This window comes from Pongo abelii, chromosome 7 (assembly GCF_028885655.2).
Source record: "Pongo abelii isolate AG06213 chromosome 7, NHGRI_mPonAbe1-v2.0_pri, whole genome shotgun sequence".
Classification (NCBI taxonomy): Eukaryota; Metazoa; Chordata; class Mammalia; order Primates; family Hominidae; genus Pongo; species Pongo abelii.
In genome coordinates, this window is record NC_071992.2 from 71165712 (window position 1) to 71309890 (window position 144179).

At 40.8% G+C, this 144179-nt stretch overlaps 1 protein-coding gene, 2 long non-coding RNA genes and 1 pseudogene across 9 annotated transcripts; 1 reads left to right on the top strand and 3 right to left on the bottom strand.

The window, feature by feature from the left end:
* Positions 1 to 2576: 2576 nt before the first annotated feature.
* Positions 2577 to 9205, bottom strand: PENK (proenkephalin). 3 transcript variants are annotated; one of them, XM_054561639.2, is made up of 4 exons: positions 8936 to 9205; positions 8078 to 8134; positions 7470 to 7610; positions 2577 to 3557 (listed from the first exon to the last, which is right to left on the bottom strand). In XM_054561639.2, the coding sequence occupies exons 3-4, from the start codon at positions 7605 to 7607 to the stop codon at positions 2892 to 2894; spliced, it is 804 nt and encodes a 267-aa protein (XP_054417614.2). In that variant the 5' UTR covers positions 7608 to 7610; positions 8078 to 8134; positions 8936 to 9205; the 3' UTR covers positions 2577 to 2891. The 3 variants fall into 3 exon arrangements, with proteins under 3 accessions (XP_054417614.2, XP_009242098.2, XP_054417615.2); XM_009243823.4 differs by lacking the exon at positions 8936 to 9205 and adding an exon at positions 8222 to 8573; XM_054561640.2 differs by lacking the exons at positions 7470 to 7610; positions 8936 to 9205 and adding an exon at positions 8222 to 8365.
* On the top strand, positions 8461 to 118344 carry LOC129061008 (uncharacterized). Of its 5 annotated transcripts, XR_010141114.1 has the most exons (9): positions 8461 to 8973; positions 56864 to 56996; positions 87677 to 87829; positions 99975 to 100146; positions 101683 to 101947; positions 104866 to 105749; positions 109041 to 109106; positions 111532 to 111580; positions 112621 to 118344. It is a non-coding gene; the product is annotated as an uncharacterized LOC129061008 (long non-coding RNA). The 5 variants fall into 5 exon arrangements; XR_008527931.2 differs by lacking the exons at positions 104866 to 105749; positions 109041 to 109106; positions 111532 to 111580; positions 112621 to 118344 and adding an exon at positions 44679 to 44766 and having other exon boundaries at positions 8495 to 8973; positions 101683 to 102011; XR_008527930.2 differs by lacking the exons at positions 8461 to 8973; positions 104866 to 105749; positions 109041 to 109106; positions 111532 to 111580; positions 112621 to 118344 and adding exons at positions 50626 to 50764; positions 54510 to 54607 and having other exon boundaries at positions 101683 to 102011.
* LOC100452970 (septin-10-like) lies at positions 37013 to 39677 on the bottom strand (annotated as a pseudogene).
* Positions 56689 to 63435, bottom strand: LOC129061009 (uncharacterized). Its single transcript, XR_008527934.2, has 2 exons — positions 63176 to 63435; positions 56689 to 56974 (listed from the first exon to the last, which is right to left on the bottom strand). It is a non-coding gene; the product is annotated as an uncharacterized LOC129061009 (long non-coding RNA).
* Positions 118345 to 144179: the final 25835 nt, after the last annotated feature.

Below are 144179 nucleotides of genomic sequence, written 5' to 3' on the forward strand. Positions count from 1 at the left end.
ACCAAGGCAGGGAGAGCTGCAGTTCACACAGCTACTCGATGTAATTTCGATACATGGATTTCGATGCAGGCAGCCTGGCCTTACAAATGAACTCTCAGAGGGAGCCCAGAGAGGGACGCAGGCTTGGAGGTGGCATTGGAAGGCCCGAGTGGGTAGGAACCAGCCCCAGCTCCGGAAGAGCGCGGAATGGAGCAGCAGCGCCCTCTGCAGGTTGTGGATCTTCCTTCTTCTTGTTCCGCGTGGTTTTCTCTGAGACCCTCTCAAGTCAGCTGCGGCTTTGGGTTCATCTCATCCTAAGTCCTAGTCCTAGGTTAGTCCCCACCTTAGCCTGTCTCGTGTTTTCAGAACTCAGACATTTGCGCTGAGTACGCACTGAGTGCCACAGCAGAGTCGGGCTAGCGGCCCTTAGAATAGCAACCCAGGGGGCCTGGGCCCCTCAGAATTTAAATAGGAAATTCTTAAAAACATCAAACATCAAAACCCTTAAGAACTGGAAAGCAAACTTCTAATGCTGGAATTTCAAATTGAAGTCCAGACAGCTCGAGAGAAATTTGGAGAGTGAGTGAGGCCTACGCAACCCCCTCGAGTCATGTTTTGTGGAAGACTGCTCGTCCTTACTGCTGAGGACCTCTGAAGGAGGGGGTCCTGCGTCCTGTAATGTCCGGGGCGGGCGCACAGCCTCGGTTGGCACCGCTTTGTGGCCTGGAGAGGAATCATCTCCGATCGCCCCTTCCCCCTTTCCTCGTGTCCCGACCCCTCTCCTCTGTTCCTTCCTTCCCTAGGCAATTTTGAAGCATCCTCTAGGTTCCTGATTCTACACCAGACATGAGAGAGATGAGGAACTGCAAGTGTGTGACGCAGTCCCACCCCGAGCATCATGCGGCTCTTGGCGGAGGCGACGGGGGGGAGGGGAGGGGTGTTGGGGGGTGATGGGTGAAATGGAGCTGCAGACAACTGTCTGTTAACCACCATGAGTGCCTTAGCCCAGTCTACACCGCTTCCCCAAAAGAGAAGAAAGCCTCCTAGATAAAAAACTGTGCTTGGCCAGGCGCAGTGGCTCATGCCTGTAGTCCCAGCATTTTGGGAGGCTGAGGTGGGAGGATCACTTGAGGCCAGGAAGTCGAGGCTGCAGTGAGCTAGCCACTGCACTCCAGCCCGGGCAACGAAGTGAGCCCCCATCTCTAAAAAAAGAAAAAAGAAAGAACTGTGCTTGCTTTAAAAAATGTATTTGTCTGATGGTGAACTTTGTTATTTTCTCAAACATATTGTATGAGATATGTAAGTATACATATTGGACTATTGTGAGATAATAATGGTATTATCTTATCAATAATAATTGTATTATCTTTTTTCCTCCCAGGCTTTGCTTGGCAGAAAAAATTAGTTTACCAAGGATCAGGAAGGTTGATGGAGTTGGGGCTCTGTGAGTGTGGGGCCCTGTGATTCCTTGCACTAATGCCAGGAGATGGGTCTCCTAATAGCATGATCATGTGGATGTCCTGCGAGCCCTGGTGGGGCTGTACATAGAGAACAAACTGCTGAGCACAGTGCGGCTGCCTTATCAGATGGGGCACACAGGCTTGCACAGTGAGCATCTCGGCAGCAACCTTGGTAGACTGCAGACCAGAGATTCATCCCCCACTTTCCTGAGTTCCTAAATTCCAATGTTTTGAGAAACACAAGAGAAAGCATTGCTGGGGGTCCTGGAAAGATGATTTAGTGAATAGGGGTTGAGCTGTATGTTGTTTCAGTTAGAAAAATGAAAAGTTACATTTCTTATATCTGAGTGTTGTCTGATTAATATGAAGTAGTCATAAGCACCTTGTGTTTTGGGGATTTACCTTACAAAACACTTACAATATCTTTCCTCATTATCTGGTCACCAAATTCATTCATTTATCATTCATATATCCACTCATCCGATATTGGAGACTCTGCTACAGTCATAGTGTAGAGGTGTACAATGGTGACTAAGATGTAGTTCCATGTTGTTACCATTCTTACTAGTGACCTGGATAGGAGATAAGGAACCGCAGTGAAAAGGATATTGACAGGGCACAAAAAGTTTGGAGTTTTAATCTTATTTTTATCCTTCAACTGCTGGGCAACTTTGGGCCAACTACACAACCTTCTTGGCTTCCCTTTCTTCATTTGTAAAATTGGACTAAATTATCTTTAATTTCTTACTAACTTCTAAAATACTTTACTGAAGAAAAGAGACATACACATCTGATGTAAATGCAAGTGTGTGTGTGTGTATGTGTGTGTGTGTGTGCGCGTGTGTGCTTAATGAGGGCATAGCTGGCTCCTTCATTAGGCTTTGGTTTTTCTTCATGTATCTGATTTCCAGAAATGAGAGTGAAAATACATTTTATTTTGCTCCCACGTGTTTACTCATCTAAGATTTCATATGTGAGGAATTAAATAAAAAATGTTTTTGCAGCCTTGGCTGAAAGAGAAGAAGGACAATGATTATTATGTCAAAAGCAGATGGTTCTACTGTCCCTGAGTCTAGGATTGATGCGGAAACCCAAAGGTAAATGAGAGCCTTGGAGAAAAAGAGACTTACAAGGATATTATGCACTTGGGGTAATAGGTTTATTATCTCTATATACAAGTAAGCATTTATTGATGTTTGTCAAAAATAAGAGACAAGATAACAAAAACTATTTTAGCATGAAAACAAAATAGCTGCAATAGACCAATACTGAGCTTAAAGACTCCAAAAAGAGCACAGAACCTGAAATGACAGTTTTCAGGTTGTATAGTTATCCAGACAATGAAGTCAACTATACAAGGCAAGCAACACATGACAATAAAACACCATCAACAGTTTCTCACTGGAGGATGGAGGGAGGCTTGGGGCCTGGGGCCACTGGTGGGAAAGGGTATTAAAATCTCATAAATCCTCCATATCTTTTTTCCATTTCGGGAACTTCTTTGGAGTAACTTTCGCCTTCTTCGTCAGAGGGCAGAGCCTCGGCAAAGCGCTTCAGGAAACCTCCATACCGTTTCTGGTAGTCCATCCACCACTCCGGGCGACCTACTCTTCTCATGAAGCCCCCATATCGCTTCTGCAGCTCTTTGGCTTCATCTTCCAGTTGGGGGCTTCTCTTTAAGCCTCTCATGAAGCCTCCATATCTCTTGCTCACTTCTTCCTCATTATCACTGCCATCCTGGTGGTGGCTACGCTCTCGGTTGTCCCCTGTTTCCAGAAGCTCTTTTAGCAGATCTGAGGAATTGGCCAGCGAGTCGTCCTCCTCCACATCCTTCTTCATGAAGCCCCCATACCGCTTGGCAAGGATCTCACTTCCATTGGCCTCTTCTTCTGGCTCCATGGGATAAAGCTCATCCATTTTCTTCATGAAGCCTCCATACCTTTTCATGAAGCCCCCATACCTTTTGGCTAGCAAATGGCTCTCTTCCAGTTTGCTGCTTTCTCTGAGGGTGCTGGTGCCATCTTGAGGAAGCTCTGGTTTGGACAGCTGCAGGAGCTCCTTGCAGGTTTCCCAAATTTTCATAGAAGGCAGTTTTCCTTCACATTCCATTATGCAAGCCTGGGAAAACAATTTGATATAATGATAAAAAGAAGCTTCTGTGATTTCATTAAGTAAATGAACTTTTGTGGACCAAAATATGCTTGCTTTGACATAATAACTTCCTTATTATAATAAGGTCATCTCCAATTTCTTATCACGACTTTTCATAAGGCTGAGCATGCAAATGAAACAAATAAAATTTGGAAAGGAGAAAGTGGAGGGGTTCACTGAATCCAGTTAGGAATCTGCCTTTGGATTTTAAACCCACAGAAATTTTAAAGAATTTTTAAAAAATTTTTCCATACAGTTTTAACTTAGATTGACTGCTTTCACAATCTAATTTCACTGGATAATTTTTCACTTCTGATATAATTTTGTCTGAGATTTTTCTAACCAAAAAGGAGAAATTTTTATTTACCTAATCAAGGATATTTCCTCAAAATTCCTTTTATCTTCTTGTCTTACAGATAAAATCAATATTAATAACATAAGGGTCATTTGCTTTCTTGTGTCAATATTTTACCTAAAATGGCATCCAATATTCCTGCAAATACTTTCAATCTTCAAAGAAAAACTACAATTTAAAAAAAGTTTATAAACACATCCTAAAAACTCAATTTAAATCTTATGAATTATTTGCATTCTTATTAATTTGTTAATTTGTTGAAAGTACAGATCTTTTGTTTTTTTCCTTTTTTCTTTGCTGGATACAACAGACTTCATTATCTTGACAAAATGTCTATAATGATGAGATCAGATATAAAATTATACAAATGCAAGTGCACAAATTATTCATGTTTATTTTCTTCACATTTAGTCACTGTTGTACAGAAAAAGTATTTTTCAATGGAAATCATGCTATTTGATAAAATAGGAATCATCAGCATACATTCTTTCCTTTTTCTTATACAAATATTAAATTCAAAATCATTGTAAGTCTATACATTCGAATGATCTTAAGATTTTTTTTCTATTTAACACATCACTGTGTATGATAAAGACAGTACTAATATGTGAACATTTACAAAGCATGCATGATATTTCTTAGCATTTCAGGAGTTTTTTATAGCCCTCTGAAGTCTACTTATAGACAGCCCAGGTTACAGACCTTTAATTTAGACAGAAAGGCCAGGCTCTTTCTTGGAATTAAAAAATATACTAGTATATTAAGTGATGTTAAATACACATATATTATTTTCACAATGAAAGAAAGCATTTTATTAGTGCAACAAAATCTTGAAGGCACGTATTTAGTAAGCTCTTAATGAGTATTTAAGCTTTGTGTCTGAGGAGATTAAATATATAACTACATAAGAATCTAAAGATGATCTATTAATAATTAAAATGTCTTATTTTATTCCTGACATATGATGAACAAATAAAAATACCATTAAAACTTAAGATATTTAAGGGGCAATAATATTTCCATTCTAAAATTGTATCTAAGTGATCTTGTTGTTAAAAATTAATGTTGAATGTTTTGCATACTAATAGCAAAAGACTTTTAAATGTATGTGATGTGAGATTCCTTCAAAACAAAATAATAACAAATATCAGAATAATGCACTCGTACTAAGGCAGCAATGTTAACTGATGGCTCCTATACCCATGTATGCATGTTTTGTGGTATTTATCACACTTTGTGTGGTATGGTCAAGATCACATTAGATGGGAAATTCTATTTGGACATCAGCCTGCTCATCTCTGCATCCACCACAGTACCAATCATAAGTGTCTTTCTCATGGTAGAAGCTCAATAAATATTTGTTACATTGATTTCACTACATATTTTTGGCTAGGCAACCTCATTTCTCACGTCTTTTGCATCCGAACCAAAATCCCAGAATGCTGTAATTCTAGAGAGACAGTCACTAAGTAAACCTTTTGTCATTGAGACAATAACAACCCTAAACGTAGGGTCCAATGCAAATCAGTTATTATGCAAAACGCCTTTCTATGAAACTATTTTTATTGATGGTTGCTTATTATCTATTTTTTTCAAGTTGCTAACACTACATGTGCCATTCCATCACCTGGATTAAAGTAATGATAATAGTAATAAGTGATAACAACAAGAGCTAAAAAGCAGTAAGGAAAATTCTGGAAACAGCAGCCTTCCTCTTCTCCTCCCCCACAATCCTGTTACATGATGAGAAGAAGGTGAGAGAAGGAGAGAAGTCAAGATTTGAGGTGATACCCAGGGAAGGGCTACCTGCTACCCAGTGAGCTCTGCTCAAGTTCCTCAACAATGCAAAAGGAAGATTAGTAGCATTTTGGGAGCTTGGTGAATCAAACAGATTAAGGATGAAAAAAACCCATTTGAATAGGCATGATTAAATGTCAGTCATATTAATTTGCTAACTCACATAATTTAAGTAAATATGATACTACTTTGGGGTCAGACTGTGTGAATAGAAAAACTAGACTAGAATCCATATAACCTTTATTCAGATGGCAGAGAAAGCTAGGGGAGGGAGCTGAGCTCCCGACATGTTGAGTAGGCAAAGCTCAAAATATGTGTGACTGGGCACAGGGAATTATGGGGTCAGAAAGTGGAGTCTTCTATATGGCATGTTTTGGGTTTCTCTTCCTCCGTCTGTGTCTAAAATTCTTTACGCACAAGATCTATCCTTATATTTGTAGCACTGGCTCAATTTTTAGGCATAGGTTAAAAGTTCATGACTACAGGAGAAAGAAGAAAGATGGGTGAAGGGGATTATTTCCCCTATTGAAGATGAAACATTTTTGTCATAGTTTAAATATACAACCTTCCTATGTGTCTTCTCTTAAATGCCAAGTTAGCACAGGTCAAACAAACAAACATTTAACCTGAAATATATACCACAGATATTTGGAACTTGTTCCTTGGTTTTCTCCCCATTTCGAACATCTACATAAGGTAAAATTTCCTCAATTCCACGTGAAACCCAAAGCAGCTTGGATGAATACATTATTCTCTATGAGCTTTTTAAGTCACCACAAAATTTCAACAAATTTCAAAAGCAATGCAAAGGAATTGTCAGGGGAGCTGGTAAAAGTGAAGCTACCTGAGTCTCGAGGTTGGAGATTCAGACTCAGTAGAGCACCAGAGGTGATTCGACAGCCCATGGGGAACCATGATCAGAATGAAAGTTATTTTGTCCTCAGCTTTTTCTTTCCCCACCCCCTGTAGTGCAGTGTATCTTTGGACTGTTGTCACCCATTGGACACTGGCCACTTCTCTTGTTCCTTTCTCACAGCCAAATTAAACTGTTGTTTTAGTTACTATTACAAAAGGGCAGTCGAAACAGAAGTTGAATTCCAGCATCACTGGCTAGTGAGACAGTTTGAACTCTTTCCTGTCTACGGTTATTTCGCCTTCCTCTCCCCGTACCCCTTTTCCATCCCTTTGCTCTCTCTTATTTACAGGTGAGGGTAGGGAATGAGGGACCTGAGGTTAAGAGAGCTGGGGAACATAAATCTAAAGAAAGGCACCGAAATGTCACTAACAAAAAATTACATTATTTGCGGGAAAGATGGGAAGATGGCTGCGTGTGGAGGGGCCCTTAGCTGGGATATGTTAGGAGCTGTGGTGACAGCCATCTTCCTTCTGACAGCCCAGGAGAGAACCCAGTGCTATCCGAGGTGCTGAACAGAGCACTTCTCGGGGTTCCCGAATTCCCAGGGTTAAACTTGGTTTGCGCGGCGACACCGCTACGCTTACCGGTCCCCAGATAGTCGCGGATCCCCGAAGCTAAGAGCCAGGGCAGGACTTCAGTCAGTGTTCCAGGAACAGCTGAGACACCCAGGTCACCACGGGCTCGCGCCGCTGCGGCTCCGACCCGGTGCGAACCGCCATACGCGCCGCGCGGTGGGCCGGGGGCAGTCCGCGTACTGTTGCGGAAACTCTGTCTCACAAGGTGCGCAACACTCGCCGCGCGCAACACTCACCAGGAAATTGATGTCGGCCGGGCGCACTAGGCGGTAGCTGCACGTCGCGCAATCCTGGCTGCATTCGGCCCGCACGGTCGCCAGGAGCCCGGGGCCGAGCAACAGCAGCCAAGTGCAAAGTCTCAGGAACCGCGCCATGGACTGCGAGGAGAGAGGGACGCGTGCTTCGAGCCTGCCTGGGCGCAGAACGGGTCCCTCGGCAGGACCCTCGCCGCGACTGCCTCAGCAGGGGATCGTCGAGCAAAAGCCCGCAGGAATGCTCCTTTCTGGGGCCCCGCCCTCCCGGCCGACAGCTTTTAGGTAGACCTGGAGGCGACTCAGATCGCCTCGCGGCTCCCGGGATGGCGCGGTCGCCCCCAACGCGAGGCTGCCTGGGGAACCCGGCTCTTTTCCTGGGCGTCCGCGGCCCAGGGCAAGATTCCGGAGAGAACGCCGCAGACCAGGGGCGAGAGAGCGGGAACCGGGGGAGGCAGGACATTGACTGGGGTCACAAAGAAGAACCAGGGAACGCTGTTGGGGAACCCATGCAATGAAATGTGAAGGGAAAGAGGGCGGGCAGACGTCCCCAAACCCGCCAGCAAAGACAAGCTTCGGGCAAATTCACTCACGTTGACGCTGTTCGGATGGAGCAGGCCAATTGGAACAGCCGGGTTCCAGACACGACTCTAGAGGGAAGAGAAGAAGGCAAGTGTGAGGAGGGCGGGCGTCGGGGAGGAGCGGGCCCGGGTGTGCTGGCGGACGTAGGGCCTCACCGTCGCGGTCCTCAGCGTCGCTGCGGGGTCGCGGGCCAGGCTGCGGGGCTCTGAGCGCCTGCCTCGCCGTCCCGGGGCTTAACGGCTGCCGGAGCCACTTTATAATTAGCCCCAAACCGAAGGAGGCGCGCGCGCCCCAATCGCCGGCGGGCTGCAGCTGACGCAGGCCCTACGCCAGCCCCGCGCCGACGCCTTCGCGGGAGGGGTCGGTCCCCCAGCACCCGCGCGCCGCTCCCCCCGCCGAGGGTGGGGGCCACAGGGGGCGCTCGGTGGCTCCCCACACGGCCAGGAGACAAACCCAAGGCAGTTAGGAAGTTTGGGGAGAGTGAGATAGGATCAAGTTTCTCCGCATAAAGTCACTGAAATTGCACCGTGGGACGCAGGCTCCAGGGAGGGAAGCGAGGTGGGGGCGTTTGGAAGGATAGATGGACTGGCTTAGACTTCTGGAATGTGCTGGAGACCCAACGGGCCGGTGAACCTGCCCCTTTCCCGCCTCCTCCCTGGGCCTTCTCGCGGGTCCCCGTGGGCACCAAGCACAGCTGTCCGGAATGTCGTCATTTATCGACCAACCTGACCCCCACACTTGACTCCGAGTTCGTTACCGCAGCATCTAACAGCGTCAAAGTGCGCAGTTTAGGCGCTCAATTAATGGTTACAGGAACTGAACGATTGAAACTTTCTGGGAATCTTAAAATCTCGGGACAGAATTTTCACCTTTCCAGTTAGAGACCCTTGGCCAAGCGTAGAAGCAGGTAAACCCTCAGGTTCCGGGACTGCGCACTTTTCAGCCACTGTGGGAGAGGATCCGTGTTTAATCAGCTCCCCAGGGGCTCCCAAGTCGAAGACCTACTGCCTTAAGAGCGCTGTCCAGGGTGTCCGGGGGTGTTGGATGAGTGAGAGGGGGGTGCCGGGGCGGGTGTAATGTCAGCGCGCCAGGAGTGTGGTGGGGAGGGAGGGATGAGGGACACCCTACCCGGAACGCCTGGGCTTGGAACCTCTTCTCCACCGGGAGGGGGCCGAGGGCACACTGTGGAGGCTGGTACTGTCCATTAAGACACGCTTTCCCGCTTCCTGGCTCTGCAAAAGATTGCTAAGTGGCAAGCTGCTTACATTGCCTGAGGCCTCAGTTTCCCTATTTGAAAAATAGGAACAGAGGTAATATGCCATTCATAAGGTTCTGGAGAGAATCAAATGAAATAATGGACGAAATCTCTTAGCCTTGTGCCTGGCACTATAGCAAGCCCTCAAAACGTGTTCCTAACCATCCGTCATCCGTCCGTCCACCTTTCCATCTGTGCCCATTGTCTGCTTACCTTACATCTACCATGGATGTATCCAATCCACCTATGCATCTATCTCTCCTAGACCTAGGGGGAAACCATAAACAGTTCCTGGGAAAATCTCCCAGAGGTTTCCAGGCCCTCTGCGCCCTCTGCAAAGGGCTGATTTCTACAGTCGCTAGGACCTTCAGCCGCGCTGCATGTCCCATTATAGTCGCTAGAGGGCAGCGCTCTCCTGCGTAGGCTGGGCTTGCGGGGACTGGGGTCTCAGTTCTCCGCAGGCCTCAATGTGCGGGCTTGACACGCAGCACTCGAATTAGCCCTGGAGCTGCACCCGAGCACGGCCTGCCTCCCGGCCGGGGCATCATGGTAGCAAGGTTGGGAAAGCAGAGCCCTGGAGTGGGGCTGGAGAACGCCGGACATAGCCCTAGGGAGCTAGCATTACCCTCTGAGCAGGAAAACACAATGTTTCCCGCTTTAGGTTCTTTTCATCATGGGGCCCCTTACTAGCTCGTTACTCTCTCCCCAAGGCAAAGGAGAGCTTCTGTCTTTACTTCAGATTTTTCCTTGTTGCCTGGGCTTTGGTAAGAACTTTAAACACATAATCAGGAGCGGGAGGCTGAGGGGGGTGTGTGTGTGTGTGTGTGTGTGTGTGTGTGTGTGTGTTTGGAATGACCACACCACGTGATGCTTTTTAAGGGTGCACAGCGCGCAGTAGTGGAAACAGTGCATTTCTGCACTCTGGCAACACAAAGGCTCTTTAGGATCTTGGAAAAGTAGAAGCTTAAGTTTGGAAGGGGTTTTAGGGATAATTTATTCCACCACCCATTCTACGGATGGTAAAAACCAAGGCTCAGAACGTCCGAGTGACCCACCAGGGCAGTGGCAGACCAGGTTTTCCAGCCTCTGAGTTCCTTCCCTGAAGCCTACCTCAGGCCTAGTTTGTTTCTGTTGGAACTAGTCATGTTTGCTCTGAGTTAGGGTCTCTTGGCGCATTTGCATTTTTCCCTGAGACTCCTGAAATGTCAGGGGAGAAACAGAAAGGGAAAGAGAGGGCGCCTCCTAGGGGCAGTACAAGAGTGTGCAGTCCCCCACGAGACCTTCCTAGATGCTTGGGGCACAGTGGTTGCTTGGTAAATGTGTGTCGACTGGCTGACTGACTGAATGAATGAAGTGATAGGAGGTCGACCTTGTTTGCCTACCCCAAATCAGTGACATCTCTTCCCATCATCCTCCCCCATCGACCTGAGAAACTAAAAGTCATTCTGGTGGCAATGAGTTGTAAGAAATTTATTTTTTCATGATCTTTTAAATATTTATCAAGAGCGAACAGACTTTGCAGTTATGATCTGGGAGAAAGCTGCTCTAAAAATCAGACTAAAAAAGGGAAGGGGCTCTGTCTGAAAGCATTCAATCCAGACATTTTTTATTTTCAGGTTAGGATCAATAGCTCATCTTCTGATCCTAGGGTCACAAGCATTTGCCCAAAGGGATTCATCCTAGAGACAAAGAAATGTGCCTTTTTAACCCTGATGATGAATGGCATTTTACTCAGTTCTTAGGTGTTCTCAGAGTCTAAAAAGGTGGGATTTTACAATGTTCTTTTAGTGTCCTCTTCCATTATTTTCAGATGGAAGATGCCTAAATTGAATGATGTCTTTCTGGTACTCACTCCTCTGCTCCCCTTCCCTTCCTGTCACCCAAGCACACATATTTTATTACAGAAAGCCATTTCTGTCTGCCCCCCTCTCTCTAAAGTAGCAGTAGTGGAAACAAGGCCCTTCAGCACTCTGGCAATTGTGTGATGGTTCAGCATAAAAGCAACATGTTCTAACATTTCAGATGTTTGGAGTCATGCCAGAGTCAGGGGAGACATCCCCGTTTTCAGTTACAATCTAAAGTGCACACTTTGCAAAATGTGATTCTGTGAGCTGGGCATATAACTGTGAAGTAGCATTGTTAAGGGGTTCTTTTTCAGACTGGCTCAGAACACCATAACAGAGCAGTTGGAAGTGGGGTTGGCTTGAACGATGTTTTATGGTGTCACAAACCCCATTTTAAGGAAAGTCAGTGTTGGTACATTCTCATTTCCCAAAATCCAGGAAATAGAATAAAATTCTAGGAAGAAAAGGTAATCTGGTACAAAGTTGCCAGATTAAATAATAGAAAGAGTTTAAATAATATAAATTAAATAATAAAATGAGTTTAAATAGTAGAAAACATGTCAATGTGTCAGAGGAGGTGGGGAGAAAGGGAAGGTAAATTAAACCAAGAATATCAAACATATTGTTTATGTACTGTAAACTTAGGGAGGATTGAAACACACTTCCTAACTTTGGCCTTTTGCTCTCCAGCAGGGAAAAGATTAATCTTACTATTAAGTGTAGGTAATTAGACAATGAATAAAGCAAGTCCTATTATGAAAAATTAGATTAAAATAACATATAGCTGTGAGTCCAACCAATAGAGTGTGTCTTGAGCAGCTTGACTTTTAATAATGACTTTTGAAATTGGCTTGAGAAATTTAATAGCCTCACGAGAGAACCAGTCAATGTTAAAAAATTGTGTTACCTCAGTGAAACCCCGTCTCTACTAAAAATACAAAAAAAATGAGCGGGGTGTGGTGGCGGGTGCCTGTAGTCCTAGCTACTCAGGAGGCTGAGGCAGGAGAATGGCGGGGACCTGGGAGGTGGAGCTTGCAGTGAGTTGAGATCGCGCCACTGCAGTCCAGCATGGGCGACAGAGCAAGACTCCATCTCAAAAAAAAAAAAAAAAAATTGTGTCGCCTCATTGGATCCAAACCTTATTCAACAACTTGACTTTGATTTGGTGTTTTGGTTGTTTCTGAAATCAAATATTAGATTCCACTTATGGGACCTGTATAGAAGGCATTCAAAAATATTCGTCCACCAGAGACAATTTCCACAGCTGAAGGAATGCTAGAAGAGAAGTTCTAAATAGACTTTGATCAATAGTAAGTTATTGGAATGAATGCAGTGGCTGCAGGATACCAAGTTCTTAAGGGAATCCCTTTGCGTATGATCCACAGCACAGATGTTTGCACATAGCAGAGACTCAGTGAAGTTGCTTTTAAAACATGTGTTTTTGCTTATAGTTACATCTTCCATAGCTCCCAAGTGATGATGAATGGTGGGATAGACCCAAGAGGTCAAAATGTTTTAATAAAATTATATAGGGAAAGCACTCAAATCTTTCAAAGCTATCAAATAAAAACTGAGCAAACTGAAAAACCACGACTCTTCTTAGATCTATCATAGAGGTTGGGTCACAGGGGAAACCACTGTCCCCCCAAATTGGAGAGACCAAGAGGCAAACGCAGAGGGTCCTGGCTTGCTGGTGCAGAAACCTCCCAGAGAATCAGCTGGGAGGTAGAAAAACCTGAATTACAGCTGACAAATTCCGGGAGACTGTGTGAACAAATCTGAAATAAAAATTCCAGGGGAACCCAGTCCACAGAGGCCTCCACACTTTCATGAATTTTACTTACAGGTGTTCAACCAGGTTCTCACAATGAATAATGGAAAAAATTTCCCTTGTGCTTCAAGCAGTGGGAGGGAAAAAAAGAGCCATTTTGAAATACACCGGAACATTGTGTTCTTAACAAGGTTTGCCCACAGGAGACCCTAGTTAACCACAGTCTAATCTGCTGGAGTTTTATCAGAAAATAGCTGACCTGAGGGACTGGAAATACCCAACTCCAGCCCCCTCCAGCCATTGTTCTACTGAAGTTGAGGCTGGGGACTAAGAACATATGTAAAGTTCACAGCCCAGAGGTACAGGCTCACTAAAGACTGAGACCTACTCATAGGACTGCAGAACACTCCCTTCCCGCTTTATCAACACATTACTAAAGCCATATTTATAACATTTCCGTTTACCCAGTACATCAAGTCTGGCTGTCAAGAAAAAATTACAAGACATACCAAAAACCAAAAAAAAAAAAAAAAAAAAAAAAATCCCCACAGTTTGAAGAGACAGAGCAAGCATCAGAACCAGGCTCAGATATGTCAGAGATGTTAGAATTACCAGATGGGGAACTTAAAACAACTATGATTAAAACACTAAAGGATGAGGTAGACAGCATGCAAGAACAGATGGGCAATGTAAGCAAAGAAACAGAAACTCTAAGAAAGATCCTAGAAGAAATGCTAGAGATCAAAAACACTGTCACAGAAATGAAAAATGCCTTTGATGGGTTTATTGTTAGACTGGATATGGCTGAGGAAAGAATCTCTGGACTTGGGGATATGTCAATAGAAACTGCCAAAACTGAAAAGCAAAGATAAAAGAGACTGAAAAAACAAAAAACAAAGACAGAATATCCAAGAACTGCAGGACAATTATAAAAGCAGTAACACAAATGTAATGAGAATTCCAAAAGGAGAAGAGAGAAACAGAAGAAATGTTTGAAACAATAGTAACTGAGAATTTCTCCAAATTTTGTCAGACACTAACCCCTATATATCAGGATATGTTGTCAAGAAGCCCAGACAACACTGAGCAGGATAAATGCCAAAAACCCTATACCTGTGCATACCATTTTCAAACTACAGAAAATCAAACATAAGGAAAGCATCCTGAAGGAAGCCAGAGAGGGGAAGAACACCTTACCCGTAGAGGAGTAAAGATAAGAACTACGGCCGGTGTGGTGGCTCACACCTGTAATCCCAGCAATTTGGGAGGCAGAGGCGGGTGGATCACGAGGTCAGGAGATCAAGACCATTCTGGCTAACACGCTGAAACCCCGTCTCTACTTAAAAAATACAAAAAAATTAGCTGGGCGTGGTGGCAGGCACGTGTAGTCCCAGCTACTCGGGAGGCTGAGGCAGGAGAATCTCTTCAACTCAGGAGGCTGAGGTTGCAGTGAGCTGAGATCGTGCCACTGCACTCAAGCCTGGCAACAGAGCAAGACTCTAGCTCAAAAAAAAGATAATAACTACATCTGATTTCTCAGAAATCATGCAAGCAAGAAGAGACAGGAGTAAAATATTGAAAGTATTAAGAGAAAAAAAAACCCCATCAAGCTAGAATTCTTTATTTTGTGAAATTGTCCTTCAAAAGTGAAAGAGAAATAATTTCTTAGACAAACAAAAATTGAGAGGATTGATTGCCAGTAAACCTGCCTTGCAAGAAATGTTAAATTCTTTAGAGAGAAGGAAAATAATAAAGGTCAAAAACTTGGACCTACATGAAAAATGGAAGAGTACCAGAGAAAGAATAAGTGAAGGTAAAATAAAAACTGGTATTTTGTTATTCTTGATTGATCTAATAGATAACACTTTGTTTAAAATAATAAAAGCAACAATGTATTTGATTATGTATGCTTATGTGCAGATATATGTTTAGGTATGCTTATATGTAAGTGAAATAAATGGGAGCAATGATACAAGAAACAAGAGGAAGGAATTATAATCATTTTGTTATTGTAAGGTACTCACATTACCTGTGAAGTGTTATTACATTATTTGAAATTGGACTTGGATTCCTTGTAAATGTATATTGTAAAATCTAGGGTAAACACTTTAAAAAGTTAAAAAAAGGATAACTGATAATGCTACTAAGGGAGAGAAAATAGAATGATATAAAATACTCAATTAAAACCACAAAAGTCAGAAAAAGAGTAGAAGACAAAAATAACAAAGGCAACAAATAGAAAACGATAACACATATGGTAGATAGGAATCCAACTGTATCAATAACTGGTTTGGATTTCAGTGATCTAAATACACTAATTAAAAGATATTGTCAGAGTGGAATAAGCAACAAGTTTCAACCGTGTGTTGTCCACAAAAAGTCCATGTAAATATAAAGGTACATATAGATTAAAAGTAAACAACTGGTGAGAGCTATGCTAAAACTAATCAAAAGAAAGCAAAAGTAGCTATATTAATTGCAACCAGAGAAGACTTCAGACCAGAAAAAGTTATCAGGGGTGAAGAGGACCATTACATAATGATAAAGGGATTACTTCTTCAAGAAGACATAAAAATTCTTAATGTGTGTGCACCTAACAACAGAGCATCAAAACACATAGGCAAAAACGGGTAGGACTGCAGGGAGAAATAGATGAATTCACTATTATATTTGGACGCTTCAACACCCCTCTGTCAGCAATGAACAGATCCAGCAGGTGCAAAATTGGTAAGGACAAAGCTAAACTCAACAACACCATCAGGCAATTGAATATAATAGATATCTACAGACTGTTTCATCCAACAACAGCAGAATATCCATCCTTCTCAAGCTAACACAAAACATTCACCAAGATAGACCACATTCTGGACCATAAAACACACCACAGCAAATTTACAAGAGTATGAATCATACAATGCCTGCTGTCAAACCACAATGGAATTAAACAAGAAATCTGTAATAGAAAGATAAATGGAAAACTCCAAAGTACTTGGAGATGAAAAAACACTTCTAAATAACATATGGGTCAAGGAAGAAATCTCAAGAGAAATTTAAAAGTAACTTAGAATTGGGTTAAAATGAAAACACAATTTATCAAAATTTGTGGGATGCAGTAAAAGCAGTGCATAGAGGGAAATTTGTAGTATTGAATGCATATGTTTGAAAAGAAGAAAAATCTAAAACCAATCAACTAAGCTTCCACCTTAGGAAACTGGAAGAAAAAGATCAAATTAAAGTAAGTGGAAGAAAAGAAATGATGACGATTAGGATAGATTAGATTTGTTAGATTTCTCTGTCTTATTATCCTGTCTTCATGTTTTTATGTCATTTTCGGTAGTCCTCCCTTATCCATGGTTTTGCTTTGTTTGGTTTTAGTTACTTGCAATCAACTACAGTCAGAAATTATTAAATGGAAAATTCCAGAAATGAATAGTTCATAAGCTTTAAGTTGTGCACCATTCTGAGTGGTGTGATGAAATCTCATGCCACCTTCCTCTGTCCCATTGGGATGCCAATCATCCTTTTGTTCAGCATATTCACATTGTATAGTAAGTCCCCACTTAACAGTTGTTGATAGTTTCTTAGAAACTGTGACTTTAAGCAAAACAATGTGTAATGAAACCAATTTTACCATAGGCTAATGGACATAAACAAGAGTTAAGTTCCTAAGGTATATTCCTGGTCACAAAAACATCACCAGACTTCTAAAGGAAACCCTAAACATTTCTAATATTAAAGATTAAAATAGATAAGAGCTATATATCCATTTTAGAATGATTAATTAAAATGAATAAGATAAGTATTTATCCAATTTTTGGTGAATCAGTGAGTGACAACAGTCATAGTAGTGGGTTAAATCAAGGAATGTTTGCAAGGTAAAAATTGTAAGGAACACCTCCTACCATCATTCAGTTCAAAAACAAACAATAACAAATATGGTGGGTTTGATAAGCACATTTGTACTGCATTGTTTCTTGTGCATTTATATAATTGTCCTATATTTTATGAATTGTTATTTTGTGATAATTTGTATTCATTCGTTCATTCATTTTCCAATCTGCTTTATTCCAATTCAGAGTTGTACATGGCTGGAGCATATTCCAGCAGCTCAAAACACAAGGCAGGAACCAACCCTGGACAGGATGTCATTTCATCGCAGGGCAAGCTCACACACACCCCCACCCTCACTCAGACTGGGACAATGTGGTCATGCCAATTCACCTAATGTGCACATCTTTGGGATGTAGGAGGAAGCTGGAGTACCCAGAGAAAACCTGTGCAGACATGGGAAGAATGTGCAAACTCCACACATAACAGTGACCCTGGCTAGGAATTGATTTTCTTTCTCATCAACATTACAACAAAATGAAATATTTGAGGGCCTGCTGGAAGTCGTAGCTAATGCAATAAGATAAGAAAATAGATTGAAAGGCGTATAGATTGGGAAGGAGTAAATAAAGCTGTCTTTATTTCTATACAGATGACATGATCATCTGTATAGAAAATCTGAAATAATTAAAAAAATCCTCCTAGAACTAATAAGCAATTATAGCAGGGTTGCAGGATGTTAGGTTAGTACACAAAAGTCAGTCGCTTTTCTATATACCAACAATGGCAAGTGGAATTTGAAATTTAAAAACACTGTACCATTTACACTGGGACCCCCCAGATTTATCAGCATATGTACAAAATCTACAGGAAAACTACAAAACTCTGATGAAAGAGATCAAAGAAAAACTAAATAAATGGAGAGATATTCCATATTGATGGATAGGTAGACTCAATATTTTCAAGATGTTAGTTCTTCCCAGAGTGATCTATAGATTCAATGCAATCTAGTAAAAATCCGAGCAAGGCATTTTATGTTTATTGACAAACTGAGTCTAAAGTTTATGTGGATGGCAAAAAGGCCAGAATAGTCAGCACTTACTGAAGGAGAAGAACAAACTTGGAGGACTGACACCACTTGACTTCAAGTCTTACTACAAAGCTGACGTATAAAAATAGTGATCAAGACAGTATGGTATTGGCAAAAGAATAGACAAATAGGTTAATGGAACAGAATAGACAGCCCGGAAATATACCCACATAAATATAGCCCACTGATTTTTGACAAAGAAGCAGAAGCACTACAACAGAGAAAGTCTTTTCAACAAATGGTGCTTGAACAATGGGACATCCATATGCAAATAAATGAAACTAGACACAGATCTTACACCTTTAAAAAAATTAACTCAAAATGGATCACAGGCAGACTTGTATATAAAATGTACAACTAGGACACACCAAAAACCCTGTTAGAACTAATGAACAAATTCAGTGAAATTACAAGATACAAAATCAACATGTAAAATCAGCTGTGTTTCTGTAAACTAATGATGGCTATCTGAAAAAGAAATCAAGCAAACAATAGAATTAAAAATTACTTAGGAATAAATTTAACCAAGGGGTTAAGAGATCTGTACATTGAAAACTATGAATCATTGATGAAATAAATTGAGGAAGACATAAACAGATGGAAAGATATCTCATGTTTATGAATTGGAATAGTTAATATTGTTAACATACCCCTACTACCAAAGGGATCTAAAGATTCAGTGCAATCCCTATAAAAATTTCAATGGCATCTGTTTCCACACAAATAGAATAAATAATCCTAAAATCTGTATAGAACCACAAAATATCCAAACAGCCAAAGTAATCTTGAGGACAAAGAAGAAAGCTGAAGAGATCACCTGATAACAAATATACTGCAAACCTATTGTAATCAAAACAGCATGAGATCAACGTACAAATAAACATATAGGCCAATGGTAAAGCAGAAGAGTATAGAGAGCCCAGAAATAAATCCATGCATTTATGATCAATTGATCTCTGACAAAAATGCCAAAAACACACAATGGGGAAGATGCTCTCTTTAATCAATGGTGTTGGGAAAACTGGATATCCACAAGCAAATGGATGAAATTGGACCCCATCTCACACTGTGTAGAATGCTTCAATGATCATGGGAGTGCTAATATCTCTTTGAGATCCTGATTTCAGTTATTTGGATAAATACACAGACGTAGGATTGCTGGATCATATGGCAGTTCTAGTTTTAATTTCTTGAGTAACCTTCATACCCATCTTCATAATGGCTGCACCATTTTACCTTTCCACCAGCAGTCACAAGCATTCTAATTTTTCCACGTCCTTGCTAAAACTTCTTAATTTCTGTTTTTTTTAACATAATGGCTATTTTAGCAGATGTGAGATAATATTTCGTTGTCATTTTGATTGGCATTTCTCTGATGATTAATGATCATGAAAAGATATGAGAATCTTTTCATATACTTGTTGACCATTTATATATATTCTCTGGAGAAATGTCTATTCTAAACTTTTGACCATTTTAAAATGAGTTGTTTTAATCTATTGTTTGGATATATTTTGGATATTAACCTCTTATTAAGTATATGACTTACAAATATTTTCTGCCATTTCATAGGTTACCTTGTCACTCTGTTGACTGTTTCCTTGGCTGTGCAGAAGCTTTTTAGATTGATGTGGTTCCACTTGTTTGTTTTTGCATTTCTTGCCTGTTTTTTGGTGTCATATCCAAGAAATTGTCACCAGAGTAATGAAGCATTTCCGCAATGCTTTCCTTCTAGTAGTTTTGTGGTTTCAGGTCTTATGTATAAATCTTTACCCCATTTTGAGTTGATTTTTGTGTAAGATAATGATCCAATTTTCTTCTTTTTAATGTGTATATCCAGTTTTCCCAACACCATCTGTTGGAGAGACTATTTGTTCCCCATTGTGTTTTCTCTGCACCTTTGTTAAAAATCAACTCTCCATAAATGCATGGATTTCTTTGCTCTCTATTCTATTCCATTGACTAATGTATCTGTATTTATGTCAGTATTATACTGTGTTCTTTTTTTGCCATTGTAGCTTTGTAATATATTTTGAAATCAGGAAATGTGGGACCTCAAGCTTTGTTCTTTTTTTCTTAAGATAGTTTTGGCTGTTCAGGGTCCTTTGTGGTTCCATCTGAATTTTAGGATCTTTTTTTTCTAATTTTTGTAAAAAGCGCCATTGGGATTTTGATAGAGATTGCATCAGGTCTGTAGATCACTTTGAGTAGTACAGACATTGTAACAATATTAAATCTTCCAATCCATTAACATAGAATGTCTTTCTATTTCTTTCTTCTTTAATTCCTTTCAGCAATGTTTTGTAGTTTCAGTGTGTAAGTTTTTTATTTCCTTGGTTAAGCTTATGCTTAAGCTTATTCTTTAATGATGCCATTCTAAATTGGATTATTTTATTAATTTCCTTTTCAGATGATTTATTAGTGTATAAAAACACACCTGATATTTGTATGTTACTTCTTATCCTGCAGTGTCACTAAATTTATTTATTAGTTCTAATAGTTTATTGGTGGAGCTTTTACAGTTTTCTCTATATAAGATCATGTCGCCCACAAACTGCAATAATTTTACTTCTTTCTTTGAGATTTGAATGCCATTTATTTCTTTTTCTTACCAAATTGTTCTGGCTAGGACTTCCATTACTATGGTAAACGGAGTGGCAAGAGCAGGCATCCTTTTCTTCTTCTTTATGTTGCAGGAAAAGTTTTAGTTTTTCACCATCGAGCATAATGTTAGCTGTGGACTTTTCATATATAGCCTTTATTATGTTGATATAATTTCCTTCTCTTCCTTGTGTATTGATTTTTTTAATGAAAGTGTGTTGAATTTTGTCAAATGCCTTTTCTGCATCTGTTGAGATCATTATTTGTGATTTTTATTCTTTGTTCTGTTAATGTGGTGTATCACATTGATTGATTTTCATATGATAAACCATCTTTATATCCCAGGGGTAACTCCCACTTGAGTCATGGTTAAGACCCTTTTAATGGTCTATTTGCTCATATATTGTTAAGAATATTTACATGTATATTTATTAGGGATATTGACCTGTAGCTTTCTTTTCTCATAGTGTCTTTCTCTGGCCTTTGTATCAGGGTAATGCTGGCCTCATATAATGAGTTTGGAAGTGTTCCTCACTTTAAAAATTTTTTATGAGTGTTTGAGAAAGATTTGCATTAACTCTTCTTTAAAGGTTTGGTAGAATTCAGTGAAATCATGTGGTCTTGGGCTTTTCTTTTTTGAGGGGCTTTTGACTACTGATTCAATGTCTTTGTTAATTGTAAGTCTGTTTAGATTTTCTATTTTTTAATGGTTCAGTCTTGGTAGGTTGAATGTTTCTAGGAATTTCTTCTAAGTTATCCAATTTGTTGGTGCATCATTGTTAATAGTAGTCTCTTATGATCCTTTGTATTTGTCAGTTGTAATGGCTTCTCTTTTTTTCTGGTTTTCTTTGAATCTTTTCTCTTTTTTTCTTAGTCTAGCCAAATGTTTGTCAATTTTGTTGATATTCTCAAAAAAACCAATCCTTAGTTTTAATGATTTTTTTCTATTCTCTATTTATTTCTGCTGTAATCTACATTATTTCCTTCCTTCTGCTACATTTGCACATGGTTGCTTTTTTTCTAATTTCTTTAGGTGTAGAGTTAGTTCTTTTATTTAAGATATTTTTTCTTTTTGAGTGTAGGAGTTTAACACTATAAACTTTCCTCAGTACTGCCTTTGCTACATCCCATAAGATTTGGTATGATATGCCATATTTTGTTTTTGTTTGTCTCAAGATATTTTTTAATTTTCTTTTTAATTTTTTTCTTTGTCCTATTGGTTATTCAGAAGTGTGTTGTTTCATTTCTACATTTTTGAATTTTCAAGTTTTCCTTCTGCTATTGATTTCTATTTTTATTCCATTGTGATCAGTAAAGATATTTGTTATAATTTTCAGTTTTCTTAAATTCATTCAGACATGTTTTGTGATCTAAAATGTGATCTATTGTGGATAATATTCTGTACATTCTTGAGAGGAATGTGTATTCTGCTGCTGTTGGGTGGAATGTTCTTCTGTATGTGCCTGTTAGGTCCATTTGGTCTATAGTGTTGTTCACATTCTGTTTTCTTATCAATGTTCTTTCTAGATGTTCTATCCATTATTGAAAGTGAGCTATTGAAATTTCCTACTATTATTGTGTTGCTATCTACTTATATTTCTTCTTTCTGTCTATTTCTTTCTTGAGTTTGATGAATGTTTCTCTTGTATCTTTAGATGCTCTGCTAATATTTGCATATATGTATGTGTATATATCCATATGTATATATATGTATGTATAATTGTTATGTCTTCCTGGTGAAGTGATTCTTTTATCATTATATAACGTCCTTCTTTTTTGCTAGTGACAATTTTTGACTTAAAGTCAATTTGTCTGATGTAAGTATGGCCATTCTTTCCCTCTTTTGGAAGTTGTCATTTGCATATCTTTTTCCATTCTTTCACTTTCAATCTATGTGTGTCCTTAAATCTAAAGTAAGTCTTTTGTGGAAAGCATATAGTTGGATTGTCCCAGTAATTCTCTGCCTTTTGACTAGGGAGTTTGGTCCATTTGTATTTAAAGAAATTATTAATAAGGATAGACTTACTATTGCCATTTTGTTAATAGTTTCCTGTCTGTCTTTAGCACTTTTGTCTCTCTTTTCCTCTCTTGCTGTCTTTATATTGTTTTTTTGTTGTTGTTGACATTTTGTAGTGACATATTTTTATTTTTTCTTATTTTCTTTTGTGTATCTTCGTAGGTATTTTCTTTGTGTTTATTATAGGTCCTACATAAAACATCTTACAGTTATCACATCTATTTTAAGCTGATAATAAATTCAATGCCATAAAAAAACTCTACCCTTTTACTCTCTCCATCTTTGTTATTGGTGTCACAGATTATATATTTTTATATTGTGTGCCAAAATCAAAAAGTCGTTTATATTCCACTGTTACAGTATTACAGTATTCCATATTTGTTTATATATTTACCTTTACCAGCAAGCTTTATATTTTTTTATGCTTTCATGTTTAGTATCTGTTTTTTTCAACTTAAAGGACTCACTTTAGCATTTCTTGTAAGGCATGTCTAGTGATGAACTCTCTCAGTGATTGTTTATCTGGGAAAACCTTTATCTCTCCTTCATTTTTTTTCTTTATTTTAATAGAGACTGGGCCTCACTATGTTGCCCCAGCTGGTCTTGAACTCCTGAGCTCAAGCAATCCTCTTGCCTCAGCCTCCCAAAGTGCTAGGATTACAGGTATGAACCACCGTGCCTGGCCCTGTCTCCTTCATGTTTGAGGGACAGTTTACCAGATATAATATTCTTGGTTGACAGTTAAAAAATATTTTAGCACTGTGAATATATCATCCCACTTCCTTCTACTTTCACAGTTTCTGCTGAGAGATCCACTGATAGTCTATAGGGGTTCCCTTACTGAGTTGCTTTTCTCTTGGTATTTTCAAAATTCTCTCTCTCTCTCTTTTTTTTTTTTTTACAATTTCCTTATAATGTGTCTTGGTGTGAACTTCTTTGTTAATGACCCTTTTTACAGTGCTGTGTTAAGCTTAAATTTCTGAGGCAAAATGGCCTTTTTAAAAATTCCTGGATTATCATATTCTTGGCCTCTTTTCTTGACCTATGATTTGGTTGCCTTAGTAGAGTGCTCAAATCATGAAAGAAAGGGAATATTCTGTAATGATTGAAGGAAACAGGCTGTTTATCTGCATGGATCCAGTGTTCCATATCAAAAATTACAATAATAGAATAATTTATAACTGTAGGTAGAAAGCTGCTTCATAAAACTGTAACAAGATATTCGTAGAAAAAATGAGTGCTGGATAGCACACAAAAATCTTGTGAATAGTTATTTCATTTGGGATATATTATGTAGTATTAATCTCCAATGTATCTGTAGGTATAGAGCAAATTAGGAGAAGTAAGATGTGTTTGGACTAGGACTCAGACGGTCCACAGAGGGGAGGATTTGAATAAGTGAGAAAGGCACAAGAGAGGATCCCAGGACAAGGCAGAGTGACAGGAAGGAGCCTGTCAGTGATGGGAGTTGTTGAGATGCAAGGGAGTGTGAATGGGCATTGACTTGATGTAGGAAGCCTTTGGTGGGATGGGGTAGGAGGTAGTGTGAGTGAAATAGGAAGAAAGGAGATTACTCAGCCACTCTTAGTGAGAACCTGCAGTGGGGAGGGAGGATGCTCTCTCAGGCCTGCAGGTATACAGATGTCTGGAAAATGTGCCAGAGGGTTCTGAAAATGAAGCCTCCCTGGGATCTTTGGTCTTTGCTGGGAGAGAGTAGCTAATTACTTACTCTTTTCTCTCTTGACTTGCCAGTTTTTGTCTCTCTATTGCTTTTTACTCCATATATATCCTTATAAACATATAAACTTGCTTGTTTTTCTTCTGATTTTTTACAAAAGCACTTTTCAAATCTACAATGATTCTCCTAAAAACGTCTGTCTTAACTTCTATCCTAACTCATTCATCACAGTTAAGATTGTTGAAGAATGGTCTAATTTTTTTGGTAGCTCTCCTTTATCTTCTATGATTTCCTTATTCCACTGAAAATGTGCTTTTATTCTTATCATTCCAGTGAAATTGTACTTGTTACAGTCAGCAATAATATTTCAGATGAAAATCCAACAAACCTATTTCAGTTATTATACCACTTATCATATCTTCAGTATTGGACACCATTGTCCCCTCACTCTTTCCAGGTATTCTCCCTGACATTGTTCACTATTACTTTTTTGGTTGTTCTTTTTACTCTTTCCTGGATTTTTCTTCCTATGTCTGTGCCTTAAATGATGATGTTCCATCTGGTTTTGTCCCGTGGTTCATCTCATCTCAAATTACACATTCTTCTTGGGAAAATTTATCTTCTCCAGGAGTTTACCTTTGATATAGTTTAGATATTTTTCTCCTCAAATTTCATGTTGAAATGTGATCCCTGATGTTGGAGGTGGGGCTTAGTGGGAGATGTTTGGGTCATGAGGATTGATCCTTCATTGAATGACCTGGTGCCTTTCTTGTAATGAGTGAGTTCTTCCTCTATAATTTCATATGAGAACTAATTGTTAAAAAGAGCCTGGCATCACTTCCTTTCTGCTTCTTCCTCTCTCACCATGTGACACCATGATTCCCATTGCCTTTCACCATGAATAAAATCTTCCTGAGGCCTCACCAGAAGCCAGGAAGATGCTGGCAACGTGCTTCTTCTACAGCTTGCAGAACCATGTGCCAAATAAATCTTTATTAATAACCCAATCAAGTGTATTCCTTTAAAAAGCACAAAACAGATTAATACAGAATATTAGTACTGGGGAGGCGAGCATTGCTGTAAAGATACCTAAAAAAATGAAAGCAGCTTTGGAACTGAGTAATGGGGAGAGGTTGGGAGAGTTTGGAGGACTTGGAAGACAGGATGATTGGGAAAATTTGGAACTTATTATAGACTGGTTAAATGGCTGTGAGCAAAATGCTGATAGAAATGTGGACAGTGAAGTCCAGGCTAAGTCTCAGATGGAGGTGAAGAACTTAGGAAACTAGAGCAAAGATGACCTAGAAAAGAACTTGCCTGCATTGTGCCTAGGTTGCAGGGCTTTGTTGAAGGCTTTGTGAAAGTTCGTCATTCTAAGGCTGAACGTAAGAACGATGACCCAGGTAAGAATGATGACCCAGGTAAGAATGATGACCCAGGGTCTCTGGTGGAAGCAAAGCATTCAAGAAGTGTCATGACTGCTTCCAACAGCCTATGATCAGATGTAGGAGCAAAGGAAGGACCCATAGTTGGAAATTAAAATTAAAAGGGAAGCAGAGCATAAAAATTTGGAAAATTCACAGCCTGGCCATCTGGTAGAGAAGGAAAGAATGCTTTCACTATAGGAATCCAAAGGAGTGGAATCCAAACGAGAGAAATCCAAGAAGGCTATGGAGCAACCACTTGCTAGAGAGAGTAACATAACTGAAAGGGAGCTATGTGCTGATATTCAAGATGATGGGAAAAAAAGCTAGAGGTCTAGGAGGACAGAATGGTTTTGGGGCCAAGCCCAGGGTACTGCTGCCCTGTGATGATGTGGGATGCTGCTCCAGCTATGGCCACAGCTCAAAGGGCCCAGGTGCTGCTTGGGATGCCACTCAGCATAGTGCAAGCTATAAGCCTTGGCAGCCTCTCTGTGGTGCTAAGTCTGCAGGCACACAGAATGCAAGAGTGGCATCCCAAGATTTTCTGATTTGCAATTGCTTAAGGAAGAGAAACTTTGTTTAAAAATGTGGGATCATCAGAAAAGAATGTTAGCTCTGGTCCATGAATGTGACTCCTTTCAGGCCCCTCAGGAACAAATTTAGAACAAAGAATGGTGGTCAAAGTTCAGTCTTCAGTTCCCTCTTATCTGAGATCTATGTGCCAGTACATCTGTTGGTGTGGATATGGGTTTTTGAAAAACAACTCAGAGCCATATGTTAGGTGTTATGTTTAGTTTCTATAGGGGAACAAAATCTAGAATCCTGTGATTCTAGATTTCTTGGCTATTATTTTAAGCTACTATTACCTTCTTGCTTATCAAGCTGCTTATTTACTTCTCATGGCTAGCCAGGTGTCTGGAATTTCCCATGTAGTAATTAAAGATTCCCCTGTACTTCCATGCTTGGGAGGCCCCCAGACCCCTTATGTTGAGGGGGGGAGTTCCCTGTTGCATCTCAATTTTTGATCTCAGAGGCTCATAGGTGGAAGGAACTGCCCTTGAGTTTCAGATGAGACTTTAGACTTCAGACTTTTGAGTTGCTGCTGGAATGAGTTAAAATTTGGGGGTACTCTTGGTAAGGGATGATTATATTTTGCAATGTGAGAAGGACATGAGATTAGGGGTGCCAGGAACAGAATGATATAGTTGGGTATTTCCCCCCTCCAAATTTCATGTTGAAATGTGGTCCCCCAATATTGGAGGTGGGGCCTAGTGGGAGGTGTTTGGGTCATGAGGGGCAGATTCTTCATAAATGGCTTGATGCCTTCCTGATGGTAATGAATGAGTTCTCACTCTATTAGTTCATGTGAGAATTGATTGTTAAAAAGAGCCTGGCATCCCCTCCTCTCTGCCTCCCCCTCTCTCTCCATATGACGTGCTGGCTCCTTTTGCCTTCCATCATGAGTAAAAGCTTCCTGAGGCTTCAGCAGAAGGCAAGCTGATGCTGGTGCCATGCTTCTTGTACAGCTTGCAGAACGATGAGCCAAATAAATCTTTTTTCTTTAAATTACCCAGTCAGGGGTATTCCTTTATAGCAGTGCAAAACAGACTAATACAACCTCTCATCTGTATGTCACTTGTTCATAAATCTCTACCTCTAGCTCAGGCTTCTGCATCTACATGGACATATCTCAGTGTACATGTGCTCCAGGCAATCCAAACTTATCATATGTTAAACTACTGTAATCTGTTCTTCAAATCTGTCCTCCTATATATTCACTCTCGGTGAATGGGAGACATCTGGGTTTTTTTTAATTTTTAATTTTGGCAGTCCAATAGTTGTGTAGTGTCATCAAATGATTTTAATTTGCATTTTCCTGATGGCTAATCATGTTGAGCTTTTTTTCATGTGTTTTTTGGTTACTTATGTATTTTGCGATGCTTCTGTTAACATATTTTACTTATTTTAAGCTGGGCTCTGTGGCTCACACCTGTAATCCCAGCACTTTGGGAGGATGAGGTGAGCAGATCACCTGAGGTCACGAGTTTGAGACTAGCCTGGTCAACATGGTGATACCCCAGCTCTACTAAAAATACAAAAATTAGCTGGTGGTGGTGGCAGATGCCTGTAATCTCAGCTACTCGGGAGGCTGAGGCAGGAGAATTGCTTGAACTCAGGAGGCGGAGGTTGAAGTGAGCTGAGATCATGCCACTGCACTCCAGCCTGGGCAACAGAGCTAGAGTCCATTTCAAAAAAACAAAAACAAAAGCATATTTTAGCTTTTATTGGGTTGTTTGTCTGTGACTGAGTTGTAAGTGCTCTTTATATATTCTGGCTGCAAGTTCTTTGTTATAAATACATATTGTGAATATTTTCTTCCACTGTCAGGCTTGCCTTTTTATTTTCTTAGCTATGTCTTTTGAAGAGCAGAATATTTTTATTTTGATGAAGTCCACAATTTATCATTTTTTCTTTTATAGCTCATGCCTTTTGTGTCCCATCTAAGAAATCTTTGCCTACTCCATTGTTGCAAAAACAATGTCCTTGTTTTGGTCTGTAAGTTTTATAGCTTTAGTTGTCATGTGTAAGTCTTTGATACATGTCTAGTTAGTATTTGTGTCAACTGTGAGATAAAGGTTAAAGTACATTTTTCCCCCAAAATGAATACCCAGTGTTCTAGCACCACTTATTGAAAATAACATTGTTTTCCCATTTAATTACTTTGGCAACTTGGTAAAAAAATCAACTGACCACGTATGTGTGGATCTATGTCTAAATTCTTTGCGATTCTTTATACCACTGATCAGTGTGTCTGTTTTTTTGCCAACAACCCGTACTGTCTTCATTACTGTTACATTATATTAAATCTTGAAATTAAACGGTGTAAATCCTCTAACTTTGTTTTTTTTGTAATTGCTTTGTCTATTATAGATTCTTTACATTTCTATTAATAACTAGAATTAGTTTGTCAATTTCTATGAAAAAAAAGCCTGCTGGGATTTTAATTGGACCTAATTTAAATTTAATGTAATTTTAATTTGATTTAAATCTGCATATTAATTTCAGGATAATTGACATCTTCATGACTGTATATTCCAGTTCATGAGCATGGTACACGTCTTCATTTGTTCATGTCTTTTAAAAATTCTTTCAGCAATGTTTTGTAGTTTTAAGTATGTAGGCATTGTGCAAATTTTGTAAAGTTCAACCTTAAGCATTTCACACATTTTGTTCTTTTTCAAATAGTACTATTTTAAGAGTTTGTTTTTCAATAGTTTGTTGCTAGTTCTGTCTTATTATTACTAAGAAGGGATAAACTCTTGTAAGTAATAACATTGTTCTACCTTGGATTAAAATTAATAGTGAATTTCTTCTGTTCTACCCTATGTGTGATTTCCCATAGTCTCCTTTTTTATTCTCCACATGTAGACACAGGTACTGATATATAATATGCACTCAATAATTTTTTTTTGAATAAAGGTATCACTTTCAAAATAAAACTGATTTTGTTTTAGGTTTCAAAAGACCATTAAAAAGCACTCAGAATGTAAAACTCTGGGGATTCTCATAGCTTGAGCTACAGCTGTAAAGCAGAGTGAAGTGATGTGACAATTATTTGACTGATTTTTTAAATGTGGACATTTTTCTACACTTGATTGACATTCAAATTATCCAGTGTTCATCTTAACAAAGTAAATGTCAAATCACATCCTCATTTATTTTATCTCAGCAGATAAGCCTAAGAACAGAGAAAAAAGATAGGTAACTACAAATTTCAAAGCAACAGTATTGTGCTCAGATGTACAGTGTAGGCAGCTGACGCAGCTCAAGGCCATTAGAGCATTCACAGAGTAATGGAATCTCAGGGTCACAGGCAAACAGAAAAAGAGAGAATCCAAGAATCAGAGGGGTAGTTGAATCAGATGAAAGCAGGTTCCTCTCTGATCTTGAGTTTCCATGGTAGTTGGACCAGATTGTAGATTTATCTTATCTTATTTTATTTTTTTAAAACCACATTATCTAGTGAGAGAAGGAATTTATTACCTTTGTGTCTTAGTCTATTTATGCTGTTATAACAAAATGCCTGACACTGGTAATTTATAAATGTGAGAAATTTATTTCTCACATTTCTGGAGGCTGGAAAGTTCAAGATCAAGACACTGACAAGTTTAGTGTCTGATGAGGAACTGGACCCTCTGATTCCAAGGTGCAGCATCCTCTGGAAGGTATAAATGCTGTGTCCTCACGTGGCAGAAGGGCTGGAAAGGGCAAAAGGAGCTAATTCTGTGTGAAGAATCCCATTCATGAGAGAGGAACCCCCATGACCTAATCACCCCTTAAAGGCCACAACTCTTAATATTATTGCATTAGAGATTACTTTTTTTTTTTTTTGAGATGGAGTTTCACTTTTGTTGCCCAGGCTGGAGTGCAATGGCATGATCTCAGCTCACTGCAACCTCTGCCTCCCAGGTTCAAGTGATTGTCCTGCCTCAGCCTCCCGAGTAGCTGGGATTACAGGCATGTGCCACCACATTTAAACATGAATTTTGGAGAGGACACAAACTTCAAACCATATCACCTGGCGAGTATCATCATCTATTTTTGAGGCTTGAAACTGGAAGCCCCAAGCTACGTCCAGCCCTTAACATCCCCCACAGTGTGTTCTATTTGGTCTATACAGTGTTTTTAATTTTTTTTTAATGTATATTTTATGATAAGAACTTATGAATGCAAAGAAGGAAACAACAGATACTGGGGTCTACTTGAGGGGGGAAGGTGTGAGGAGGGAAAGGAACAGAAAAGATAACTATTGGGTACTGAGCTTAATACGTGGGTGATGTGATAATATGTGCAGTAAACCGCAGTGACATGTGTTTATCTATGTAACAAGCCTTCACATGTACCCCCAAACCTAAAATAAAAATTTTAAAAATCTATAAATAAATATTAATACTTAAACATTAATTATACTGATTTTAAAACCAGAATTTTTGTAGGAAAACCAAGATTTCTGTGTTGTCTTAGAAACAAGAAGTTGTATAAGCCCTTGGCCTTGGTTCTGAGATGGCAGCAACTGGCTGGGACTGAGGAGTGGCTTCTTTTTTGCCTGCCTTCTCTAGTTTCTCATAGTCTCCACTGTCCTTACCCAGGCTCTCTTTACTAGTGCATTTTACTCGCTTGGCTCCTGGAGGCATATGACTTTGTAAGCTCTAATGTTTGGGGATTCAAACCAAGAACTTGCCTGTTATCCATGGCCTCTCCCTTTCCTTGATTCTCTGCCTCTCATCCCTCCTTCCCATCACCGCAATGATTCTACCTCTTTAACGTCTCTTGAACCTGTCACCTCCTCTCAATCGTCATACTCACTGCCTTGGTGCAGGCCTTCAATGCTTCTCAGATGAATTACTGCAACAGGCTCACTATGTTCCATGGTGTGGTAATGTTTATGAGAAGAGAGAAGCAAGGAAGGACAGACATGGGAAGGAAGAAGTTTTTCTGTCCAAAAAGCAATGGCAATATTTCTGGAGTAACACAGGGCAGGAGTGCATTTCACTTAGAACCATCCTTTCATTCCTGGCACTTGGACCTAGGCTTGGAGAGTGGGTCATTACTGGATGGAAAATCAAAGGAAGGTTCTAAATGAGGCTTGCACTTTATTTTTATCCTCTTTCTGGATTTCAGTGTTGGTTCTATTTTACCTGTTTATTCTTATCATGCTGTTTGTCACAGGAAACTTTATAATTTAGGTAATAAAACCTTTCAAATCATTTAAATGAATGTGTGTGAAAAATGAGGGTCAGATCTGTTAGCCCAAGATCTCTAATGACCGCCTGATGGAGGTGCTGTGGTTGAAAGCATCTGCACTTGGAAAGTTCTCATTTGTAACATCAGTGATAATTGTTTGTAAAATGTCTGAGCCAAGATGGCCTACGAAGCAAGAAAGAGACCTCAAATTTATTAACTGTTTCACACGCTTGAAAACAGACAATTTGTCTTTGACTTGTGAGAAGAAAACCCCCAGCTATTACTGTGCCCATCAGCTTATGTAGAATGGGAAGGTCTAGCGCTACCTGCTTATAAACCCCAGCCAAAGGATTGAGGCCTCCGTCTGGTAAGGCTTCATGTGCTGGTCAAATAAAAATGAATTCAGGCCGAGTGTGGTGGCTCATGCCTGTAGTCCCAGCATTGTGGGAGGCTGAGGCAAGAGGACTGCTTGAGCCCAGGAGTTCGGGCTGCAGTGAGCTGTGTTTACACCACTGAGATCCACGCTAGGTGAGACAGCGAGACCCTGTCTCAATAAAAAAAAAAAAAAGAATTTAGAAGCTGAGAACATAAATGGGCTTGCCTTTCTGTGCATATGTGTGCAAATGTTTGTGTGCATCTGAGTGTGTGTGTATGTCTGTGTGTGTGATGGGAATGAGGGATAAGATTATTTCCCCCTCTTATTTAGTTAATGCCAGAAAAGTAAGAGAAAAATTGACTATGCCCGAATTCTTTTTTACCTTTTATCTGGAGTATCTGCAATTGAAATACTTGAATGGGACATTCATCTATATAACCATTGCTTATAGCAGTGGCTTTCCCACAAGAGTGCATTGACATTGACTGGGACACCTGTTAGGTAAATGGGCAGATTCTTCAGCCCATGCCCAGCGGCTCTGATGCTGGAGACCTGGAGGGGGCCCAGGGTTATGCACTGTGACAGGTCCCCCATATGATTCTCATGCAGTTGAACCATCAGGTAGTACTCAGGAAAGGATTGTGTGCAGGAAGAAAACACACAAATGGATGTGGCCTCGACTAATGGCTTAATCTCAGGACCTTAGATCACACGGCTAAATTGATTGCCCTGAGTGTCACTTTAAAAGTCACACATACAGGCCACACGTGGTGGCTCACACCTGTAATCCTAGCACTTTGGGAGGCTGAGGTGGGTGGATCACCTGAGGTCAGGAGTTTGAGACCAGCCTGACCAACATAAAGAAACCCCATCTCCACTGAAAATACAGCGTTAGCCGGGCGTGGTGGCGCATGCCTGTAATCCCGGCTACTCAGGAGGCTGAGGCAGGACAATCGCTTGAACCTGGGAGGCAGAGGTTGCAGTGAGCTGAGATCGTGCCATTGCACTTCAGCCTGGGCAACAAGAGCGAAACTGTCACACACACAAAAAAAGTCACACATACAGATACACACACATCATACATGTACACTCCCCTAAATACACACACACCACTCACACATCTCATATCATACCCTCTACACCTCACATACCACACCCCAAATACATACCACACACACACACAGCCCACACATGCACACACCACACATGTACACACACACACGCTAAACCACACACATATCACACCATACACAAAGGGACACACACCATACACACACACCATACACACACACCATACATACTCACCACATACACATCACACATACACATACCCCACATGCCACACGTGCACACACACCACACTCATGCATACATACACATCCTCCCCCCACTACACCACACATGTACCATTCCACACACACGCCATACTACACACATACACATGGATGTGAGCATTCTTTTTCATTTAAAATACAGGGAAAACACTGCTCTCTATCAAGCAGTGGTATTTTAGAGAGCAGAGGTCTTTTCCTCCAAGTCTGCTCTTGAAGTTCTTAAAAAGAAAGTGCAAGTCCCAGGAATGAGCTCATCTCTGTGTCCTTCCCAGAAGCCGCTTACTCATAGCTGCAGGACAGACTTTACTGTTGTTATAATGAAAAGACAAGACAGACTCTAAATATCAGTTTAAAATGTTTCTTTTTTAAAAATTTCCCACATGTACACGATCTTTTACTTGTTTCATGTTTACTCTGTTTTGGGTTAAGAAATCTGAATGATGTGATGTGTCGTGAGAGTAGAAGCGAACAGGATGAAATCGTGTGAAAAGGACAATGAGGGGGGCGGTGGTGGTGGAGCCCTCCGCTTTGGGGCTCTGAGGCTTTGGATTGGAACCATCTGGTCCCTGGTCCTAGCTCTGCTACTTGTGGCCTTGGCTAAGGTAGTAACCTCTCCAAGCCTCGTCTACAAAGGGATCATCATTGTAGTACCTCACTCATGGAATTCTAAGGATTAAAATGGAAAGTGCTTACAATAGGGTGAGAAACATACTAAAGACTCTGTAAATGTTTGTTTCTGTTAATGAGCAGAATTATGCCTGGACCTGCTTAAGCTCCCAGACTTTTTCTACACTGCCCTCAGTTATCAGTCTCCATTCTGACTACTTCTCAGTGACCAAGAGAGGAAAGAGCTGGGAGAATAAGGCTGTGGGGAGGATGAGGCAGAGTGGGTATGGGAGGGTGAAGAAGCATTATGGTGCAAGTGCATTGGGATCACTGAGTGTAGCCTGGTCCTCTCTCCTTCCCACCGCAGCACCTGATGATAGATCCCTGATAATTATGGTCTTTCTGGATGGGCCAGGTGGGCAATTTTATTCTTTGTAATCTTCAAAGGTACAAACAAATCATTTTTATGACTTCTGCTTTACATCAAAATAAATTTCAGATGTCTCAAACATTGAGCAGCTTTGAACATAACTTGTTTTCTTTTCCTGCATTCAAGAGCCATAAAATCTAGCCAGGATAAGGCCTCAGACCCAGTTCTTTACAGCAGATATTGTGAAATAGTGACCAGTGCTTGGAACTCGGCCCACACATGGCTCATATAGTATGTTTTAAAGTTTTGAATTGGCTTCCGTCATTTAAGAATAAGAGATCTTCCATAAAAATTGAGATTTTCGGCCAGGTGTAGTGGCTCATGCCTGTAATCCCAGCACTTTGGGAGGCCGAGGTGGGCAGATCACCTGAGGTCAGGAGTTCAAGACCAGCCTGGCCAACATGGCGAAACCCCATCTCTACTAAAGATACAAAAAATTAGCTGCAGCACACGCCTGTAATCCCAGCTACTTGGGAGGCTGGGGCAGGAGGATCGCTTGAACCTGGGAGGCGTAGGTTGCAGTGAGCCGAGATGGTGCCACTGCACTCCAACCTGGCTGACAGGGTGAGACTTGATCTCAAAAAAATAAAATAAAATAAAATATTAAAAAAATTGGGATTTCCAGCTTATTTTGGGAATCAGAACTGGCTTCTGCCCGGGCGTTTGGATGCACAAATGGAGGCCGGATTGCAGGGGCCCTGGGAGGGGCGTGGCTCCAGCAGCTCCTGCCCTCTGGCCCACGTGGCTTGCTGGACACATGCTAATCTACTTGGAGCCTTGCATTCTATTGCTGGCTCTAAAAGCTTTATGAAGTGACTGATCTAGAAGGACCATAAAATCTAGAGAAAGGACTTAATCTCTTTGGTCTCAGTTTACTCATTTATAAAATGAGCAAGGACCCTTGCAGTTCTAAAAATCTGCATTTAGCTATGAACACTGCATTTAGCATGAGGCTGACATGTCAATGTCTAGCTTCACTATTAACCCTCATTTCCCTTCTGCTTCCCTGCCTTCATCTGCATGGACCAGACTACCGCTCAGCCCTGAGAGGTTCAGAGCCAGCAAGGATAGGAGAAGCCACTGTTGAACCCCAATGGTAGTCTCCACTTCACGCTCACTTCATAGTATTTTGGTTGTAGTATTTGATACTAAACTTATTTTTTTGTGCCTGGGAAAGAGTGGGCTCTCAGTAAATATCTATTGAGTCAGGAGATTAATTGGTAGCCAGGTTGGCTTTCCTACTTGCTGGGGCAAATCAGGGAGTGAGGGGCTACTGTTGTCAAGGTTAGATTTCTCCCATACACCAAAAACCCCCACAATTATTGCATAGCAGATACTTAACAAAGTATAATGAACAAGCATGGATGAGATTGTTTCCCAGTAAGCTGAATTGTCAAACGAGTGAGAAAATGTAGTTTAAGACTGGGGTTCTCTGAAAAAAATACCTCTGCCCTCTCTAAAAGTTAAACTATAGTTTTGGTAGTTTGTGTGGTGCAAATGAAACATTTTATATATGTAAGAAACAATGGAGCCAGCAAGGATAGGAGAAGCCTCTGTGCAGAGACAGCTGTGGTGGAAGAGTGACTCGAATTTTTAAGTATTATAAGGACAGCTGTGGTAGAAGAGTGACGTGAATGTTTAAGTATTATAAAGACTGCTGTAGTAGAAGAAAGACATGAATTTTTAATTATTATAGCTTGTTCCTCTGTGAAATAAATGATGGATTCTAAGTGCATGGAAATGAGATATAAACCTGACCCTTAGACAACAGCCAATGGAATAGTGATAAATTTAAATGCCTCTTTTGTCCACTCATATTCATTTTCTTATGCAAATAATACTTGTAGAAAACAGAATAATAAAACAAACACATACCCACTACCTAGATGCATGTCCATAATAAATATTGGCATATTTTCTACGTTCAAGGGAACAAATTGTTCAGATTGTGAAGCCTATTTTCCTGTCTTCCTCTGTGTTACTTGCCTATCTCTGCCTTCAGAGTGAGCCAGCTTTTAGAACAGTGTAGGTCTCCTCATTCATATTTTTACATTTTGTTCCGTCCATTTGAGTTCATAAAATATACAGGATTGTGTTATGTGTTTTTAAAATCACATTTAATGATATCAGATTGTAAGTGTTCTAGGACATTATTATGTTTTTGAGATTTATCCATGTTAATACAATTATTTCTATTTTAGTCATTTAAATTGCTTTCTGGAATGATTAAGCCACAATTTGTGATTTATTACCTTACTATGAGCATTTAGGTGATTTCTTTTAGAAACAATGCTGTAGTAAATATCCCTGAAGAATTGCTCAGGAAATACACCTACCTTGGGTGACCAGGGTGTTGATGTGTGGGCACTTTCTGTCACCCAGACTGGAAGTGCAGTGGTGTGATCATGGCTAACTGCAGTCTCAAATGCCTGGCCTCAAGTGATCCTCCTGCCCCAGCCTCCAGAGTAGTTGGGACTACAGGTGTGAACCATCATGCCCAAACACTTTTTAATTGTAATTGTTATTGACAAATTGCTCTGTGAAGGAGTTGTACCAACTTACGCTCTCAGCAGCAGTATTGAAATTTCCATTTCTCACATCTTCTATAAAACTTGCCAGATATTAAAACTGTAACCCATATGGTGGGTATGAAAGGACACCTCATTGTTATTTTGCTTTGTACTAACCTTATAGCAAGTGAGATGAACATATTTCTATGTATTTATTGATCATTTGGGATTCTATTTCCCTGAAGTATGCATATTCTCTGGCCATTTTCTATCCTAAACTATTTTTTTTTTGACACAGACTAATAAGTTTTATTGTCTGAAAATACTCATAAAATACCTCATCTCCAAAATAATTCAAATACATAATTAAATGAATGTTTTTAAAATGACAGTTTTCAAAAAGGAAAATTAAACACATTTTAGTAAATATATATATGTTTTATTTGTCAAGAGTAAATGTCAGTTTTATTTAGAATATTCAAGTACAAAAAATGAAAATTTATATATCTATGACTGTTAAGAAATGTTAGAAATCATTAAAATGTTCTGAGAATACTAGTAAGGCACTGAATGCAAATACCACCTGAAATATGAATTATGTGCATTTTTGTATCTTTAATATTCAGATGTTCATAGTTATTTTCTTAAAAAGTATTTTTAATAAAATGATTCAACCTTATTATTTTTCCCCTGGAAGGCAGAGTTTAAACAAGTGTGTAATGAAAAGTTTTCCTAATGAAAGCTGTGATACACTCATGCTCAAAGGTACTTTATCCTTAGGAAAAAAGAGTTTCTATATCTGGATGTTTTAACTTCTAAAGATATTTTGTTTCACCACAGTAATACATCAGCCATAATAAGGCATAATAAAACATGAAGTCATCATATTAAATAATCTGACACAAAAGCTTAAGATCATATCACCAATTGGGTAACTATATCAAAAATTTTTAAGTTCTATAAACTATTAAGAGGTTAGAGTTGTAGCTCTATAATACATCCCAAAACATATTCCCCCAAATTTTTAGTATATATAGAAAAGGTTCATCTTGGAATATGAATGTAATCAGATAGCCACGATATTAATGGGTTCTGTATTTTCAGTGGCACTGACACTTTGCTCTTTGGTATAATGCACTGCAGTGACAATAGCTTGGTAGCAAGAGAAAAGATTTAGATTCATCACAAAACAGCAACTTAAAAATTTCTAACAACAATGAATATATATTAATATATAGGTACAAGCTGAGTATCCCTTACCCAAAATGCTAGGGACCAGAAGTGTTTTGGATTTCAGGTTCTGGAATATCTGCGTACACACAATGGGACCCGACTCTAATTACATAATTCATATTTCACATCCGCCTTATACATATAGCCTGAAAGTAATTTATCCAACATTTTAAATAATTTTGTGCAAGAAACAAAATCTGTTTAAACTGAACCGTCAGAAAGCAAAGGTGTCAGGTGGGGAATTTTCCACTTGTGGGGTCAAGTCAGTGTTCAGAAAGATTCAGATTTTGAAGCTTCTGGATTTCATATTTTTGAATTAGAGACGCTCAACTTGTAGTATCATTCACTCTGGCTTATGTACTGACCTCGTACTTGAAAGTACTTTTCCATAAATATCAGTAACTGTGGCCGTTCACCAAATATAGAAGTGATAAAACAAATAAAAACGCAAAATCAAAGCACACTTCTAGTTTTTTTTTAATAAAGTTTGCTTGTGATGATGACCTTCTGTGCTCTGGAACTTCTGTTTTACAAAAAATTGGAGTTCTTACGGTCCTTCTCCTTACTCAGGTTGCTGCCTGTTGCCAGAAAGGACTGGCTGTGAAATATCTTGGAGGTAGCTTTCTTTTTAGAGAAAGCAATTATTTCTTCTTCCAAAAGTCTTCTCTTCAAGCTTCATTCTCTCTTCTTGGTGAAGTCTCTTAAGGTGCTCAAATTTGGCCTGTAGCTCTCTCTCAGCTTCTTTCAATATGGCTTCTTTCTCCTTTACTGGCTGCACAAACATCTGTTTCATTTCTTCTTCCTTCCTCTGACGTTCACCATGGAAGTCATGTCTTTTGGCTTCATAGGTCTCTTGAAGACTGACCGGCTTGTTTTCTGGGCCCACATCTGTAAAGCCCATTTCCTCCAGTTTGCAGCGCCTGTAAAGCTCATAGTGCCTGGTATGGGTCTGCTCTCGCAGGTCCTCCATATTTGTACAAATGAGCATTTCCCGCAGCTTTACAAAGTCACAGTGGTTTTCATTTTCCACTTGTACAACACCCCAAGGGTACTGGCGAGCTTTGACCATCTTGTTTCCGACTTTAACCTCATCCATACTTCCCACAGCAGCAAACGGCAACTGTCCATTCATTGCAGCATTGACCTTAGCAATAGTGTCATCATCCGTTGGAAACTGGTATATCTGGACGCCATTGCTGACCAATTCACTCATGAACTTGATCTTAAACTTCTGTAATTCAGTTTTAGAAACCGTATTTACAAACCAGTGATTGGCAATCAGTGGTATAATGTTTACCTTACTGTCAAGGTTCTTCATGGTTAAGAGATCAAGTGTCTTCAGAGAGTGGCCTGTGGGTGAAATGAAGTACATGGATGCGAGAATCATGGTAGGTAAAGAGAGAACGTTTAATCTTCAGTTATTCTTGGAGATAGGCCTCAAACTGAGCATCTATGTAGTCAACTATCAGTTGGTAGCTCTCTTCTTTATTTATTTGGTCACCAAATTCCACTCTATTCACAATGGTCAATTTCAGTCGAACATTACTTTCCTGGAGTTCTTATGTCTGATGTTTAACATTTGGGCAAATATGTGAGGATTCGTAGTCTTCAAGATTAGTATTAAACAATGTGTCAATCAGTGTTGATTTTCCAATTCCAGTTTCCCCCACACAGAGAATATTAAAGCAGAAACCTTGCTGAATGGATCTGTTCACCAGCTCATCAGGCAAACTCTCAAAACCAACATGGCCAGACATAGTCAAGGAACGAATGTTTTCTCTTTTTCTCTGTTCATCATCAGATCCTTGTGAAGACATACAAGTTGTTTTCGTTGCCATGTGAGACTGAAAGAGCAGGTGCCGCGCCACCTCGGAGCCATGATCGCGGGCGGGGGCACGGTGAAGCGGGTGTATCAGCCCGGCCCGAAGCAGCTGGTCCCAGCGAGGGAAGTGGGAAGGTGGGAGGGCTGCAGTCCCTAATCCTTTTTAAATTCAGTATGTTGCAAATAACTGCTCTTAGTCTAAGATTTTTATTTAATTAATTTTCAAATCATGAAATAAGTAAAATTTATTAATCCTTTTCTTATGTTTTTTGATTTTTGTGTCTGAAGAAATCCTGCCCACACCTTATGTTGGTTAGGATGGCTACTATCAAAAAAACCTTAAAATAATGAGTGTTAGCAAGTATGTGGTGAAATTGGAATCCTGGTGCATTATTGATGAAAATGTGGAATGGTGCGGCTGCTGTGGAAAATAGTACAGAGGCTCCTCAAAAATTAAACATAGGATTACCATATAATCCAGCAACTCACTTCCAAGTGTATATCCAAAAGAATTGAAAACAAGATCACAAGGAGAAATTTGCACAGTCATGTTCATAACAGACATATCATGATAGTCAAGAGGTAGAAACAACTCAGATGTCCTTCAGTGAATGACTAGATAAACAAAATGTGGCGGATATATAAAATGAAATAATTTTAAACCTTAAAAAGGAGGGAAAGCCTTTCACATGTTACAAGATGGATGAACTTTGAGAACATTACACTAAGTGAAATAAGACAATAACGAAAAGACAAATTCTGTATGATTCTACTTACATGAAGCATGTAAAGTAGTCAGATTCAGACAGAAATAGAATGGTGGTTGTCAGCAACTGTGGGGAGACAGAAATGGGGAGTTGTTATTTAATGGGTATAGGATTTCAGTTTTGAAGATAAAAAGTTCTGGAGAGCTGTTGCACAACAATCTCAATATACTATATACAATTGGACTCTACACTTAAAAATGGTTAAGATGGACTTCGTGCTGAGGCTGATGCCTATAATCCCAATGCTTTGGGAGGCTGAAATGGGAGGATCACTTGAGGCCAGGAGTTTGAGACCAGCTTAGGCTATATAGAGAGACCTGGTCTCTACAAAAATAAAAATAAAAATAATTAGCTTGGCATAGTGGCCTGTGCCTTTAGTCCCAGTTACTCAGGAGGCGAGGTAGGAGGATTGCTTGAGCACGGGTGATAAGGTTTGGCTCTGTGTCCCCACCCAAATCTCATGTGGAATTGTAATTCCCAGTGTTGGTAGGTGATTGAATCATGGGAGTGGACTTCCCCCTTGCTGTTCTTGTGATAGAGTTCTCACTGGATCTGGTTGTTTGAAAGTATGTAGCACCTCCCCCTGCTCTCTCTCTCCTGCTGGCCATGTGAAGACTGTGTCTCCTTCCCCTTTGCCTCCCACCACGATTGTAAGTTTCCTGAGGCCTCCCCGGAAGCAGAAGCCTGTACAGCCTGCAGAGCTGTGAAGTGATTAAACTTCTTTTCTTTATAAATTACCCAGTCTCAGGTACGTCTTTATAGCAGTGAGAACAGACTAATACACCAGGAATTTGAGGTGGCAGTGAGCTATGATCACACCACTGCACTCCAGCCTGGGCAACAGAGACCCTGTCTCTAAAAAAAGTAAATGAATAAATAAAAACAAACAAAAAATAAAATAAATTGGTTAGGATGATGAATTTTATATATATATTTTTGCCACAACTACAAATTTTAAAAAAAGAAATCGTGTTCAAATTGGAGATCATAAAGATGTTTATCTCTATTTTCTTATGGTAGTTTTAATTTTTGACTTGTGTACTTAGGGCTTTAATCTACCTAGAGTTCACTTTTGAATATTGTGTGTTTGTTACAGTCCCATTTATTGCATAGTCCATCCTCCTTCAGTTACTTGTGGATCTAATTTTGGTCTCTTTATTTCCTCATTAGTCTGTTATGTAGCTCTGTGCTGGAGTCATACCTCCTTAATTACTATAGCCTTATAACAAAGTCTTGATTTTTGATAGGGCAAGTCCATCCTCATTGTTCTTCTCTTTCAAAAAAATTATCTTGACTATGTCTTCTGTGAGAGTTTTAATAAGGGCTTATCAAGTTTAACATAAAAATCTTATTTGGATTTTGATCGTTATTCCATTTAACTGGGGCGCAGTGCAAAATTTATGGTATTGAGTTTCTTATCCATGGGCATAATATATCTCTCAATTTATTTAAAGTTTCTTTAATGTCTTTCCATAAAGTTTTGTAAATTTTTAAATATAGACCTTGGACCTCTTTTTATATTGATTTCTCTCTGTAATTGTTTTGTTGCTATTGTGAATAAAAGCCTTCTTTATTATAGTAGTTTTACTGGTTGATTCAAATTTTTAAGAAAGCTATTGATTTTGGTATGCTGATTTTGTATAGAACAATCTTTTTGGACTCTTCTATTAGTGGTCATATTTGATGTATAAATTCTACTAAAACTTCCATATATTACGTGAGAACAATGAGAATATTTTTTTCTTTTCTAATCCTTATAACTTTATTTTCTTGTCTTGTACAATGTCAGTATATCCAATACATAGAAGTGGTGCAGGTAAGTAGTGATAATAGCCTGATAAGTCTTATTCTTGACTTTCAAGGAAGACTTTTAACACTCCATGGCTTATTATTATGTTTGCTGTAGGTTTTGGTGCTCTTTTTCAGGTTAAAGGAGTTGCCTTCCATTTCCTCATTAACCCACTTATGCCCAGTGTTCCATTATTGGAACCCTAAGCATGTGGGAGTTATTTATATCCTACTACTCAAGGTCATCACCAAGGTCTGATTTTTTCACTCGTGCAAAAATTCAAAAAATTGCAACCTCCAGCATAAATGGGTTAATATTATTTTTCTAGTCATGACGGGAGTTTAACATATTCATAGGCTTTTTCTGAATTCCAAGTTTGATTCTATTATTTTTTAGTCTATTTATTTTAGTCTATTTTATTTTAGTCTATTTATTACTAGGTCTTTTTAATATAAAGACCTTTCAACTTCACACACATATACACATAGGTACACACATATGTATCACACACAGTGCTAGGGCTAGGTTCAGTTTATTAATATTTTTCATAATTTTCATATCTATGTTTATAAATAATATTAGTCCATTTTTCACTTCTATTTTTAATAAATAAATTGGTAGATTTCTTTGAAACAATTTTTACAAGGTAGTGATTATTTGTTCTTTGTGCATTTGGTAAAATTTTTATGTAAAACCTACTGGGCTTGGAATTTTGGGGGATACATTTGGCTACTGTTTAATTTTATTTAATAATTTAAAGGGTAACACAGAGTCAGCAATTCACTTTTGTTTGTGAAAGGAAGAGCTTTTAGCCTTTTATCAGTGACAAAGGAAAAAAAACAGGATGTATAAGAGAAAAAAAGAAAAAGAAAGGAAAGGAGAGAAAAAAAAGAAGAGGAAGAAAGAAGAGAAAAAACTAGGCAGTTTGGGAACAGTGAGTCTTGTTTTTTATTTTTGGGATAAACACACTGAATAACTTGTAGCTAACACCACAAAACAAGGCCAAAACTTTGGGAGTTTAGTTGTTGAATATACTTGACAGGCTATCTCTGAATAAAGTCTGCATAATATCCTTCTGTTGGCACCTTCGCTTTAGTTAGACAGGATCTGCACTGTTTTACTCAAAAAAATTTTCTTAGTTTCTCCTTTTTCAGTCAAAAGAATTTCCCAAAGGAGCAAATTTGACTTTAAGCATGTTTAGTCCCTGTGATGCAGAATCATCAGTTAGAAGTTTACTGGACATTAGACATGAGAAGAAGGAACACCCATAGAAGAAAAATCATAAAAGTTATGAAAAATATTTTGAAGGTATTTTGTATTCATTGTTTTTTTTGAGACAGGGTCTGCTGTGTCACCCAGGCTGAAGGGGCAGTGGCACCATCACAGCTCATTGCAGCCTTGACCTCCTGGGTTCCAACAATCCTCCTACCTCTACCTCTCAAGTAGTTGGGACTATAGGAGCATGGCACCACACCCAGCTAATTTTTAAATTTTTTGTAGAGATGTGGTCTTGCTGTGTTACCCAGGCTGGTCTCAAACTCCTGGGCTCAAGCAACCCTCCCACGTTGGCCACCCAGAGTATTGGAATTACAGGCAAGAGTCACTGCACCTGGCCTATATTCATTTTAAAAACTACTTTCTGCCTAATAAGCAGAGTAAGTCTCAAGAATTAGTCTGATCAACTTCAGTTAACAAAGTGACCTTTTCACCTCTAATTGATTGATTGTTTTTGTTTACCTATTAAAAATTAATTATTACACACATTCCATAGTGGCTGCTTAACAATCAAGGATAATTGCATTACCTAGGGCTATTTTAGTTAACAATTTCATGGTAATCTTTAAAATTTTGGTTATTTAAATAATTAAATTTTGTTATTTAAGCCATAAGCAAGTTAGAAATTACGCACTCTACTTTAGTAACTGGTTTAACTAGAGTAGAAATCCTTTTACAAACCAGTAAAATCCAATGTCAATGTCTTAGATCCCTCCCTAAAATTATCATGTCTGATTTCTCATAAGATCTAATTAGGAGGTTTCTTTAGAATATTTGGAAAAGTCAAATGAATGTATCCGAAATAGATGTCTAAATTTAGTTTGTCTGATTTTGGAGGGAGACAATCATAGCTAGAATTAAAATATTATATAGTGATTATTGCATTGCTTTAGAAGAAAATAATTAAACTGAAGTTTCTGTCAGTATGCCCATGTCCCTTTCTTTTGTGGTATTCCTTGGATTCCTGTAAAGCTTTGAAAGTATCAGTGGCAGCAAGTAATTGTTGGGCATGTTGCCATGTGCCTGTAGTCTCAACTACTTGGGAGTTGGAGGTGGGTGGATTGTTTGAACCCAGGAGGTCAAGGCTGCAGCGAGTTGTGACAGTGCCACTGCACCTCCAGCTTGGGTGACAGAGCCGGACCCTGTCTCATACATGTATGAGGGTTAATACTTTATAGGGTACTTTGAGGCCATTTATCAAATTTAACATTTGACAGGTGTGTTGGTGGAGAAAAGATTTAAAGAGGACTATTATGAAAGAAAAGAAGAGAATGAGGAGATGCATAATATGATAAAAATGCAAAGGTAAGTCTGACGGTCCATCAAGGATTTCAATCTGAAGGTTTTGGGAGGAAGCTCTCTACTCAGGAAGACACCTTCTTAATCCATAGAATCTTGAAAGGAATCTGTCTACTTTAACATATGACCTGCTTCTAGGGATCTTTTCATGAGCCTCAGGGTCAGATCTTCATTTGTACTTGATGCCCAAGCTATGGAATTCAAAGAATATTTGCATTAGGGCACATGTATCTGTAGATGTGTGTCCTAAAGCTTAAGGACACCATTTGTAATCAGGAGAACCTGAAGTAGTTCTTTCCAATGGGGCTTCAAGGCTCACTTTCGATACTCTTTTAACGTACTCAATCTTCCAGATGTACATCTTTCATGAAATGTAGATCTGGTGGCTGTTATCATTAGTGCAGGAAGTGAACTTGAGGACTTTAATATTTTTACTTTAAAATATCATGATCTTAGTTTGTTTTCCCAGGGCTTTAAGGAAGTTTCTGTTTATGGCTGAGTAGTATTCCATGGTGTATATTTTTAATCATTGGTGAGTATTGAATATATTCTCCACTTGGAAGGACAATATTAACATATTCATATTGTCATTAATGTATGTTAATATTTTCTTTCCAAGTGGGGAAAGTATTAACATATTTTGTGTGTGTAAATGAGCTTTAGTGTTTTGGTAAGGAAAGAGTTTGAATTAAACCAGGACATTTACACATTATTATTAATGCATATTTAAACTTTGAAGCAACTGAATGAAATTCACTTGTAAATGCACAAATGATCAATGGAGTAGGGTCCTAAGTCCTGCCCTACCTTTGTAGTTTTTCCTTAATTATGGAAGTATTTGGTTACTCATTGTGTTTCTTGGGGAACATTTTTCACCCCAATGTTTTTGAAAAGTTTGATCCAATTTTCTCTGTCACATAGATTAGTTTTTGTTAGATAGCAATGAGAGGTCAGAGATTGGCTTTGGGTGACTTCATGTGGCACAATTTTTGACATAGCATTTTTTTTTTTTTTTTGAGATGGAATTTCGCTCTTATCATCCAGGCTGGAGTGCAATGGTGCAATCTCAGCTCACTGGAACCTCCACCTCCCGGGTTCAAGCGATTCTCCTGCCTCAACCTCCAGAGTAGCTGGAATTACAGGTGTGCGCCACTACGCCTGGCTAATTTTTGTATTATTAGTAGAGACGGGGTTTCACTGTGTTGTCCACACTGGTCTCAAACTCTTGACTTCAGATGATCCACCTGCCTCAGCCTCTCAAAGTGCTGGGTTTGCAGGTGTGAGCCACCCTGCCCGGCCATATCTTTTCTTTTTTATATAAACAGCCAGCTATGTTTAAATATCGTTTTATTACTCAGAAATCAGAGCAAACAATGAATGGTTTTATAGTATTGATTATGATTAAAACAGTAAAGACAGTTTAGCAAATAGGTGGAAAATTTTCTTTAGTTTTAAGAGTATATTTTTAAGGCTGGGCGCGGTGGCTCACGCCTGTAATCCCAGCACTTTGGGAGGCTGAGGCAGACAGATCACGCGGTCAGGAGATCAAGACCATCTTGGCTAACACGGTGAAACTCCGTCTCTACTAAAAATACAAAAATTAGCTGGGCATGGTGGCAGCCTGTAGTCCCATCTACTCAGGAGGCTGAAGCAGGAGAATGGCGTGAACCCGGGAGGCAGAGCTTGCAGTGAGCCAACATCGCGCCACTGCACTCCAGCCCTGGGAGACAGAGCAAGACTCCGTCTCAAAAAAAAAAAAAAAAAAAAAAAAGAGTATATTTTTAGACATCCACTTCCCAGAAGATAAAGTAGATGTACTTTTTCTTATTCCTTCTGCTAAATACACCTAAAGACTCTGGACTATAAATAAAACAATATAAAAGAAGGATTCTTAGAGGTGGAGAGAAGAATGCAGGTTAGTTAGGGACCTTCAGATCTGAGAATAATGTGATGATGTGTTCTCTGGGTTTTCTTTTTATTTCATATATCTCAGACTTGGAGCCAAATAACTCAGCAATGCAGAAACACCAAATCACTCAGACCTCCCTACCACCCAACTCCCCAAGAAAAACTCCAAGAAAAAAAAGCTTGTTCTTTGTAGTCAAAAGACCAAGAAAGGGGTAGCTTAGGAAGAAGACTTTTTGACAATTGCTATTCTACTCTAGTCAAAAAACCACAGAAAAACTAGTCCCCACCCCACCCCAACACAAGCAAAGGCTGAGTGGAGAGCTTAGACTTCCACCTTCCTGAAGTTGCAATAAGGTATCTTTAAACCTCTGCCAGGTGGTTTCAGAGAAAGTTAAGTGGGGAGCCAAGACTTTCTTCTTGTTGGCAGGTATCAAGAGTTCCCCACACCAAAGTGTCAGTAGAGATATTCTGTAGAAAGCCTAGACTTTCACCTCCATCCAGCAGTAAAGAGGCGTTCCACTTTCTCACCGCTGTGGTAGTATCAGAGGAAGCTGAGTAGAAAGTCAGTACTTTGAACATTGCCTAGCAGTATTGGGGCCACCTCTAACATGTGTCAGTGAAGACCCTGTGGGGACCATGAACTCCCATGCCTGCCCAGCACTTATGAGGAGCTCCTCCCGTTAGTTGTCAGCCGAGACCAAATGGAGAGTCTGGACTTTTCTTACTCCATCTAGCAGTAGCAAGGCAGTTCCTCCCCTTGCCCTGTTGGAGTGGTGTCAGAGATAGTGAGCTAAAACAGAGTTTAAATAAGATTTGGCATCTCAAAACATAATACAAAAATGTCAGGTTTCAACAGAAAGTTACTTGTTTACCAAGAACCAGGAACATCTGAAACTAAATGAAAAAAAAAAAAAATCAACAGATGCCAACTTCAAGATGACAGAGATTTTAAAATAATCTGAAAAAGACTTTAAATAGCAATGATAAAAATGGCTTAATGAGAATTTACAGAAACAATGGAAACAAATGAGAAAAATAGCCTTAGCAAGTATGCTAGTTTTGCTAGGGCTACCATAGCAAAGTACCACAAATCAAGTGGCAATAGGTTTTAGAGTTTAGCAGCTAGAGATCCAAGATCAAGGTATCATCATGGTTGATTTCTTCTGAGGGCTTTGAGGGAGGGTCTGTTCCAGGCTTGTCTCTCTCCTAGCTTGGGTGGTTTGCTGGCAGTCTTTGGTGTTCCTTGATTTGTAGGCAAATCACTGTGATATTTGCTTTCATGTTCACATAGCTTTCTCCCAATGTGCATGTCTGTGTCCAAATTTTATCTTTTTATAAGAGCACTGGCTATATTGGATTAGGGACCCAACCTACTCTGGTATGACCTTATCTTAATTAATTACATTTGCAACAACTCTATTTCCAACTAAGGCATGTTCTGAGAGACTGGTGGTTAGGACTTTAGCCTATAAATTTCTGAGAGACACAATTTTAACCCATAACAGCAAGAAAACAGAAAGCTTCATCAAAGAAATAGAATATATAAAGAATAACCAAATATAAATGTTAGAACTGAAAAATATAATCATTAAAATAAAAGCTAAGTGGATAGACTCAACAGCAGGTTGGAGGAACAGAGAAAATAATCACTGAACTGGAAGATAATATAAATCACTCACCTTAATTAACACAGAAAAATAGACTAAAAAGAAATGAACAGAGCCTCAGGGGGCTCTGTTTTGGGACTATAACAAAATACCCAACTGTCATGGCATTGGAGTCCCAGAAGGAGAGGTAAAAGAGGGTGGGGGCTGAACATTTTCTAAATTTGGTGTCAGATGTAATCCTGGATTCAAGAAGCTGAGTGAATCCAAACCAGATAAACCTAAATAAATCAGTACCAAGACACATCATAATTAAACTTAAAAAACTAAAGACAAAGGTCTTAAAAGCAGAAACAGAGAAATTATACCTAACCATATGAGAAAACAATACAATTACAGAGGACTTCTCATCAGAAACCATGAAGGCCAGAAGGTAGTGTCACAATATTTTTCAAAGGTTAAAAAAGATACCTGTCAGCTTAGAGTCCTATAGCTGGTGAATATATCATGAAATAAATAGGAAATTAGGACATTCTCAGATAAAGGAAAAGACAATTTATTGCCGGAAGATCTATCCTGAAGAATGCTGAAGGAATTTCTTTAAATAAAAAGGAAATGATAAAAGAAGGAACTTTGGAACATCAGGAAGGAAGAAAGAAAAAATACAGGCAAAAATATAAATAAATACAATAATAGGCTTTCTTTCTCTACTAGACTTCTAAATTATGTCTGACAGTTGAAGCAAAAGTTATAGCATTGCCTAATGTGGTTCTAAATACATGTAGAGAAAATATGTAAGAAATATATTATAAATGGGGGATGATAAAGGAACACAAAAGGAGATAAGATTTTGATATTTCATTTGATGAAACCACATTATATCACATTTTTGTACATACACATATGTATGAATATACATAAACACATACATAAATATATATGTAAATACCTAAAACAACTATTGGAAAAAGTTATACAGAGATAGACTCTAAAACACTGTAGATAAATCAAAGTAGAATTCTAAAATATGTCTAAGTAGCCCACAGAAAGGCATTAAAAAGTAAGAAAATAGAGAAAAATAGAAAACAAAATAGCACACATAAGCCCTAAAATATTTTAATAGCCCTATAACTGTTAAGGAAATTACACTCATAATTTAAAAACTCCCCCGCAAAAGAAAGCTCCAGACCCAGAAGGGCCTACTGGGAAATTTTCTAAGATGTTTAAAGAAGAATTAACACCAGCTCAGTACAATCTCTTAACTACATTAAATGTAAATGATCTAAATATACCAACTAAGGATAGAGATGGATAAAATGAATTTAAATCACAATCCTTCTATATACTATCTGCAAGAAGCTCAATTAAGATTCAATGATATAATCAAGTTGAAACTAAAAGGAAGGAAATGGTTATATCATGCAAAAATTTTTAAAGGAAATCAAGACTAGCTCTGTTGATATCAGATGAAGTAGACTTCAGGGCAAAGAATATTATCAAAGACATAGAGAGATGTTATATAATGAAAAAGAATCAACTTACCCAGCAGGTATAGCAATACTAAATGTATATACACCAAAAAACAGAGTTGCAAAATGTGTGAAGCAAAAACTGAAGGATCTAAAAGGATAATTAGACAAATCCATGAGTATAGTTGGAGACTATTGTTACAGTTGAAAATATCACTACAGACATTAAAATATCCAAAAATAATGAGATATTACTAAAGACTCTACACATAAATGTAACAACTTAGATGAAATGGCCCTTTGAAAAACAAAAATTACTAGAACTCATCCAATGTAAAACATAATTTGAATAGCCCTATAAGTATTAAGGAAATTACATCTATAATTGAAAAACTCCCCCAAAAAGAACTTTCCAGACCCAGATAAGTTCACTAGAAAATTCTCCAAAATGTTTAAGGAAGAATTAACACCAGGTTTATACAATCTCTCCCAGAAAATAAAAGAGAATACTGCTTAACTCATTTTATGAAGTTAGTGTTACCTTGACACAAAAAAACAGAAATAGACAGTACACACACACACAGACACCCACCCACCCCAGAACATACAGATTCACAAATAAAAAGACAAAAATCATAAACTAACATTAACAAATAGAAGTCAACAATATTTAAAAAGATTGCACACTGATATGGTTTAGATATTTGTTCCCTCCAAACCTCATGTTGAACTGTGATCTCCAATGCTGGAGATAGGGCCTAGTGGGAATTGTTTGGGTCATAGTGCGGGATTCCTCATAATGAGTTGATGCCATGCCCTCGGTGATGAGTGAGTTCTCACTCTATTAGTTCATACAAGAGTTGGTTGTTTACAAAAGCCTGGCACCTCTTCCCTCTCTCTCTCTTGCTCTTCTTCTTGCCATATGATACCTCCCCCTTCACCTTCTGCCATGAGTAAAACTTCCTGGGGCCTTACCAGAAATCAAGCAGATACTGGCACTATGCTTGTAGAGCCTGCAAAACCGTGAGCCAAATGAACCTCTTTTCCTTATAAGTTATGCAGTTTTGGGATTTATTTATTTATTTATGTTGTTGGTGGTGGTGTTGTTTTTGAGACAGGGTCTCATTCTCTCACTAAGGCTGGAGTGCCGGGGTACGGTCATGGCTCACTGCAGCCTTGACTCCTGGGCTCAAGTAGTCCTCTCACCTCAGCCACCTGAGTAGCTGGGACCACAGGGTGTGAGCCACAACACCTGGCCAGTTTTTAAATTTTTGGTAGAGATGGGGTCTCCTTATGTTGCCCAGGCTGGTCTTGAATTCCTGGGCCCAAATGATCTGCCCATCTCAACCTCCCAAAGTGCTGGGACTAAAGGCATGCGCCATTGCACCTGGCCTCAGGTATCACTTTATAGCAATGCAAAACAGACACCATCACCAAGTGGTGTTTATTCCAGAGATGCAAATCTGGTTAATTATTCAAAAATCAATTAATATCACTGGACATGGTGGCACATGTCTGTATTTCCAGCTACTTGGGAGGCTGAGGAAAGAGGGTCACTTGAGCCTGGCAGTTTGAAGCCAGCCTTGGCAACATAGTGAGACCCTGTCTCTAAAAATAAAATTTAAAAAGTCAATCAATGTAATTCACCATATTAACAGACTAAAGATGAAAAATCTCATCATCATATCGACTCAGAAAAGTATCTGACAATATTCAACATCCATTAATGATAAAAATTTTCAGAAAACTAGGAATAGAGAGGGACTTCCTCAATTTCATAGAGAGCATCTACAGAAAACCTACACCTAACATTATACTTTCCCTTTAAGATTGGGCAAAGGCAAAGATGTCTACTTTTTTTTGAATGTAGGTTTTTATTAAATGGTAAGCATCTGTGACAAGATCCCTGAGGAAATAGGTCAATGTATGTTTAAAATACTTTCTTTTTAAGATTTTCCAGGCTCTGAAATGCAGCATTTTTTGAAGTACAGGTCACTGATAGTCCACCTGAAGATACCCACTCTTAGCACTCTTATTCAACATAATGTTGGAAGTTCTAGCAAATGCAATTAGGCAATACAAAGCAAACATGCACACAGATTAGAAAGAAAGAAAATGATCCCTATTTGCAGATGACATGGAAAATCTCAAAGAATATACAACAAAACCCCTATGGTTATGGAAATATTTTGTATCTTGACTGCATGCTAATATCCTGATTGTGACATTGTACTATAGATTTGCAAAATGTTACCATTGGAGGAAACTGGATAAAGGTTATATTGACTCTTTCTTATTATTTCTTAGAAATGCATGTGAATCTATAATTGTCTGAAAATAAAAATAGTTAATTGAAAAGTATATCTTTAAAGTAGGTGTTAAGGCTGGGTGCAGTAGCTCACACCTATAACCCCAGCACTTTGAGAGGCCAAGGAGGGCAGATTGCTTGAGCTCAGGAGTTTGAGACCAGCCTGGGCAATATGGTGAAACCCCATCTCTACAGAAAATACAAAAATTAGTTGGGCATGGTGGTGCATGCCTGTAATCCCAGCTACCTGGGAGGCCGAGGCAGGAGAATCACTTGAGCCTGGGAGGCAAAGTTTGCAGTGAGCAGAGATCACGCCACTGCACTCCAGCCTGGGTGACAGAGGGAGACCCTGTCTCAAAAAAAAAAAAAGTCTTTAATCTAAATAACTGAGTTTGGTTTTCTTTGGATGTTAGATTATCTCCAATAGGCAGCTCTTTAATTTATTTTAGAATTTTCACTGGAGAGGCACATGAATAAGGTAGAAAACTCCTTTGTTTCCATAGCATGCTGAAATCATGGATAATTCCAAAAGCAAAATATATTAGCGGTATATTTACTCTTAAATATCTGGGGAGGTGCTATGTTCATATTGAGTTATCTCAGTAGAATTAGAGCAGAATATTTTACATTAAAATACTTATAAATTATAACATATAAGTACAAAGAATATCTTATTCTTAAGCTCTGAATCATCTCTAAATACTATATTAGGATTTTCATCAGAGTTGAACATCAGTCAACAGAGAAAGAGAAAAACTTAGAGTGTGAACAACTCTTAGATTTCAGCAGAGATTTTCTCTTATTAGCAAGAGAGAAAAAAGGAGCTTGACTTATGTTAGCACGGTTTTTAACAGGTATATAGGAAGAAGACAATAAAACAGAAGACACAGGCTGGGTGCGGTGGCTCATGCCTGTAATCCCAGCACGTTGGGAAGCTAAGGCAGGTGGATCACAAGGTCAAGAGATCGAGACCATCCTGGCCAACATGGTGAAATCCGGTCTCTACTAAAAATACAAAAATTAGCTGGGCATGGTGGCACACGCCTGTAGTCCCAGCTACTTGGGAGGGTGAGCCAGGAAAATTGCTTGAACCAGGGAGTTGGAGGAGGTTGCAGTGAGCCGAGATGGTGCCACTGCACTCCAGCCTGGCGACAGAGTGAGACTCCATCTCAAAAAAACAAAACAAAACAAAGCAAGAAACAGGAGACTCAGATATCCTGTATCCATTGAGAAAATTATCATTACTGTGAATCGTTTTTCTCTAGTGGCTATTGGACTTTTCTGTAACTTGGTATTCTGCAGTTTGTTTTATTTGCTTGCTCAGGACTTAAGGTGCTTCTTTAATATGGAGAAATATATTTCTTTAATTTTGTAAAAATTTCAGTTATTATACTTTTGAATACTGCCACTTCCCACCCACCTTGTTCTTTACTTCTGGAACTTCGATTAATGTGTGTTGAGCCTCTAATTCCATAAAGTATTTGCAAAGTCAGAAATGTAACATATACTCATTTAATATGATCTCGGGTTCATCGAGGAATAATTTGTACACAGTAAAGTGTTCTCTTTAGGTGCTCTGTTCGATGAGTTTTGACAGATGTATGCACTCATGTGAGTGCTAAAAAGATGTAGAATATTCCTATACTCAGATCATTTTGCTAATGCACCTTTGTATTTAATCCCTTTCCCCCACATCCAGTCCCTGGAAATCACTGATCTGATTTCTGTCCTTATAGTTTTACCTGTTCTAGAAGGTCATATAAATGAAATCATAGAGGATATAGCTGTTATTTGGCTTCTTTCACTCAGTGTAATGCTTTTGAGATTCACGCAGATTGTGGCATGCATCTGTAGTTCATTCTTTTTATTGCTGAGTAGTGTTCCATAGCATGAGTGTATCACGGTTTGTTGATCCATGCTAGTGGTGGACATTTTAGTTGTTTCTGTTTTTGGCAATTTTGAATAAAGTTGCCACAAACATTTACCTATGGGTGTTTTTATATCACTTGGGTAAACACCTGGGAGTAGAGTTGCAGGGCTGTTATGGTAACATCTTAGGTGTGGGATTGTTTATTGGTACGATAAGAAACAAATAGCTTTCCAGTTATTGTACCATTCCATTCTTAGCAGCAATGTATGAGAGTTCTAGCTGCTGTGCATTCTTGCTAGCACGTCATACTGTTAGTTTTAAATTTTAAAAAAGTTCTTTGGTAAAGTGTCTGTTCAAATCTCTTGTCAATTTAAAAATTGAGTTTTGTGCCTTTTTATTATTAAATTGACTTCTTTATAATTTAAATGCATGTCCTTTACTAGGTATATGTTTTGCAAATATTTTCTCCCCATCTGTGACTTCTCTTTTCATTTTCTTTACAGTATTTTTCAAGAGCATACTTTTTTATTTTGAAGAAGTCTAATTTAGCAATTTTTTTCTTCTATGTTTTGTGCTTTTTGTTTCCTAAGTCATCTTTGCCTAACCCAAACTGATAAACAGGCTGGAGGGGAGGTGTCAGTGTTCCTGGAACAACGATTATATTCATTTATTGGCTTGAGGCTTTCAGGTAAGGAAGATAGTGTAATTTCAGAACTGCACTTAGTGCAGATCTACAGATGCCTTTGTCTCAACATCAAGGCCTGGATACATAACAACATTTCTTGCTGCTTCCCAAGGCTAGTGGTGGGCAGCCTCTGTGTATGTGTGTGTCTGTATGTGTGTGTGTTTGTTTGTGTGTGTGTGTGTCTGCGAAGGTACAGAACTCCTTCTCCTTAGTGCAGGCTTGTAGCAACATTCCCTCTCTCTGCGTGGGTGTCAGAATCCTCATATCTGACCCTAAAGTCCCCACCCCCACTGCCCTGGTAGGATTAGCTTCCCTCTATTTTACAGAATTTTCTTTTCTTTCATTCTTAATACTTGACAACTGGACACTTCTCTGCATTTTAAGCTTGAAGATATATTTGGAAATACTTTTTATACTTATGTCATCCAGTATTTTATGTTTATAGCAGGTACAGGCCCTCCTTACAATAGGTGATCCACCACGTTGCCAGAAATTCTCTTCTTGAAGACTGTGTTTTCTGATTAAACCCGCCCTTACAATTTAGAATTTAGTCTCTTTTTTTTTTTTACATTTACTTAGTTATCCTTCAAATGTTTTAAATCAAGTGCTGAATTGTTTTCAAAAAAAATGGGAGATGGATCCTCCTTCTTGAAGCTTATAACTTTTATAAAATCCAAAGAAGTTCCTTTAAAAATTCCCCTCCCAGACAATTGCATCCTCCACCATCTAAGTCTCTGTTATTCAATTTTCAATTTCTCTTCCTGGTTACATAGTTTGTGCACTTTGGTTTTACTCATTAATTATACCTTTTTCTCCTTGACTTACCAGAATCATTAAATGACCACAGGATTTTCCCTATTACTGCATATTTAAAAATCTTCTTTTTCATCAAATAATAGTGTAGAATATCAGAATAACCTGCATATTTGCTGCATTATGCATTTGGAGGTTTGTAGAGAACAGAACAATAATTTTTATTTGAGAACAGAAAAATAATTTTTTATTTCATGTATTTCCGGTTCTGTTTTAAGTCTGGAGTGATTATGTGGGAAGTATGAAACATGCTTCAACCCACAATGGTCTTACTACCTGATTGAAGAGGATCGGCTTTTAAAAGAAAAAATCTTATAATGCTGTAATATGAACAGCATGTAATGAAGTGCTGCAACATTGAGTCATAAGTGCACAGAGGTGGGGACAGCCATGGAAGGTTGAGAGGTTGGGTGAGGCTCTCCAGGGTCCTCAGAGCCCTAAAGACACCGAATGATTTGGAATGACAAACAAAGAGAGACGCTGTTCTGACTGGGAAGCAGCCTCAATAAAATACAGAGTACACATAGAATATGAGGGCTCGGTAAAGGGACCCTCGTGTTCCCCACTTCAGTCACAGAAAGTAAACAACTCCCAAGAAAACCTTTTCTGCAAATAAAATAACCAGTACTTCTCTTGAGGGGATCCACAAGGAGCACTTTTACAGATGGATGAATTGGCAGCTATGTTTTGTTTGGTAAAACAGAAACCAGCAGGCAAACATCCTGATATTAACTCAGGAACATCTCCAGCCACAACATTTTCATTTGTTCTTATGTATTCTTAGACCAGATGAAGTGGATTTTTCCCTTACAAAGGAATTCAGAATGTATACTAAGGAAACCATTCCCTTCTGGGATCCAATCTGGTCCTTGTTTGGGAAACAAAATGTGAAACATATCCAGGTGGCTGAAAGAGAAGAGACATCCTGACAATACTCATCAGAAGGCTCCCTGGATCCTCCCTTCCTCCACGTCATTTTACCAGCCCTTAAAAATGTATTTTTCTCCCAAATAAGGATACTTATATTCGCATTCTTTAAGCAGTCCTAGTCTTAGTGAGAAGGCATGCGTATACCATCCCAAGCATGCACCACAGAACAAGAGATCAGCATGCTTCCCCTCAAAGGCCTATTCCCACGGGCCTTTCCCATGTCCCCTCTTGTCACCACTACTTATATCTCTGTATTTCACACCAAAGCCAATGGAAATTCCACATTCTGCCTGGATTCTGTAAGGGTCTCATCATCCAAGGGCAAGAACAAATTGCTGGCAAACAGTCACACACATGTTTGTAATCACTGACATTTGCACTGCTACAAATAAAGAATGCATTCCTCCTACACATGTACATTGAAGATGGTTAGGAAAATCTGTTTTGAGTTAAGCTTCTTCTCTTTGATATGCATTTCCAATTGCTAACCCAATGCTGCTTTAATTTTGTTTGTAGGAAGCTGAACTGACACGAAGCAAAAGAAGTCCATTGTTTTGGATTGAGTTCCATACTTGGCTGGCCCAGAGGTTGATCTCACCACCATTCAGAGATCCAAGAAGAAGCCACCTGTTGGATTTAAGAAAACCCAGTAAGATGGTTGCTACTATGGTTTTTTTTTTTTTGTATGTATGTCTCTGCAGGTAGAAACCTAGTTAGCCAATAAAATGTACTTTTGCATGAGAATTGAAGTAAACTTTGTCTCAAATATGAGGAACTATGTCAGTCATACAGCAATTGTATGGCAAGCCTAAATGATGGTCAGCTTTAAACAAATTTCCACAGGTAGGCCCAGGTTTCCTATCTCTTTTTTAGTGTATCTTTCTTGCTCACAAGTACGTTACTCTTTCATTAACTCCTTCATTCAAGTCTCCAGCTCTTAATCAGCTCCTTCTCTCACCTTCCTTGCCTGAGCATCTCTCCTATCATAGTTTCCCATCTAGACCATACATCTGCCACTGCTCCCCTCATAACCACCATCTCACTAGCCAGGGTTGACTCAGCTCTATGCACAAGATATCTCTGACTAACTCCTTCATATAAGCTGAGACTGCCATCCATCAGCATATCTTGGACTTGGTTTCCTAATTTTGTTCTTCCACTTGCCTTTATTGCTCTTTTAATTCTATTCCAGTGATTTGTCTGGTGGATTGTTGTTTATTGCTACCCATACAGGATGGAGACATTAACATAGGAATCAATTTATTCAGCGTTTTCCTCCCTGTTTGTCCCCAGATAATTCTTCAGTATGGAGACAGGTTGGTATTTTTTGGGTACTGCCATCAGGGCCTCTGCCATCTGTAAACAAGGGATGGGGGGTGTGGATGGAAAAAAGAAAAATGACTATGCTGATTTCTGAAAATTACTGAGATTGAGAAAACCAAGGTCTCACATGGAATAGTTGTGTTAGATCCCAACCTGGATAGTAAGTCTTCAGTATCGTTTCTCTGAAGTCATTTAGGTTTTAATAAGGTCAAAATAACCAGGACACTGAAATTGGTACTATTGTCATCAATAAAGAATAGGCAGCATTTTTGGCTGTCATCATTAGCAGGAGGACAGATTGATGGTATTTTGTCCTAAAAGCTAAGGACCTTCCTACTTCTCACTCAAAATCTTTTTCTTAATTATATTTGCCTGAATTGTTTTGTAGCTATTGGTCCTTATATTCTGTATTAGAAACTAAATAAATCGATTTCAATCTCTTAACTAAGATTTATAATAATACAAATTTACTTCTTAGTAGTCTGTTTTGGTTCAGAGTGTACTGTTAGGAAGAGGACCTATTTGGAGGGTTGTTCTCTACCCATCTTTTTGGGAAAGAAGTATGGAAGAACACTGAACCATTAAGCAGAAAGGAGACACAATTTCTTTTTCTTCAACTTGACAACCCAATTCTCAACTGCAAGGCAAGAGAAAAAAGTAAGGCACATCTGTTCTATCCCCTGCTGTCTATCTCTACCATCAATTCTATAGGTTGAGATAAGAGAGGCTAGAAATAAGATGTTGATCTTCAATTATATTTTTCATTCATTCATTCATTCATTCATTTCCCGTGGGAAAGATTGAGGCCAAGCAGGTGAAACAAGGTGAAGAGGATGAATGGAAAAGAAAACATATACAATATTTAGCTTCCCAAAGTGGTGGGGTGAGGCACTGGTGGAGAAGAAACAGTGGGTTCTCAGCTTTGGACAGGTAAATGCCTGAAGCTAGTGTCTGCCTTGAGGTAGTTTTGCTCTTTACCTCTCTAAGTACAAACAGCAGATGACTCAAGTTTGAGCAGAGAAGTGGGCAGAAGTGTGTTTGTTCTCTGCCTCCAGATGTCTCCAGTGATTATCTGGCAAGCCGCCATACAGGAAGACAATTGACTGAGTGGTACATATTCCTCATATTCTCGCATTTCTAAAAGTCCCAGTTTATTTCTAGTAATTGGTTCTCTGTCATTGACTGAAAAATATATATTATTAAAAAAAACTTTGTAGAAGACAGGCTTTGCACTTCTTTGCTTTCGTGCTTTAGAAAGCAATGTGGTATTTTCTAAAACATTACTGGTTCCACCCAAACATTTTTCCTTGGAGATACAATTAATTCAGGTTAACATAACTGAACAAATATCCATTGACTATTCATCTGTAATATAGAAGAGGACTTCAAAAGGTTCTTGGAAAATGGAAATAAAAGATAGAGGCCAGGCACGGTGACTCATGCCTGTAATCCCAGCAGTTTGGGAGGCCGAGGCAGGAGGATCACCTGAGGTCAGGAGTTCAAGACCAGCCTAACCAACGTGGAGAAACCCTGTCTCTACTAAAAAATACAAAATTAGCTGGGCGTGGTGGTGCATGCCTGTAATCCCAGCTACTTAGGAGGCTGAGGCAGGAGAATCACTTGAACCCAGGAGGTGGAGGTTGCAGTGAGCCAAGATCGTGCCATTGTACTCCAGCCTTGGCAACAAGAGTGAAACTCTGTCTCAAAAAAAAAAAAAAGAAAGAAAAAATATAAACTTGATTTCTCAACATAAGCTCTATGTAGTTTAAGACACTTACATAAGTGATGATATCAGCCATTTTAGTCCATTCCTAAAAAACTGATGGGCCTGGGAATTTAACCATGTCAATGTAGTCTTTTTTACATTATTAACTGAAGAAAAATAAGTGCTCTTTAAAGATATTTTTAAGATTAGGAAACAAAAAGAAGTCAGAAAGTGCCAATCAGGACTGTAAGGCAGATGCCTGATCATTTCCCATTGAAATCCTCATAAAATTGCCCTTGTTTGATGAGAGGAATGGGCAGGAGCATGTCGAGGTGGAGAAGGATTCTCTGTTGAAGCTTTTCTGGGAATATGTCTGCTAAAGCATTGGCTAACTTTCTCAAAACACTTTCATAATTAGCAGATGTTATCATTCTTTGGCCTTCCAGAAAGCCAACAAGGAAAACGCCTTGAGCATCACCCAAAAAACTGTTGCTATGACGTTTGCTCTTGACCGATCCACTTTTGCTTTGACTAGATCACTGCTACTTCTTGGTAGCCATTGCTTGGATTGTGCTTTGTCTTCAGGATCATACTTCAAACATAGTAGAGCCATGTTTCATCTCCTGTGACAGTTGTTCAAAGAAAAGTTTCTGGATCTTGACCCCACTTGTTTAAAATTTCCATTGAAAGCTCTGCTCTTGTCTGCAGCTGATCTGTCATGCAATGTTTTTGCACCCATAGAGTGGAACGTTTGTTCAACTTTAATTTTCAGTCAGAATTGTGTAAGATGAATCACTTGAGATATCTATGGTGTTGGCTATTGTTTTATTTGCTAATTATCTATCCTCTTCAGTTTGGATATAAACAAGATGAATTTTTTCTTTCAAATCGATATGAATGGTCTGCTGTTGTGGGCTTCATTTTCAACATCATCTTGTCCCTTCTTAAAACGAGTTATCTATTTGTATACTGCTGATTTATTTGTGGTATTGTCCCCATAAACTTTTTGTAAAGCATCAGTGACTTCACCATTCTTCCACCCAAGCTTCACCATAAATTTGATGTTTGTTCTTCCTTCAAGTTCAGCAGAATTCATGTTGCTCTGATAGGGATGCTTTTCAAACTGAGATCTTATTCTTCTTAATAATGCAAACTAGATCCTATTCATACATGTATAACAAGTTAGCACAAGTTTATTTCAGTGTAAACAAGTTTTGAAATATATGCATAGTTTTTTCATAATATGCATTTCCATGAACTTTTTGAAGAACCTAAATGATATGTGTCCTGTTATAAGCAGTTAGCAAGAATTTTAACCTGCAAATAAATATATTGAGGAGTATATTTTCTGTGCCAGAATAATTCTACTTCCTGTGTTTAGGAAATAACAGAGTGAAAAACGTACTTTGATATATTTTCTATCTTTTTTGAACAAACAAAGAATTGTGATTTCAGTTTCATGTGTTTTTTCTGAGGAGCTGTAACATGTCCTGGCAAGTGACAGTCTATAAAACATCTACTTAGATTTTACCTTCGTCTTTGAAATAGTAGCCTGACCATGTTTCCAGTGAACATGTCTGCAGTCAGTGCCAATTTTCCTTCGTACTATGTATCTTTTAGTAAAAAGATAAAGCATTAACCTTTTTTTAAATCACAAAACACCTCTACAAGGAAATGTACTAAAATATCTATACAAAGGAATATATGTAATATCTATGACTAAGAGCTATGAGCAGATCACTAAAAATCAAACTGGAGATAAAGCCAGAAAAATGCCCAAAGCCATTTGGAATTTTCTTTCATCTTAAGCTGCTTGTTGCATTCCTGGATGTGGTGGAATTTCCACCCAGTTCGTACCTTTCTATTCCCTGTTTTAACAACAAAATCCACATGCAGGCACATCTTTACAGAATTGTTAAATTGTATGCATTTGCACTCTCTTCCTCTTCAAACCCAAATAGTACAATCTCAAATTCTGCATAGCATCATTAAAGTATTCTGTAATTAAACCTATAATGATAGGTACATAAGAACAGGGAATAAAAATCATAGATACGGCCGGTCATTGTGGCTCACACTTGTAAACTCAGCACTCTGGGAGGCTGAGGCTGGAGGATTACTTGAGGCCAGGAGTTCAAGACCAGCATACACAACATAGTGAGACCCTACTTCCATGAATTTTTTTTTTGTTTTTAATTTTCCAGGCATGGTGACACGTGCCTATGGTCCCAGCTACTCAGGTGGCTGAAGCAGGAGGATGGCTTGATCCCAGGAGGTTGAGGCTGCAGTGAGCCAAAATTGAGCCACTGCATTTCCAACCTGGGCAACAGATTGATACTCTGTCTCTTAAAAAAAAATCATAGGTACTTCCAAAAAAATGTTAAATCAACTAAAAAAGCATCATGTAACTTTTACGAAAACTAACCTAGCTCCTTGCAGGCAAGATGATTGCAAAGATTTTCAGAAGTCTGATTATGGATCACAAAAGAAGTGTGTCTCACACATAATCCTGTTCTGGGTGGTTAAGGAGGAAGGAAGTGTACTTCATCAGTGGAAGTAACAGAGAATGGAAAAATTATACGGTGGATGGTGCTGTGTGGCTTTGTGAACTACTTTGCTGCATTTTCCCTTGAGTGTGACAACAATTTTAATGTAACTGTGTCTTGCATCTTGCAGCACAAAACCCCTGAAAATGAATTTCTGATGGTTGAGAATGAGTCTCATGAGGAAATCAGGAAAATTTTTAAAAGTATGATATGAATAGCTCTTACAATGGATCTTTAAAAAAATAAAATGTGTTTTGAAAGAAAGGTTTGTTTGGGCTTATCTCGCCACAGGACTGTCTGGGTTTCTACCCCCAGTGGAAAAGCAACGCCGCTCTGGCTTCCCGCCTCCTTTTGTTCTGTGGCAATCATCCATCCACGTCTGCAATGTGCCTACAGTTTCCAATCACACATTTCTTTCTTGCTGCCACTGTGGAGTTAAGGCATATGATAGCATTTGGAAGAAAATAAACATCCCTTGTAATAGGCCAATATGGCAAACCCTGGTGAATGGGATCTATCAAAAGCAAACTTGGGTAATGATCAAGGGAGAAAATAAAGCCTTTATTCTTGGCTGCTGAGACTGGTGACTTCCAGCTAGGCTGTTCTTTCATTTTATTGTTAGGGTGAGTTCAAGTACACCTAACGCCCCAAGGGGATCACACCGTTGAAAGACTCCATACTTAAAAGAAGAAGAAATTCTAAAGTTATAAACACATCTAACTTGGAACCATCAGGGTATTCCATATTTTAGGGCATTTTCTTTTCAAGTTCTCCTTCAGTTCACATAAAAGCCCTACTTCTTTGTTTTTCTTGGCCAAAGGATAGGGCCCTGGACAAGAGTTCTGGAAAACCCTATGGAGGCCTTGGGAGCTTCCCCTCCTGGTGCTGGCAGCCGGCAGATGCCTGTGATGCTATCTATGCCTGTCAGTTTAATCTCACAGCGCTGCCTAACAGGCACGACATCCTCCTGGAGTGCTTTTACTGGAACTGTTTTAATGACTGTGAATAATATTTTGAAAGACCCAACACCTGATCTTCCATTAACAAACCTGGCTATTTTGCTTTTAAATGTCCAGAAGAGCCAATTATCCTGCAAATATGATTCAAGTGTATCAGATTGAATTAGAGAAGTGCATATCAGGAAACTTCCCTTGCATTCCAAATCTGTCCAGTTGAGGTAGGGTTTTTTGATAGAAAACATTTCCTTTTTTTTTTTTTTTTTTGCCAAACTATGTCCCATTTCAGAATACTTACAAGATCTCTCGCCCTTGGTAACAGAGGGGAGGGGTTCATATGTTGACATCCAACTTCCTGAGAGGTGGTGAGAGACAAAATCTCCCCAACCTCCTTACCCAACTGTAATGACGAAAGACGTACAACAAAAGGATGTCTTGTTTAATGTGGGATTTTATGTGCCACTGGAACATAGGCAACATCTAATGTGAAATGGCTTCTGTTTCAAACAGAGGGCCACTATTTTGCCCTCTGTTTACTATGTTGCCCAGGGTTACCACAGCCTTGCTAGAGTTCCAAGCACGGTGGGTATCAGCAGAGATGGATGCCATTGTAAGGAGCCTGGAAATCCCAGGTGTAGGTACTGAATAAACAAGGAAGATATTGTAATAATCTCCGTTTTGAGGACAAGGGAAAGAAACAACCACTGAAGAATTTTAATAAGATATTTTTCTAGCCTTCAAACCATTTTCAGGAATATTTCAGCAGGGTAGGACTTAGGGCCACTTATTCAGCCTCATGATTGGCCAGTTTCTGTCCATTCCTGCACCTTTTCTCCTCCTTCTCTCTTGGGTAGTTCTCTCCAGCTGCCTCTTCTCTTTGCATATCCAGGCCATGCTGATAACATTAGTGCTTCTGCAAAGATATAGATTTTAACAGGGAAAGGAGATGGCGTCTGGCATATGGTAGATAATCAATGTTGGTTGACTAAATAAAAGCCAAACTTCATCTCCACTGACTTTATTACTACTTAAACTGAACATTTAAAAAAAGAATTAGTCTTGGACGTGATGCAACATTATCTCTAAGCCAAACTTTTTTACTATCTTGGGTTTTACAGCCTTCTTACCCTTCTGGTTAAGTGAGAGCAGGCAACTCCATCTGGCATGTAAAGAACTGGAAAAAATTTCTATGGATTTTTGTATCTGTTTATTTCTCCTTGTACATGTTGTAGCTACTGGTAGAATATTTGGATTTTTGCCAGTTTGTTAGAAGAGTAGATTTTACTTTACGTTTACTTTTTATGAGCAAGATTGAGCATCTTGTTATATGTTTAAGTGTCATTCGTGTTTCTTTTTAAAATAATTTCTTATTGTTACCTCTCGCCCATTTTTTTCTATCAGGTTGTTGGTCTTTTCTCCAATTTTAGAAGCCTTTGTAAATTAAGGATATTAGTTAGCTCTTTGTTACATGTGGCAAATATACTTCTCTAGATTGTCATTTGTTTTGTACTTTGCTACTGTGAATGTGTTTTAATTTCATAGAGCTAAATTTATCACTATTTCTCCTTGTTGCCTCTGTGTTTTGAATCATGATTAGGAATACTTACACGTTTTCAGGTAATTAAGAAATTCATCTCTGTTTTCTTTTCATATTTGTGTGGTTTTATTTTTTACATTTCAGTCTCTAAACTATTTTGAATTTCCCTGGTGTCTATTATAAGAAATATATCCTATATTATCACTTTTCACGTTGCTATTGAGTTATCCCAATATTATTTGTTAAGAAGGCCATCCTTTCCCCATTGATTTGAAATTCTGCTTTTTTACATGTATTAAATTTCCACATACAACCATGCCTATTTCTGAATTTTCTGTTTTATGACATTAGTCTGTCTGTGAACCAATATTATGCTATTTCTAATTATATAGACTTTATCATTTATACAGTAACAATAATTTGTAATGTCATTTTATACACAGTAGGAAAAGTTTCTCCCCACAACCAACCCACTGCGCTCCTTTCCCGGGGCTTTTGTAGTTATTATTGCTTGTTTGTTCTTCCAAATGAACTTTGTTACCACTTTCTCTAGCTTTAGAGATAAAAGACTGTTGATATTGTACTGAGATGGCATTAAGCTTGTTAATTAACTGAGGGATGATTTACGTCTTTACGGTAATGAGTTTTTCTGCCAAGGTATACTGCATGTCTTCCCATTTTCCACTAAGTAAGCTCTGTAGTTTTTAGGAGTGTTTTATGATTTTCCTCATATAGGCTTTATATACTCCTTAATCTTAACGTTAAAGTTATGCCCAACGTTTTCTTTTCTAAATGTAAATAGAATCTTTCCCATTATATTTTAATTTCCCATTAATTTTCAGTTGATTTTTGTTTTACGTGTGAGAGCTATTTTTGAAAGTATCCATTTAAACTACTATAATAAATTATCTTATTGTTAATAATGGTTTTCCACTGATTTATTTTTTAGGGGGACATTACAGATGTATAATTTTATCACATGCAAATACCTCTTTTTAATTCTTAGACTACTAATTGCTTCTCTTGTCTTATTACATTGGCCAAAATCATCAACGTGATATTGAATAGTAGCTCTAGTGCGTTTTAGAAAGCTATTCACAAAGAATAAAGTTGATTGTTTTGGGAACTTTTCCTCTTTTTTCTCACTTTTCCCTCTTCCTTCCTAGAAAGAAAGAGTATGAGAATGAGATGCAGAGTAGAGTTCCCAACATTAAGCATGAGAGAGACAAAGGGAGTCTAGGAATCTGGATAATTACAATTAGAATTCAGACCTTGGGATATCTATGGTTCAGATGAAATGTGTTGTTTAGCTGCTAACATTTCGATGCTTCATTAATGTAGATGCTTCCAAGATAATTGCTCAATTAATTATCAAGAATCTACATGTTCACAGAGATATTTGACCTGAGTTATTTCCTTTGCCAGGATAACTTGAAGGATGAGTAAAAGACTTAACTTGGATAAGAAAACCTTCTCATACATTCTGTTTCAGTCAGAAAGCCATTTCCTTGAAGTTTCTTAGCATTCTAGGGCTTATATGGTGCCGGGTTGAATGCTAAGTGTTTGTCTCATTGGTTCCACACAACACACCAAATTGAGGACTGGAGGTGTTATGTAACTGGCTCAAAGTTATAAAACTTGTAAGAAGCAGAGGAAATTGAAACCGAGGATTATTGAACTATAGACTGCCTCCCATGTGGCCCAAGTGCTCCAGACTAGGCCCCCAGTTTGGACATGAACGTGCACTGCCAGTGAGGATCTTCGAATGAGGTGTTCTGGGGTATGTAGGCTTCATGGCTGCTCCTGAAGCAATTATTGATTACCTCTAAGTGATCACTGGCATTAGCATTATTAAATGTCCAGTCACATTTAAGAAGCCATGTGGCTATGTGGCTTTGTCACATCTGTTGACCACAGAAAATGACTCAATCTATTATCCTGACAAATTGCATTCCAATCCCTTGAGAAAGATACTCAAATTGGAAAATCATATGCACTTTTGCTTCCCTGCTATATCTATGGCTTCACTGCAATCATTTCTTAAAACTTCCAACAGAACAGCAACAGCTCTCACAATTGGCATGTTTTAAGGCTCCTCTATCTGAATTATTTAGGAAAGCTTTAGAAAATGAAAAAACTAAGACTCAAGAGCAAGCTACTGTCTCTTTTAGAGGATGAGCTTCACATGGCTATTTTATTCTTTTCCATGTTAGAAGCAAAGTTTTAAAAAATACTCTTTATGCTTTTATGAAAATGTTATGTGATTTTTAAAAGTATTATGCATAAAGACAATAAAAAATTAAAAGGAAATACTTTTTTTTTTCATTAGCTGGTATTCAGTAATGTGTCAAATCTTGATATACCTAATTTGTCTTCTTTCAACTTTACTTTTGGATTTCCTGATTCCAATTTTTCAAAAGTTGACAGACATCATGTTATTGTCACTAATTCCTCCCACTCAGCTCTCAGAGGTTCATTGTTCTGAGGGAGAAATTGTCATCTCCCCTTTTCCCTCCACTGGCTCAGTTTAAGAAAGTGAGGCAGATTACGGGTCTTTTTTTTTTTTTTTTTTTTGCTTCAGCGCTGGCTGGCATTTGATTCTGGAGTATCCCAAGACCTTTTCTAGAAAGTTCCAACTCTTCATCCTCTTCTCCTGCTCTTCAGTCTTCAGAGCCTCTTTGTGGTTCAAGAGGTGTGGGTAAAAGGAAGAGTTTGCTCAGCACCACTGGGAGGAAGCTCCTGAGCTGACCCTTAGGTACTGGGAAGTACCTGTCCTAAGACAGTTAAGTGAGACTTTTCAAAACTGATGGATAGTATCTGGCTTCATCCACAGAGAAGACCAGCAGAATCACTTGGCTATTGGGACATTAGGCATACTCATCTAGAGCTCCTCCAGCCCTCTCTTTTGAGTTCAGGGCATAACTTCTTCCATGGACCACTCAGTTAGTGACATTTCCATGGCTAGTTTGGTGCAGCTTGTGTGGGTTCTCTAACGCTGACTGCTCAGCCCACTTCTGATAATTGTGGCCTGAGAAAAGTTTAAGAATTTAAAGGAGTCATGTTGGCATTTCTGAAAACCTTTTGTTTCTAGTGGTCGAAGCCTAGCATTGAAGTCTAGGAGCCCAGTGGCATCCACGTAGAAGAATCAGCTTTGCAAGCTGAATGCATCCAGCTGTTGTGGAACCTCATGCTCCTACAACTTAGTGGAGCATCTTTAAGTAAAAGAATACAAACATTTCTTACTCTTTCTTTCTTTTTTTTTTCGTTTTTTTTTTTTTTGAAACAGGGTCTCAGTCTGTCACCCAGGCTGGAGTGCAGTGGTATAATCATAGCTCTCAGCCTTGAACTCCTGGGCTCAAGCAATCCTCCCATCTCCGCTTCCCAAAGTGCTGAGATTACAGGCATGAACCACCATGCCCGACCACTTTTCCTTACTTTATGAGATATAGAATCATGTGAACAAATTGCTAAGATCTTGGAAGGGGTCTTGAAGGTTAAGCATGTTAGCTTCCAGTCAAATCTTCCTCTGTCTCTGAGCAGCTCAATTGACTCTCTTCCCCTGTGGACTTCTGTGACCTTGCGACTGTCCTAGCAACTCATCTTAACTTTCCTGTCACACCATTGTTTCCTCATTCATAACTGTTTCTCAGTTATACACACTTATTTTGATGTTTATTTCTTCATAGCCCACCCTCTCTCTACCTAACAAGAGTGATCTTACAAATTATTTTCTGGAACAGCTCAGTTTATGTTGTCATGATAGTTATTAATAGAACCCTTTTTCACTATCAAAACTTCTATAGTTTAGATGATAAGGTTTGTCACTTATTTATTGCTTTTAGTGACTTTTTTGAATACACTGACATTGCTTATACGAGATTGCCTAGTTTCTGAACATATTTATATTTCTTCCTAACTTAGTTTTGGCTCTCCACTGTCCTTCCCAGATTTAGTTAATATCTGAGTTGGAATCAGTCAGGATCCTGGGATTGGATGGATATTTTATGATTGATTGATCTTTGCAGCAATTTTAGCAAAGTATTCAGCCTTATTTGTGAAGCTGTCAGTACAGAACAAACATTCATGACATCATAGTTATCCCATCTCAAGTAACCAAACACTACCCTGAACCCCCAAATTGCTCCTTCTCATAATCCATCGTATGTAATATCACATAAACTTGTCCAAGCCAGACACATCCACTTACTGTAACAGAAGATGCAGTTCAAAAAGAAATATCTTGCCAGGCGCTATGGTTCATGCCTGTAATCCCAGCACTGTGGGAGGCCGAGGCTGGTGGATTGCTTGAGCTCTGGAGTGCGAGACCAGACTGGGCAACATGGCAAAACCCATGTCTCTACTAGTCTCTACTAAAAATACGAAAAAATTATCTGGGCATGGTGAAGCTCACCTGTAGTCCCAGCTACTTATAGGGCTGAGGTGGGAGGATCGCTTGAGCCTGGGAGGTTGAAGCTGCAGTGAGCCCAGATAGTGCCACTGCACTCCAGCCTGGGCAACAGAGTGAGACCCTGTCTCAAAAAACAAAAACAAAAAATGGAAAGAAAATTCTCAATGACATATTTTTTTTGGAGATGAGTGTTCGTGGTCTATTTATGTGACATGTACCTTGACAAAATAGTTTGTATAAATGTGATTTCAGGTCTGTTAGGTGTGTGAAGGAACAAGCAATAAAGAGATCACAAAAGTTTCATGAAACTGCTCGTGCTCACCAAGCTTGTTTCATGTGTGACTCTTGCATAGACCAAATAGGAAGTGGCTGAGATCCTCAGGCTCCCTAGACAAGGGGAAATAGACGTTGACGGTTGAAGTCAGGTCTTGGAGTCAGATCTGGTTTGAATCTGTTCTCTGCTACTTATAAACTGGCTGGGCTTGAGTTACTTAATGTCTCTGAGCCTTGGTTTTCTCATATGTGAAACTGGCATAATGATGCCACCTGTCTCACAGGTTTATTGTAAAAATTAAATCAGACACTATTTGTGTCCACTAAGCATGCTGCTAAGGCATAACTGTCAGCATCATCCTCATCATCTGTGTGACTCTCTTGTAGTCTATTGACATTTTTGGCATCATTTTGAAAGAATAGAATCGTGGTTGTGGGAAAGCATTGAGGGTAAACCTTAGAAATAGCACATTTTAGCAGGAAAATGTGGAGCCCAGAAGCAGGAATCCAGGTTCTCTTACTGATTGGCTTTGCAACCACAGGCAGGTTGCCTCTCTGTGTTTTAGGTTTCTCAGTTACCAGTGGTAGGTGGGGGTGTGCGGAACACCAGTGCCCTCACAGGTCACGTGAACGAAATGAAATCATACATATTAAATTATTTTTTTTAAATACAAAGTACTACGTTCACATATGATAGGTTTGTGGTTATAAAGATTAAGGACCAGGCCAGGTGTGATGGCTCATGCCTGTAATCCCAGCACTTTGGGAGGCCAAGGTGGGTGGATCACCTGAGGTCAAGAATTTGAGACAGGCTGACTAATATGGTGAAACCCCATCTCGACTAAATATACAAAAATTAGCTTGGCGTGGTGGCTGGCATCTGTAATCCTAGCTACTTGGGAGGCTGAGACAGGAGAATTGCTTGAACCTGGGAGGCAGAGGTTGTGGTGAGCCGAGATCACACCACTGCACTCCAGCCTGGGCAACAAAAAGATTAAAGACCAGACAAGCTTGGTGAGGATATGTGCCTGCTGGGGCTTTATCGGCGAGGTGACTTGAACACCATTACTCGCATTTTGTTGTGTTCCTCTTGTGTCTAATTCTGGCTGACTTGGCCATATCATTATAGAAGACCAATGCATCAAAGAAGAACATTTCATTAATTAATTATTTTATAGAGCCAGGGTCTTGCTATGTTGCCCAGGCTGGTCTCAAATTCCTGGCCTCAAGCAATCCTCCCATCTCAGCTTGCTGAGTAGGTGGGATTACAGGTGCAAGCCACAGTGCCTGGCCATGAACATTTATTTTAATGTTACTTGACCTTTCATTGCTTCCAGTGCTGGCGTCATGGGACTGGGTTCCAGCCCATGTACCCCCATCTAGATGTAGGACTTTGGGGAGGCCAGCTGACTTCTGTAGACACCTGTCCTCATTTCTGCATTGAGGAGTTGAAAATAGATCTTTCAAAGCAATCCACGGACCACCTGCCTCCCATGACCACTATAGTCTGAGCGGCCACTCTCTCTTGCCTGAAGTGTTGCAAGTTGCAAGTCCTAATTGATTTGTGTAATTTGCTGCTTTGCCAACCACTTCCTCCACATCTGTTCTCACATCACAGGTCAAACTTTTCCAATGGACACCTTCAGTGTCTTCCTCTGCTCTTGGAATAAAAGACAAGCCCCTTCCCCTTCCTTAGGCTCCAAACCTGTCCTAATCTGGGTGTCCTGCCTCTTCAGACCCTCTTCCAACCTCACCTCACCTCACCTGGGCACCCCCAACTTCTAGCTCCACTAACTTCTTTCTGCCACAGTGCTGTTACTGCCCGTTTGTCTGGTCAGCCCCTACTCACCCTTCTGCCCCCAGCTCAAGTGCAATTTCCTCACAAAAGCCTCCTCAGGCCTCCCTGGACTGAGCAGGGCCCCATTCCTGACTCTACCAGGGCAGGACCTTTCCTTCCTAGCTCATGTCAGCATTGCAGTTTTATATTAGCTCATATGCTCATTCGATTCCTCCTTGCCTCCCATTCTGAGCATCGCTCCTTGAGGACAGAAACCAGGTTTATCTTCATCACTATGGATCCTTAGGTACCTGGCATGTTGGAGGTGCTGGATAAATATTTTTTGAGTGCATACCAAAATGAATGAAATATACATGAACTATAAGGTAATTTTAAATATTTCACATATTGTGATTCTATGCTTTTTTATCCACCAACTCAGGGCTGTTTAATTTGATTCTTATGTGGGACATCCCAATAAAGCTCTATTATTTCTAGACATCTAACTTCTCAGAGTCCGATACTAGGGATTTAGTAAATTAAGTGGACATAGGTATTCTGGAATTCTTTCAAGGATGTGAATTATGAGCCAATAAGGCAAGAGAATCAGAATTCCAGAAGAACCCAGTGGAACTGATGATGACCAAGCCTTCTCCATGGACTTTCTTTGGGTTGAAGCTGCCCAAATTCCCTGCCAGAACGATGCTGAAGTTAGGACCACACAGAGAGCCTGGCTGTTAGTCAGCACTTGGGTTGTAGGTGGCTGCAATGCCCAGTCATCTTTATCCAGTCTAGGCCATGTTAACCCTCTCTTGCTCCTTCGCTCTTCCGGGCGGGTGCTGTGATTCGCTTGTGAAAAGTCATGCAACCCTCTGGTGTGCACAAGCCCCAGTCTGCTTATTAAGTCTGAATTCCAGGGGCAGCGGCTTGCCTGGTGGATGCCCCTCTCCCCATCTCTCCTGGGCTTTGGCACTCATTCTGTCCCAGGAGACCTGCCTTTCAAGTCCCCAGAGTGACTCAGGGTGACTTCATACTGGGTTTCATTTTCATGTATTCAGTTCAAGTACATTCTTTTAAAAGCTCTGCTTTTCATTGACAGTAAGAAAACTGCCCTGGTTTGTAGGTCTGACACAGGGCTTGGAAACTTCACTTTTTAAAAGGATCACAGGTGATTTTGATACAGATGCTCAGGGACAAAGCTTTACACTGTTCTAGAAGCAGCAGTACCCGCAGCCCAGGCATTCATGTTTCCTTTGAGCCAGCCTCAGGGATGAGTGAGTGTGGTGGAGGGAGCTAATTGGTGATAAATTGGTGGAATAGGTCCCTAGCCAAGGGCAAACCCAATTTTTTTTTCGTCTGATATCCAGAGACAGTTCAGCTTCACTTGTTTGTCATATAACACTGTCTGTACCCTGCCTGCTGGTTGGAGCACAGTTGAGCATGTGAGCGTGTGTGGAGCTCCAATTATGTGCACTGGATTGATGGGGACACATCAGCCTTCACAGACAGCCAGGGAGGGTGAGAATAGGCCAGATGGCGCCCACGGTCACAGAAGTGTAGCAAGAGGAACAGTCAGTTTGTTAGGGAAGCAGTGAGTGAAGTGTTACGAGATATTTACGTCTAGGAAGAGTGTGCTGGTTACCAAATTAGTCCAAGGGTTTTCAAATATTTTTCTAACTATACAATTATATGTGCTTATTATAGAGAATTAAGAAATATTTCAAAATAGGAAGAATAATATAAAATTCCTCTGTAAACCAACTTCTCAGAAATAACTAGCAAAATTTTATGTATCCAATATGAAATATACATTAAATACATATTATTACAAATATCTGTTATACTATTTATATATAAATATAGATTACATAATGTTTATATGCTAAAATATGTTATGTATTTAATATTGGAAATACACAAAATATCACTATTTACATATACATGTGCACATATATATACACAGAAACACCCACAAATTTTGTTTTAAACTTGAAATAATAAAGTTTATATTTTGCTTTTTTTCACCTGACATTACATTGTGACGTTTTCCCCATGAGATTCGATAGTCTTCAAATACATGGTTTTTTTTTTTGGCGGGGGAGGGTGGAGTCTCACTCTGTCACTCAGGCTGGAGTGCAGTGGCGTGATCTGGCTTACTGCAAGCTCTGTCTCCCGGGTTCATGCCATTCTCCTGCCTCAGCCTCCTGAGTAGCTGGGACTATAGGAGCCCACCACCATGCCTGGCTAATTTTTTTTTTTTTTTGTATTTTTAGTAGAGACGGGGTTTCACCGTGTTAGCCAGGATGGTCTCAATCTCCTGACCTAATGATCTGCCCACCTCGGCCTCCCAAAGTGCTGGGATTATAGGTGTGAGCCACCACGCCCAGCCAAATACATGCTTTTTAATAGCTATATGATATATGATGTCATGATCAAAATGAATTATTACTTGATTTTAGCCATTTATATTGTTTCTAAATATTCATTATTATAAAAAATGCTTCAATGAGTGATCTTGAACTTAGATTTTAGTCTGTTTCTTTGATAATATTAAATTGTCATTCCTTTAATAAGTCAAAAGCAGGGATGATTGTGTTCTAATTTAGTGTCTTGCTGAAACTGAGTCAAGAAACATTTCCAAAGTGGAATTGTGGAATAGTGGAATTGCTTTCTAAATATCCGGTGTCAGAGGAAGGAAAGGAAGCTGGGAGAGCCCCCTTCCCACTGCACTGTCCCCGCCCATCACAGACAAAGGACTCTCCTCTCTCTGTCTACCGTGCATCTGCACAGCCAGTTGAGCCCTGGTTAGTTCTGGCATTTGTGGGCAGGGAAAGCACTGTAACTACTTTAGCAGTTATTTCACTAAAGCTTGTCTGTGTGGCGTTCATGTATCTCAGCGAGTGTAGCCTGGCTCACAGAGTATCTGATTCCATGTAGCACATGCTGGAGCCAGGGTGGAGAATTGTACCACAGTGTTACGAAGACAGCCCACAGAACCTTGGCAGGCAGAACATCATGCTTTGAAAAAGTTAAAGATTGATGATAATTAGTTAATGAGATGTCAGGCTCACTAAAGAGAGGAAATCATTAATTAGTACTTAATCTGTTTTTAGATATACTAGACTAGAGTCTTACAATTTCCAGCATCATCAGCTTTAAACCATGACATGAATGCAAAGTGTAATTTCTACCACCAGATTTTTGTAATTATCTTATTAAAATATGCTTTGGTACACTGAAACAAACATTAGTTTTAGTTCAATTTTAATTGTGGGAAATGAGAATTTGGAGCATTGACTTAGAGTTTCTAAGGAAAGGAAAAGTTCATAGCGATGTGTTTAGATTCACTCTCCTTCATCCACTGTAGAGGAGCTGGTTGCCCAAGCATTGCCTCTTGGCAGCTTCTCATGGGGAGGTGATATCACATCTGCCTCCGAAGGCCCATTTGGATGAGATCCTTGAGATGGCCTGGGATCCACCCCATGCTCACCCCAGCTCTGGTACTTTTCTTCTGCCTTCATCCCTGCGGCCCTTCCTGCCTCCTCTCGGTTGGGTCTGTCCTTCTCCTGTGTTGCTGGGGTATCCCTTGATCCACACACAAAGCCCTGGCATGGACCCGCCCTCACTCGCACTGTGCTCTTGGGTTGTGGGGCTCACCATCAGGTGCTTCTGTCTGCTTGGGGCTGGCCCCCAGCTCTGCTCAATTCCTGTGCAAACTTGAGTGATAGGCAAAGATTCTCTAAGCCTCCATTTCTTCTTCTACAAAATGAGGCTAATCACAGGAACAATGCCATCAGATTTTCAGGATGAAATGAGGTGACAGACATTTGGCACACAGCCAGGATACATTGAGTGTTTACTCTTAGGGATATGATCATAGTTTGAAGTCAGTCAGTTGAAAGCTCTTTAAAGTCAGAGAATTGGCTTTGAGCTTTCTATTTCATCTTTGCAGGACTCAGCATGGGGTAGAACATCTGTAGATGCTGAATACTTGTCATTTGACTCTATTTCCTAGAGTTTAATGATTTTCTATTAGCACACCCTGGCTTTTTTGACTGTGACCTGGGTGTTTCTGCCCAGGTAACAATGAGGCTGCAGCCGCTTTCTCATTTTACACACAATCAGTGGTGCATTCATAAATGTTTTCTAACCAGTTCAAAAAAAAAAAAAAAACCCACTGATTTGTGGTTTCCTTTGGTGTAAATAGTTTCATCATGGCCAACTTTGAGCTACCGTCGTGACAGGAACTGGCTCGCAAAAGCCCTCAAAGTTTTTGCAGTTGATACTTGAGCTGCTTGACCGACATACTGCAGCTGGACTCCTAAAAGTAGAAACCAGGGGACTTCAGTGGCGCCTAACACTGACGTCAGAATTCACAAGGGTGAGCTGGTGTTCTGAGTGGCATTTAGCTTTCATGAGACCTTGAGTCAAATCCGAATTCACATCTGACATTCATCCTGCACATCACAGGGCAGCACTGTGGACAGTGTTGTTGGTCTTCCTCACTATCCTGGGTGTCTCAGGGAGAAATGTCAAAATTCGTGTGCTTTACAGGTTATTTCATCAAAGGGAGAAAGAACACTTGTTTGCCTTATGATGCGTAAAATGGGTCTAATTAGCCACGGATCCAATAGCAAAGCATTCTTTGAATTGAGGTTTGATCCTGCAGAATACTTTTTCTTTCTAAGCCATTGTTCATCGTTAAATGCATAAGGACAGTACAGGCCATGTCCCTTGCAGTATTCCCAAAGGCCTGCTGCATACAGCCACATGGGTCATACAGAGCACAGCTCCGGAGATGCCCCTCATGTCAGCTCCGATAAGAATGATGCCTGTGGAGCTGTGCAATGCTGCTGCTCTTTCTATTTTTACTTATATGTATTCCCTACTCAAAGAAGTTGACAACCAAATAGCTAGAAAATTAGAAATGTCAGAAGTGTCTAGCACACGTTTCTAGAGCAGTTTCTCAGAAAATGGGTCACCCCTGTTTAGCCTATGGCAGATGAATTGTCTTTATTCAATACAGAAAAGACTGAGTGGTTACCACATATAAGAACTCTGCTAGGTGCCACTATAATATTAAGATGCCCTAAGTAGGCTGGGCACAGTGGCTCACACCTGTAATCCCAGCACTTTGGAAGGCCAAGGCTGGTGGATCACTTGAGGTCAGGAGTTCAAGACCAGCCTGGCCAACATGGTGATACCCCGTCTCTACAAAAAATACAAAAATTAGCCAGGTGTGGTGGCATGCGCCTATAATCCCAGCTACTCGGGAGGCTGAGGCAGGAGAATTGCTGGAATCCGGGAGGCAGAGGTTGCAGTGAGCTGAGATTTCACCACTGAACTCCAGCCTGGGTGACAGAGCGAGGCTCTGTCTAAAAAAACAAAACAAAACAAAACAAAAGACAAACAAAAAAATATAAAATAAGATGCCCTAAGTGCCCAGCAAAAATTTGTGGCTGCATATCACCCTGTCCATTTGTGAGTTAAATTGTACACCTCAGTGTATTCTATCGTGCACCCTTCTGGGTACAATAGAAGTAACAAAAAGGCACAGAGCACAGGCCACCCTCAAAGAGCTTCCTACCTTTTCAAGACACCCACATGTGCGTATATGCATCTTGTGGGAATAATACAGTAAACACGCCACTCTGCAGTGACATGCTAACTTGGTTTAAAGCCCAAACATTTAAGAAGACATCTGTTTAGATGAATGTGGTCCATTTTAATATAGTTGCTCTTGGAATCTGAATAATTATTTCAATGTTGCTGCTATTGTACAAATTATATTTGCATTTTCTTTTTTGGAATTGCCTGCAGAGTCCATGACATGTCCTTGTGAATATCCACAGTTAATGCAGTTTTTTCAAGGGTAGATTTAGGGTGAATTCTTTGATAAATGTATAGGTTTATAAGCTGACTATGAAGGTACAGCAAATACTATAGTTTGGCTTATTCAACATGCTTCTCAATCTCCCAGCACCTTGTCTTCCGTTGTCTTAGACACTGGGAAGCTGAATATTCAATCTCCCAGCTTTTGTGTGTAGCTTAAGGTAGGTAGCAGGGCAAGCAGTCCTTGCCAATAATATGTAGGTAGAACTTCCCGGGAAAGGTTCTTTTCTCTAATTAAAAGGCAAAGCCTTGGAGAAGGAAGTTTTTGGCCATTGGCTCGTCCTCCGTGCCTGTGTATGGGATATAGGAGGAGTATCAGGTGGATTACAACCATGAGGACACTGTGAGGACAAAAGCCACTTCCTCAGTGTGCTTGGTCAGAACAATCGGAGGACCTGGGCTCTGGCAACGTCATGGAACTGCCATCCTAGTCCCAGACTGCACATCACTGGATGTCCTGCCCAACATGGTGAAATCCCATCTCTACTAAAAATACAAAAATTAGCCAGGTGTAGCCTGTAATCCCAGCTACTCGGGAGGCTGAGGCAGGAGAATCCCTTGAACCCAGGAGGCAGAGGTTGCAGTGAGCTGAGGTCATGCCACTGCACTCCAGCCTGGGCAACACAGCAAGACCCTGTCTCAAAAAAGAAAAAAAAAAAAAGAACAAGAGGAAGTAGGAAAAACAGTTAGAAGATTGTCCTGGCTAGAACTTAGGATTCATTTTGAGAAGTACAGGAAGATAAATATGGGCAGAAGAAAGCAGAGACAGATTATGGAGGACCATAAATGTTAATTTAGAAACGAGATCCACGGGTAGGAAGCAATTGCACATTCTTTAGAAGGCAAGAGATATGGTATGCTTTCATATGAGTTGTCCGGCACCTCTTCTACTATAAATAAAAAAGGACATAGACTTAATCAAAACAGGCCAAGATGACTTTTTAGGGGAGTACTTTTGCTAACATGCTGTTTCTTGGATTGTAAATCCTGAACACCAGGGACAATTCCTGTGCCTGCTTGATATACAGTTCCCTTGCTGGAAACCTCAGGTCAGTGAGGACAGTGTTTGTGGAATAAAGGGAAGAGGAATTTGTTTCTTGCCTTGATGCACTTTGAGCAACTTTGCATCTTTAGGGCTACTATTTCTTAAGATTTGACAAGGAATAGAAAGGTATATTACATCTGGGATAGGAATAGAGCATTAGAAAAGTATTTGATCAATTTAAATTATGCATGACTCTAAACAGCAGAAAATGAAGTCAGTGGTCTTGGAGGCTGGCTTGTAATGGAAACCTGCTACAGTATACTTAGTGTATAGACACAGTCTATTTCTAGTATAGTGATGACAGTGTAGTGAAAAGTTTGCTGCTTGAGGTGGCTTTAATGAAATAGATAGCTTGATTCTCCCTCCTCCTCTTTCCCCTCCTCCTCCTCCTTCTTCTTTCTTCCTTTCCTTTTCCTTATTTTGTTTGAGACCTATTTAACTTAAGCATTCATTGAAGCATCTTTTTCAGATTTTGTCAACGTCAATACATTATTGATCGTAATTGAACTATAGATAGAGCCTACTGGGACCAGACAATTAAACTTGAAATTAGAATTGATGCTATGTGAATCTGTAATTTTTATCTACAGATTCTCATTTCTATTTGTTCCATCATTTGACTTTCCTGATGATAATAACTAGTCTCCAGTTTCTTTTCTTTTCTTTCTTTCTTTTTTTTTTTTTTTTCAGACGGAGTCTTGCTCTGTCTCCCAGGCTGGAGTGCAGTGGCGTGATCTCCACTCACTGCAACCTCTGCCTCCCGTGTTCAAGTGATTCTCCTGTCTCAGCCTCCTGAGTAGCTGAGATTACAGGCGCACACCACCATGCCCAGCTAATTTTTGTATTTTTAGTAGAGACAGGGTTTCACCATATTGGCCAGGCTGGTCTCAAACTCCTGACCTCAGGTGATCCACCCACCTCAGCCTCCCAAAGTGCTGGGATTACAGGCATTAGCCACTGCACCCGGCCTCCATTTTCTTTTTCTGCAAACATGTTCTCTGTTAAGTCCAGACAGTGAATCCTGAGTTTAGCCATCTAGGGATAAGTTGACATTTTTCATAACTTAGATTTTCGGGGTCTCTTCTTATCACTTTCCATCTTTGCAGCTAAAACCAGGTTGCCATTTAGGAATGGCTCTTTGCAATTTTTATTTGAATGAAAAATTTCCCATGATTCCATGTAGTTCTCCACATCTTTAACATATCAGAATTTAAAATAAACTACAGATTGCTCAGTTCAATAGATACAAAGTTTATATATGTGATGATACATAAGTCAATATATATATAAGGTTTTAGACTTAAGTAAAATATTGATTAGATGAAATAGAAATAAATTAATACAAATCTCTGCCCATGTTATGTCAGAATATACTATACTTATACATTATTACATATAAGGCCCACATATGATGTTTTATATGTAATCCTAGTACGAGTCACCATTTTGGAAATAAATCATCATTATGAACCACGATGTACATATTTTTAAACATACAAAGCCAAATTCTTGCCTGTCTGCAAGTTGAAACACATGGGCAATTAATGGTGCTTCACAAAACTGAAAAAGATCTCTTAAGGATTTATAAAAGTTTGTTAAATTTTTAGCATTTTTAGCAACACACTTCCAGACCTAAAGCCATCTGAGGCTTCTCTATTTTGCTAGTATCTGAGACATGTTAAAGCTCTATTTAGCGCTAGAAGTTTTGACCATTTGCTCTCTAGAGCCACCCCATTTGCTCTGGAGCCTGTGGAGGGTGGGCAAGGCTGCACCCTGGGGGCTGGTCCTTGCTCAGAGCCTCTCTGTAGCTTAGGGGGAGGCTGCACCTTGTTCCAAAGCAACACAGGCCTCTCTCTGCTTAACCTAAAGAGACAGGAGGTGCCAGGAGCCACAAGGCAGGGCAGTTTTATTGTGGTGATTCTGTGTTATTGACAATGCTGAGTCAGTGTGTCACTTTCAACAGGCATTTTAAATTTCCTTTGGATATTGTGATCACTCTCCCAGCAGGTCCCTCATTCCTATCCCTTCAGCTTCCATTTCTCTTTACTCTCATTGATCACGTAATAAAGCAATGGGAAATTTCCTGAAACAACTTTTATTTTTATAACCTTACTCTGTGGTGTATCTATGGACAAAGACTACTCTAAAGGAGTGGAAGCTCATTACCAGTAACGTTTTCGATGACTTTAAAACCAACTTTTCTGTGCTGAGCTGTCTGGAAGTTCGTCATGATACCGGTGACCACATTTTTCTTATCATTTTCCTATGAAGTTATTTTGAAAATTTTCCCATCCAAATGGACCAGTGGGTGGACAGGGGACACAATTACTAATAAACTATGTAATCATTTACAATATAAAGTGGGAGAACTTCAACCAAGTTTTGGCAGCTAGCTGGTAACACTCTTGGTAACATAAAAAGGTATCTTGCAGTTAAAAAAATAAGTTTTGAAATAGTAAACTCATGACGGAAATCTTAAGTTATTTAAACATTTTCCAAAGGACATAGTCATCCCAAGAGCAATAGAATTGAAATAGGAACATTGTTAATTTATGTTGGGTTAAAAATACTTTGCATATTTAATGTTAATTTTAGCTTTAGCTTTTGCTCAGAAGTTCTGCAAATACCTGAAGGGATTTCAGCTTGCTCACCACCTCTCCTACACACCCCTGTCAAACGGCATGGACTGCTATTGTTATCAGTTTTAGTAGTCGCGTTATTTTCCATGTGAAGCCAGAGTTTAGAAGCGCTGCTCTTTTACCACTTTGGATGATTCCTACACTTCCTGGGAGGGAAGGATGACAATAGTCATATTGAATTTGTGTTCTATTTTATCTCCTTTTCTTTAAAATTTTGTCACTGAAAGTGCAGAATATCTGAAACAGAATGAAACCTCACTGGAAAATACAGTCTGTTAGTGAGTGCTGGTGATACAACTTACCCCAAAGGAACAAGTTCAAATTCCGAAGTTCATACCTTGGTAAGGGTGAGATAAGTTGCCTTGCTGTAGCATGCACTGATGTCTAAGTATGCCTTAGGAGGAAATAATAATGCACATGGCGATTGTTAAAAGTACTATCTGCTCCATAGAAACCTGGTATCTTTTGCAAAGTCCGTGATACTTTGAAACACGAAAGACTGGAAGTGTCATTAGCTGGGAAGGATGAATGCAGCTGCTATTGGAAGGATAAACAGAAGGTCCAGGTGGGAGCCAATTCTCCAAGGAGCTCGCTTCTTTGGTTCTCAATGGGATGGTGGAAATAAGCTTCAGACATGAAGAAGTCTGAAGTGGGTTAAGGTTCCAGTTCTCTTCTTGAGGAGTATTCTGTCTTCCTGGTCCCAAACACAGACCATTTTATGAAAGGCCTTTACCAGGCAGCTTCTCAGCTTCTGGAGAAACATTTCCTGCCAACCGGGCTCCACCTGTAGAGATGAGACACAGCTTGGGCAGGAGCATGGACCTCCAGGGTCTGAAACTGAGCACAGAAGACCTATCTTCTTGGTAAAATACATGAAATATTCTTTTACAGTGATGACTACAACTTTAGTAGAGCCCATAAGTTTATTGAGTGCCTGCCTACTCTGTACCAGGCCCTGCTCCAGGCCCTGAGGGTCTTAACAGTAAGACTGAGTCAGCTCATGTCCTGGATGAGCTGACATTTTATGGAGGGAGACAAACAATATGCTAGGAAACAAGAGAAAAATCAGATAAAGACAGAGATGATGGCAGATTCAGATTAGGGCAATAGAAGACACTAACAGGATTCCAAGAGACAAGAACTTGTTTCAGTTGCAGTGTAGGTAAGGTGATTCAGGAAGGCCTCTCTGTAGACGTAGATCTCATTGCAAAGGATGAGAAGAATCTAGAAATGGGAAGAACCAAAGGACAAGCATTCCTGGCAGAGAAAACAGCAGCTGCAAATATGCTGAAACCCTTTGCATTCTGAGAATAACATGATTTGGGTCACCATTGAAGAGACTGTAAATCTTTGAGCTACCTTACTTTTCTTTTAAAGGCTTGTTTTTGTGAGAAATAATTGGTCCCATCCCCACTTGATTTTGACATTAAGTGTGGCTAAGTAGAAGGACTGATTTTCCAATATTATGTCCTGCACTGCATAAAGAGAATGCTAAGTTTTCTGTTGTGTTGTTGTTTATTTTTGTTTTTTGTTCTCTTGGAGCTGCTTTTAATTAGAAATAAAACATTGCTTTAATGTTAACATCTGATTAATGTAAAGAAATATGTGTGCATGCTTTTTCTTGTTTTTCCTCTGTTCTATCCAAGATCATGAATATAGGTTTATGTTAAAAGTAGTTGTGAAAACAAATGAGCGTGTCACTAGAAGTCACACACTTTTGAGGGGTTATAATCCTTCTCTCCTAAAAGTCTATCAATAGAATCTGTTTTATTATAGAGAAGCCATCTACTTGGTTGTTTTCAATAAGTTCTGAATAATTTTCAAAATAAGGTGGCATTCTACTCTTTCTGATAAAGATAGCAAAGACACTGCTTTGAATTTCAAAGTATGACAGCATTATTACTCAGACAGCCTTCATTCTTTTCTGAAGTAGCAGTTCTTTTCCTTTTTCCTAAACTGTTGTAACTGAAATATGAAGTTCCTTTCATAATAACATAGTTAAAAATATTAAAACTTTCAAAAATATTACCTAATATGTTAAAGGAAAATTTATGCTCATATTTAAATTAGAACAATGAGTCTCTGCTAAACTTATTATAGAGTCTTACTACTTATAGTAGATGGATATATATAATTTTAGAAATAAGGCAGAATTTACTTTTCAGAGCATTGCCATTTTGGGCTGTGCTTACTAAATAGCAATGAGGTGGAAGTACACGAGTAAATGGTTGTGAAATACGGGTGGTGGGCCAAGTAATTTATCTTCAAAATGTTACTCTGTCACAAGTGGCTTATCTTTTTTGCAGCCAAAGGATCTAAACTACTCTGCATGAGCAAAAGAAAATGCACAGAAAGAAACATTCCTCAAAATGAGTTTGTTTCATGTTGTTTCAGCTCAGGGTGACAAATACTGGAGCATCAAAATGGAACTAGCCAGGTATAGGAAGCTGCAAAGAGCAAAGAGTGGATGCATTTTCTCCTCTTACCGCTAGATCTGGGAGATGTGGCTTTCCTTTGAAGCTTTTCTGTACTGTGGAATTGCAGCAATTTCCTTGTGATTCTGCTTCCAAGCCTGGGCTTGTAGAAGATGGAGGCAGAAGGCAGGAAAGTTAGATGCAGAAAGGCAAAGCAGAGCCTTCGGGATTGTGGAAAGTCAGGACGATCTTCCTGCAGCAACACATCATGCAGAGACTGGTTTACTGTAACTTTCTTCATGAGAGTCTGCAGTTCCTCATACACTTGGCAACTCATTACACAATTATTCCGAAACCGCTTCTGCTGAGCTTCATGATGGCCTGATGGCTTTCAGAGCTCCCTCCCTGTGCACACTGGATCACCCTTTTTCTCCTCCTGTCCACCCTCCTTGGCCTAACCCTTAAAATGGCTCCCTGGTCATGTCCTTAGTCCTCTTTCCGAGTTCTATCAGGACTTCTATCAAATCTGCGTGGCTTCCATTTTCTGTCAAGTCCCAGACCCAGATTTTCGGTTGCCTCCTGATTGCTTCCTTTAAGAACTATCGACATCAAAGCTAATTTAGGTTAATCCAAAATTTAGGTTAATCCCCTCAAGCATAAAATTTATCTGCCTTCTCTGTTCCCAGTCATGGTGTATGCCTGCAGCCACCCATTTTTCATAGAGTTAGTTTTGACTACAACTTCTTAGTAGTGCACTGGTCACCAGAAACTATTGCTTTTGTGGCATATATATCCTAAACCTGTGAAATCATCACAGTTCCTTTGCTGTCCTTCCTGCCTCTGATCCCTCACTACTGTAGTTGTTTCCTGCAGTCCCCAATACACACACACAGAGTCAGCAGATTTTCCCTCTAAAAGACAGATGTGCTTCCTTCACCCTAACAAAGTCTTCAGCACAGCCTCCAACCTCTCCCTAAGTGTGTATAAGATGAGGTCCAAACTCCCCATGTCACAGAGCCCTTCACATCCAACCCCACTTACTTCTTGCCTAAGTTCAGGTCAATAAGTACTATTGCATACCTAATGTATGCAAGGCACAGGGAAAATAAAGATGGGTAAGACACTGCTAGGAAACTTGCAGTCTGAAGGGGTAAAGAGAAGAACCGGTGATTTAAAAATAATGAGTGAAGTGCTGGGAAGAAGACACGCATCCACCCACTTTTTATACTCCACGTACACCGGACATCTCCCTGTTTCCAAAGCAGGCTGAGCCTCACATTGCATTTTGTGATTTTCCTCCCTGAAATTTCCATTCGCCCTTTCCTGCATGACATTCCTGCTCCACCTTTCAGATCCTAGGGGACTTTGTCTCCTCTGCGAAGTTTTTCCTTACTTCTGCAGACAGCTGCTTGCTTCTTGCTCTAAACTTGCTAATGCATGGGATCATGCTGCTGTCACCTTGCTCATTGGAAGGCTGGACTGCCTTTTCTATGTATTCTTTGCCTTCCTCTCATTATTTGGTACTTCGTAGATGCCCAATTTCCATTCATTGAATAAATGAATCCCTCACTTGGCTCAAGTTAAAATCAAGCATCTTACCTGGACTGATAAACATTCCAGCTCCCTGGAGCTCCTCAGTCATAAGTATATTGAGGTAGCAGGTTACCTAGATGAAGGCTTAGAAAGCAAGACCAATTATCTCCCACTCCTTCCCTGCTTTCCTTCCTTTTATTATTCTTCTAGTAGAGAGAAGAGGACCTGGAAAAGACTAGCATTTTCGAGACTGGGAATGGTGACTGGGAGGCCACAGGAGGGCTGCCTGAAGAATGTGCTGGAATGAGGGAAAGAGATTGTGTGACAGGGTTTGGATTGCCCCATCCTCCAGGGCTCATTCAAAAGCACTGTTCAGTCACTAGCGTTTTTCTACTTAATCAATGGTGAATAGCTTTCCACAGGATTTCACTTTTGCAACATCATTGGTAATGGCTATATAGTGTTCTTTAGATGACGTCTTATAATTTAACTTTAGATGATGTCTTATAATTTAATTAACTTCCCCTATTTTTGGGAAGTCAGACTGTTGTTTCTTTTGCGCATCTAAAAAAGGAGCACCTCTCAGGTCTGGCTCCCTCCTGAGGACAGAGATCTGGCTGTGCCCTTGTCTCTTGCAAGGAAATCTACATGTTGCTAGGCTGTTTTGCATCCCCAGCCTGTCCTCTGGGAATAGCAACAAGCCTGCTCACTGGCCTGGATATTCTGTCGTAGGAGTCAATTTTTTGGCTTTGTAACACATAAGTATTTCAAAAGCCACTCTTGTGGCCTTCTATTACACTATGAAAAACTGAGGGTCCACATTTGCCTTGAATGCAGACCTCCCTGCCCTGTTGGGGATATCTCTCTCATTTATCTTTGCTGTAGATCCCTGACTTACACCCTGACTTGTAATCTGGAACCACGCAGAGATTTTCAATGACAATGTGGGGAAACAGAATTTGTCTGAACTTTGGTGATTTTGAATGAGGTTTATATAATAATTAAAGCCAGGTATGATTGTTCTAGCTCCTTTTCCACCCGAACTGGGGGTGGTGCAATTAAATTCTGACACTAACGATCCAGAGCTAGCGTCAGACCCTACAATGAAGGGTTAAGTCTTCCATAAGATAGCTCTCACCTCAGAGGCCAGCAGCAAGTTCCAGGCCCCCCCAGATCCCCCACACTTCTGACTGATGAGCCCTTCAGTTTGGATAATTCACAGGAATGCCTCACAGAACCCAGAAAAGCATTATACTTACTCTTACAGTTTTTGTTTGTTTGTTTGTTTGTTTTTTTGAGACGGAGTCTCGCTCTGTCACCAGGCTGTAGTGCAGTGGGACAATCTCGGCTCACTGCCATTCCGCCTCCCGGGTTCAAGTGATTTTCCCGCCCCAGCCTCCCAAGTAGCTGGGACTACAGGCACATGACACCACACCGAGCTAATTTTTGTATTTTTAGTAGAGATAAGTTTTCACCATGTTGGCCAGGATGGTCTCCATCTCTTGACTTTGTGATTCGCCCGCCTTGGCCTCCCAAAGTGCTGGGATTACAGGCGTGAGCCACAGTGCCTGGCCTCTTACAGTTTTATTATAAGGGTGTAAACCAAAAAGTGTCCGAGACAGATATCAATCAGTATAGAGGTTTATTTTGCCAAGGCCGAAGGTGCACCCAGGAAAAAGAAACACAAATCACAATAGGATCTGTGGCCTGTGCCTTTTCCAAAGAGGGTTTTGAGGACTTCAATATTTAAACGGGAAAGATTGGGTAGGAGGGGAAAGATGAAAGAGACTAGAAAGGGGAAGATAGGCAATGAGGCCAGTGGCTACATTCTTGTGAGGTTTTGATTAATGCTCATTGAATCCACATTTTACCTGTCCAAAGACAGAAGTGGGGGAAAGTCAGTTATGCATGCATCTTGCTCTTGGTAGATCTACGTTTAAATCAGGTGAAGTAAGCATGTGGAATCACAGCTCTCTGAGGACAAAAAGAGGCAGTTTTTGTTTGTTTCATTTGAGTTCTCAAGCTTAACTTTTTTCTTTGGCATATCAAGTGTGGAGTCCAAAGATTTTACTTTCTTTTTACAAGGGATAAGCACAGAGCCAGAGGCAGAACTTCCATGCCCTGTCCTCAGAGAACTGCCCTCCTTGCACATCATCAGTTCACCAATCAAGAGGCTCCTCCGAGCCTTGATGCACAGAGTTTTTATTGGGGTTTTATTAAACCATTGGCCACATGATTGAACTCAATCTCCAGCTCTTCTTCCCAAAGGTTAGGTGGCTGAAAGTCCCAGCTCTCTAATACACACATGGTCTCTCTGGGACCAGCTCCCCCTCCTGAAGCTATCCAGGGACCCACCACTAATCACCTCCTTAGCATAACAAAGTTACTTCCATTACTCAGGAAATTCCAAGGAGTTTTAAAGCTCTGTGGTAAGAACTGGGGGAAAAGACCAGATAAACATATATATATATATATTTGAGACAGGATCTTGCCCTGTCGCCCAGGCCAGAGTGCAGTGGCATGTTCATAGCTCACTGTGGCTGCAAACTCATGAGCTCAAGTGATCCTCCTGCCTCAGCCTCCTCAGTAGTTGAGACTATAGGTGCACACCACTATGCCCGGCTAATTTTTGTATTGTTTGTAGATACAGGCTCTTACTATGTTGCCCAGGCGGGTCTTGAACTCCTAACCTCAAGCAATTCTCCTGCCTCAGCCTCCAGTCCTCTGTATTAGTCTGTTCTGACACTGCTATAAAGATATTACCTGAGATTGGGTAATTTATAGAGAGGAGGCTTAATTGACTCACAGTTCTGCATGGTTGGAGAGATCTGAGGAAACTTCCAATCATGGTGGAAGGTGAAGGGGAAGCAAGGTATATCTTCTCATGGTGGCAGGAGAGACAGAGCGAGAGCGAGAGAGCACAGGGGAAATAGTCACTTTTAAAACCATCAAATCTTATGATAACCCTCTCACTATCACAAGAACAGCATGGGGGAACCCACCCCCATGATCCAATCACCTCCCACCAGGTCCCTTCCTTGACATGTAGGGATTACAATTTGGCATGAGATTTGGGTGGGGACACAGAGCCAAACCATATCAGGGTGTGTTTCTGAGCAAGGGTTGTGATTCCAAATAATGAGATGGCTTTCTGAAGCTTGTTCTCTTTCCACTGTACCTACCACGTTTTCTCTAGTTTTTCACTACTTTGAATACCTAGTTGAAGCATATTTTTGCAGTCAAGATTTTTCTAAATTCTGTTTGTTTTTGTCTTTTCTAAGGGCAGATTTGGCAGTCTTCTTGAAAGGAAGTAATGCTTATTGTGGTCAGAAGAAAGAGTGAGGCAACTCGGGTCTGAAAAAAGAGACATGAAGAAAGCTGAGGACCAATCCATTCCAAGGTTCACTGTGGAAATGGGGCCCAACCCTTAAAAGGTGTGTCCGGATATTGGTCTTTTCTTTCTCTAGGTCAGTTAACTACTGCTGCTGCTGCTACTACTACTATTGCTAGTATGCATTCTCCCTCAAATATCTTCAGATTATTATTATTATTTGTTTTTGAGACGGAGTTTTGCTCATGTCGCCCAGGCTGGAGTGCAGTGGCGCGATCTCGGCTCACTGCAACCTCCACTTCCCGTGTTCAAATGATTCTCCTGCCTTAGCGTCCTGAGTAGCTGGGATTACAGGTGCCCACCACCACGCCCAGCTAATTTTTGCATTTTTAGTAGAAACGGATTTTCACCATGTTGGCCAGGCTGATCTCAAACTCCTGACCTCGTGATCCCCCCATCTCGGCCTCCCAAAGTGCTGGGATTACAGGTGTGAGCCACCGCGCCCAGCCATATTTTCAGATCTTAATGTTGATGCCCCAGCAAGATTTCCTACTAGAAAGTGTGATTGCCTATTTGGGTTTTCATCCAAATCAGTCTGATGTGAGTTGGACCCTGTACATCAGCTGCAACTCAGTCTCTGACACATTTCTGGGCAAATCAAGCTAGGAAACCACACACTGGGGTGCAGAGGGACAACCACCACCACGTCAGCCATTCACAGCATGGCTGTGGGCTTCCTGCTGTACTAAAACTGTGAAGGCAAGGGAGTACGGACTGACATCTGGGAAAGTACAGAATTGGTGACTGTCACGTTATATGCAAGTGATTGTGTCAGACGTCAAAGGCAGCTGATCTTTGCCTAAAGAAGAAAGGATAGAAAGGAACAACCTTATACCATTCTCAAAAAATTTCTTAATTAGAGAAAATGATTATTACTTTTTTTCCAGAGCTGTGCTGTATTTCCCAAGCTATATGTTTTTCATCTTACCATTGCACAAGTAAAACTGAGGAAGCTGTGAATTTATTGTTGAGTTAGGAATTCAAATAATCCATGTCAAAAAAGAAGCAAGCCTGAATAAAGGAGCTGCAGGTAGAGAAGAAAAATCGCAGCTTAAAAATTCAAGGAATGAACATTGAACTCTCTGTGTATAATTAAAAATTACACCACTTAGAATACAATTACAAAAACAAATTGCACCTAAATCTTTTCTGTCCAATTATGTGATTTAATGCAGCGGCTTACAAAAAAAAATCTCTGCTCATTTTTATCTGTGTGTCAAACATTAATCCCCTAGTGGTATTTTTCAGGGTCCATTTTTACTGTTGCAGAGAAATAATTAAGGTTATTATAATTAACTTTCCCATGACTGAAAAACTCTGAGTAATGTGAGCCCCTGCTGATATATGAGACACATAATTATACAGTGTCTTTAAAAATACTGCCAATTTTAAAGTAATTTGATAATTAATGGTAAATAAAAAGTGCCTAGGAAAAATATTTCTGGGACCATTGTGGTCAAAAGTAAGTGCAACTTAGAAATTGCTAACCTTTTGCTCATAGCTTTGTTTTAAGGATATTCATGATTCAAAGAGGCTAATTCATACTAATGCTGGTAGGCATGTAAATTTCAATGCTTATATAATATTTAAAGCAACAGTACCTAGCTCCAAATGCTGGAATCTTGGAGAACCAAATGCAGCTTATATTTCCATGATTGCCATTCAGCTGAAAATGTACTATTGAAATCAGACATTCTAAGAATTGGCAGGTGTCATTCCTACACAATGCCTGTGATTCTCTTTGGTGAAAGAAACATCTGGTGATGTACTGAATTTTAAACCAGGCTGAGTCTATTGCTTGTTTTACGAAAATAACCGTTAAGTTTTAAAATCTGATTTGTCTTGGAGACAAGATGCTAAAGTCTAGGCTTTATTTGGAGTCAAAATTTCCAGCCACATCAATGAGGAAAAGATCACACTAGTTGTAACTAGTCTCATCATTTGATGTGTATATTGTCTTATGAGGGAGTTGGAGGCCTATTGATTGAAAATGGGATGTTATTGAACAGAGTTACTAGGAAACAGCAGATTTGAGTTCTGGTTTCAGCTTTGTGATTCAGTTGTTGAGGGATAGTTGGACATCAGTTGGCATTGTTTAAACCTCACTTCCTCATCCTTAGAGAACATTTCTTGCATAATGACTAAATTTGGGTTGCATTTTATTATTTGGAAAAATGATACAGGTTGGAATAAAATTTCTATGTTTTTCATTTAAAATAGTAATTTTGGTACCAAAGTGCTGGGAAGGAAAGAGTATGGTCCCTTTAAATGATACTGAAGCTGGGAAGGGAAGTGCTGGGTAGAGGAGGGCGTGGTCCCTGGCTAAACCTCCACCCCCACGGACCTCGGTGAGGGTAGGCATTTCCTGCCCAAATGTTGCATTGCCCAAGACCACCCTGGCCTGCCATGCCCATCCTGTGCCTATAAACACTGCCCCCCGCCCCCACCCCAGTAGGCAGATGCACAGGCAGCTGGACTTCCAGAGGAACACATCAGTGAAGGAACACACAGGCAGCTGAACGTCGAGAGGAATGCACCAATAGGCACCAGCACGCCAGCAGGCCACCGACTGGCAGAAGCAGAAGGACATGGAGTTTGGCCAGGGCAGTCGGAGGAGAGCCTGGGCCACCAAGGGCCCGACTCTAGGGGAAAACCATCTCCCTTCTGGCTCCCCCATCTGCTGAGAGCTACTTCCACTCAATGAAACCTTGCACTCATTCTCCAAGGCCACATGTGATCTGATTTTTCTGGTACGCCAACACAAGAACCCAGGGATACAGAAAGCCCTTTGTCCTTGTGATAAGGTAGAGGGTCTAATTGAGCTGACTAACACAAGCTGCCTATGGACAGCTAAACTAAAAGAGCATCCTGTAACACATGCTCAATGGGGCTTCAGGAGCTGTAAGCATTCACCCCCAGACACTGCTGTGGGGTTGGAGCCCCAGAGCCTGCCCATCTGTATGCTCCCCTAGAGGTCTGAGCAGTGAAGAAGTGAGCCACACCCCATCCCATGCCATCTGAGGGGGGGAAAGGGAACTTTTCCCGTTTCAATATCAGTCTTATAAATATCTTACAGGAATACAATGTACAGTTCCATGTCGTAGGAGTAAAATATTTACAGATGACTTTGAGGTACAGAGCCATAAATGTGGAATGAGCTGTGTTGGAAGGAAACAGCCTCCCCATTGTGGGAGGTGTGGGATTGCCAGAGGCTCCAGGAGTGAGCATCCGGATGCTGGATGCATTGAAGAGGCTCAAGTACCAGATTGGGAGTCAAACAGCCTGACTTGTAAGATTTCTAAAAGGCTTAAGGGTTTATGATGGTATCTTTGAAAATTGTACAATGTTGTACAAACTAAGGTATCACTGTGAAGGAAGATGAAGACTAAAATGAAATCTTCTATTAAAAGAGCTCACCCACTACAAGTTTGAATAAAGAAATTTACCATTCTTGTAATCCTGGAGTAAAATATTTTAACTGGGCAAGGCGCAGTGGCTCACGCCTGTAATCCCAGCTCTTTGGGAGGCTGAGGTGGGTGGATCACGAGGTCAGGAGATTGAGACCATCCTGGCCAAGATAGTGAAACCCCATCTCTACTAAAAATACAAAATTAGCTGGGCGTGGTGGCGTGTGCCTGTAGTCCCAGGTACTCAGGAGGCTGAGGCAGGAGCTTGAACCCGGGAGGCGGAGATCGTGCCATTGCACTCCAGCCTGGGTAACAAGAAACTTGGTCTCAAAAAAAAAAATGTATATATATAAGTGTCAATGCAACTTTCACTATTTATTACTTAATAGAGTTGATTTAAGATTGTAAACACAGTCATTTAAATGCTTCCTTTTTTTTTTTTTTTTTGAGACAGAGTCTTGCTCTGTCGCCCAGGTTGGAGTGCGGTGGTGCTATCTTGGCTCACTGCAAGCTCCGCCTCCTGGGTTCTCACCATTCTCCTGCCTCAGCCTCCCAAGTAGCTGGGACTACAGGCACCCGCCACCAGGCCTGGCTAATTTTTTTTTTTTTTTGATATTTTTAGTAGAGACGGGGTTTCACTGTGTTAGCCAAGATGGTCTCAATCTCCTGATCTTGTGATCCGCCTGCCTCAGCCTCCCAAAGTGCTGGGATTACAGGCGTGAGCCACCGCACCCGGCTAAATGCTTCCTTATACTTCAGATGCCTTCTCGTATGCTCTTCATTCTTATTCTTTGGCATCTTTTGGACATTTTGGTCATTTACAGACACGTGAACAGTTATATGTCCATCTGCTAAAAAGCCAAGGCAAATCTCCACATGACAATCTTTGAAGATATGATATTTGTCAAGCTGTTCTCTTTGGACTATTTAACAAGCAAAAACTTTAATTCCCTGCTGTAATTCAAATTAAGGTATTATTTCTTGAAAATCTGGGAAATAAATGAAATAATTATTTCATTTATTTATTTCTTTCAATTATTTAGAAATGAAAAATTTTATATTTTTTCAAAATAAAGATATGACAAAGGGTATACATTTTACGAGCCAAAAGTAGAACTTCGCTTATTTACAGTTTATGCCTGAGGGGGTGGATGAGGCTATATTCACATGTATAGTTTATGCTAGAATATGAGGAAGAATTGCTTACCAATCCATGTCATAAGAGGACACTAATTAGGTTTGGATAACAGCTAGAGAAGAGAAAAAACCAAAGGCTGATATCTAAATCTCTTAAAATATTTGTTGCAAACCCAGTGCCTCTCAAATGCCCGCTCTGTGCCAGATACTGTGCCAGTATTATGGAGCCTTGAAATGATTCCACTTTTGTAGTTTGCTACGTGAGTGACATGTTTTGTTGTGAGGAGAACTTGGAGGGTTTTCCTGCTGTCTTGAGAATGTGACATCACACATTATGAGACCGCACATGTCAGCTGCTGAACTTCAAATACATAGAAACTCCAGAGTTTCCTAGATACTCTGAGAGCTTAGGCTGCACTCCACTAGCCACTTCTCTGACAAAACAAAGTAAGCCAGCTTCCAGGTGCCTTCTAGCAGTCAGAGATCTCTGCTGCGCTGGATGCCATCTCTTCTGAGAACTGCTTGTGTAAAGGTACACCTCAGTCTTTGATTAGACTCTCCTTTCCACAGAGGCCTGATTCCATCCCACTTGAGCGATTTGACTTTAATAAGTTTGAAGCTCACCCACTATGTGGCAAATGGACTTCATCTAATCGAGGGTATTCCCTGTAAGATGTGTTCACGTTTAAGCATTGTGACCCAAAAGAAAAAATATCTGTTTGTATGGCAATAAACTGAGTGATTTGTGAAATCATACCATGATCATTTATTTAACCATACAGAACAGCCAGGCACTTTACATGTATTATATTATTTGGTACTTTTATGATAATAATTATCATTCCTGTACTTGAAGGACATCTCATGGAAAACTGACATTTTTTACAACCTCTAAAAGTAGTAAGATGGTTGGGAGAAAAGTCCTGGGAATTATCACTTGGTTCACTGTAACAGAAGGACAAAGTGGCCTTGATGTACCATTTTGGCCCCACAGGGCTGGCTGGGCTGGTGTGGCTGCCTGGACCACTGCTTTGCCCTCCATCAGTGACAATGAGCCCTGGACAGAGGAAGACTGGTGGGTCAAGAACATTCAGGGCATTTGTCCCTTGCTCAGTGCTCCAGTTTAACCCACCATAAGTAGACAGGTTGAAAAAGTATACTTCTGGCCGAACGTGGTGGTGCACTCCTGTAATCCCAGCACTTTGGGAGGTTGAGGCGGGTGGATCACCTGAGGTCAGGAGTTTGAGACCAGCTTGGCCAACATGGTGAAACTCTGTCTCTACTAAAAATATAAAAAATTAGCTGAGCGTGGTGGCAGGTACCTGTAATCTCAGCTACTTGGGAGGCTAAGGCAGGAGAATCGCTTGAACCTGGGAGGTGGAGGTTGGGGTTGCAGTGAGCCGAGATTGTGCCATTGCACTCCAGCCCGGGCAACAGAGAGAGACTCAGTCAAACACACACACACACACACACACACACAAAAGTACACTTCCAAAAAAGGAACTTCCTTGTGACGTAAATAATCTCTGTCACCATCAGCCTCCCTATAGGCTGAATTATGACATAGGATGGAAAGTGTGGTGAGGTGATCTTTCCCTCCCCTGCTTCTATCTCAACATTTTATGACTGTATGAGCTGCAGAAAGAGCAGGTGTTAATTACCTAAGAAGAACAAAGAGAACAAAGTGCCCCACTGGCTTGTTGAGAAATGCGCAGTTACTTTCTGAGACAGTCTCAGCTTGGCTCAAACCTAATCATTTGCTAAGCCAAAGAGGCATAGGAATAGTTGAAAGTCAAAATCAGGAAATATCATCATGCAACCTCACCGAGACAAAATAGAAAGGAACAGAGCTTCTGCTGTACAATGAACAGTTGGAAAAACACAGTAACTAGATTAATAGATTAATTGCCTCCTCTTAAGGATTTTTTAATTTAATTTTTTATTGTTAGTTTTCAGTAAAAGACCCACATACTGTGGATCTAGAAACAAATGACTGTTGCATGGTAGGGCAGCAATGGAGGGATGGAGCTTTGCAGGCCTGCTGGGGAACCATCTAGTGTTGACTCAGGAATAGGGCTCGGTGGGGCCAAGTCCAGGAGCAGAAAGTGATCATGAGGAACTGGAGAGGATAGTGGAATTCAGCTCTGCGATGTCAGGAAGGTAAGTCCAATGCCCAGGTCCTGAGGCATAGGTATGAGGTATGAGGGATGAGGTACAGGCCAGAAATTCAGAGCCAAGAAGAGGAGACCAAGCAAAAAGCTGACCAAAAGCACAGGGTAAGGTATTCCTGAGTCAGCCCCAACTTACAGAAGCCCTTGCACATATTAGGCACGAAGGAAATATTTGTCGGATGAATGAAGGGATACTTGAAGAATGAGGGTCTGTGAGGTTTGCCTTTCAAGGCTTATGGGACCTGATGGTAGGATGCATTGGTCAGGATCCCAGGGTGAGTGGGAACAGAGCGGCCAGCAAAGTGACAGGTCTGATTCCACATACAGATGAGTAAATAAGGCAGAATCCAAGTAACTGAAAGAAACAATTATCTGAAAATTGAACACCAGGAAAGTGTGTCTGGAGAGAGGTGGAGGAAGAGGGAGATTTCATGGCATGATTTGGGGAAGAATATCCTGAGGTGGAGAGAAAGTAAGGAGTGACAATAGGACAGTAGGAGCGTAAGGCATCAGAGTAGCCAGGGCATGCAGTGTATGGGGCCTGTGGGCCAAGAAGCCAGGAAAGCTGTCTGAGCCCGAATGAGGAGAGCTCAATTTGGGCTAAGAACTTCAGACAGGGTACATGCCCATCACCGCATCATCTCATCACAATAGATGTGAGACCGGGGAAAGAAAGCGTGAGGTCTCTGAAGGGTTAGGCATGCGTTGTGGTGTAGCAGGACATTCACGTAGTCCACAATTCTCTCTGAATTATGGAAATATCATGGCATTACCAAAAAGGGAAAAAAGTGAAATTATGGCACAAAAATTTTACAACATGTGTCTACTTTCCATCTTATGGACAATAAAATATGAAACAGGATAGCATTGTAAGTGCAGTTGACCCTTGAACAACTTGGGAGTCAGGGGCGCCAAACTCCTGCACAATCAAAAATCCACACATAACTTTTGACTTTCCCCAAACTTAACTACTAATAGCTTACTGTTGACCATAAGCCTTACCAATAACATAAACAGTTGACTAACACATATTTTGTATATCATATGTGTTAAATACTGTATTCTTACAATAAAGTATGCTACAGAAAAAGATGTTATTATTAAGAAAATCATAAGGAAGAGAAAATATACTTACTATTCATTAAGTGGAAGTGGATCACCATGAAGGTCTTCATCCTCATCATCTTATGTTGAGTAGGCTGAGAAGGAAGAGAAAGAGGAGGATTGGTCTTGCTGTTTCAGGGGCAGCAAAGTAGGAGGAAATCCACCTATAAGTGGATCCTCAAAGTTTAAAACTGTGTTGTTTAAGGGCCAACCATCAATGCAATGCAAACAACAGATCTAGTGCTATGCTAAACTCTTGAGAGTGTGACATGGAAGGAAAGTACCACATACAACTAGTAATAGGATTTTCCCCCACCTTAAAAGTTTTTGGAACAAGGAAGTTGTAAATTTTTTAAAAGGAATAGTTTAAAAGCCTTCTAGATGTCGCATTTACAGTGCAATTCATTGTTATAAAATACTTACTGATAACAATTGTATATCTAACATACTTTACCAACAGAAATATTTTACAGGGGTTTACATGACACATTTATCTCCTCCACTCTATAAAGCACAATCTTGTTTAAGTGAAGAATTTTGTGTCTCCATTTGGAGGACTTCTTGTGATTAGAAAATCCTTTTTGCTGGAATCATGGTGGTTGAAAAATTGTTCTTACTGTTCTGATTTTCCAAGCTTCCTTTGCACAGGCAAAAAATGTAGAGAGGAGGGGAAGAGGAAAACAGAAAGAGGAAATTTGTGTCCAAATAGTGACAATGGAAAGCTGAACATTTAGCTAACTGAAACCAACCCAATAGTCCCATAGACAGTTTCTTGCATAAACATAGAGCTTGACCCTTCTGGTCTTAAAGCTTAAACCTTACATTTGTTTAATCTGAGTTCCTTCCTCAGGAAATGACCTTCAGGTCTCTCAAAGAAAGTGTCAAAGAATTGAAACTCACCAGATCACCACATCCAGGCAATGAGATGGAGGACCCCTCATTCATCCTGATTGTACACATTGTTACATTTCTTCCCTACTTAGAAACCCCTAGTTTTAGTAGGTCAGGGAGATGGGTTTGAGACTGGGCTCCCATCACCTTGGCTGCAGCACCTGATTTAAAGCCTTCTTCCTTGGCAATAAAGGTCTCAGTGCTCGGCTTTCTGCTGTGCGGCAAGCAGGATGACCTAGGCCAAACCCCTGGTGTTCTGGTAACATAACCAGAAGCCTTTGCTTTGGTGGGCACACATGGTGATTTTCCAGCAGAAAAGTAGCCAAGCTAGAAACAGGTGTTGTCCCAGAGAGGTCTACGAGGTGGGGAGCAGGAAGGGTCTGGCGGAATGGGGCTGGTGTGCAGGGCACATTCCTGAGGATTCTTTATTGGGAGAGATTTCTGCCTTAGCAAGAAACAGCCTAGAAGCTTCTTGCCTGGGGCAGATGGTTGATTCTGTGTGCAATCTTCTAAATGGTGTGGGGTTTGCCAAACATGGTGCTTAGAATCTGGACTATCCCTTGAATTTCTCTTTCTTTATCCCAACCTCTTGCTCAGTGGCCTCTTTCATTTGCTTCTTGAAATGTGTGGTCTCCAGTTCCCAGATTGCTGTTTTACTCTTCCTTACGGCTCTGCCCTGATGTACCATGGTGCCTGGCACACAGCACACTGTTATTAAGAACTTGTTGAGTAAATGGCCCAATATGGCATTGACGTTTTCTTTGAAGTGCCTGTCTTAGTTTGTTCAGCCTGCTATAAAAAATTACCATAGACTGGGTGGCTCACACAACAGAAATTTATTTAACACAGTCTGGAGTCTGGGACGTCTGAGATCAGGGTGCTATCATGGTCAGATTCTGCTGGGGGCCCTCTTCCTGGTTTGTAGACAATTTCAGACCTCACATGGGGAGAGTGAGAGGCAGCAAGCTCTCTCTTGCTTCTTCTTGTAAGGCATTAATGTCATTCATGAGGGCTCCACTTTAATGACCTTATCACCTCCCGAAGGCCCCATCTCCAAGTACCATCACACTGGGGTCTCGGGCTTCAACATACGTATTTAGAGGGGATACAAACACGCAATCCACAACAGTGCCGAATTGTCTAGAGACCCCAGGCTCTTCAAAATCTCTCTGGTTTGTATCTGTTCTCGCCCAGTGAACCCTCCTGTGTATGTACCTTGTTTTGGTTGGATATTCCTTGTTTTGTTTTTTTCTTTTATATATAGTGAACCACAGGAGATTTGGGAGCTGATTATATCTGACTGCTGGTAGTCTAGTATATGTGATTTCTGGTGCTCACTCTTCACTAGACCTGGGACCTAGGATGAGTCATTTCAACTTGCAGTATTTCAGCTTCCTCATCTACAAAATAGAAAGGTTCTAAATGTTTTATATGATTCTGGAACTTCTAGTTCTAACATTTTGTCACTGTAAGAATTTCCCCTAAATCATTCCTTTCTTCTTATAGACATTGATTACTTAAATTCAGTGATGTTGAGACGGATGGCTGTGTTTCCTTTTTCTTTAACAATGACCACAACTCTATGTCATTATTATTATTTAGTAGAAGGCTTGAGGGGAGGAAGTATCATTAGAATAATATTTTGGATTTTCTTTTACCTGCAAGCTGGCTTTCTCATTTTGCTCCAATAGTCCTTATGATTCGGGGAAAGAGGACAAGGCAGAAGCCCCTTTGGGAAGGAGGAGCATGACCCTGTGGAAGTGGCTCTGTCTGGCTTGTGGATTGTGGGAGAGAATAAGGCAACAACCAAACCCTGTTTGCTGCATTAATCTCACTCTGAGCGCAGACTTTTGAAAGAGAGGGTGGCATTGAATGGGATGGCAGCAAAGCTAGAAGTCAACAGGCTCTTTCCCTTCACCCAGTGGGCCTAGACCGACACCATCTTGCATGGGGTCCTGCCAGAAGCATCCTACAGCCACATCAGAATAAATAGCATGGCAGGTGGGTGTATATAGACAGACGAGGCTCAGAATTTATTGACCATGAGTCTATTTTGACCTTGAGTATCTTGGAAGGTATCTTGGAGTTCCCATGTATCAGAGGAGAGACGGAGGGGCTGAGGTCAGAATCACTAGGTGAGGGTAAACACCCAGGGGCCTTATCACAGGGGGCATGGTAACCCTATCTAAGGGCTGCAGAATAGATGAGAGAGCCAAAGCAAGGCCACATCAGCAGCTGAGAAAGATGCCATGCATGACAGAGACAACATGGACCTTGAGATGCCAGGTGCAGGGTTCAGGAGCAGAGGTGAGCAGGGCCTGGCAGAGACGACTCCGTTGCTGCAGAGGCCACCAGGGGCCCAAACAGCAGGGCCTACACTGGCTGCCCACAGACCTGAGACCTGTGTCTCCCTCGCCCACCTGGGGACATGGTAACTCCATGTGCATCCCACCTGCTGGGTGCTCTTGTGGCAGGAGAGGCTGGAGAAGGAGCATACGCTTGAAATGACAGCTGCAGTGAGGAAGGAGGCAGTCAGAAGCCTTAGGACACTGCTTTCCTGTGAACGGACACGTTTAAAAGTCCTTTTCCCCTCCCTTGCTGTACAGTGGCGCTGATGGGGTGGGAGACTAAGGAAGGAAAGATCAATAGTAGAAAATAAGCAACACAGATGTGCTTTGCTCACTTGAGTGGAAGTGAGCACAATTTCAGTCCAGCCATGGCAGCATCGTCAGAGGAGGCTGCCTGCCTTGCGTTTCCCACCTGGAAGGGAGCTCCTACCTGCTCTCTCTGCATCATTTCTCCAGCTGGTGGTCTGGGCCCCAAGATGACCAGGAAGGAAGAAAATTACCTTGTCTCCCCTGGGGCCAACCGTGCACAGAATGGATGGGCTTGGTGGGGGAAAGGCTGTGAGCACTTGAGTACTAATACTGTGGTCCCTGTCCCGTGTCTGATAAGGCCCTCCGTGTGAAGCAGTTGTTTTCTGTTAAGGAGTTACACATGAAATAAGAGAAAGAAGTAGTCTGATGAATGCCATTTTCCATTTTGGACATACAGACGGTCACTCAAATTTGCACTTCAATTTTCCTGGGTGGAAATGGCAAAGAGTGACAGGTCCATTATCAATCTACTAAAAAACTGACCTGGTGATCATGGGAGTCTTTCATGATGAATTTGATTCTATAGTCTCTTAGAATTAAGATGAATTTGTTTTTGTAAAATCCCAGAATATAATTAATAAAAATGGTAAGTGTCTTCTCATTCCCCTTCATAAGTATGATGCCAGGAAACGACATTTGCAATCTCATGCTGGGGAAAGACACTGTCATGGGAGAGGGAGAACACTGGGCAGGAACGGGATGGGGAGGAGGAGGGAGGGCAATGGTGCTAGTAAAATTCCCCTGCATGGGAATAATGTACTTGGCACAGCCTGGTGTTCTCATAATAAAAAGAATAACTATCATTCTCCTTTCCCCATGAGGCAAAACAGATGCTGTCTCTATGACGAAGTGCTCACTCTTCAGTGGAGCAGCCGTTTCCACAGCCAAATGTCTCAACAGCAAACTGGAATTCCCAGGCCAGGTTCTCCACTCTGTGCAACACACCCCTGAAGCAGGTGGAGACTGTGCTCACCTCACAGTGGCAGCTGGAATGTGAGCGTGCTCGGGAGTGGCGGTTGCGGAGGGAGGGAGGAAGGGAGAGAAAGAAGGAGACTGAGGGAGAGAAAGAGAGAAAGACAGAGAGAGAAGGAGAGAGAGGGAGAGACAGCAGGAGAGGGCTGGCAGCCAGAGAAGCAAGCGCTATCGTGTGCACACACACACATACACACACAGACACACACACAGACACACACACACACGCAGAGAGAGAAAGGCAGGGAGAGAGAGAGGGAGAGAGACAGAGGGGCAGGGAGAGAGGGAGAGACAGCGGAGGGGTGCGGCAGAGAAGCACACACACACACAGAGGCAGAGAGAGAGAAAGAGGGAGAGAGATAGAAAGAGAGAGGCAGACACAGAGGCAGAGAGAGAGAGAGAGAGAGAGAGAGAGAGAGAGAGAGAGAGACAGTGCAGTGGGGAGCAGAGAAGCACAGCATACACACAGAGGCAGAGATAGAGAGAAAGGCAGACAGACAGAGAGGAAGAGACAAGGGAGGAGAGAGAGAGGGAGAGGCAGAGGGAGAGAGAGGCAGAGACGGGAGAAAGAGACGGAGAGGCAGAGGGGGAGAGAGAGAGAGGGAGAGAGGGAGAAAGCGGGGAGAGGCAGGGAGAGAGGGAGAGAGAGAGGGAGGAGAGGAGACAAAGGCAGACAGAGAGAGGCAGAGAGAGAGGGAGAGACAGTGGTGGGGCAGAGAAGCACCAACATACACAGAGGCAGAGAGAGATGGGGATAGGGTGGGGGAGAGTGGTGGAGAGTCAGGGAGAGAGAGAGATTGGTCTCCCCATCTCGCCCTCACTGACCTCCTGCCAGGGTGCATGGGACAAGCAAGGGAGCCACCACAGCGAGAGTAGAGAGCTCTCCTAATGTTCTCAATTGAGAACAAAAAAGAGGTCCTGTAATTGTGGAAGGATGACTCGGATACAAGGAAGGACATGTTGTTCCTCGCAGCCACCTCTGCAGAGGTCCCAGGGCTGTGTGCGATCTGGGCGCTTACCTGCCCACCAGACACACTGCAGCCCGCAATGGACATGCAGGAGAGAGGGAAAGGGGCTCCAACCTGGGGAGCCCACATGCTAGTCAGGGAGGGGGTGACGTTGAATTGTGCTTTTGAGCTCACAAAGCCCTTTGTTGAGCTCCATTCCATTTGTTCTTCACCTGCGCCCTGCATTATGTTGCCAGGGTTTTAGCGTCAACTAGCTTACCCAGTTACCTGACTTGGAAGTGGCAGAGACGGACTCAACTGAAGCCTGCTAACTCTCATTTTAGCCCCTTTCTACCACATGCTGCCTCTTATAACATAGACCCCAGCATGTCCGGGTGGAGATCTGCTGGAGTTTATGAGCCCGGGTACCCTGGGAAAAGATGTGGATGCGATTGAGTGAATGGAGGTGCAAGTAGTTTCTCTCTCTGGGCAGCAGCCACTGCTTGGACACCACAAACACTTCCCTGCAGCTGAGCACCAGGCTGATTAGAGCATAACATTTCCGGGGAAAATGGGAAAACTTGCAAAATGCAGTTTGTTTTTTCTGCAGGTCCATGAGACTGATTGTCCAGCTCATTCTTTTTGGGTCTTTATGCACAAGCAGAGGCAAATCTGAAGTGATGCTTGCAGCAAGGCCTTCTCTACAATGGCGAGGAGACGCATCAACTCCCTTTCCCCTCCCCTTGCTTTCTGAGGCCCCTATTTCATTTGTCATGAAGGTGGAATTGAGGCACTCAGATGTAGGTAGGGCACAAAAAAGCTGCTAAGAAAGCTAACATCCACGTGATGATGACCCCTTCCTTCTCCATGGCAATGTAAGTGCTTCCAGTGATTCTATGTGTTATGAGCATTTTTCATCTTAAAGGAGATTTCCATCTACCTTTCCTGGTCCATTTCTTTTTCCAAGGAGAACAAATATCAGAAAAATAAAAGGAAATCAAACAGCACAAGTATTTAACCCGAGTCTGGCTGCTCCTGGCCAGTCCATCCACATTTTAAAGGACAGAGGCGAGGGGCCAAATCTCCCCTGGATAAGTGCCTCTGCTAGAGTCACAGACTGGCTCAGCAATCTTAGCACTTAACCTTTCAGTAACCCAGTTTCCACATCTGTACAATGTGGACAGAAATATATCTATCCTGTGGGATGGTAGGGAGGATTAAACCAAACAGTGCACATCCCAGGTGGAACGCAGTGCCAGGCACACAGTGCACACTCAGGTATGGTTTGCTGGATCCTCAGCCGCAGCACATGTGTTCCAGACCCGTTTGCTACCACAGGTGTACTTGTGTCACCGGAAAAGTGAAAGGCAAAAGCCACGCGCTTGAGGCACATGAGCTCCACGAAGCTCAGAAACTTTCTCTGGGGACAGAGGGAGGTGAATCTGCTAGGGGCCCCGCCTCACGCCTCCTATCCTCACAGTAACAAATGCTTCAAATAGCATCACCTGTCAGAGTGTGTTCAGTTTCTAGATTGTCAGGCAAAACCTCAATTAAAAAGAGAAAAAGAAAAGAAAACCACCAGGAAACTTAGTTTAGATCATGTCACATGGCCAAGAATATGTCAATTCTGGAGGAAACTTGTTTGTCAGAAGGTAAGATATTCATGGCACCCCACAGAGCCGAATTTCCAGGGTGGCAATATCTTGTCCACGGGTTTGTTCCTCTCCTAATGAAGGCTGTCACACTGCAATACTTTGGGGGATGTGCAGACTGGAGGAGCCCAGCCCTGTGCATGACACCCTCCAACAACAAGGAGATTGCATCTTACAACTGTCAGGAAAATAGATTTGCTGCCGAGAACTTGTCTTGGTGCAGTTTATTAGACTGCATCAGTCATCTTATGCTGCTTAGTCCTCAACACAAGACTTCAGATGAGGAAGAGCATGCAAGATGAAAACACAAAGGAAGAATACACAAGAGGTAGAGGCTCATCTTCACCGAGAAAGGCTAGGTGGGGTGCCTAGGTGATGATGGGGAGCACAGAAAAGGTGCCCATCCAGTCCCTGGTGTCCTGGGGACAAAACAATGCAGCCTCTCCTTTAGAAAGTGGTTTTGAGGTGACTACCATGTGCTGCCATTTCCATTCTTGTCCTGTAAGAGAGGCAGGAGTGCCTCAATGTGGTTGTCTCTGTGCCCTGGTGGGCCTCAGTGACAGCAGCCAGCTGAGGTAGCAAATGCAACAGCTTGGCGGATCTGACTGCAAAGTCTTTGCCAGGCTCAGGCTTGCTTGGGCCATTAAAGGAGTCTGTGTGTTTTCTCCTCCGGCCTCAGATGTGTTAAGTATTCCTCCAGTGTGCCCATCCTCTGAGGCCAGAGATAGGAGGTCATCAGGTCGTTAGCTGGCAGAGTGGAAGTCCCTTCTGACCTTGAACAGCCGGCGAACTGCTATCCACAGTCTGAGAAGTAGCCACACTCTTATGTTGCCCATGCCTTGATGAAATACCTAGCCAACTTTGAGGCCCTCCCCCATGTGCCTTTAAGCCTCCTGTACCAGGTATTTTCAAGTAGCTGTTTCTTTTCTTTGGAAATTTTTCTCTTTCTCTGTCTAGACACATTTTTCAAAGTCTAGACAGAGACCCAACTCCTCCAGGAAGCCTGTGTGGATGATGCCAGTCTCTGATAGTTTTTCCTTCTTCTGATTGCTTGCATTTTCTGTACAAATTTACCACAAACTTGCCTGTATCATGGGTGCCTTAGAAATAATGTTGACCTTGTTTTACATTTTTTTTTCCTTTCTAAAAGGCAAGCATTGTACTTCATACTTCTTTGAATGTCTGCAGACCAGCACATAAAAGGAGCTCAATGCCGCTTTGTAAAATGGCCTTTCTGTGATTCTGGGAGAACCTGGTTTACACTGTGGACTATCAGTATTGCATGTGTGTGTGTGTGTGTGTGTGTGTGTGTGTGTGTGTGTGTGTGGTGATGGACGGCCATCCTGCTCCAGGCCTCAGGAAGTGGGAGTAGGCAACTGTGAGATTAGACAAATCTGGAATATCCACAGCATTGTCGCCTTTAATACATTGCAAATGTGAACTGCAGTGGCCAAGAGTGACTTGTTTCATAGGCTCCTTTCTTTCCCCTGCTGGCCCATGAGTGTTAGGAAAGGAGAGTTGCCTAATTGATCTCTGCAGCCACAGGACCCAGCACAAAGCCCTACCCTCAGTAAGTACTCATGTATTTGTAGGAAACATTGTTCTCTCCTCTCCCCATCATCCCAGGTTGGCCCATACTAATAAAGAAGTCCCTCCCTTTCTGAGGTTTTAGAGAAAATTGGCTTCCCTCCTTTCCTTTCCCCGCACTCATCATCCCCAATGGAGGGGAGCACAGGGTAGGATGTGAAACTGGGGGAAGGAGCTGGAACCGGATGGCTCCTATCACTGGCGTGGTCTCTTTTCCAGAACAGCCTATCCAGAGGTCATACACTTCCTTCTTCCCTATGCAGAGGTCTGCAGTGGTCTGTCTGTCAGCTGGCAGGAAAGTACAATTGGAGGGAGGATGTAAATGCTCTATTTTGTCCCCAGATGCAAAATGTTTCCAGTTCTGCTTCACTCACAACAAACCTGATGTTTTCATCTCTTTCTGGATTCTTTCTGAACTCTGAGCAGAGAGAGGAGCCATCATTAACTATCACTACCACATCTCAATAAAGGGAAATATCTTGAAATAATATATCTTGAAAAATGAATGCTGGGCCTGCCTTACCTCCGCTTCTCTGTATGTGTCACTCTTGCAGGCCAGTCTCTCACTTCACCTCCATGAGCATGGGCTGCAGTGCTGGTGTGAACCATGGCAGGATGGATGCCTCAGGATTTCAGAAAGAAGAAGAAAGCAAAAGACTTTTCTGAGCATTTCTTTTTGCCCTGAGCTGGCCTCTACTCTCTGGGAGGCCGTATATTTGCAAGAGGTCCTACATAATGGCTTTGAGGATTCAGGTGAAGGTGGTTGAGGAGAAGCCTAGTGTGAACTCAGATATGCAGGTCTCCTGAGGTATGGAAGGAGAGTTTACGTATTCACAATGCCTTTTCTTTTCTTCATACTTTCACGGTGTGAAGTGTGAAGTGGGTAGCTAATTCCCAGAGATTACATACAACTCCTCTGGGAGCTTGCCTTTCATATGCAAAGCAACCAATCCACAGCCTACTTCCACCACCTCCTCTATGGGGATTTCACACTCTGGGCCAGTGTTCCCTTCCCTAATCACCCCAGGGCAGGGACCAGACAGCTAAGGACAGCCCCTAATTCCTCAGAGCCTTGAAATGATTCAAACCAGCCAGTCCTAAGCATGCGTATCCTGCCTTGGCTGTGTTCCCCATGGAAACCACAGTAAAGGCTCTTGCTGGTGCTTTGCTCCTCCACCCACCTCCAGACTGACCCTGACGCTTCCCTCTATGCACTGCCCCCCATGTAGTGCACCCCATCCTCTTGGGATCTGTGAGTAATAAACTGTCTTTTCAGTGTCACTTGTCTCCTGATCTGTTGGCCTCACCAGACCTAAATGATAAAAAAGCTTATATTTTAAAACAGTTTAGAATTACTGAACTCGAAAGAGAGTCATGAATAGAAGAAGAAGAATATCGCCATCTCTCATTGGAAACTCACTTTGTGCCAGTCGTTGCTGTAAGTTTATTCACTGCATTAGTTAATTCAGTCTTCACACGTTCTTCTGTCCACTGATGCATTTTTCAAATCAGGAAAATGACTGGGATCAGAGGAGATAAATAACCCTTCCAAGGTGACACATCCAGGGAGCAGACGAGCAGACAAAGAAAACACACATTTGCAGAAAGGAAAGGAAATGGTGGAAATGGCTGTGGGTTGGCTTCAAAGTGAAGGATTTTGTATTTGTGAGAATTGGAAACCACTGCTGCCTTCATGAAGTTGCAGCAGATAAGCCATCTGGCCTTTGTACATGAAAGATCCCTGTCCCTGGTTATTTATTCATTTTTTAATTTATTTTTTTTTTTTGAGACAGAGTCTCGCTACGTTGCCAGGCTAGAGTGCAGTGGGATGATCTCAGCTCACTGCAACCTCTGCTTTCCTGGTTCAAGCGATTCTCCTGCCTCAGCTTCAAGAGTAGTTGGGACTATAGGGGTGCACCACCATGCCCAGCTAATTTTTTTTGTATTTTTAGTAGAGATGGGGTTTCACCATGTTGGCCAGGCTGGTCTCGATCTCCTGACCTCGTGATTTGCCTGCCTCAGCCTCCCAAAGTGCTGGGATTACAGGCATGAGCCAGCGCACCCGGCCTTGTCACTGGTTTTTTAATAACTGGTGATGAAAACTGATGGGTTGGCTGGACACCCATGAAGAGTCTTCTGCTTATCAGCTGAAGACAGGGCCAGGCCTCACAAATCCCTGACGCTCACCGGCTCCTGTTCTTATGCCCCAGGTACCTCAGAGACCACTGGAAGTCTGAATCACATCAAACCATTGCCTGAGCCACAGTTCCTCATGGCCTCACAGGGCTTCTGTTGCTTAAAGGCCCCAGGGAGTGATTTGTGGAAACCATAAATCCATTTTACAGTTGAACATCAACTGTAATGCCTTCTACTCAAAGGAGGCCAAGAACTAAATTTCAAAAAAAGTGAATGCCGCAAGCTCTGGCTGTTTACATTACGTCAAAACAAGTTGAAAATTCAAGTTCAGTTGCTGAACTTGTGTTTTTTAATTTTGCTGTAAGAGATTCACAAAGGTGGTGGTGTTTCTTTTTTTTTATTTTTTTCTGCCAGATTCCTTGTAACTTAAAACTGATTGACATTGGTCTGATGAATGTGTGTGGTGTAGACAGTCCAGGGCTTCCAAGTCCATGTGGGCAAGGCACCGTATTTCAAAAGACAACCTAGAAGGGGAAGTGTTAGTGCCTCCAAATTCAATGTGAGTTGAGCATCAAAATCACCTGGCAGGCTCTATGAACGTGACCTCAACTAATGATCCTTTGACACTACCTGCTGGAGCTGGCTGAGTTTGCCCATCTCACTTATTAAACACTTGCTCCTTCAGAAAATCCTACTTTAGCTTTTGTTTAGCTAGGAATTTCAAAGACAGATCTTTCCTTCCAAAAAAACATATTTGAGGCCTGCAGGGTCTGGACAAGAGGATGCTTTAAATAGCTCTTACTATTTTCCCCCATTAACTGGGCCACCCCACCAAGAATGTACATCTTCAAATTCTTCCAGAGAATTCAGATGTCAGCACCAGCAGTGCACAAAGAATGAATGGTTACTGCTGGTGTGTTATGGAGGAGGAATCAGCACTCTGGGAGTCAGTGCACGGATTTTCTATTTTTGTTTTTTTTTTTGTTTGTTTCCAGACGGAGTTTTGCTCTGTTGCCCAGGCTGGAGTGCAGTGGCTCAATCTCGGCTCACTGCAACCTCCTTCTCCCGGGTTCAAGCAGTTCTCCTGCTTCAGCTTCCCAAGTAGCTGGGATTATAGGTGCGTGCCACCATGCCCAACTAATTTTTGTATTTTTAGTAGAGACAGAGTTTCACCGTGTTGGCCAGGCTGGTCTCAAACTCCTGACCTCATGATCCACCCTCCTTGGCCTCCCGAAGTGCTTACAGGCGTAAGCCACTGCACCCAGCTGGAGCCACTATTTTTGAAGTTGGCAATCATTTGGTTAACGCATACAATTTTGCCATTTTGGTAGATTAAAAATGGTCAAATTTTAGCAGTTTCATACAGTTCGACCCCATTCTACACATTTCTTCCATCTTACTGTTATCTGGAGAGAGGGTGACCTACCAACCTGGTTTGTTTAGGGCTGGTCCGCTTATGGCACTGAAATCCCACATCCAGGGAGGCCGCTCTGTCTTAGGCAGACTAGAGTGGTGGGTCACAGCTGGGAGACCAGGTTCAAGCTCCTCAGCTTGGTGTATGGGGCACCCCATCTTGCCTGCATCCTCTGCTCCATTAAGGTGTTATTGATAAGGGCAAACATAGTTATAGTCACTAAGTGCCAAACATTGTACATGATCTCATTACTCCTCAAAACAGTCCTCTGAGGCTTAGAGAAGTTAGGTGGCCTCCGCAAGATCTCACCTATATTGGGGCTGAAGCTGTCCATGACTCCTGAACCTCTGCATTCTGTTATGTGCCAGACACTCTGCTAGGCCCTGGGATTAAAGTGAAGAAGGCAGGCCAGGCTTTTGACACTGAAAATGGAAATATGTTAAACAACTAGTTGTTGGATAACATTCCTTTGAAAATATGGTGCCCCTTCCTGGATTTGAGGACACAGAAGTAGTTTGGTGACGCTGCGCTCCCTGTGAAGCCTCAGAGGCAGGGCATGGCTCCCAGACTGTGCAGTGTGTGGGGAGCGGTCAGGTAAGGTCAGTGCCTGACAGAACAGTCAGGAACTGCACACCTGACTGTTCTGGTTGGACACGTGGATTAATTTTTGGGTTTTCTCCCTATGGATTGTTGCTCTTATGAACAGCTTTTAAAAATGGGGATTATTGGTACCTAATATTTTACTGAAAAATAAAACTTATCAGAGCACTAGACAGTTCTTTCAAAGACAGCTGTTGGCCTCCCAACTTGATCAGCTGTATTCCTCAAATGGGGGGTGCTGTGGTTTCCCCAAGGAGATGAGAAACCACAGCACAAACAAAGAACATCTTGGTGGAGAGCTGATTGTATTTGAAGATCTGGGGAGTTTTTCTCCATTAAAAAACAAAACAAAACAGACTCACATAAGAGGAAGGTTGGAAAAATCTTATGAATTCCTAATGTAAAACATGAAGAATTAATGATTTTGAAGTTACTTCAGCTCTACTCCTAAGCTGTCAGGTCACAGAGTTAAATTTTGAAGTGCACAGAACTGGACTTCAGTAATAAACCATGGAGTGCTGAGCTTACACGTCATTCAATTATCCTCTGAACTTGATTTTTTTTTCTTTTGTCATGTAGGTCACCAATAATGTGGAATCCATTTCATGGAGACAAGCTACTTTTAATCAAAAATTGTAAGGCACGGTGAGTACTCAAGCATATGACTATAATTTTCTGAATAGACTTTAGATACCAGGGTTTAAAAGCATTTCAAAATGTCTACATCATAGTAGAAGCTTGGATTAAGCTATTTTATACTTCATAGTCACTGTGGTTCGGTCTCTAAAATTATGTACATTGTCATTGAATAAAATTCTTCTTAAACAACTAGAACACTTGGTTAATTTTAAATGACTAATTATTGTTATATTATGTGAGAGCACATAAGATATGTTCTGCTTTACAAGTAAAGTCTGGCAACGTTTCCCATGGTTTGCAATTCAAATTGGACGGCTCTGAGTCATTAAAAAGCAGGTGAGCAGCAGATATAAAACAGTTTTTTGAAAGGGGTTATTTGTTTCTCTATATTGGCTTTGCTTAAAAGAATTATTTAAGGCTGAGAGAGGAGTGAGGATGAGGCAGGAGTTGGGCTCAATTTTGTTCACTAATTCAGTTAGCCTAGTCATTAGCTTAGCATTCTGAAGCTTGAGTGTTAGAATCTACAGCCGTTCTCCTAAGAAAAAAGTAAAATGTGATTTCCAAGTCGAAAATAATGAAAAAGTTTCAATGATATTGAACAGGCTACATGGAGGAGAGCAGAGGAAATCAGCAGGCTCCTGCCTCCTCATGACTGTCTTGGGGAGAATGTTGAGTGAATTGATTTTTTTTTTAAAATTTTACTTTAAATTCTAGGGTACATGTGCACAACATGCAGGTTTGTTACATATGTATACATGTGCCATGTTGGTGTGCTGCACCCATTAACTCATCATTTACATTAGGCATATCTCGTAATGCTCTCCCTCTCCCCTCCCCCCACCCCATGACAGTCCCCAGTGTGTGATGTTCCCCTTCCTGTGTCCAAGTGTTCTCTTTGTTGAATTCCCACCTATGAGTGAGAACATGAGGATGAGGTGTTTGGTTTTTTGTCCTTGCGATAGTTTGCTGAGAATGATTGTTTCCAGCTTCATCCATGTCCCTACAAAGGACATGAACTCATGCTTTTTTATGGCTGCATAGTATTCCATGGTGTATATGTGCCACATTTTCTTTTTTTTTTTTTTTTTTATTTTTATTTTTATTTTTATTTATTTTTTTTTTTCTTTTTCTTTTATTATTATTATTATTATTATTATACTTTAGGTTTTATGGTACATGTGCGCAATGTGCAGGTAAGTTACATATGTATACATGTGCCATGCTGGTGCGCTGCACCCACCAACTCGTCATCTAGCATTAGGTATATCTCCCAATGCTATCCCTCCCCCCTCCCCCCACCCCACAACAGTCCCCAAAGTGTGATGTTCCCCTTCCTGTGTCCATGTGTTCTCATTGTTCAATTCCCACCTATGAGTGAGAATATGCGGTGTTTGGTTTTTTGTTCTTGCGATAGTTTACTGAGAATGATGATTTCCAATTTCATCCATGTCCCTACGAAGGACGTGAACTCATCATTTTTTATGGCTGCATAGTATTCCATGGTGTATATGTGCCACATTTTCTTAATCCAGTCTATCATTCTTGGACATTTGGGTTGGTTCCAAGTCTTTGCTATTGTGAATAATGCCGCAATAAACATACGTGTGCATGTGTCTTTATAGCAGCATGATTTATAGTCCTTTGGGTATATACCCAGTAATGGGATGGCTGGGTCAAATGGTATTTCTAGTTCTAGATCCCTGAGGAATCGCCACACCAACTTCCACAATGGTTGAACTAGTTTACAGTCCCACCAACAGTGTAAAAGTGTTTGTATTTCTCCACATCCTCTCCAGCACCTGTTGTTTCCTGACTTTTTAATGATCGCCATTCTAACTGGTGTGAGATGGTATCTCATTGTGGTTTTGATTTGCATTTCTCTGATGGCCAGTGATGATGAGCATTTTTTCATGTGTTTTTTGGCTGCATAAATGTGTTCTTTTGAGAAGTGTCTGTTCATATCCTTTGCCACTTTTTGATGGGGTTGTTTGTTTTTTTCTTGTAAATTTGTTTGAGTTCATCGTAGATTGTGGATATTAGCCCTTTGTCAGATGACTAGATCGCAAAAATTTTCTCCCATTCTGTAGGTTGCCTGTTCAGTCTGATGGTAGTTTCTTTTGCTGTGCAGAAGCTCTTGAGTTTAATTAGATCCCATTTGTCAATTTTGGCTTTTGTTGCCATTGCTTTTGGTGTTTTAGACATGAAGTCCTTGCTCATGCCTATGTCCTCAATGGTATTGCCTAAGTTTTCTTCTAGGATTTTTATGGTTTTAGGTCTAACATTGAAGTCTGTGATCCATCTTCAAGTAATTTTTGTATAAGGCATAAGAAAGGGATCCAGTTTCAGCTTTCTACATATGGCTAGCCAGTTTTCCCAACCCAGCACCATTTATTAAATAGGGAATCCTTTCCCCATTTCTTGTTTTTGTCAGGTTTGTCAAGATGGCCGATACAGAACAGCTCCAGTCTACAGATCCCAGCGTGAGTGACGCAGAGGATGGGTGATTTCTGCATTTCCAACTGAGGTACCGGGTTCATCTCACTGGGGCTTGTCGGACAGTGGGTGTAGGACAGTGGGTGAAGCCCGCTGAGCATGAGCCAAAGCAGGGCAAGGCATCACCTCATCCAGGAAGTGCAAGCGTTCAGAGAATTCCCTTTCCTAGCCAAGGGAAGCTGTGACAGACGGCACCTGGAAAATTAGGTCACTCCCACCCTAATACTGCGCTTTTCCAGTGGTCTTAGCAAACAACACACCAGGAGATTATATCCCACTCCTGGCCCAGAGGGTCCCACACCCACAGAGTCTTGCTCATTGGTAGCAGAGCAGTCTGAGATCAAACTGCAAGGCAGCAGCGAGGCTGGGAGAGGAGCACCCACCATTGCTGAGGCTTGAGTAGGTAAACAAAGCATCTAGGAAGCTCGTACTGGGTGGAGCCCACCACAGCTCAAGGAGGCCTGCCTGCCTCTGTAGACTCCACCTCTGCAGGCAGGGCATAGCTGAACAAAAGGCAGCAGAAACCTCTGCAGACTTAAATGTCCCTGTCTGACAGTTTGGAAGAGAGTAGTGGTTCTCCCAGCACACAGCTGGAGATCTGAGAACAGACAAACTGCCTCCTCAAGTGGGTCCCTGACCCCCAAGTAGCCTAACTGGGAGGCACCCCCCAGTAGGGGCAGACTGACACCTCACATGGTCGGGTACGCCTCTGAGATGAAGCTTCCAGGGGAAAGATCAGGCAGCAACATTTGCTGTTCAGCAATATTCACTGTTCTGCAGCCTCTGCTGCTGATACCTAGGCAAACAGGGTCTGGAGTGGACCTCCAGCAGACTCCAACAGACCTGCAGCTGAGGGTCCTGACTGTTAGAAGGAAAACTAACAAACAGAAAGGACATCCACACCAAAACCCCATCTGTACGTCACCATCATCAAAGACCAAAGGTAGATAAAACCACAAAAATGGGGAAGAAACAGAGCAGAAAAGCTGAAAATTCTAAAAATCAGAGTGCCTCTCCCTCTCCAAAGGAACGCAGCTCCTCACCAACAACGGAACAAAGCTGGACGGAGAGTGACTTTGATGAGTTGAGAGAAGAAGGCTTCAGATGATCAAACTTCTCCGAGCTAAAGAAGGAAGTTTGAACCCATTGCAAAGAAGCTAAAAACCTTTAAAAAAGATTAGACAAGTGGCTAACTAGAATATCCAGTGTAGAGAAGTCCTTAAATGAGCTGATGGAGCTGAAAACCATGGCACTAGAACTACACAATGCATGTACAAGCTTCATTAGCCGATTTGATCAACTGGAAGAAAATGTATCAGTGATTGAAGATCAAATGAATGAAATGAAGTGAGAAGAGAAGTTTAGAGAAAAAAGAGTAAAAAGAAATGACCAAAGCCTCCAAGAAATATGGGACTATGTGAAAAGACCAAATCTACGCCTGATTGTTGTACCTGAAAGTCACGGGGAGAATGGAACCAAGTTGGAAAACACTCTGCAGGATATTATCCAGGAGAATTTCCCCAATCTAGCAAGGCAGGCCAACATTCAAATTCAGGAAGTACAGAGAATGCCACAAAGATACTCCTTGAGAAGAGCAACTCCAAGACACATAATTGTCAGATTCACCAAAGTTGAAATGAAGGAAAAAATGTTAAGGGCAGCCAGAGAGAAAGGTCGGGTTACCCACAAAGGGAAGCCCATCAGACTAACAGCTGATCTTTCAGCCGAAACTCTACAAGCCAGAAGAGAGTGGGGGCCAATATTCAACATTCTTAAAGAAAAGAATTTTCAAGCCAGAATTTCATATCCAGCCAAACTAAGTTTCGTAATTGGAGGAGAAATAAAATCCTTTACAGACAAGCAAATGCTGAGAGATTTTTATCACCACCAGGCCTGCCCTGCAAGAGCTCCTGAAGGAAGCACTAAACATGGAAAGGAACAACCGGTACCAGTCACTGCAAAAACATGCCAAATTGTAAAGACCATCAAGGGTAGGAAGAAACTGCATCAACTAATGAGCAAAATAACCAGCTAACATCATAATGACACAATCAAATTCACACATAACAATATTAACCTTAAATGTAACTGGGCTAAATGCTCCAATTAAAAGACACAGATTGGCAAATTGGATAAAGAGTCAAGACCCATCAGTGTGCTGTATTCAGGAGACCCATCTCACGTGCAGAGACACACATAGGCTCAAAATAAAGGGATGGAGGATGGTCTACCAAGCAAATAGAAAACAAAAAAAGGCAGGGGTTGCAATCCTAGTCTCGGATAAAACAGACTTTAAACCAACAAAGATAAAAGGAGACAAAGAAGGCCATTACATAATGGTAAAGGGATCAATTCAACAAGAAGAGCTAACTATCCTAAATACATTTGCACCCAATACAGAAGCACCCAGATTCATAAAGCAAGTCCTTAGAGACCTACAAAGAGACTTAGACTCCCACACAATAATAATGGGAGACTTTAACACCCCACTATCAACATTAGACAGATCAATGAGACACAAAGTTAACAAGGATATCCAGGAATTGAACTCAGCTCTGCACCAAGCAGACCTAATAGACATCTACAGAACTCTCCACCCCAAATCAACAGAATATACATTCTTCTCAGCACCACATCACACTTATTCCAAAATTGACCACATAGTTGGAAGTAAAGCACTCCTCAGCAAATGTAAAAGAACAGAAATTTTAACAAACTGTCTCTCAGACCACAGTGCGATCAAACTAGAACTCAGGATTAAGAAACTCACTCAAAACTGCTCAACTACATGGAAACTGAACAACCTGCTCCTGAATGACTACTGGGTACATAAAGAAATGAAGGGAGAAATAAAGATGTTCTTAGAAACCAATGAGAACAAAGACACAACATACCAGAATCTCTGGGACACATTCAAAGCAGTGTGTAGAGGGAAATTTATAGCACTAAATGCCCACAAGAGAAAGCAGGAAAGATCTAAATTTGACACCCTAACATCACAATTGAAAGAACTAGAGAAGCAAGAGCAAACACATTCAAAAGTTAGCAGAAGGCAAGAAGTAACTAACATCAGAGCAGAACTGAAGGAGATAGAGACAGAAAAAAATCCTTCAAAAAATCAATGAATCCAGGAGCTGGTTTTTTGAAAAGATCAACAAAATTGATAGACCACCAGCAAGACTAATAAAGAAGAAAAGAGAGAAGAATCAAATAGACGCAATAAAACATGATAAAGGGGATATCACCACTGATCCCACAGAAATACAACTACCATCAGAGAATACTATAAACACCTGTACACAAATAAACTAGAAAATCTAGAAGAAATGGATAAATTCATTGACATATACACCCTCCCAAGTCTAAACCAGGAAGAAGTTGAATCCCTGAATAGACCAATAACAGGTTCTGAAATTGAGGCAATAATTTATAGCCTACCAACAAAAAAAGTCCAGGACCAGATGGATTCACAGCTGAATTCTACCACAGTTACAAGGAGGAGCTGGTACCATTCCTTCTGAAAGTATTCCAATCAATAGAAAAAGAGGGAATCCTCCCTAACTCATTTTATGAGGCCAGCATCATCCTGATTCCAAAGCCTGGCAGAGACAAAACAAAAAAAGAAAATTTTAGATCAATATCCTTGATGAACATTGATGCAAAAATCCTCAATAAAATACTGGCAAGCTGAATCCAGCAGCACATCAAAAAGCTTATCCACCATGATCAAGTGGGCTTCATCCCTGGGATGCAAGTCTGGTTCAATATACGCAAATCAGTAAACGTAATCCAGCATATAAGCAGAACCAAAGACAAAAACCACATGATTAACTCAATAGATGCAGAAAAGGCCTTTGACAAAACTCAACAACCCTTCATGCTAAAAACTCTCAATAAATTAGGTATTGATGGGACATATCTCAAAATAATAAGAGCTATTTATGGATTGATGTTTTTATACATATTAGACTGTTTTGATGAGATGGCCTTGCCAAGTAGGTGTTTTTTTTGTTTATTTTTTTCCTTCTGTGTAAAGATTTTTAATTCCTTGAACCATCCTCTAGTTCCTATAGTTTTCTCATTGTTCTCTTAGGAAAGAGAAAGGTAATAGGAAATATGCACTCTTTACCCTTTCTTCATTCTGAGGGGACATTGTGATGTTACCTTGAGTCCTCTATTGAGTTTTCAGTGACAATGCTATGAGGCATGTGAGTAAACATTTAATAATGACCAAGAACTAAGTCAGATTCAAACCCAGCAATACAGAATTCTCATTTTAATTTCAAGTTATGGATATTTGTCTTTGATTTTTATGGATTTTTCCATTTTAAAACAAAACAGGTTTCAATGCTTATCTTCTCAGTAAGAGATGGGAAGGCCTATGAACATTTTAGCAACCCAAAAGATGATTCCTCAGTTTTTTCCTAAGGGGAATGTTTTATTTATAGGTAATCAAAGGAAATGTTTGTTTCCACAGGGAAGTATGGATAAAATATAAAATCTGTTTTTCAGTATCAACTAGGGATCACTAGGCAGTATGTTGGTACAGAGATGTAAATGTGAAAAGGAAAAATGTGAAGAATTGTTTTTAAATATAAGTTGCCACTTCTCTAACTCCCCCACCCGAAAAAAGAGATTAGAGTTGTCCAAGATAGCTGTAAACTTGAGTTCCTATTAATTTGCCTATATATTCAGGGAATGAGATTAAATTAACAAAGGAGGAGAGAAAGCAACTCTGGACCTGGAGCACAACTGCTGTTGTGTTGATGCGGAAAATGACTGGCTCACAGACTTTCTGCAGAAGCTGCCATGATTCTTTGAGTTGTGTTAAGAAAAAACTCTGGAGCTCAAGAGAGTCTGGCTTTGAATCTAGGCTTGACCATTTATGGATTATATGAATTTAAGCATATTACTTAACTTCTAGGTTCAGTTACCTTGCCTATAAAGTGGGCACCAACAAAATATCTTGAAGTTTTTTTAAAAAATAGAACCAAATAAGTTAATATTTGTGTAATTCATGCTGCAGTTTCTGACAAAATAAAAATTCTTAAGTGTTTACCTTTTTATATTACTCAACTAACAAGTATTTACCACTAATATTTGACATGTAATTAAAATTTTCAAACATTTAATTTTTTTCCTGGTGTTAAGATAAAATTATAGTGACATTAATAAAAGGATAACAGGTAAGGATTGTCCTTTGGTTAACTTTGGTTAATTTTAAGTGGTGTTAGTGTGATATGACTTTTGCATTACTCATTATTGGTTATTCTATGTATCAGTTAGGAGAGAGAAGTCATCCAGAAATTTGAACACGGAAAGATGAACATAAAGAATTATTAACTGTAACAGAAGACTGGAGTAAGGAGAGTTTGGCTAATAAGAACTAGAGGAATATTGGCATAGCAGCTGGAAGGAGCTGCCATTCCCTGAGGCACTGGCAGAACTTGCTGGAAATCCACCCTCTGGAACTCACTGGAGATATTCCTTCTAAGGTGACAAGGGAAGCTGTTTGTGGGAATGTATTTCCCAGGAGGCACTGAGCCTTTGCACCCAGTGCCCAAGAGAGACTGTAGGAGGCGGCTGCTGGGTGCCAGGCAACCCTGGCTGCCCTGCCCTGCAGGATCCTGGGAGTATGGGGGAGCTGCTTGCCCTGCAGGAACCTGCCTAGAGCAGGAAGCAAAAACACTTGTGCAGTATCTCACAGTGGCCTTTACTGACAAAGCTTAACATCGTAACAGTTAGCAAAGCGAAAATACTTAAGTGGCTCAGAACCATTTTCACAGAGCAAGCAAAAAGGGTGAATTTGGAGCTGAGCGTCAGTAAGTGGCTAACTCTGCTAGTAGGAGAAACACTTTTCCAAAAATTTATGTGAAATATATATGGTAAGACTTATGAAACGAGAGAATGTAAAGATACAAAGTACCTGAGAGCTTACCCCTGCTTACCCCTGGTCAGTTACAGAGAGCCTGAACTGCCTTGTTTTTGTCTTTTAGTACATGTGTTTTTCTTGTAGTGAACTTGGAATGTAAAGCTTGAATTGACAGACCCTACAAGAAGCAACATTATGAAATTTGGGTTTATGGTTATAAAAACATTGTTAAAAACATTATTCATCGTGCTACATAGAGTTTTCAAATGAGTACTCTGTGAAGAATTCTGTCTGGTTGCAGTTCTGAAGAGCAATAGATCTTGTTTCTCTTAAGACATGAAACACAGCAGAGCAGTAGCTATCCCGAAGTTGGGCTCATCAAACACTAGTCAACACTGGATATTGATTTGTGCAACTGATGAGATTAGGAGGCAGTTTAAATAAGAAATTAATCAAAGGTGGAGATTAAAAAACAACAGGAAACATGCATGAGACTAATACAAACATTGATAATGTAAATGTACTTCCTAGGGTAGAATATAAATTTTTCCCTAAACTTTCTTTCCAGCAGCCTTATGAATTAATTGGTATTTGATTGATTGATTGACAACTCCAGTTATTAACTAAATTGAATCAGCTGGGAAACATTGCCTGGATTACTTCCTCAGAATTATTTCTGCAGAGGGACTATATGATTGAATGTAATCAAATAGACTCAAGAAAGAATTAAATTCTTTAAAGTCACTTAGGCTTTTAATTTTTTCCCTCCTTTTTTCTTTTTGTCTAATAATTGAATACTCATTTAAAAAATGTGTTATTGATATATCTAAGGAATTAAATGTCGTTGAACTAATGTTACCTGTAATGAGGAAGAAATTGTTATTGAAAGAAGGGAAATAAAAAGAGAATAAGTTCTGCAAGACTACTTTTGTGCCTATGTTTATTTGATGAATTCTGGTAAGGGAGACATATATGTCTTACAATCATTGTATACACATTGAGCTTATATGCATATTGCTTTAAAATGCTCTGTATTCAATATTTCTATGTCTCCACTTTCTGTTTAAGATCCATCTAGTTTCTCCTGGACAGGAACTATGTATTCTCTGCTTAAAACAGAAACATCTTGCAAAACTGGCTTGAGTTGGTGATGCTAAGTATACAAATAGCAGGGAGCGCTGTCTAACTAATAAGAAAGTTTAGTTCACCAAAATTCTATTCATATCAAAGAATCTCAGAAATAGTTAGAAAGTCTGTTTTGGTAGCTACTTACTACCTTTACGATCATAAATAGTTTATGGTTCTATGGTTGCTACTTTTGCCAGTAGCATTTGTGCTTCCTATTTGATCTTTTTGAAGATTTTTGTCAGGTATTAAATAGATTGATTTCTTTTTAAAAAACAGCATAACCCAATAAATCTTTTTCTAGATGCTACTTAGTGGCCCATTCCCACTTCCCATTATGCATGTGGTCTTGATAAGGTTGCCCCATTCAACTAATTTGTGCTTAGTAGGAAGGACACTTGAGAGCAGTTGGGACCAGTGTCTGTCAAATAAATATAAATTCATAATTAGGCAGAGTGAGAATGCCCAGAATGGTTTATCATCATAACCATTCCCAAAGCAGGGTTGAGGTCTTATGGGGAGGCCTTACTCTGCTGTTTGTGATCATCCCCGGCCGGCACACAAGCCCTCAGAATCTGCAATGATGTCTTCTCAAAGTATATTCAAATACTTGCATTTAAATCAAGAGAGTAATAAAAATGTCAATTTTAAAAGAGATTATTATTTAAATGGTCTGTTAGAAAAACTACAGCAACATTGCTCCCCTCAAAGAAGAAGGCTGAAAGGATAATTAGACATCAGCAGAATACCAACACATTACTGGGAAAAAGAAAGGGCACAGGAACTTCTAAAATTCACAGAAATAAAAATCAGCACAGGGACCTAGACCTTCATTAGAACCAAGTGATGAGATGAGCTACTAATGTTGAACAGCAGTATAAATGTTATAAGGTTTCAGAATATTCCTTGGGATTACTCAGGGAATGAAAAATTGACACATTTTACATTCTCTTTTGGATTTAAAATAGCCAATAAAATTCGTTTTCCTAACATATACTTAAATCAATATGCATGCTGCAAGAAGCCAAGTTCAAGGGCACAATTTAGCATATATCATGTGTTTGTTGCTACTGTTAACAGCCTTCTCTTTTTTTCCTGGGGTCAGAGCCAATCAAGAGACGTATAGAAGCCTGAGAGTTAGAGATCAAAATACCAGCTTTATGACTTATCAAAGCCAGATAGGAGAATAGGGTTTTATGTGTGGGCCAAAGGGGATACTAATTTCTCCCCTATGAACTGAAGTCAATTCCGTACACTGCGCGGGACTGCCCCTAGGGCAGGGAGGGTGGGGTGCTGCCCCCTAGCGGAGGGCTCCGGTGCACACAGGCAACAACAGCCACAGACCCACCGCCCTCCTGCTCCATCTCCTTTGGTAATTCATGAGACAGTTTCCTGGGAAGTCCCATGTTTAATTTTCATCTTAATTGACTTTGAAACAGTATTCTCTATGTAGCCATGAGGAAATGAGAATTTGTTTCCTATAGATCTCCACTGAACTACTTTATCATTTCTGATTGAGTCAATTCCTTATTTTCCTCTCGTAACTAACACCCACTCGCCTCCAGGTTAAAGTTTTCCTTACTTGGCAAAATCAGATACTAAATAAAATATGATTAAAGTAAGTCGAAACTCTTGCTCATCCTTACCAGAGTTGCACAAATTCGATCTTGAATATGACAGGCACAGTCTTGCTCTGATTCAAATACAAAGTGAGCAGCTGGTTTATGGCCCAGCAGGAGCCAAGGGCGACCCGCCTACCTCCTAATCTAGAGCTCTTCCCACTTCGCAGCATTTGCCACATAAGACGTTAAGATGGAGAGTCTCGCAGAGCAGTTGCGAGTGCACTGTGGAGGCAGGTGGCTTTGAGTTTGGATTTCAGCTGTGCTCTGACTAGCCCTGTGACTTTGAGAGAGGTTATGACCTTCCTGGGTCTCCACTGTTTCATGGGCAAAATGCAGATCACAATGTTTCTGTTGCAATATTGCTGTATTTAAATGAGATTATGCGTTTGAAATGCATCTTACTGTGCCTGTGGTAGCTTAGCACTAATAAGTGCTGGCATGACCCATTGTTAAGCTGCACTTGCCCATAGTATGAATAAAAAATAGTTTAATTTTACACAAGTTGTAAATGAAAAGGGAATGAGTATGTAAATAAACCATTTGAAAAGATGCATCAGTCACATGGCTTCTTCCTAGAAACCAGTCGTCGGCAGAAGCGATCTATCGACACCTTCTTTCTTTTCTCATTTCTGGTTTGGTTTCTGGCTGCTCTTCCTCATTTTTTCCTTTTGTGGCTGCCTTGTGTCTCTGTGAGACCGCTGGGGCTTTGTTCCTCCAATCTTGTCTCCCTCTGTCCAACCACAGCTACCTTTCTTCGTCCTCACAGCCTGATGTCATCACAAGGGGAGTAACTTCCCCCTTCCACATATAACAGAAAGTAACACTTCAGCAACCCCCAACTCTGGAGTTAATAACTCAGTTTCTTTTGGTTCTGGAACAGTTCAAAGCTCTCTCTCTCTTTTTTCTTCTTTTAAAAGCGTATTTGACAAACACTGTGTAGTACTTGCTATGTGCCAGACACTGTTCTAAGCACTTTGCAGGTATTAACTCATTTTATCTTCCTATATCTAATCCAATTTTATATAAAACAGAAACTAAAGCAGAGAAGGGCTTAGTAACTTACCTGAAATTACCCAGCTAGCACTTGGTGGAAGCAGTATTTCAGGCTGAGGAGTCTGGCCCTGGTCTCTGTGCTTTTAACAGCTCAGCCCAGCTGCTTCTCGGCCACCCTTGCGATATCATCTTCCATCTCACACTGCCAAGGGCAGGAATGCCAGACTTATTAGAAAAGCCTTGAAAAACTTAAGAATGTAAGTATTAAAAAGTTCAGCGTCTCAACTATTTATCATTGCTTTGTAGTGAGAACACTTAAAATCTTTTCTTTTAGATGTTTTGAAATACATAGTACATTAACTATAGTCACCATGTTTTGCAATAAACCACCAGAACTGATTCCTACCATCTAACTGAAACTTTGCACTCTTTGGCAAACATCTCCCCTTTCCCTGACTTCCCCACCATAAATACATACAACTTTTATTTGCCAATTAAAAATAAAATAAAAACAAAAAGAGGTGCAACGAATAGTTGTGCTTTCATCGTCCAAAACACTAAGGGTAATGCTGGTCCAAGAGAATGACAGATTTTTGAGGATGGTTTTGTTGTTTTTATTTTGTTGGTAGCACAGAGGAGATGGGAGAGTTCTGAGCACAGAAAATGAAAGAGGAACTGGAGCAGGGGACAGGAAATTTGCAAAATGTCAGAGCTGAAGTTGTAGAGCAAAAGAGGGACCATTGGTTGGGCTTACAGAATCGTTGTGGAGTTTACCATTGTCATCCTGAGCAAAGCACAGGGCTGAGAACAAGCAGGGAGAGGGAGGGAAGAGCCTCGGATAAGGCAGTGCTGGGGCCAGAGGGAAGGCTGCTGTCATCTCTCAACTGGGATCAGCTATCCCATGCCTCCCGGGCTTTTTGCCTTTCTAAATTTGGGGGTGGCTCTCCCTCAGAGATGCGCTCTTGGAGGCAACCAAAACACACTAAAAGTGAAATGTCACCTCAGTTATGAATGATCCTGATGAAGACGGTAACTAGGAAGTGTCTGAAGCCTGAAGCCACCACTCTATAAACACCAAATGTATTGCTGAGCTCGAGAATAAAAATGATATGTGCTAACTGTAGGCAAGGGCCACATAAGCAAGACAAAGTATTACCAAGAGGCACAATTTTTTTTTAGAAAAATTGTTATATATTTTTATTTAAAAATTTTAAGAATACATTGTTGTTAGTTATATTACCATGTTGTATAATAGATCTCTTGAATTTATTACTCCTGTCTAATAGATATTTTGTATTCTTTGACCAACATCCTCCTAACTCTCCCATCTCTGTCCCTGGTAACCACCATTCTATTCTCTGCTTCTTGGAGTTAGACTTTCTTAGATTCCACACATAAGTGAGGTCATGCAGTATTTGTGTTTCTGTCCTGGCTGATTTCAGTTGGCATAATGTCCTCCAGGTTCATCCATGTTGTCGCAAGTGACAGGATTTCCCTCTTTTTAAGGTTAAATAATAATCCATTGTGTATATATGCTACATTTTCTTTATTCATTCATCTGTTGAGAGATACTTAGGTTGATTTCATATTTTAGCTATTGTGAATAATACCGCATTGAACATAGGAGTGCGGATGTCTCTTTGATACACTGATTTTAATTTTTTTGGATAGATACCCAGTAAAGGGATTGCTGGATCACATAGTAGTTCTATTTTTATTTTTTTCAGTAACTTCTGTGTAGTTTTCCATGCTGGATGTACTAATTTACATTCCTACCAACTGTATACAAGGGTTCCCTTTCTACCACATCCTCACCAACACCTGTTATCATTCATCTTTTTGATACAACCATTCTAACAGGTGTGAGATGGTATCTCATTGTGGTTTTAATGTACATTTCTCTGATGATTAGTGATGTTAAGCTTTTCCTATGTACTCATTGAACATTTGTATCTCTTATGTTAAGAAATGTCTTTTCTCGTCCTTTGCCCACTTAAAAATCAGGTTGTTTTCTTGCTATTGAGTTGTTTGTGTTTCTTACATATTTTCAGTGTTAAACCTTTATCTGATACATGGTTTTCAAATATTTTCTCCAAATCTATAGGTTGTTTCTTAATTATGTTGATTGTTTCCTTTGCTTTGCTGAATCTTTTTAGTTTGATGTGATCCTGTTTGTCTATATTTGCTTCTTTATTGCCTGTCCTTTCTTGGTCATTCTCAAAAATCATTGCCCAGACCAGTATCATAGAGCGTTGCCCTTCAGGTTTCTTCTACGTAGTTTTACAGATTCTGGTCTTTTTTATTGCACAGGCAATAAAAAAGCAAAAATAGGGTAGAGTTTCATTCTCTGGGCAGGCCATATCAGCTGAGGCATCAGAAAGAGACAACACAGCCTTCATTTCCTTCCATTGCTTTGTGGGAAGTCTAAGGATATTTCAGAGTGAAACAAATATGGACACAAAGGATCTGAGCCCCTTTTCCAGAAGCATTTTTCCTGAGGACAGACCCAAACAGGGATGGCTCAGTGATATAGTTGTGACCTGTGTCCCCTCTAAATCTCACGTTGAAATGTAATCTGCAATGCTGATCTGTGTAACCTCTAAATCTCACGATGAAATGTAATCTCCAGTGCTGATCTGTGTCCCCTATAAATCTCACGTTGAAATGTAATCTCCATTGCTGATCTGTGTCCCCTCTAAATCTCACGTTGAAACGTAATCTCCAATGCCGATCTGTGTCCCCTCTAAATCTCACGCTGAAATGTAACCTCCAATGCTGACCTGTGTCCCCTCTAAATCTCACTTTGAAATGTAATCTCCAATGCTTACCTGTGTCCCTTCTAAATCTCACGGTGAAATGTAATCTCCAATGCTGACCTGTGTCCCGTCTAAATCTCACGTTGAAATGTAATCTCCAATGCTGCCTGTGTCCCCTCTAAATCTCACGTTGAAATGTAATCTCCAATGCTGACCTGTGTCCTCTCTATATCTCACATTGAAATGTAATCTCCAATGCTGATCTGTGTCCCCTCTAAATCTCACGTTGAAATGTAATCTCCAATGCTGAACTGTGTCCCCTCCAAATCTCATGTTGAAATATAATCTCAAATGCTGACCTGTGTCCCCTCTAAATCTCACGTTGAAATGTAATCTCCAATTCTGACCTGTGTCCCGCCTAAATATAACGTTGAAATGTAATCTCCAATGCGGCCTGTGTCCCCGCTAAACCTCACGATGAAATGTAATCTCCAATGCTGAGCTATGTCCGCTCTAAATCTCACGTTGAAATGTAATCTCCAATGCTGAGCTGTGTCCCCTCTAAATCTTGCGTTGAAATGTAATCTCTAATGCTCATCTGTGTCCCCTTTAAATCTCATGTTGAAATGTAATCTCCAATGCTGATCTGTGTCCCCTCTAAATCTGACGTTGAAATGTAATCTCCAATGCTGACCTGTGTCCCCTCTAAATCTCATGTTGAAATGTAATCTCCAATGCTGACCTGTGTCCCCTCTAAATCTCCGTTGAAATGTAATCTTCAATGCTTATCTGTGTCCCCTCTAAATCTCACGTTGAAATGTAATCTCCAATGCTGAACTGTGTCCCCTCCAAATCTCACGTTGAAATGTAATCTCCAATGCTGACCTGTGTCCTCTCTAAATACCATGTTGAAATATAATCTCCAATGCTGACCTGTGTCCCCTCTAAATCTCACGTTGAAATTTAATCTCCAATGTTGAACTATGTCCCCTCTAAATCTCACGTTGAGACGTAATCTCCAATGCTGACCTGTGTCCCCTCTAAATCTCACATTGAAATGTAATCTCCAATGCTGATCTGTGTCCTCCCTAAGTCTCACGTTGAAATGTAATCTCCAATGCTGACCTGTGTCCCCTCTAAACCTCACGTTGAAATGTAATCTCCAATGCTGACTTGTGTCCCCTCTAAATTTCACGTTGAAATGTAATCTCCAATGCTGATCTGTGTCCCCTCTAAATCTCACGTTGAAATGTAATCTCCTATGCTGACCTGTGTCCCCTCTATATCTCAAATTGAAATGTAATCTCCAAAGCTGATCTGTGTTCCCTCTAAATCTACGGTGAAGTGTAATCTCCATTGCTGAACTGTGTCCCCTCAAAATCTCACGTTGAAATGTAATCTGCAATGCTGACCTGTGTCCCCTCTAAATCTCATGTTGAAATACAATCTCCAATGCTGGCCTGTGTCCCCTCTAAATCTCACGTTGAAACGTAAGCTCCAATGCTGATCTCTGTCCCCTCCAAATCTCACGTTGAAATCTAATCTCAAATGTTGACCTGTGTCCCCTCTAAATCTCACGTTGAAATGTAATCTCCAATACTGACCTGTGTCCCTTCTAAATCTCACGTTGAAATGTAATCTCCAATTCTGACCTGTGTCCCGCCTAAATATAACGTTGAAATGTAATCTCCAATGCGGCCTGTGTCCCCTCTAAACCTCACGATGAAATGTAATCTCCAATGCTGAGCTATGTCCCCTCTAAATCTCACGTTGAAATGTAATCTCCAATGCTGACCTGTGTCCCCTCTAAATCTCACGTTGAAATGTAATCTCTAATGCTTATCTGCGTCCCCTTTAAATCTCATGTTGAAATGTAATCTCCAATGCTGATCTGTGTCCCCTCTAAATTTGACGTTGAAATGTAATCTCCAATGCTGACCTGCGTCCCCTCTAAATCTCACGTTGAAATGTAATCTCCAATGCTGACCTGTGTCCCCTCTAAATCTCCGTTGAAATGTAATCTTCAATGCTTATCTGTGTCCCCTCTAAATCTCACGTTGAAATGTAATCTCCAATGCTGACCTGTGTCCCCTCTAAATCTCACGATGAAATGTAATCTCCAATGCTGATCTGTGTCCCCTCTAAGTCTCACGTTGAAATGTAATCTCCAATGCTGACCTGTGTCCCCTCTAAATCTCACGTTGAAATGTAATCTCCAATGCTGACTTGTGTCACCTCTAAATTCACGTTGAAATGTAATCTCCAATGCAGATCTGTGTCCCCTCTAAATCTCACGTTGAATTGTAATCTCCAATACTGAACTGTGTCCCCTCTAAATCTCACGTTGAAATGTAATCTCCTATGCTGACCTGTGTCCCCTCTATATCTCAAATTGAAATGTAATCTCCAATGCTGATCTGTGTTCCCTCTAAATCTCACGTTTAAGTGTAATCTCCAATGCTGAACTGTGTCCCCTCGAAATCTCACGTTGAAATGTAATCTGCAATGCTGACCTGTGTCCCCTCTAAATCTCATGTTGAAATATAATCTCCAATGCTGGCCTGTGTCCCCTCTAAATCTCACGTTGAAATGTAATCTCCAATGCTGAACTGTGTCCCCTCTAAATCTCACGTTGAAATGTAATCTCCAATGCTGACCTGTGTACACTCTAAATCTCACGTTGAAATGTAATCTCCAATGCTGAAATGTGTCCCCTCTAAATCACACGTGGAAATGTAATCCCCAATGCTGATCTGTTTCCCCTCTAAATCTCCCGTTGAAATGTGATCTCCAATGCTGAACAGTGTCCCCTCTAAATCTCACGTTGAAATGTAATCTCCAATGTTTACCTGTGTCCCCTCTAAATCTCACGTTGAAATGTAATCTCCAATGCTGATCTGTGTCCCCTATAAATCTCACGTTGAAATGTAATCTCCAATGCTGATCTGTGTCCCCTCTAAATCTCACGTTGAAATGTAATCTTCAATGCTGACCTGTGTCCCCTCCAAATCCCACGTTGAAATGTAATCTCCAATGCTGACCTGTCTCCCCTCTAAATCTCACGTTGAAATGTAATCTCCAATTCTGATCTCTGTCCCCTCTAAATCTCACGCTGAAATGTAACCTCCAATGCTGACCTGTGTCCCCTCTAAATCTCACGTTGAAATGTAATCTCCAATGTTTACCTGTGTCCCCTCTAAATCTCACGTTGAAATGTAATCTCCAATGCTGATCTGTGTCCCCTCTAAATCTCACGTTGAAATGTAATCTCCAATGCTGATCTGTGTCCCCTCTAAATCTCACGTTGAAATGTAATCTTCAATGCTGACCTGTGTCCCCTCCAAATCCCACGTTGAAATGTAATCTCCAATGCTGACCTGTCTCCCCTCTAAATCTCACGTTGAAATGTAATCTCCAATTCTGATCTCTGTCCCCTCTAAATCTCACGCTGAAATGTAACCTCCAATGCTGACCTGTGTCCCCTCTAAATCTCACGTTGAAATGTAATCTGCAATGCTGACGTGTGTCCCTTCTAAATCTCACGTTGAAATGTAGTCTCCAATGCTGACCTGTGTCCCCTCTAAATCTCACTTTGAATTTTAATCTCCAATACTGCCTGTGTCCCTTCTAAATCTCACGTTGAAATGTAATCTCCAATGCTGACCTGTGTCCCGTCTAAATCTCACGTTGAAATGTCATCTCCAATGCTGCCTGTGTCCCCTCTAAATCTCACGTTGAAATGTAATCTGCAATGCTGACCTGTGTCACCTCTAAATCTCATGTTGAAATGTAATCTCCAATGCTGGCCTGTGTCCCCTGTAAATCTCAGGTTGAAATGTAATCTCCAATGCTGACCTGTGTCCATTCTAAATCTCACGTTGAAATGTAATCTCCAATGCTGACCTGTGTACCCTCTAAATTTGACGTTGAAATGTAATCTCCAATGCTGAAATGTGTCCCCTCTAAATCACACGTTGAAATGTAGTCTCCAATGCTGAAATGTGTCCCCTCTAAATCACACGTTGAAATGTAATCTCCAATGCTGATCTGTGTCCCCTCTAAATCTCAGGTTGAAATGTAATCTCCAATGCTGAACTGTGTCCCCTCTAAATCTCACGTTGAAATGTAATCTCCATTGCTGATCTGTGTCCCCTCTAAATCTCACGTTGAAATGTAATATCAAATGCTGAACTGTGTCCCCTCTAAATCTCACGTTGAAATATAATCTCCAGTGCTGACCTGTGTCCCCTCTAAATCTCACGTTGAAATGTAATCTCCAATGCTGACCTGTGTCCCCTCTAAATCTCACGTTGAAATGTAATCTCCAGTGCTGACCTGTGTCCCCTCTAAGTCTCACGTTGAAGTGTAATCTCCAATGCTGATCTGTCTCCCCTCTAAATCTCACGTTGAAATGTAATCTTCGATGCTGAACTGTGTCCCCTCTAAATCTCACGCTGAAATGTAATCTCCAATGCTGACCTGTGTCCCCTCTAAATCTCACGTTGAAATGTAATCTCCAATGCTGGTCTCTGTCCCCTCTAAGACTCACGATGAAATGTTATATCCAATGCTGACCTGTGTACCCTCTAAATCGCACGTTGATATGTAATGTCCAATGCTGACTTGTGGCCCCTCTAAATCTCACGTTGAAATGTAATCTCCAACGCTGATCTGTGTCCCCTCTAAATCTCACGTTGAATTGTAATCTCCAATGCTGATCTGTGTCCCCTCCAAATCTCACGTTGAAATGTAATGTGCAATGCTGACCTGTGTCCCCTCTAAATCTCATGTTGAAATGTAATCTCCAAAGCTGGCCTGTGTCCCCTCTAAATCTCACGTTGAAATGTAATCTCCAATGCTGACCTGTGTCCCCTCTAAATCTCACGTTGAAATGTAATCTCCAATGCTGACCTGTGTACCCTCTAAATCTCACATTCAAATGTAATTTCCAATGCTGGAATGTGTCCCCTCTAAATCACACGTGGAAATGTGATCTCCAATGCTGATCTGTGTCCCCTATAAATCTCACGTTGTAATGTAATCTCTAATGCGGAACTGTGTCCCCTCTGAATCTCACGTTGAAATGTAATCTCCAATGCTGACCTGTGTACCCTCTAAATCTCACGTTGAAATGTCATCTCCAATGCTGATCTGTGTCACCTCTAAATCTCACGTTGTAATGTAATCTCCAATGCTGATCTGTGTCCCCTCTAAATCTCACGTTGAAATGTAATCTCCAATGCTGACCTGTGTCCCCTCTAAATCCCACGTTGAAATGTAATCTCCAATGCTGACCTGTCTCCCCTCTAAATCTCACGTTGAAATGTAATCTCCAATGCTGATCTCTGTCCCCTCTAAATCTCACGTTGAAAGGTAATCTCCAATGCTGAACTGTGTCCCCTCTAAATCTCACGTTGATATGTAATCTCCAATGCTGACCTGTGTCCCCTCTAAGTCTCACGTTGAAATGTAATCTCCAATGCTGACCTGTGTCCCCTCTAAATCTCACGTTGAAATGTAATCTCCAATGCTGACTTGTGTCACCTCTAAATTCACGTTGAAATGTAATCTCCAATGCAGATCTGTGTCCCCTCGAAATCTCACGTTGAATTGTAATCTCCAATACTGAACTGTGTCCCCTCTAAATCTCACGTTGAAATGTAATCTCCTATGCTGACCTGTGTCCCCTCTATATCTCAAATTGAAATGTAATCTCCAATGCTGATCTGTGTTCCCTCTAAATCTCACGTTTAAGTGTAATCTCCAATGCTGAACTGTGTCCCCTCGAAATCTCACGTTGAAATGTAATCTGCAATGCTGACCTGTGTCCCCTCTAAATCTCATGTTGAAATATAATCTCCAATGCTGGCCTGTGTCCCCTCTAAATCTCACGTTGAAATGTAATCTCCAATGTTGAACTGTGTCCCCTCTAAATCTCACGTTGAAATGTAATCTCCAATGCTGACCTGTGTACACTCTAAATCTCACGTTGAAATGAAATCTCCAATGCTGAAATGTGTCCCCTCTAAATCACACGTGGAAATGTAATCCCCAATGCTGATCTGTTTCCCCTCTAAATCTCCCGTTGAAATGTGATCTCCAATGCTGAACTGGGTCCCCTCAAAATCTCACGCTGAAATGTAATCTCCAATGCTGACCTGTGTCCCCTCTAAATCTCACGTTGAAATGTAATCTGCAATGCTGACGTGTGTCCCTTCTAAATCTCACGTTGAAATGTAGTCTCCAATGCTGACCTGTGTCCCCTCTAAATCTCACTTTGAATTTTAATCTCCAATACTGCCTGTGTCCCTTCTAAATCTCACGTTGAAATGTAATCTCCAATGCTGACCTGTGTCCCGTCTAAATCTCACGTTGAAATGTCATCTCCAATGCTGCCTGTGTCCCCTCTAAATCTCACGTTGAAATGTAATCTGCAATGCTGACCTGTGTCACCTCTAAATCTCATGTTGAAATGTAATCTCCAATGCTGGCCTGTGTCCCCTGTAAATCTCAGGTTGAAATGTAATCTCCAATGCTGACCTCTGTCCATTCTAAATCTCACGTTGAAATGTAATCTCCAATGCTGACATGTGTACCCTCTAAATTTGACGTTGAAATGTAATCTCCAATGCTGAAATGTGTCCCCTCTAAATCACACGTTGAAATGTAGTCTCCAATGCTGAAATGTGTCCCCTCTAAATCACACGTTGAAATGTAATCTCCAATGCTGATCTGTGTCCCCTCTAAATCTCAGGTTGAAATGTAATCTCCAATGCTGAACTGTGTCCCCTCTAAATCTCACGTTGAAATGTAATCTCCATTGCTGATCTGTGTCCCCTCTAAATCTCACGTTGAAATGTAATATCAAATGCTGAACTGTGTCCCCTCTAAATCTCACGTTGAAATATAAACTCCAGTGCTGACCTGTGTCCCCTCTAAATCTCACGTTGAAATGTAATCTCCAATGCTGACCTGTGTCCCCTCTAAATCTCACGTTGAAATGTAATCTCCAGTGCTGACCTGTGTCCCCTCTAAGTCTCACGTTGAAGTGTAATCTCCAATGCTGATCTGTCTCCCCTCTAAATCTCACGTTGAAATGTAATCTTCGATGCTGAACTGTGTCCCCTCTAAATCTCAGGCTGAAATGTAATCTCCAATGCTGACCTGTGTCCCCTCTAAATCTCACGTTGAAATGTAATCTCCAATGCTGGTCTCTGTCCCCTCTAAGACTCACGATGAAATGTTATATCCAATGCTGACCTGTGTACCCTCTAAATCGCACGTTGATATGTAATGTCCAATGCTGACTTGTGGCCCCTCTAAATCTCACGTTGAAATGTAATCTCCAACGCTGATCTGTGTCCCCTCTAAATCTCACGTTGAATTGTAATCTCCAATGCTGATCTGTGTCCCCTCCAAATCTCACGTTGAAATGTAATGTGCAATGCTGACCTGTGTCCCCTCTAAATCTCATGTTGAAATGTAATCTCCAAAGCTGGCCTGTGTCCCCTCTAAATCTCACGTTGAAATGTAATCTCCAATGCTGACCTGTGTCCCCTCTAAATCTCACGTTGAAATGTAATCTCCAATGCTGACCTGTGTACCCTCTAAATCTCACATTCAAATGTAATTTCCAATGCTGAAATGTGTCCCCTCTAAATCACACGTGGAAATGTGATCTCCAATGCTGATCTGTGTCACCTCTAAATCTCACGTTGTAATGTAATCTCCAATGCTGATCTGTGTCCCCTCTAAATCTCACGTTGAAATGTAATCTCCAATGCTGACCTGTGTCCCCTCTAAATCCCACGTTGAAATGTAATCTCCAATGCTGACCTGTCTCCCCTCTAAATCTCACGTTGAAATGTAATCTCCAATGCTGATCTCTGTCCCCTCTAAATCTCACGTTGAAAGGTAATCTCCAATGCTGAACTCTGTCCCCTCTAAATCTCACGTTGATATGTAATCTCCAATGCTGACATGCGTCCCCTCTAAATCTCACGTTGAAATGTAATCTCCAATGCTGATCTGTGTCCCCTCTAAATCAAACGTTGAAATGAAATCTCTAATGCTGATCTGTGTCCCCTCTAAATTTCACGTTGAAATGTAATCTCCAATGCTGACCTGTGTCCCCTATAAATCTCACGTTGAAATGTAATCTCCAATGCTGACCTGTGTCCCCTGTAAATCTCACATTGAAATGAAATCCCTAATGCTGATCTGTGTCCCCTCTAAATTTCACGTTGAAATGTAATCTCCAATGCTGATCTGTGTCCCCTCTAAATGTCACGTTGAAATGTAATCTCCAATGGAGACCTGTGTCCCCTCTAAATCTCACGTTGAAATGTAATCTCCAATGCTGAACTGTGTCCCTTCTAAATTTCACGTTGAAATGTAATCTACAATGCTGACCTCTGTCCCCACTAAATCTCACGTTGAATTGTAATCTCCAATGCTGCCTGTGTCCCCTCTAAATCTCACGATGAAATATAATCTCCAATGCTTACCTGTGTCGACTCTAAATCTCACGTTGAAATGTAATATCCAATGCTGACCGGTGTCCCCCCTAAATCTCACGTTGAAATCTAATCTGCAATGCTGATCTTTGTCCCTTCTAAATCGCACGTTGAAATGTAATCTCCAATGCTGACTTGTGTCCCCTCTAAATCTCACGTTGAAATGTAATCTCCAATGCTGATCAGTGAACACTCTAAATCTCACGTTGAATTGTAATCTCCAATGCTGAACTCTGTCCCCTCTAATTCTCACGTTGAAATGTAATCTCCTATGCTGACCTGTGTCACCTCTATATCTCAAATTGAAATGTAATCTCCAATGCTGATCTGTGTTCCCTCTAAACCTCACGTTGAAGTGTAATCTCCAATGCTGAACTGTGTCCCCTCCAAATCTCACGTTGAAATGTAATGTGCAATGCTGACCTGTGTCTCCTGTAAATCTCATGTTGAAATGTAATCTCCAATGCTGAACGGTGTCCCTTCTAAATCTCACGTTGAAATGTAATATCCAATGCTGACCTGTGTCCCCTCTAAATCTCACGTTGAAATGTCATCTCCAATGCTCACCTGTGTTCCATCTAAATCTCAAGTTGAAATGTAATCTCCAATGCTGATCTGTGTCCCCTATAAATCTCACGTTGAAATGTAATCTCCAATGCTGACCTGCGTCCTCTCTAAATCTCACGTTGAAATCTAATCTGCAATGCTGATCATTGTCCCTTCTAAATCTCACGTTGAAATGTAATCTCTAATGCTGACCTGTGTCCCGTCTAAATCTCACGTTGAAATGTGATCTCCAATGCTGCCTGTGTCCCCTCTAAGTCTCACGTTCAAATGTAATCTGCAATGCTGACCTGTGTCCCCTCTAAATTTCATGTTGAAATGTAATCTCTAATGCTGGCCTGTGTCCCCTCTGAATCTCACGTTGAAATGTAATCTCCAATGCTGACCTGTGTACTCTCTAAATCTCACGTTGAAATGTAATCTCCAATGCTGATCTGCGTCCCCTCTAAATCTCACGCTGAAATGTAATCTCCAATGCTGAACTGTGTCCCCTCTAAATCTCACGTTGAAATTTAATCTCCAATGCTGACCTGTGTCCCTTCTATATCTTAAGTTGTAATGTAATCTCCAATTCTGACCTGTGTCCCGCCTAAATATAACGTTGAAATGTAATCCCCAATGCTGCCGTTGTCCCCTCTAAACCTCACTTTGAAATGTAATCTCCAATGCTGATCTGTGTCCCCTCTAAATCTCACGTTGAAATGTAATCTCCAATGCTGAACTGTGTCCCCTCTAAATCTCACGTTGAAATGTAATCTCCATTGCTGATCTGTGTCCCCTCTAAATCTCACGTTGAAATGTAATATCAAATGCTGAACTGTGTCCCCTCTAAATCTCACGCTGAATTATAATCTGCAGTGCTGACCTGTGTCCCCTCTAAATCTCACGTTGAAATGTAATCTCCAATGCTGACCTGTGTCCCCTCTAAATCTCACGTTGAAATGTTATCTGCAATGCTGACCTGTGTCCCCTCTAAGTCTCACGTTGAAGTGTAATCTCCAATGCTGACCGGTGTCCCCTCTAAATCTCACGTTGAAATGTAATCTGCAGTGCTGAACTTTGTCCACTCTAAATCTCACGTTGAAATGTAATCTCCAATGCTGACCTGTGTCCCCTCTAAATCTCACGTTGAAATGTAATATCCAATGCTGACAGGTGTCCCCTCTAAATCTCACGTTGAAATATAATCTGTAATGCTGATCTGTGTACCTTCTAAATCTCACGTTGAAATGTAATCTCCAATGCTGACCTGTGTCCCGTCTAAATCTCACGTTGAAATGTAATCTCCAATGCTGCCTGTGTCCACTCTAAATCTCGCGTTGAATTGTAATCTCCAATGCTGCCTGTGTCCCCCCTAAATCTCACGTTGAAAAGTAGTCTCCAATGCTGACCTGTGTCCCCTCTAAATCTCACGTTGAAATCTGATCTGCAATGCTGATCGGTGTCCTTTCTAAATCTCACGTTGAAATGTAATCTCCAATGCTGACCTGTGTCCCGTCTAAATCTCACGTTGAAATGTGATCTCCAATGCTGTCTGTGTCCCCTCTAAGTCTCACGTTGAAAAGTAATCTGCAATGCTGACCTGTGTCCCCTCTAAATGTCATGTTGAAATGTAATCTCCAATGCTGGCCTGTGTCCCGTCTAAATCTCACGTTGAAATGTAATCTCCAATGCTGAGCTGTGTCCCCTCTAAATCTCACGTTGAAATGTAATCTCCAATGCTGAAATGTGTCCCCTCTAAATCACTCGTTGAAATGTAATCTGCAATGCTGATCTGTGTCCCCTCTAAATCTCACGTTGAAATGTAATCTCCAATGCTGAACGGTGTCCCCTCTAAATCTCACATTGAAATGTAATCTCCAATGCTGAACTCTGTCCCCTCTAAATCTCACGTTGAAATGTAATCTCCAATGGTGATCTGTGTCACCTCTAAATCTCACGTTGAAATGTAATCTCCAATGCTGACCTGTCTCCCCTCGAAATCTCACGTTGAAATGTAATCTCCAATGCTGATCTGTGTCCCCTCTAAATCTCATGTTGTAATGTAATCTCCAATGCTGACCTGTGTCCCCTCTAAATCTCACGTTGAAATGTAATCTCCAATGGTGATGTCTTTCCCCTCTAAGTCTCAGATTGAAATGTAATCTCCAATGCTGACCAGTGTCCCCTCTAAATCGCACGTTGATATGTAATCTCCAATGCTGACTTGTGTCCCCTCTAAATCCCACGTTGAATTGTAATCTTCAATGCTGAACTGTGTCCCCTCCAAATCTCACGCTGAAATGTAATGTGCAATGATGACCTGTGTCCCGTCTGAATCTCACGTTGAAATGTAATCTCCAATGCTGCCTGTGTCCACTCTAAATCTCACGTTGAATTGTAATCTCCAATGCTGCCTGTGTCCCCTCTAAATCTCACGTTGAAAATTAATCTCCAATGCTGACCTGTGTCCCCTCTAAATCTCACGTTGAAATCTAATCTGCAATGCTGATCGATGTCCTTTCTAAATCTGACGTTGAAATGTAATCTCCAATGCTGAACTGTGTCCCCTCTGAATCTCACGTTGAAATGTAATCTCCAATGCTGACCTGTGTACTCTCTAAATCTCACGATGAAATGTAATCTGCAATGCTGACCTGTGTCCCCTCTAAATCTCACGTTAATATGTAATCTCCAATGCTGTCCTGTGTCCCTACTAAATCTTACGTTGAAATGTAATCTCCAATTCTGACCTGTGTCCCACCGAAATATAATGTTGAAATGTAATCTGCAATGCTGCCTGTGTCCCCTCTAAACCTCACATTGAAATGTAATCTCCAATGCTGAACTGTGTCCCCTCCAAATCTCACGTTGAAATGTAATCTCCAATGCTGATCTCTGTCCCCTCTAAATCTCACGTTGAAATGTAATCTCCAATGCTGAACTGTGTCCCCTCTAAATCTCACGTTGAAATGAAATCTCTAATGCTGATCTGTGTCCCCTCTAAATCTCACGTTGAAGTGTAATCTCCAATGCTGAACTCTGTCCCCTCCAAATCTCAACTTGAAGTGTAATCTGCAAAGCTGACCTGTGTCCCTTCTAAATCTCATGTTGAAATGTAATCTCCAATGCTGGCCTCTGTCCCCTCTAAATCTCACGTTGAAATGTAATCTCCAATGCTGACATGTGTCCCCTCTAAATCTCACGTTAAAATGTAATCTCCAATGCTGACCTGTGTGCCCTCTAAATCTCACGTTGAAATGTAATCTCCAATGGTGAAATGTGTCCCCTCTAAATCACACGTTTAAATGTAATCTCCAATGCTGATCTGTCTTCCCTGTAAATCTCACGTTGAAATGTAATCTCAAATGCTGAACGGTGTCCCCTCTATATCTCACGTTGAAATGTAATCTCCAATGCTTATCTGTGTCACCTCTAAATCTCACGTTGAAATGTAATCTCCAATGCTGACCTGTTTGTCCGCTAAATCTCACGTTGAAATGTAAACTTCAATGCTGATCTGTGTCCCCTCTAAGTCTCACGTTGAAATGTAATCTCCAATGCTTACCCGTGTCCCCTCTAAATCTCACGTTGAAATGTGATCTCCAATGCTGACTTGTGTCCTCTCTAAATCTCACGTTGAAATGTAATCTCCAATGCTGATCTGTGTCCCCTCTAAATCTGAGGTTGAAATGTAATCTCCCATGCTGAACTGTGTCCCCTCTAAATCTCACGTTGAAATGAAATCTCCAATGCTGACCTGTGTCCCCTTTACATCTCAAATTGAAATTTAATCTCCAATGCTGACCTGTGCTCCCTCTAAATCTCACGTTGAAATGTAATCTCCAATGCTGAACTGTGTCCCCTCCAAATCTCCCGCTGAAATATAATCTGCAATGCTGACCTGTGTCCTCTCTAAATCTCATGTTGAAATGAAATCTCCAATGCTGGCCTGTGTCCCCTCTAAATCTCACGTTGAAATGTAATCTCCAATGCTGACCTGGGTCCCCTCTTAATCTCACGTTGAAATGTAATCTCCAATGCTGACCTGTGTGCCCTCTAAATCTCACGTTGAAATGTAATCTCTAATGCTGAAAGGTGTCCCCTCTAAATCACACGTTTAAATGTAATCTCCAATGCTGATCTCTGTCCCCTCTAAATCTCACGTGGAAATGTAATCTCCAATGATGAACGGTGTCCCCTCTAAATATCACGTTGAAATGTAATCTCCAAGGCTGATCTGTGTCACCTCTAAATCTCACGTTGAAATGTAATCCCCAATGCTGACCTGTGTGCCCTCTAAATATCACGTTGAAATGTAATCTCCAATGCTGATCTGTTTCCCCTCTAAATCTCACGTTGAAATGTGATCTCCAATGCTGACTTGTGTCCCCTCTAAATCTCACGTTGAAAGGTAATCTCCAATGCTGATCTGTGTTCCCTCTAAATCTCAGGTTGAAATGTAATCTCCCATGCTGAACTGTGTCGCCTCTAAATCTCACGTTGAAATGTAATCTCCGATGCTGATCTGTGTCCCCTCTACATCTCAAATTGAAATGTAATCTCCAATGCTGACCTGTGTTCCCTCTAAATCTTACGTTGCAGTGTAATCTCCAATGCTGAACTGTGTCCCCTCCAAATCTCACGTTGAAATGTAATCTCCAATGCTGACCTGGGTCCCCTCTAAACCTCACGTTGAAATGTAATCTCCAATGCTGACCTCTTTACCCTCTAAATCTCACGTTGAAATGTAATCTCCAATGCAAATCTGTGTCCCCTCTAAATCTCACGTTGAAATGTAATCTCCAATGCTGACCTGTGTCCCTTCTAAATCTCACGTTGAAATGTAATCTACAATGCTGACCTCTGTCCCCACTAAATCTGACGTTGAATTGTAATCTCCAATGCTGCCTCTGTCCCCTCTAAATCTCACGTTGAAATGTAATCTCCAATGCCTACCTGTGTCAACTCTAAATCTCACGTTGAAATGTAATATCCAATGCTGACCGGTGTCCCCCCTAAATCTCGCGTTGAAATCTAATCTGCAATGCTGATCTGTGTCCCTTCTAAATCGCACGTTGAAATGTAATCTCCAATGCTGACTTGTGTCCCCTCTAAATCTCACGTTGAAATGTAATCTCCAATGCTGATCTGTGTCCCCTCTAAATCTCACTTTGAAATGTAATCTCCAATGCTGAACTGTGTCCCCTGTAAATCTCACGTTGAAATGTAATCTCCATTGCTGATCTGTGTCCCCTCTAAATCTCACGTTGAAATGTAATATCAAATGCTGAACTGTGTCCCCTCTAAATCTCACGCTGAAATATAATCTGCGGTGCTGACGTGTGTCCCCTCTAAATCTCACGTTGAAATGTAATCTCCAATGCTGACCTGTGTCCCCTCTAAATCTCACGTTGAAATGTAATCTGCAATGGTGACCTGTGTCCCCTCTAAGTGTCACGTTGAAGTGTAATCTCCAATGCTGACCGGTGTCCCCTCTAAATCTCACGTTGAAATGTAATCTGCAGTGCTGAACTTTGTCCACCCTAAATCTCACGTTGAAATGTAATCTCCAATGCTGACCTGCGTCCCCTCTAAATCTCACGTTGAAATGTAATATCCAATGCTGACAGGTGTCCCCTCTAAATCTCACGTTGAAATCTAATCTGTAATGCTGATCTGTGTACCTTCTAAATCTCACGTTGAAATGTAATCTCCAATGCTGACCTGTGTCCCGTCTAAATCTCTCGTTGTAATGTAATCTCCAATGCTGCCTGTGTCCCCCCTAAATCTCACGTTGAAAAGTAATCTCCAATGCTGACCTGTGTCCCCTCTAAATCTCACGTTGAAATCTAATCTGCAATGCCGATCGGTGTCCTTTCTAAATCTCACGTTGAAATGTAATCTCCAATGCTGACCTGTGTCCCGTCTAAATCTCACGTTGAAATGTGATCTCCAATGCTGCCTGTGTCCCCTCTAAGTCTCACGTTGAAAAGTAATCTGCAATGCTGACCTGTGTCCCCTCTAAATCTCATGTTGAAATGTAATCTCCAATGCTGGCCTGTGTCCCGTCTAAATCTCACGTTGAAATGTAATCTCCAATGCTGAGCTGTGTCCCCTCTAAATCTCACGTTGAAACGTAATCTCCAATGCTGACCTGTGTACTCTCTAAATCTCACGTTGAAATGTAATCTCCAATGCTGAAATGTGTCCCCTCTAAATCACACGTTGAAATGTAATCTGCAATGCTGATCTGTGTCCCCTCTAAATCTCACGTTGAAATGTAATCTCCAATGCTGAACGGTTTCCCTTCTAAATCTCACATTGATATGTAATCTCCAATGCTGACCTCTGTCCCCTCTAAATCTCACGTTGAAATGTAATCTCCAATGGTGATCTGTGTCACCTCTAAATCTCACGTTGAAATGTAATCTCCAATGCTGATCTGTTTCCCCTCTAAATCTCACCTTGAAATGTAATCTCCAATGCTGACCTGTGTCCCCTCTAAATCTCACGTTGAAATGTAATCTGCAATGCTCATCTGTGTCCCCTCTAAGTCTCAGATTGAAATGAAATCTCCAATGCTGACCAGCGTCCCCTCTAAATCGCACGTTGATATGTAAGCTCCAATGCTGACTTGTGTCCCCTCTAAATCCCACGTTGAATTGTAATCTCCAATGCTGAACTGTGTCCCCTCCAAATCTCACGCTGAAATGTAATGTGCAATGCAGACCTGTGTCCCGTCTGAAACTCACGTTGAAATGTAATCTCCAATGCTGCCTGTGTCCACTATAAATTTCACGTTGAATTGTAATCTCCAATGCTGCCTGTGACCCCTCTAAATCTCACGTTGAAAAGTAATCTCCAATGCTGACCTGTGTCCCCTCTAAATCTGAGTCTGAAATGTAATCTCCCATGCTGAACTGTGTCCCCTCTAAATCTCACGTTGAAATGTAATCTCCAATGCTGATCTGTGTCCCCTTTACATCTCAAATTGAAATGTAATCTCCAATGCTGACCTGTGTTCCCTCTAAATCTCACGTTGAAGTGTAATCTCCAATGCTGAACTGTGTCCCCTCCAAATCTCCCACTGAAATATAATCTGCAATGCTGACCTGTGTCCTCTCTAAATCTCATGTTGAAATGAAATCTCCAATGGTGGCCTGTGTCCCCTCTAAATCTCACGTTGAAATGTAATCTCCAATGCTGACCTGGGTCCCATCTAAATCTCACGTTGAAATGTAATCTCCAATGCTGACCTGTGTGCCCTCTAAATCTCACGTTGAAATGTAATGTCTAATGCTGAAAGGTGTCCCCTCTAAATCACACGTTTAAATGTAATCTCCAATGCTGATCTCTGTCCCCTCTAAATCTCACGTGGAAATGTAATCTCCAATGATGAACGGTGTCCCCTCTAAATCTCACGTTGAAATGTAATCTCCAAGGCTGATCTGTGTCACCTCCAAATCTCACGTTGAAATGTAATCCCCAATGCTGACCTGTGTGCCCTCTAAATATCACGTTGAAATGTAATCTCCAATGCTGATCTGTTTCCCCTCTAAATCTCACGTTGAAATGTGATCTCCAATGCTGACTTGTGTCCCCTCTAAATCTCACGTTGAAAGGTAATCTCCAATGCTGATCTGTGTTCCCTGTAAATCTCAGGTTGAAATGTAATCTCCCATGCTTAACTGTGTCCCCTCTAAATCTCACGTTGAAATGTAATCTCCGATGTTGATCTGTGTCCCCTCTACATCTCAAATTGAAATGTAATCTCCAATGCTGACCTGGGTCCCCTCTAAACCTCACGTTGAAATTTAATCTCCAATCCTGACCTGTGTACCCTCTAAATCTCACGTTGAAATGTAATCTCCAATGCAGACCTGTGTCCCCTCTAAATCTCACGTTGAAATGTAATCTCCAATGCTGACCTGTGTCCCTTCTAAATCTCAAGTTGAAATGTAATCTACAATGCTGACCTCTGTCCCCACTAAATCTCACGTTGAATTGTAATCTCCAATGCTGCCTCTGTCCCCTCTAAATCTCACGTTGAAATGTAATCTCCAATGCTTACCTGTGTCAACTCTAAATCTCACGTTGAAATGTCATATCCAATGCTGACCGGTTTCCCCCCTAAATCTCACGTTGAAATCTAATCTGCAATGCTGATCTGTGTCCCTTCTAAATCGCACGTTGAAATGTAATCTCCAATGCTGACCTTTGTCCCCTCTAAATCTCACGTTGAAATGTAATCTCCAATGCTGATCTGTGTCCCCTCTAAATCTCACGTTGAAATGTAATCTGTAATGCTGAACTGTGTCCCCTGTAAATCTCACGTTGAAATGTAATCTCCATTGCTGATCTGTGTCCCCTCTAAATCTCACGTTGAAATGTAATATCAAATGCTGAACTGTGTCCCCTCTAAATCTCACGCTGAAATATAATCTGCAGTGCTGACCTGTGTCCCCTCTAAATCTCACGTTGAAATGTAATCTCCAATGCTGACGTGTGTCCCCTCTAAATCTCACGTTGAAATGTAATCTGCAATGGTGACCTGTGTCCCCTCTAAGTGTCACGTTGAAGTGTAATCTCCAATGCTGACCGGAGTCCCCTCTAAATCTCACGTTGAAATGTAATCTGCAGTGCTGACCTTTGTCAACCCTAAATCTCACGTTGAAATGTAATCTCCAATGCTGACCTGTGTCCCCTCTAAATCTCACGTTGAAATGTAATATCCAATGCTGACAGGTGTCCCCTCTAAATCTCACGTTGAAATCTAATCTGTAATGCTGATCTGTGTACCTTCTAAATCTCACGTTGAAATGTAATCTCCAATGCTGACCTGTGTCCCGTCTAAATCTCACGTTGAAATGTAATCTCCAATGCTTCCTGTGTCCACTCTAAATCTCGCGTTGAATTGTAATCTCCAGTGCTGCCTGTGTCCCCTCTAAATCTCACGTTGAAAAGTAATCTCCAATGCTGACCTGTGTCCCCTCTAATTCTCACGTTGAAATCTAATCTGCAATGCTGATCGGTGTCCTTTCTAAATCTGACGTTGAAATGTAATCTCCAATGCTGAACTGTGTCCCGTCTAAATCTCACGTTGAAATATAATCTCCAATGCTGACCTGTGTACTCTCTAAATCTCACGATGAAATGTAATCTCCAATGCTGACCTGTGTCCCCTCTAAACCTCACGTTAAAATGTAATCTCCAATGGTGACCTGTGTCCCTACTAAATCTTACGTTGAAATGTAATCTCCAATTCTGACCTGTGTCCCGCCTAAACATAATGTTGAAATGTAATCTGCAATGCTGCCTGTGTCCCCTCTAAACCTCACGTTGAAATGTAATCTCCAATGCTGAACTGTGTCCCCTCCAAATCTCACGTTGAAACGTAATCTCCAATGCTGATCTGTGTCCCCTCTAAATCTCACGTTGAAATGTAATCTCCAATGCTGAACTGTGTCCCCTCTAAATCTCACGTTGAAATGAAATCTCTAATGCTGATCTGTGACCCCTCTAAATCTCACGTTGAAGTGTAATCTCCAATGCTGAACTCTGTCACCTCCAAATCTCAATTTGAAATGTAATCTGCAAAGCTGACCTGTGTCCCCTCTAAATCTCATGTTGAAATGTAATCTCCAATGCTGGCCTGTGTCCCCTCTAAATCTCCCGTTGAAATGTAATCTCCAATGCTGACCTTTGTGCCCTCTAAATCTCACGTTGAAATGTAATCTCCAATGCTGAAATGTGTCCCCTCTAAATCACACGTTTAAATGTAATCTCCAATGCTGATCTGTGTTCCCTGTAAATCTCACGTTGAAATGTAATCTCAAATGCTGAACGGTGTCCCCTCTATATCTCACGTTGAAATGTAATCTCCAATGCTGATCTGTGTCACCTCTAAATCTCACGTTGAAATGTAATCTCCAATGCTGACCTGTTTGCCCGCTAAATCTCACGTTGAAATGTTATCTTCAATGCTGATCTGTGTCCCCTGTAAGTCTCACGTTGAAATGTAATCTCCAATGCTTACCCGTGTCCCCTCTAAATCTCACGTTGAAATGTGATCTCCAATGCTGACTTGTGTCCTCTCTAAATCTCACGTTGAAATGTAATCTCCAATGCTGATCTGTGTCCCCTCTAAATCTGAGGTTGAAATGTAATCTCCCATGCTGAACTGTGTCCCCTCTAAATCTCACGTTGAAATGTAATCTCCAATGCTGACCTGTGTCCCCTTTACATCTCAAATTGAAATGTAATCTCCAATGCTGATCTGTGTTCGCTCTAAATCTCACGTTGAAGTGTAATCTCCAATGCTGAACTGTGTCCCCTCCAAATCTCCCGCTGAAATGTAATCTGCAATGCTGACCTGTGTCCTCTCTAAATCTCATGTTGAAATGAAATCTCCAATGCTGGCCTGTGTCCCCTCTAAATCTCACGTTGAAATGTAATCTCCAATGCTGACCTGGGTCCCCTCTAAATCTCACGTTGAAATGTTATCTCCAATGCTGACCTGTGTGCCCTCTAAATCTCAGGTTGAAATGTAATCTCTAATGCTGAAAGGTGTCCCCTCTAAATCACACGTTTAAATGTAATCTCCAATGCTGATCTCTGTCCCCTCTAAATCTCACGTGGAAATGTAATCTCCAATGATGAACGGTGTCCCCTCTAAATCTAACGTTGAAATGTAATCTGCAAGGCTGATCTGAGTCACCTCTAAATCTCACGTTGAAATGTAATCCCCAAAGCTGACCTGTGTGCCCTCTAAATATCACGTTGAAATGTAATCTCCAATGCTGATCTGTTTCCCCTCTAAATCTCACGTTGAAATGTGATCTCCAATGCTGACTTGTGTCCCCTCTAAATCTCACGTTGAAAGGTAATCTCCAATGCTGATCGGTGTTCCCTCTAAATCTCACGTTGAAATGTAATCTCCGATGCTGACCTGTGTCCCCTCTACATCTCAAATTGAAATGTAATCTCCATTGCTGACCTGTGTTCCCTCTAAATCTCACGTTGAAATGTAATCTCCAATGGTGACCTGGGTCCCCTCTAAACCTCACGTTGAAATGTAATCTCCAATGCTGACCTGTGTACCCTCTAAATCTGACGTTGAAATGTAATCTCCAATGCTGAAATATATCCCCTCTAAA

Bases quoted from the DNA above. Each gene is read 5' to 3' on its own strand.
- PENK (XM_054561639.2), bottom strand. From the start codon at position 7,607: ATGGCGCGGTTCCTGAGACTTTGCACTTGGCTGCTGTTGCTCGGCCCC. The intron at 3,558-7,469 runs GTGAGTGTTGCG...TTGTTTTCCCAG, and splicing joins CGGCCGACATCAATTTCCTG to GCTTGCATAATGGAATGTGA.